Here is a 144,179-nt window from a genome sequence, read left to right on the forward strand (position 1 = left end):
AAAGAAAATTGAAAAAAAAACTTGCTTTAAATCTGTATCTACTTTTGAAAAACTTAAAAAAATCTTTTTTGTCATAAGGAGCAAAATTTCACACCGATCATTTTTTTGTTCGGATATTACATTTTGCAGCAAGGTGCCCTATGACTGTGATTCTTTATTCTGAATAAAATATTTAAAAACTGATCAATTACATTGATTTCTCTGCAGTGCGAGTGCACTGTTGACTTGCACTACAAGAAAGTAGCCAACGAGAACTGATAATACTGTTTTCTGGAATGTAAATTTTAATATATCAACATGTAAAATTGGATAAGGACTATTGCCATCTGGTGGTTCCAGTTTGTAGCCAGGGAGTGAATGTGACTTTGACCTGAAAATATCATGAGAGAATGTGAATATGGTGGGAAAGCTTTGTAAAAATAAAATGTTTCATTTTTTACAGTTACTGTTGTGGGTGGGCTCGATGTGATTTGGCCCACACAATTACTACCAAGATATTTTAGTGAAAACAGAGATAAGAAAAAAAATGAAAGCAGAAAATGGTGGAAAGACTCAGCAATTCTGGTAGCGTCTATGGAGAGAAATGTTCCTCTCTGAGCATTTCTATTTATATTTCAGATGACTTTGCTTTTGGATGAGAAAAACAGGTTGTGTGGAATACAGGATAATTTATTGCTTAGATAGATTATGTTGGGGAAACAGCTGAGCATGATGCAGATAAAGGATCTGGAATTTTGTTTGTTGGAGGACTGGTTGGTTGCAAATGAGAAGGATAATATTTTCTTATGGTTATCAACCTCCATATCTATCAAAAAATAACTTAAAGATGCTTGAAAAGACCCCTACAATCTTTTGAACAACTGATTCAGATGTTTGTGATGGATTACAGGCTAAAACCCTTATAATCACAGATGGCTCACAAATACGACCAAAATGAAGAGGAAACTGTTTCCATTTATGTTAATTGCTTTGAAACAGCGAACATTCAATATGCATTTTTGAAGATGTGCTTTTGCAAGATTGTTTTGACTATGGGCTGAGTATGAATCCGTTATGAAGGAATGAGGCTCCATTCTTGTATAAGCTATTTTTCAATGCCAGGGAGGTCGTTTGTAAATAGCCACACAGTCAAAGGGAAATTAGACTAGAATAGAAAAGCGCTATTATTTTCTGGTGAGGTCAGTGCATATCGATGACAGGAGTACAGCAACATCATGCAGTTCAATACATTTTAATGGCAAGTCAGATGGAAGGATAACATTTTCAGTTAACTTATGGAGGTGTAGGCCATTTTGGACAGCAACTTCCAGATTTGCTTAAATGTACATGTAGTGTTAGGACACAGATCAGCCATGATTTCATTGAATGGTAGAACAGACATGAACGGATAAATGGCTTACTCCTTTAACTTTACATGTGTGGTCAACTGAAGTTGCTGTCTGATATTCTGGTACTTGATGGTTTACAACAAAATCCAACCCATACCATTATATATATATTGCAATAAAATTGGTCAAGCTACAAGAATATAATATATATAATATATATATATAGCCATACATATAGGAATTCAATCATAATATTTCACAGAGAGCTCGTAATCTTCAATAGCCCATCATTTTCAGTAAGTTGTCTTGTTTAAATATTGTGCACCAAAATAAAAGTATCTCGAGTAATATGACTGAAAAGCATAGAGCAGCAGCACATTAAATGACTTGTGTCAAGCTGAGTAAATCACAGACTGTACCATGCATTCCAACAGCCTTTCTGTTTTACTATTCAGCTCACAAAATTTTCTTCTATGGGTTCCATCTTCAACTAACATTGCCCAGTTTCATCTTAGTGCAATGCAAGATAAGAATCAATATGTCAATTATATTAGAGAGCAGCATTTAATAAGAAAAGGAGGCAAGTTAGTTGTTACGGTCCATTTCAAGAATTTCAGTGGCCTGGATTTTGATCTCAGTAGTGAAAAAATACATTAATTACATTTGTTCATAAACTTTTTATGGGATTTTGCACTGGAATTTACTACAAATTAGAGAACCATAAAATGCAGCTCGGTCTATGGAGAACCTGGGATCTGTGAGAACAGAGCAAGTAACTGTGTAATTCCTTAATCTGAATGAAGAATCATTAATGAGCAGTGGAGTGCCTGAACCAGGAAATACCAGTTAGAATATCAAATTCAATGCCAAAGCAGATACAGGAATTGAAATAATGAGGGGGAAAAAGGAGAATTGTATTAAGAAAGAGATATAAAGAGGATCTGAAAGAAAAAGCACAAAAACATTTTCTATTTATTTGTCAAAAAATCTCCCGAAATGACTAAAATCTGAAGGAATGAGTCTCCATGCTTATAGAAGTTAACTGTCAGAGTTAGGAGGGTTATTCAGAAGCAATTAGTACATATCACAAAGTTAAAAATGGGTTCTTATGTTAGAATGGGAAGGCTCTAACTTGTAGTTCTTGTCTAGAGATAAGTATACCGACTTCTCAATGCATTTATTATCTATCCAGTGGAAAATCTAGCCATATGTAAGTATTTGACATTTCAATATAAGAAAGGTATTAAGGCCTTTCTTGACTTTGGATAATCTTCAAACTTTTCCAGATACCATCTGCAATGAAAAGATAAAATATATTTTGAAAGCATAAGCAGAAATGTTTCAGAACATTAACTCATCAGTTTTCATTTTTTGTAGTTCAATAATATTTTGAATATCCTTGAATAAACCATAACCATTTTCCTTTGCGTTAGATATGACTCCAACCACTGGAAACTTTCCCGCCCCCCCCCCCCGATTCCCATTGACTTCAATTTTGCTAGGGCTCTTTGATGCCACATTCGGTCAAAGGCTGCCTTGATGTCAAGGGCAATCACTCTTACCTCCCTCCTGAGTTTAGCTCTTTGGTTCATGTTTGGACCAAGGATGTAATGAGATCTGGACCCAAGTGGCCCTGGTGTAACTTGTGAGCATTGGTGAGCACTGTGTACATGCTGCTTGATAGCACTGTCGATGACACCTTCCATAACTTTGTTGACGATTGAGAGTGAATTGATGGGGGGGTAATTGGTCTGGTTGGATTTGTTCTACCTTTTGTGAACAAGACGTACTTGGGCAATTATCCACACTGCCGGGTAGATGCCCGTGTTGTAGCTGTACTGGAGAAGCTTGGCTAAGGATGTGGCTGGTACTGGAGCAGAAGTCTTCAGTACTATTGCTGGGATGTTGTCAGGGCCCATACAGCTTTTGCAGTATCCAGTGTCTTCAGCCATTTCTTGATATCTTAGATGCTGGGGATCTCAGGAGGGGACCAGCATGGTTATCCACTCAGCACTTCTGGCTGAAGTTGGTTGAAATGCTTCAACCTTGTCTTTTGCACTATGTGCTGGGCTCCCCGATCATTAAGGGTGGGGATATTTGTGGAGCTTCCTTCTCCTGTTGGTTGTCCACTACTGTTCATGACTTTGATTTAATCCTTTGGTTGAGAGATCACTTAGCTCTGTCCATTGTATGCTACTACCTCTGTTTGTCAAGTAGTCCTGTGTTATAGCTTCATCAGGTTGACATCTCATTTTTGGGTATGCCTGGTGCTGCACTTGGCATGCCCTCCTGCATTCTTTTGGTGAATGCAAAGTTATTGAGGATTTGTTATGTAGAGGAGAATAATTCAATACTTCATTTGAGAGGCATGAATGTTATGTGTGTGTGTGTATGTGATCTGGTGAAAAAGACGAGTGGAGGAAGGGAACAGAACCAAGGAGAATACCTGAGTTGATGAGAAAGGAGGTAGAAGCTGACTCATTAACTACACTAGCAGCAAGGCAATGCTAAATGAATCATTGTGTTCAGAAACAGCACTGCCAAGATAGGTAACAGAATGTAAATAGTTACATTGTGATGCTAAAAGTCATATTGGCACATGGTTTAGACCAAAATTTTAGAAGTGGCCAATTGAGAGCCAACATCGACTTCCATAAATTTTAGAAAATTCAGAAGGACAATGAAGCAGCGGATTAACCATTCTTCAAATATTGATCCAACTGTTCCTTAAAGAAAATTTCTGCCTCAACAGTTCCATGCTCCAAAAACCTTGTGTAAATAAATTTTCATCCAACCATTCTCCTCAACCTCCTAGGGATAATTTTACATTTCCTTATCATTGACTCCCCGACCACAGTCTTTTCCTATCAAAATCCTTCATAATTTTAAATCCTCCTTTAAATTACTTCTTAGGTTCCTCCACTCCAGTTATAATAATCCTAGCATCTCATAATATCCTCTCTCATCCCTGGCATCATTCTGGTGAGGTGTATTTATGCTGTATGCTCACTGTGGCTTTAGTGCCCTTTCTATTATGAGGTACTCAAACTGCACCCAGTATTCCAACTATAGCTTAACTAATGTTCTGTACAAACATTTTAATACTTCTTTACTCTTGTATTCTTTTCTAGATCTTTCTATTCATTCATCCCCTACAAATCTTTCCATTGAATAAATAATTGTCCAAAATATATCCCTTATCTTAATTTCTCTTCCCAGTGGTGTATGAGGCAGACAAAGCACCTGCTTATACCTGTTTCCATGGCTAGTTTTTCCTGGAACAGGTCGCCAGCCTGTCACCAGAGGCTATAGCTCGAGGGTCACCACTCCACGTCAAGCATGGCTGACCAGGATACTCTCCGGCTCTTACCACCTGCCACTGGCATATTAGAAGGATTCAAAGGTTGATAATTATCCTGTTTTGCCAAGTTATGAAAGCACCTTCTGTGGCCATCAAGTCCTGGGGCTGAAATTTCCAAGCCCACTGGCAGCGGGCATGATAGGTGGCGTGTGGGGAAAATAAGGCACGACCTGCTTCATGATGACGTGAAGGTAGGTTGCAATCATCCGCTCAACCCGCCGACAAGGGGCCGCGTTTCCCTCCATTGGTCGGCAGAGAGCTAATTGTAATACATTAGCATATATTTAAAAGGCCAGGCTCTTGTAATCCCACCGTATTGTCCGTCCACGTCAGCGGGAAAGCACGCCGGCGTGTTTCACAACAGCATAGAGATGACGTGCACTTGGCGGCCTTCACTTTGGGGGAACTGAGGTGAGTGAGCAGCAGCGTTCTCCACAGCTCACCCACTGTTTACAGGCCTCAGGGGTGCCGGGGGGTTGGGGGAAACTGATGCCTGGCCCCACAGGCGACTGCTGAGGGGTTGGGATGTCTGGGGGCAAGTGCTGACCAGCCACGGAGGCAACTGCTGGGGGGCGGGGGGGGGGGGGTCAAGTGCTGCCCTAGTGCTGCATCCCGCTCACAAGCAATCGGAAATGGGGGGGCAGGGGCAGTAAGCGAGGGAAGTGGCTGGGCATTAGGGACACCTGTATAAACTGACCATGCCACTGTAACTAAGACAGATCAGGCGCAGCCACAGTGATATGATTGGGGTCAGGCTCCTAGCCTGCTCGCCAATGCAAGCATCGCAGAGGCACCAAAGGGCCACCAAGTGCTCCATATCTTACCCCCAGCCTCCCCCGCCCCCCCAACCTCCGGCACACACTAAGAGTCCGCCACCGCTTTGTTGGACCGCGGAGCAGTTGGACTGCACACGTTATACAATCTCCTCGCCAACGCTGGCCGTGTAGCAGTCACTGCTGGAGGCGCTCACAGCCCCTTGTAATCTCAGCATCCCGGTCTGGACCAGTGTCCCCCATGTCGCAGGTTGACAGGGCAGCCATGCAGTGCACATATCTCTGGCCATCCGAGGGGCGGTCACACTGGGCCAGGAAAGGTGTTAAGTACAGCCATGATAACCATGTCTCTCTCTCTTTCATTCTGCAGGAGGATCACATCAGGATCATGGATCCTGGTGACCTAGCTGTCTGCCTGATGGCCTACAGAGAGCGAAGACCGAGGAGAGAGCAACTAAGGCTCCTGGCTGTGCAAAGGCAGGAGCAGCAACCTCATGAAGAAGGGGCAGCAGGGGCTCCCGCACACGATACCCAAGAGCGACAGCGAGACGAGACTGGTCGGCGCCTAGCAACACCCAGGATCTATAGACGCTGCCTGCCATTCCTGCAGATGACTGAGAACCAGTGTTACTGACGACTGCGCATGTCTAGGGACCTGGTGGCTCACATCTGCCACTTATTGCAGGACTTGGCGCCAAGGAGACATGGAGGGCATCCACTGCCAGTGGCTGTGAAAGTGACTCAATTTCTATGCCAGTGGTTCCTTTCAGGGCTCCACAGATGACCTCTGTGGGATATCACAATCAGCCCTCCACAAATGCATCCATGAGGTCACAGATGCCATCTTCTCCATGGCACACAACTTTGTGCATTTCGCCTGGGACCGGGACAGCCAGGATACAAGGGCCATTGGATTCGCCCTAATCTCGGGATCCCCACAGATACAGGGTGCGATTGACTGCACTCAGGTCTCCGTCGCTACACTCAGTGGACTTCATCAACCGCAAGGGCTTCCACTCACTGAACGTGCAGCTGGTATACGACCACCAGAAACGCATCCTTCAGGTATGTGCACGGTTTCCAGGGAGTGTGCATGATGCCTACACCCTGAGTCAGTCACAGATTCCTGCAGTCTTCCAGGGTCCACAGAGGCTGCAGGGTTGGCTCCTTGGGGACAAGGGCTACCTGCAGAGGCTGTGGCTGATGACACCCGTGCAGTGGCCTCAGACTGCAGCAGAGCGATGGTATAACGAGGCTCATGCAGCAGCTCACAATATGGTGGAGTAGACTATCGGGATGCTGAAGATGTGGTTCTGGTGCCTGGACCGGTCTGGTGGAGCCCTGCAATACATACCACAGAGGGTGTCACGCATCGTCATCGTCTGCTGCGCCCTTTACAACCTGGCTCTGCAACAGGGTGAGGAGCTGACTGAGGAGGAGATGGAGGAGCTGCACATCTCATCCGATGAGAAGGATGCCGACAGGGATGAGGGTGAGGCGGTCCTCGGTGGTGACAACGATGAGAATGAGGCTCTCACACTGGCTAAACGAGGCAGGTGCACTCAGGAGGCTCTCAGAGCTGCCAGATTTGTGGAGGATGATGACGACATGCAGTGAGGTGTCCCCATAGATCCTCACAACACAGTTGTGAATGTTTGACTCCAGTCTGGCTTACCTCAGCACCAATAATCTCTGTGACAAGGCTCCTGTCATGGAGATGCAGTGGAGGCCCTAATAGGTGCTCGATTGCCAGAGGGTGATGACGACATACAGTGAGGACACTCCATAGATCTTCACACAGCCTCTGAGAATGTCTGACTCCTATCTGGCTGAGGGCAGCTCACTTGTGCCCTGTGACCAGGGCCATCTCAGAGACACAGCCATGAAACTTTAGATGCATCTGATGCTGTGTCTGCCTTCAGCATCTCAGCCCTTCAGGAGCTGTGCACAGCATCACTGGTCGCAGATACTGGTGTGATGAGGGCCAGCCCCATCTTAAAAGGTGCTGAGAGCACACACAGAGTATGAGAGAACTCTGTGGTGCCTGCCCACTACATTCTGGCAGCAATGACCAGCACTGTCAAGGTGCAGGCATCAGTAATGTTTCCAGGGAGTGTGAGGCTGGACCATCACTTTGGTCTGAAGGCTGCACAGAGCAGAGGGAAGAGGCCCTGGACTGAGACACCTGCCTTTATCTTGTGCAGAAAGGTTTCACATCTGAGTGACAAGAACACTGTTCATCAGCACAAGGAGCCACAGGCAGGGAGACATTCTAAGGAGTTTATTAACAATAGTGAACAGTATTTACAAGTGACTAACACCCATGCCCAGGCTGTGCAATTAATTCTCACCAATTGTTCTCAGCCATAGCTAATGCTGCTGCAGTCTGGGAGTGGGCTGCTGCTCTTGCTCTGGCTGCTGGCTTCCAGCTTCTGATTTCTGGCTGCCGACTGCTGGCTTCCTGACTTTCTGACGGCTGCTTTTCTTGTGTTGCTGCTGTTACTACTTTGGAGTTTTTTTATTCACCTTCAACTGGAAGAAGATTACTGCTCATACGGAGGAGAAAAGGAGTTCGGGGAGTTGGACTTTTTATTTCTGGGGACCCCTACAACCTTCTGCTACTGCAAGGCCTGAAGAGCCTGGAAGTGGGAGTCTGGAGAGAGCCAGAGGGGAGAGTATAGAACTCCAGCCGGACGGGGAGGACATTTTGCTGTGCCAGAGGTGGGTGCCTGGGGGAAGAAAAGAACTGCAACTGATTGATTGCCTGCAGGGGGAGGGAAGGAAGACCTGCTTTCTTCAGAAGGGAGGGCAGTGACTGACTGAGCTTTAAAAGGGGAAAAGAGAACCTGCACCCCACTCTGCCCTCCCTTGCCTCACCTGGGATAGCTAATGCTGCCCAAAGCCATCTGCATAGAAGGACATCTACCGTCATTCCTGAACTGTGCCTGAGTGGTGTTGGCTGCTCAGGGGAAGACTCCTCCCGCTGCAAAACATTGGACCCTTCCCCCAGCCCACCTCAAGAAACATTGGGGCACCTGTCTGCCTTGGTTCCCTCTGCCTCCCCCTCCTCCTCTCCATCTGCTCCCACTCCCCAATTCACTGCTTGTTTTGTATATTTTACCTGTATCGGGGTGGGTGCAGCGCTCCCCGATGGCGGCAATGATGTCTTCACCAGTGGCGGGGCCTGTTCGGGCCACCTATGCAGGGGCGGTGGCCTCTTCAGCCCCTGCGGCCCTGTTGCTGGTTAAATTGCTGACCAGGCAGCTTGAGGTGAAGTGCTACGCCCACCCCACAATGACCATGGAGGCCTGTGTGAAGGCTCTGGCTGGGGTTGTCGGCCCCTCAGCCATAGTTGCGGCCTCAAAAATGCATGGGAAGGCCGGTGTTCTTCCTGAAAGGCCGAGCGGGAGGTGCACCTTGCCCTCCAAAAGGGGCTGAGTGTTCCTGGCGGTGGACCTTCTGGAGGCCACCGCCCAGAGACTCATCCCCGATGGGCCCCTCCTCCCTCATCTTCGTCAGCTGGGGGAGGTAAAGTCGGGGGTGGCACCGATTTCGTGCGGCATAAAGGACCCGAGCCTTCGCCATGTGTACTCCTTCCGGCACCAGGTCCTTGTGCGCCTAGCCCGGGAGGAGTGCACCGAGGAGGGCTTTGATATCTCCCTTGAGGGAGCCGCCTACTGCATTTTTTGGTCAGCGGATGGCGTGCGGTGCCACGCCTGTGAGGGGGTGGGGCATGAGAGGAAGAACTGCCCCACCTCCAAGGCCGCCAGTGCTATCCAGGCGGCCATGGCTGGCACCGTCATTCCTCCCCCCGCCACCGCTCCATCTTCCTCCCAGCATGGGAGATGCCGCCGGCAGCCACCGCCATCTCGGCTGCTGGTGAGGCGGGGGGAGAGCCCCCACGCTGTAAAAAGATGCGGAGGAAGACCCGCCACCTGGGGGTGGTCCCCCCAGATACCCCAAACCCACCCTGAGAACCATACCCCTGAAGACACCGGCTCGGGGGAACAGAAATCACCGTGTGCGCTCCCGGGCGCGGTGTTGTTCCCGGGTCCGGCAGCGGTGAGGCGCGCGACCCCGAGCCAGTGGACTCCTTGAAGGAAGTGGACTTGCCCAAACCCCAGACGGCAGAGCATCTGGGAGGGCTGGATGAAGTGGAGGGGGCCTTGCCGATGGAGGTCTCCCCGGCCCCCAGCCTACCCCGGAAGGGACGTCACCCCTCGGAGGTGGGGGAGGATGTTCTGACCCGTGAGGTTGGATGTGTCCCCTCCCCCAGTGAAGAAGTGGTGGCGTCTCCACCACGCAAGTCCTCGCTCTGCCCTCTGGGGGGAAATCAAACCCCCGTTACCCCTGTTCCAGTGGTGCAGTCCCCTGAGCAGGGCCCCTCGGGGGTCGGTGAAGGTACTGCCCTTGCGGTGGTGCCCCACCCCGATCCACCTTGTACCCCCGAGATGTCATCTGGCCTGCCAGGGGACTGCGGCAGTCCCTTCAGGGCCCCTCTAACTGGGTCATTGGGTGGCGGAGGCGAGGAAGGCCTCCCTGCTCCCTCCCAACCTTCAGCACCGGGCGTCACTGCTTTGGGTCCGGTGCTTTTTCCGGACTCGCCGGACGACCTGGTGTCTGGGGGAGGAGCGGGGCTCTGAGCTGCCCTCTGACCCCAATCCCCAAGAGACGACCAGAGAGGACCCCTCTGGCCTTGATCCTGGGGGTGGGGATCGAGGTGGAGGTGGAGCCGACTGGCAGCCCCCGTACTCAATACGGGGGAGGGGCTGGAGCTGGAGGCGACGATCTGGAGGACGACGGAGTTTTGGTGATGAGCACTGGGGATGATTTAGAGTCATTGTTGGGTGAGGTGGTGGATCCCCACCGACTCTCCCCACATCCCTGTACAGGAACTCTAGGATTTTTAAGCGAGTAATCGCGGTCACTGAGATAGGGTCCAGTCGGCCCTGAACCAGTGGCATTCTTTTCCTCATGTTCTGGTCTGCCTGTGAGGTCCTCAAGGCCCCTGGGCTTTACAGGACGCTAAGAGGAGGATCCACACGTTTCTCGCTGGGTTCCTGAAGGAGAGGAAGGATTAAAATAAAAAAAGTCCTCCTTTTATTTCAGGTGTTGGTTGCACATACTTCTGACAATGAAGACTACCATAGCCAGCCTCAACATACACAGCAGCAGGGACGCACAGCGCAGGTTCCAGAACTTCTCGGTCCTCAGGGACGGGAAGTATGCGGTGTGCTTCCTGCAGGAAACCCAGACCGTTCCGGGAGACAAAGCTACGTGGCTCCTGGAGTGTCTACATGAATCACCTAGCCTCCAGTTCTGGCGGGGTGGCTATCTTGTTGGCCCTACATTGTCAGCCGGAGATCTTGGGGGTCAAGGACCCAGTGCCAGGCCAGTTGCTGCACCTGACTGTGCGCCTGGGGGGCGCGGCGCTTCACTTTGTGAATGTGTACATTCCCAAGGGCGCGCAGCAGCAAGCGAGCTTCTTTGAGGAAGTGCCCATTCATCTGGGCTCCATCGACACGGGCGGGTGCATCGTCCTCGGAGGGGATTTCAACTGTACCCTCGAGGAGTTGGAGAAGGAGGTGCTTGACCTGGAGGCACGTCTCCATCAGCCCGATGCGGACCTGGCCCTGAGGTCAGCGTACGATGAGAAGAAGGGCGCGCTGCGGGACCTGCAACTCGTCGGGTCCCGGGGCGCGTTCGTGATGTCATGGATCCGGTTCCTCCAGGAGCTGGACTGCGGCTCCCCCTTCTTCTACTCGCTGGAAAAAAAAGGCACAGGGTCCGTCAGCAGCTCCTTACGCTGCTGGCCGATGTCAGATCCTTTGCCTCGTCGGAGGGCATCAGGGTCATTGCCAGAACCTACTACACTGCCCTATTCTCTCTGGACCCGTCCAGCGAGGATGCTCGCAGAGTTTTGTGGGAGGACCTGCCGCAGGTCGGCCTGGAGGGCGCCAGAAAGCTTGACTCCCCTATAAGTCTGGGGGAGCTGACCAGCGCCCTCGACAGCCTCTCCAGGGGCAAATCCCTGGGGCTGAACAGGCTGACCGTGGAGTTCTTCAGGGCGTCCTGGGGAATGACTATGTGGGGGTCCTGGGGGAGTGTATCGCAACCGGGGAGCTGCCCCTTTCGTGGCGCATGGCAGCCATTGCCCTGCTGCCTAAGAAGGGGGATCTCCGCCAACTTAAAAACTGGCGCCCGGTCTCCCTCCTCAGCACGGATTATAAAATTTTTGCCAGGACCATGTCTTCTCACCTTGGCACCGTGCTGGACCACATGATTGAACTTGACCAGTCCTACATGGTCCTGGACCGCACCATATTTGATAACATCCACCTGGTCTGGGACGTCATCCCCTTTTCCCAGAGGACTGGTCTGTCGAGCACCTTCCTGTCTCTTGACTAGGAGAAGGCGTTCGACAGGTTGGATCACGAATATTTATTTGGGACTCTGCAATCATTCGGGTTCGGGACGCATTTTGTCGCCCTGTTCGGACTTCTGTACACTGCCGCAGAGTGTCTAGTTAAGGTTAACGGGTCCCTGACGGCGCCCCTTCGCTTTGGGAGGGGAGTGCGTCAGGGCTGCCCCCTGTCTGCTAATCGTATTCTATCTGCGTGGAGCCTTTCCCTTGTGCAATATTGATCCCTCAACCAACATTGCCAAAAAATAGATCATCTGGTCATTATCTCATTGCCGTTTGTGATACCTGGCTTTGTGTAAATTGGCTTGTTGTTAGGCATGAACAAATCCCGACAACCACCTCCACAAGAGAATAGGAAGAGCTCCCCTATTCTCCTCCAGATTAGTGAGATTCTTGACCCATTCACTACCTCCACTCACCAGCTTCCTTTACACCAGTTTCAAGATAGGGAATACAATGCAATGAGTTGAGAGTGACTGCCCCTGACATCAAGGCCGCATTTGACTGAATGTGGCATCAAGGAGCCCTAGCAAAACTGGGGTCAATGGTCAGTGGGGGAACTCTCCGCCACTTGAAGTCATACCCAGCATAAAGGAAGATGGTTGTGGTTATTGGAGGTCAGTCACCTCAGCTCCAGGACATCACTGCAGGATTTCCTCAGGATAGTGTCCTTGGCCCAACCATCTTTAGCTGCTTCATCAATGACCTTCCTTCCATCATAAGGTCAGAAGTGGGGATGTTCGCTGATGATTGCACAATGTTCAGCATTATTTGCAACTCCTCAGATACTGAAGCAGCCCATGTCCAAATGCAGAAAGACCTGGACAATATTCAGGCTTGAGGTGATAAGTGGCAAGTAACATTCGCATCACACAAGTGGGAGGCAATGGCCGTCTCCAACAAGAGGGAACCTAACCATTATCTCTTGACATTCAATGGCATTACTATCACTGAATCCCCCACTATATACATCCTGGGGGTTACCATACTCCAGAAACTGAACTGGACTAGCCATATAAATACTGTGGCTACAAAAACAGGTCAGAGGCTAGGAATCCTGCAGTGATTAACTCACCTCCTGACTTCCCAAAGCCTATCCACCATCTACAAGACACAAGTCAGGAGTGTGATGGAATACTCTCCACTTGCCTGGATGAGTGCAGCTCCCACAGCACTCAAGAAGCTTGACACCATCCAGGACAAAGCAGCCCACTTGATTGGCACCCCATCCACAAATATTCATTCCCTCCACCACCAATGTACAGTAGCAGCAGCGTGTTCCACCTACAAGATGCACTGCAGGAACTCGCCAAGGCTCCTTCGACAACACCTTCCAAACCCACAACCACTACCTAGAAGGACAAGGGCAGCAGACACATGGGAACCCCACCACCTGGAAGTTCCCCTCCAAGCCATTCACCATCCTGACTTGGAAATATATCACCGTTCCTTCACTGTCGCTGGGTCAAAATCCTAGAACTTTCTCCCTAATAGCACTATGGGTGTACCTACACCACATGGACTGCAGCAGTTGAAGAAGGCAGCTCACCTTCTCGTGGGCAATGAGAGGTGGGCAACAAATGCTGGCTTAGCCAGCGACACCCGCATCTGATGAATGAATTTTTTTTAAATGTTAAGAATTAAAAATGCAATACAAGAAGTGAGTCTGGTTTTATCCAGTGTACAAAGTACTGAAATTTGCACTTAGTATGTAGGCAAGGCTAGGTTTAATGCTCATTCCAGATTAGTGCCCTCTTGTGGAGGTGGTTGTCAGGATTTGTTCTGCATGGGCTGGGCATCGGGGTGATCCTCTCGTGCTCCTCATGTTTAGTGACCCGGTTGACCTGCGGAGGCTGGGCGAGTGCCAGGAGGTCTACTCTGCTGCGTCCTCTGCCAGGATCAACTGGGACAAGTGTTCTGGACTCCTGGTCGGACAGTGGTAGATGGATCCCCTACCCGAGGAGCTTGGGCCTTTCACCTGGAGCAGGACTAGCCTCCTCTACCTGGGGGTCCACCTCTGCCCTGCTGAGGAATCCTGGCCGGTGAACTGGCAGGAGCTGGAGACCAAAGTCACCACTTGCCTGCGGCGCTGGACAGGACTGCTCCGAGTGCTGTCTTACCGGGGTCGAGTTCTGGTCATAAACCAGCTGATTGCTGCCATGTTGTGGTACTGGCTGGTCACTTTGACCCCTCCCCTGGACTTTGTCACAAAAATCCAGAGAATCATCATCGACCTCTTCTGGGACAAAAGGCTGCGCTGAGTCGCTGCTGAGGTTCTGAGTATCCCGCTTAGGGAGGGCGGTCAGGTGCTGGTGTGCCTACTCACCCAGGTGGTGACCTTCCGCCTTCAGGCCCTGCAGCGGTACCTTTACGCGAGCCCCCTCCGAGATGGTGTGCCCTGGCGACCTATTTCTTCCGCCAGGTGCACGGCCTGAATTATGACGTGCAGCTCCTGTTTGTAGACCTGGGGGGGCCTTTGTGGTTCCTTGCAGGCGTTGCCCATCTTTTACCAGGACCTGATCAAAGTCTGGAACATGGTCGCCTTGCGACACAGCTCCCCGCCATTAGGAGTAGCGGCTATCGTCAGAGAGCCGCTGCTCAGGAATCCGCCCCTCCGTCCCCTTCAGTGGCTGGCAGAGAGGAGGGCTGTGGCTGCCAGGGTGACCAGGATCGGGGACGTGCTGGGTGGCGAAGGAGTGGGCTGGATGCTCCCACAGGAGTTGGCGCATCGCACGTATGTGGACATCCGGCTCGTGGCCAATGCCATTCAAGGCCTTAGGACGGTCGTGCTCGGCCCCTACGTCATGCTGGACCTCGAGGTGGTGCAGGTGTGAGGTGGTCTTTCGTCTGTTCGGACGGAATTTCACATTGGCCCCAAGCCCCGAACCTTCCCTCGGGAGCCGGTGCCCCGCAACCTGAGCCGCCTCGCGGAAAAGCCCTCCGTGTCATTAAGCACGGCGCGGAGGGGTTTCCTGTACGGGCTGCTGCTGCACACCTTCCACTTCCTTGCTCTCGCCCGCCGCCCGGACACGCTCTGGCGTGCCTTGTTGCCGTCTGGCAGTGGAGGTCACCGTTGGGGGGCCGTCTACGGGGGTGTCCTCCCACTTTCCACTGGGGACCTGGGGTGGAGGGTGTTGCACGCAGCAGTCCCATACAACAGCAGGATGTGTCAGTTCACGGACTCCCAAGATACCTGCCCCTTCTGCGGCCTTGTGGACCACGTTTACATAGGGTGTTGTCGGCTGCACTCCCATTTCAATTATTTAAAAAACCTTTCACTGCTGTTTTGTTTGCCATGCTCCTGACCTACAGGCACCCGGTGTGGAGGGGGTGCCAGGAGGGAGGAGGACATCCTCGTGAACCTGCTCCTGGGTCTGGCCAAGTTGGCCATTAACAGGTCCAGGCAGCGGATGATTGAGGGGGTCGTCCGACCCGACTGTCTGCCCCTCTTCCGCGGCTATGTTTGTGGCTGGGTGTCCCTGGAGAGGGAGCACGCAGTGTCTGCTGGCACCGTCGAGGCCTCCCATGCTCGGTGGGCACCGCGGGGACTGGGGTGTTTTGTCGACCCTTTTAATCATATTTTGGTTTAATGTTTGTAACTCTCCTAATTTAGGGGCTGCATTTATTTTGTCCCCGATTTTGTTAATTTAGTTTATTTGGTTGACTCCTTAACTTTCCTAACCCTGCCACTATGTCTTGGTGCTCCCCGGACATCCACAGCAGAGGTGGAGGCAGCCTGCTGACTGTGATGCCCTGTCTGTGATGACTTTGGCGGGCATCCTCTTGAGGGCTGAGACTTGGAGGGGCCCAGCCTGCTTTCGGGGTCCCGCTGATAAGTATGCCTGGCCTGTGTGGGTGGTGAGTGGGCCCATGGATGGGATGAGGGCAATGATGGTGTGTGTGAGAGAGTGAATGGTGATGTCCCTTGCACTGGCAGTGAGTGAGGGCCCTGTGGGTGTGTGATGGGTTTGAGAGTGAAAGAGTTGGCAGTGATGAAAAGAGTGACTTCCCTGGAAGAATGGAGGAGACAATTCATCCTTTTGCGCCACTGGGTGGCTGTCCTCTTCTGATGGGCATTGGCACTGACCACCGCTGCCACTCCCTCCCAAGCCGGGTTGGTGACATTGCTACCCATCCTGCGGCCAGAGCAGGGGTAGCGCACATCCCGGCGGGCCTCCACGGCATCCAGCGGTCGCTTGAGGGACCCACCATTGAAGTGGGGGGCTGCAGTCTTTTTGCCTTTGCTGGCCATGTCTCCCGGGCAGTGGTGGTGAGCGTTTGCTGGCGGCTGCCTTTTAAAGATGGCGGCTGGCGTGATGCAACAGCGGGGTGATGGTGAGCGGGCGAATGAGAGCCCACCCAACATGGAAACAGCATGTTTCGCAGGAGTAAATATATAATGAGGCGGGCTGGGGAAGATACGGCGTGAACATCTGCCATTTTCATCAGCGGGTAGGACTTCATTTTACCTGCCCACTACTGCACTTAGTGCAATTCTGGGAAAATTCAGCCCCTGGATTGGAACTTGAACCCCAGAGTTTTTGCCTCAAGATACACACTGCGCAACAAGACAACCCCAGTATATGTTACCTCATTTATCCATGTTAAACTGCATGTTCCAGTTGTGTGTCCATTCTGCTAACTTGTCTGAATACTGTTTTCAGGTAGATACCAGGGATGTCCAAAAATATTGGGGACCAATATGGTGGCAGCTATGCTGCTTGCATCCAGAAATTGGTACTGCTATATGTTGTGTCCTTTGTAGTTTAGAGGTGACAAAAGTGTATATGAAAGTGTTAACAGCAATGGGATGAAGTGGGGACAGAGGCGTAAATAAGTGACCTTGGTGATAGGCATGATGCACTTCTTTCCAGCAAGAAACAGCTGAACCTGGTGCATCACTCCATCATGCTGATGCAAGTTCTCCCATAACAAAGCAGCAACAGAGAACAGGAATACTTTCCTCTTGGCATTGATATTCATTTCTGACTTAAAAAGTAATTTGAATAAAACAATAGACAGGACACTAAAATTAACTTGAACCTTACCGATGATGTTGTGCAGCCCGAGAAGCAAGAATGAAAAATCCAAATACAGCGAATGCTGCACTTGGCAGTGACCAGCAAGCTATGGCAAACCCAATCCATTCTACAATTTCTCCAAGGAAGTTAGCACCAGACACATATTCAAACATTCCTCCTTTAAAATATCAGAGAAATTAATGTTTACAAAAATATATAGTACAATTTGTTGCAGTAAAGGCCCAATAGAATATTATTTTAAAATCACTCACCATGGGGGATCTTATATCCTGTTTCACCAGGTTTTCGTAGTTTTCTGAGGATATGGTCAGAATGCAGGTTTACTGACAATCCAAGAAACCAGAGTACAAAGCCTAAAAAACCAAGAGCTTACATTTAATAATTACTTCATCAAATTCCTCTCAACTGTTCACAGTTTCCATTTTGTTTTCAAAAGTAATAAAGGAAAGTTAGCATGGAAAAACAAGGGTTGTACGTGGTGCCAGGAGAAGTAAATTAGGATGTACAAGTATTTCTTTAGTTAAGTAAAGTGCAAACACTAATGTCACTCGACTGGATCGAGAACAGGTGCCAAGGGTAGAATTTTGAAATTGTGTTGGAGGTGCGACTGGAGGCAGGAGAGCAGGACAATTGGCAACAGAGAGTGGCAGAGAGTTACTAATACTTTTTCTCAAGGCCATTTTTCTTTAGGGCTTGCCCATTTCAGAATAAATGAATTTTTAAACTCGGTGATAAGTTTTAGTTATTGTCATCAACCTTCCTGGTACTGAAAATTTACCTTTAAAGAATGCAACGTCACATTCTTCAGATTTTAATTATTGTTGGAGATTTAAGAAAATTAAATATTTTTTGATTTACTTTGATTTCTGTCTCCCTTATCTCAGTTAATCCCACCTCCATTCCCTTATCTTTATGTCACTTTCTGTATATGATTTGGCATTGAAATTAAATATTCTAATTCAAATCTTTCTGGATTAGACTCTGTGGCTCCAATATCAATCTGGAGGCACATTGGGAGCAGCAGGGAGGGAGGTGGGTTCCAATATAGAATGAGAAATCTGGAAGGAAGTTCAGAGCATCGGTCTGACTGTTTAACATGGGCACTTTCATTATCATTTTACTTCTGGGTTTCGCATTCAATCTGTTGCAGCTGGGGGATGAGTCCGTATCACAGCATCAACTCTAGTATTTAAAAGAGCCAGTCCAAAGATGAAACTTGGAGGCGCTTGGAGTTGGAAGCAATAGAGGAAGAATTTTCAGTGTGGAGTCAGGGCACTCAAAGGCTGCACTCTGCTTCAATTACACCCTGCATGATGTGCTGCTGCAGGCAGTGAAAGCTTGGCACGAGGTACTGTTCCCCAGCAATGGTCAGCATAAATCTGCTGCTGACACCAAAAAGGCATAGCTGGAGATGGCACAGGTGGTGAGTAGCAGAAACATCATGCTGTACTCCTGAATTCAGTGCAGGAAATGCTTTCAATGAACTAATCAGATGAAAAAGAATGAGTACAGATCGCTCGATCTTACCAAGCCTACTTCTTTGCATCATTCCTCATACGCACTTACCCTGCACAGATACTGACCCTTCTCTTTTTATGCAATTCCACACATTTCCATCTATCCATATATCACTGCCACATGAAGAAATTCCATGCTTCCCCCTCATAGTCAGCTTCACCAAATTCACTGCATCCATTGGATGAACATATGACCTTACTCTCACTCATAAGTCTGTTCGTTCCCTCATTTTGGACAAAGGCACAGAACTTGAGGGAGAGGGAGAGAACTGGAGATAGGCCTCCACAGATTTTGAACATAGGGCAGGAGAGCAAGAGCTGGAAATCAGTAGAATTTTGGTCTCCCTGGCAGTCAGAAACAGGGAGCTATCTCAGCAACCTGGTGACACAATTGAATATTAGCTACCCACATCATACCAAACTCAGTCATGCTGACTTGATGACAACATTGACTGAAACATTATCATGTTCATAATGATAAATCCTTACCCTGGATCTAATTCATATCTTTTCTCTCCCTTTTTGCTATCACCAGCAGATTTCTGCTGACCATTGCTGGGAAACAGTACCTCGCGCCAACCCTTCACTGCCTGCAGCAGCACAATAATGGAGATTATTGATCATGATTCCTCAGAGGACCTCAATCCCTCTGAAGTTGCACCATTTTAGGATTCAAGCAGGCCATGCAACAGCTCAGATAATCGCACTTCAATGGGACCAGTTAGAACAGTAGTTGGGTTTTCACCTGGTGACTCAGTGAGCAGGAGCAGATGGTTGTGGCAGGGACAACAGTGGTGAGGTCATGTTAGAAGACACTGCTTTCTAAGCTCTGTCCAGCTTGACATAGATACCATACCTTGGGGGTCACCAATGTAAAGAAGAACCATTGAGCAGCAACAGACAATGTGCAATGTGCTGACAGGCCTTCCAAGCACACTGACCACAATTGCAGAGTGGATGGAAGTATTTGCCACAAGCATGAATGAGTTGATGTTGCAGGGCATTTGCATCTTGCGTCCTTGTCTGGATACAAAAGACTGTGGAACATTAAACTCTGCAATAAAATGTGTACATGAATGTCTTGAACATGGCCATGTTGACTTTGGAAGTCAACATGTCTGCTACCTTAAATAGGAGGGTAAATACCTTAGCCTTGGCCTTACAATGCTACAACGAACTACACCAAAGTGCTCACGATCATGGTGGTAGCAGTAAAATGCAACTGGACCATTACAGGGATGATGGTAAAAAGGCTCATGGAAGTGTGGACTCCAGTCAAAGCATGTTCACTTCTCATCCCTTGCCCTTTCTCAGCCAGTAGCCGACCTGGAATCTTGTTTCCTAATGGTCAAGTCTGCCATTGCACAAATGCAGACGGAGCAGTCTTTGGCAAGGCCTTCAGAGGCACAAAAAAAAACCAGAAGATGTCAGGTAAACGCATCAGAGCAGTCAGAGCAGGGATATGAGCAACCTGTCTCCTTTTGACTGAAACGACAAAGATTGTACCAGGTAGGAGCGATATGAAAAGGAAGAATAAAGCTTTGTCATTCATTGCACAAAGGTATGCACATCAGTACAAGAAAATGTTGTGTTTTTATTTTAGTTTGTATTGTTAAGTCACATAAACGTTTTTATTTGGCTCAATTTTCCCTTCTCATCCATTCTTGGTGCTGGGGACACAAGTCACCTTTTAATTTGTTTGCTGATGAATGGGGATTCATGAATTGCTGGAGATCATGAGGGTATGTTCAAGACGTGATTGGTTATTGCAGGTCTCCTTTGTGTCTGTGGCATGGGGGAGGAGGAGGGAGTGGGAAGAATGGTAATAACATGTGCTGGTGACATCAGTCCACTGGTGCAACATCAATGAAGTTTGCACTAATAGGGCATCACTCACATCTTGGGCAGCAATGTGAGCAGCTGGGGGTGATGTGCCATCATCACCTTCCTTCTCTTTTTCCCTGCCTGAATTTTCCTGAGGAGGATCTAAGCTCTTTGCCTTGTTCCTTCTGCAGGTCCAGATATATTGTTGTGCAGAGTGCAGCACACCACGACCATTCCATAGAACTATAGAAAAATTACAGTGCAGAAAGAGGCCATTTAGGCCATCGTGTCTGCGCCGGCCAAAAAAAAAATACACACATCTTAATCCCACTTTTCAGCACCTGGTCCATTGCCTTCCAGGTTACAGCACTTCAGGTGTAGATCCAGACTTTGGTCACATCTTGCAGACAGGTGCAGGTTCAGAATGGGGGTGTGTGACCAATACTATGTAGAATAAGGGGAACCTCGGTGAGATAGAAACGGGAATCTGCAGAAGCAAATCCTATGAAACAGGTCCAATTCTTAAGGGCAATTAGGGATGAGAAATAAATGCTGGCCCAGCCGGCGAAGCCCACATCCCGTGAATAAATAAAAGAAAAAATTACTTACTAACTGGGAGGCAAAGCACAGCCAGCACGTGGACCATGGCACTTTGGAGCAGGACGGTGTCCAAAGGGGTTTTGAAATGGACCTGGACGCTCCCTGTTGTGAGATGGGTCTTTTAACAATGCTGCAGGAATAACGAGTTTCGATCTCTACAAGTCCCCTTGTTTCATGATTATAATGTCATTACAATGGGGTGTGAGATTCCACAAGGATGAGAGGGAACTCTTATGTTCTTGTAACTTCTGTTGGAAGCTTCCAGGACAGATGGCTAATCCTGTGAGTAATGTGACCTGCAGCAGCCATCTTTCTGATTCAGCAAAATTTCATTAAATAAAATAGCAAAAAAAATTAAGTTTGAGGTATATAATTCTGATTTCTTTTTATGTCTTATTGACATGACACATTAATGAGGTTTTCAACAGCTGATGGGCTGAGACAAGGCGAGATCGGGCCACGTTATGGAGGTGGAATTAGACAGTCTTATTGATGGTGCAAATGTGTGGTCGGAAGCTCATTTCAAGGTCAAATATGACAGAGGGATGGAAACATTTACAAAAAGGTGAACTGGAGTCAAAGTGGGGAAAATGACAGACAAAAAAAATGATACAGCAATGATAACTAAGGCATGTTTGAGAGAAAGGATTAGAAAATAGAAAAAAAGTTGCAGTAAGATAATAAGAGAAAAAAAAATTATTTTTGCAAATTGCAATGGGAGATAAACCAGTATAACAGAACATTCTAGGACATGTTTTAGCTATGGGGTCCAAGAGGGGAGGCAGATGGCAGCCAGTCGGACCTGAGCAGCATGAAGCTCAAGAGATTTTTCTGCCCAAAGCCATTTATGGTAGTTGACTTGTGGGTGGGAGCAGGATGCTGCTCAGCAGGAGTACCTTGAAGGAACTCAGGTAAGTGGTTGAGAGGGTGATCAGGAATACTGAAATCAGGGGAGGGGAACGGAAGCCAAGATTTCCCAAAGTTTCCTCACACTCTTCCTGGTCCACAAAACAAAATTACAATTAAAATGCGCTTACCATTCTCTGCTGCTTCTGGACCTAGTGCCTCTTGCAACCAGGTTGACCTAGCAGAGAAACCATAATGGCCTCCTTACACAGGTTAACTGTTAAAATCACAGTCAAGCCCCAATGACACCATCAAAGCCTAATCTACATATTCAACGAGGGCCCGGATGCTTTCAAGGCTGTGTCCCTCTTGACTGCTCAAAAGAGCAGGTCAAGATAGCAACCCAACTGCAGACAGAAGAATCAATGCCAGAGTCGCGCATGAACCTGAAAGGCAGCATGAAAATCCGCCCATTTATGTCTTTGTGTAGAACATTATGGACGATGCCCCTCTTTCAGCCTCATGCGGGCATGCTGGAAGTCTTGTGGCACAGTGGACAGCATCCCTGCATCTGAGCTAGAAGCTCTGGGTTTAAGTCCCACTCCAGGACTTGATGGCCAAGGATGGTGCATCCATAACACAGCCAAAGTAGATAGAATATCAACCAATAAATCCTTCCGACATAGGGTAATGGCAGGCAATAAGAGCAGGAGAGATTCTTGGTTAGCCATGTGATGGAAAGAAAATTGGAGTATCTATCATCAATATCCATAGCTCCAGCCTACAACATGCATATAAAAATACATGTTGCCACAGCAACTTGGGCCGGTTGGCTCAGTTGGTTGGATGGTCAGTGTGGATCAGATTCCTGCCAACAGCACGAGGTTCAAAGCCTGTTCCGGCTGGGGTGGATTGGGGACCTGCCTCCTTGACCTATCTGTGGTGGAGATTGCAGACTTGTGGGTCAGACCAGCCTTTGGGCAGAGAACTGAAGAAGAAGAATGGACAAAAGCAAAATACTGCAGATGCTTGAAATCTGAAACAAAAACAAAAATAGCTGGAAAAACTCAGCAGGTCTGATAGCATCTGCGGAGAGGAAGACAGTTAATGCTTCGAGTCCGTATGACTCTTCATCAGAACTAAAGAAAAATAGAAATGAGGTGAAATATAAGCTGTTTGAGGGGGGTGGGACAGGTAGAGCTGGATAGAGGGCCAGTGATAGGTGGAGGCAAAGAAGAGATTGCCAAAGATGTCATAGATAAAAGGACAAAGGGGTGTTGACGGTGGTGATATTAACTAAAGAACAAAGAAAAGTACAGCACAGGAACAGGCCCTTCGGCCCTCCAAGCCTGCGCCGATCATATTGCCTGTCAACTAAAATGTTTTGCACTTCCGGGGTCCGTATCTCTCTATTCCCATCCTATTCGTGTATTTGTCAAGCTGCCTCTTAAACACCACTATCGTACCTGCTGAGTGAGTAAGGGAGACAGGCCAACAAGAGATGCAGCAGTGAGGACAAGAATCTGAATGATTTAGCAAATTGGAGGAGACACTCAGTGTGTACAGATGTGCCGAATGATAATATCAGACTCTTACAATTATGAAGCTGGGTATTATTTCATCTTCTCCCCCATGATGTTCTGTAAGATTTTACTGGAATGTGTGAAAAGTCTTGCTCCAAATAATTCCTTCGCTTTTCTCTCCCTCACAATTATTAGGGGACCTTCAGTGGCTATCTTCACAGAACGGGAGAATTTTAACCAAGTTTTTAAAATAAGAAGGAAGTTACTGCATTTGCATAATGGGCTAGTCCCAGTGTTAGTATGGTGTAAATGCCAGACTCCAGTAGGACACGTACAAAGGCAGTGCTAGTGATACCAGAGCACTATTACTAAACACAATAAGAGTGACACTGGCTAAATCCCCCTCTAAATCACATTTCAGGTCCTAACGTCTGATCAACAGTGGCACTCCCCCTGCCAACTCCCTCGCCCTTTTAAATTAAGTGGGCTAACAGCTCTGCACACAGCCCAGAGGAATTCCAGAGGTTATATCTGACCCAGCTGGAAACAATGCATTTCTCTTTAATGCCCCTCAAAAGATCAGCCTTGATTCAAACACAATTCAATTCAATTCTTGTCTCAGCCAATTCAGGGAGATGCAAGGCCATGGTTAATGGGACAGAGGGACCTGAGCCCACCACACTGGGCTCTTGACTGGGAAGTGTTGAAGACCGAGCAAGGGTGGGGTGCAAGTCAATCATTGACAGCTTAGAAAACAGGTTGATCACAGAGCAAGATTCAGGAACAGTTACAGATTCAATCAAATGAATCAGGTCTCACTTTGTATCCGGGCACACCCCCTCACACGGGCACACCGGGAATATCCCCCTCACACAGTCACACATGCACACTCACTCTCACACACGTACACTCACTCGCACATGCACAGTTAGGGAATATCCCCCAACAGTCACTAATGCACGCTCACTCACATGCACAGTTAGGGAATGCCACTCCCGGCATTGGGAATGTTGCATTACTCTATTTTCCCACCTCTTCACAGCCAACTGAAGTCAATGGGCTGCAATTCCATTGTACCTTTTGACTTTTAGGATGTGCTAATGGTGACATTAAAGGTAGAAGCAGGACGAGCAAGAAGAATGGACATGTTGCTAAAATAGGGACACAATGGCATACCGTTGTAGATCAGCTGTGCAGTTATGTAGACATTATCACTCATTAGACAGTTTCATCAGTTAGCACATGCATCCGCTAGGACTGCATTATATCCTGAGCGTGTTGCTGCCCTGTTGTTATTATAAGTCTGGTTGGAGCAAATTTTCTCCTGCATTGCCTGTGGGAGAATGTGCCCTGCTAATTAAATCTTTAGCTCTGGAAGACTCCAGCACAATCCAAACTGGGTGGTAACCCTACCTACTATAGGTTGACTTGTACGGAGAAAGGAATATTCTCTGTCTTATGCCTGTCGATCTCTGGAGCATCCTCCACTACAGCATTATCACCCCCTCCCCAAAAATAAACTTTTACATCAAATTAAGATTACCTGTGAGGAAGCGTTGATCAGTTATCCAGTCTGAGGGGTAGACAGCGTACTTGCTTAGGAATCTAGCCTGCAGATATCCATTATATAGGCAAAATATGAAAGCTAATATAAAAGAAATGAAAGGCGTTGCTTTTCCTCCTTTAATTAAAAAAGGGAATATCAGTGACCTGTAACAAACAGAATTGTTGACTATTATTTTTTTCAAAAAAATATTCAAATCTGTAAGTAACAATGAACCTGGGTAAGTAGTTTACTACAACATATCTAAGTTCTCATAATCTACTATTCACTTCTTGCTCTTCATTTTCATAGTCAATAGTTTTCTTATCTCACATTTTCTCTTATGATCAGATGCCTTCCTAATTTCTTCATTTTCTTATGCAGCAGGCGGCTATTGAGTCTTGGAAATACTGAAATGAATCACGGAAGCAAAGATTTTAAATTAATTTTCCTGACCAAAAGCCATTTGTAGATGTTCACAAGCACCTGCTCCTTACCCATTGGTAGACCTACTTTCACCAAATGGGTTCAAAAAAACAGAACAAGCTCAAACGATTAGGCACGTAAATTAAATGGGCTGCAGTAGCTCTGTCCCTGCAGAAAGGGGCACAGGGCAGCAATGCCCGCTTTTAATGTGTTATGCGCTGGTAGTAATATTTTTGACTAAGGAAGTGGTAATCTAGTAATGAAGTAAAAAAAATATTTTCATGCATGTACTGCTCCATCAAAACCCCAACGATCGAACTACAAGTACACTGTGCCTTACAAATGCATCTGCAAGAATCTCAGTGACTAAAGTAAACGGAGCTAAATTTCAGGCACTCGCCTTTAACAAGAGCTGTATCAGCATAGAATCTGAGAGATACTTCTGGTGTAGCCTGCACGGATTACCATGCTTAGAAGGTGTGCCAACACAGGTGTGCTCTGCATGTGCTGGAAGTAAGCAGAATGGGCAGATTATGATGTCACACAATGTCTAACGCTGATTTGGCCATCAATCTGTCATTTTGGATCTGACAGGTCCTGTTAGGATCCTCTCTTAAACATGTGTTCAGCTGCATGAGGGACCATTCGTCACCCCCCCCACCCCAACATCATGTAGCACTTGTTTGCACCCCACAATCAAGGCAACCTCCTCCATATTTCCTGCATTTCTAACTAGAATACCCAACAACCAGCATGTCACTGAATCAGAAGCTGCGTGGCCAATGTCCAATAGTCAGTTTTTGTCATGACAACAATTCTTGAAATTACAAAAATAAGCTATTTAATCAAAAACAATCATCTCGTTGCAGCAGGTTAGCCTTTAATATCTACTAGCAGATTTGAGAGTGGGTCAATCTATTTCAATAATTTCATTGAAATTTTCTTTTGTGTCTTAGCAACCATCTAATCTCCTTTACAATTTTTCTTTTGTAACATTGTAACTCTGCTGCTGACCAGAAAGGCATCAGGAATAGTTGTGCATGCACACTCGGGATATGAGGAAAACCTTTTTTACCCAGAGGGTGGTGACGGTCTGGAATGCACTGCCTGGGAGGGTGGTGGAGGCAGGTTGCCTCACATCCTTTAAAAAGTACCTGGATGAGCACTTATCTTTGAATATTATGACGTGCTATGGGCCAAGTGCTAGTAAATGGGATTAGGTAGGTAGGTCAGGTGTTTCTCACGTGTCGGTGCAGACTCGATGGGCCAAAGGGCCTCTTCTGCACTGTGATTCTGATTCTGTGAATTCTCCATATTGGAAGGTCAGAATCTCATTTCCTGATTATATAGCTTCATCTTTTACTGAATCGTCAAGAAGCATGTTTTACATTTACTAAATGAAAAGTGAACTAGATACAAGAACTTGCAATTGGTTAAGGGCTGCACAACTTAGATGAGCAAGCCATGTCCCCCGCATGGATGACTGCAGAATCCTCAAGGTGGGGAGCTGTCTAAGGGCAAATGACATCAAGGTGGTCAGTACAAATGATACAAGGCACCCTAAAAAGAGCTTTACAAACTTATGCATTGCAGACTACCTTTCTTGGTAAAACACTGCAGTTAATTGGCCTACGTGGAGGAAAGTACTGAAATTTGGTTCAGCATGCTTCAACATCTACATCAAACTAGCAACGTCTAGCATGCCAGAGAAAGGCTAGAGGTGGCGCAGCTGAAAAAGTTCCCCCAAGCACCAACAACGACAACATGAACTGCCAGTTTTGTGGATGTCCATGCCGATCTCACATTGGATTCTTCATTCACGAGAGAACCCACAGAAGGCGATGAAATCACTTACAGCTTGGACATACTCGACTAATGAGGATTCTATCACCAATCAGCTGCAGTGAAATCATCCACCAATTCATGGTGAATTGAGGCTTACTGGTTATTTCTGTTTGCTGTGTTTTTTAAAAAAAAAACATTAATAGGATGTGTATTAAAATCACCATTTTTTTTCCAGCAATATCTGGGCCCATGTCCCATTTAAGGGTCGCTATACCATCTTTATTAATAGCTCAGATTTTGCAGTTGCAATGACAGTTAAACTATCAGGGCTCAACATCATTGCAACTGTGAAACTGACAGAAGCTTCTGGTGCCCACAGATGTGCAGTTAAATGTGGAAATCTAGAAGTTGCTGTCAGTGATTTCCCACTCTCCACAGGCTGCAAAGTTGAAGTCCTTGTCGCTGGAAATCTAAAATCACCTGAATCAAATTGAACATCCACTTTTACGCTACTATTCTCAGTGTAAGAATCCTTGAAAAAGTTATGCATTGTTGAATGAGGTCTAACGGGACTTTTAGCAGCAGATTAAGTTCATAGTTACTCCTGAACGAACCTCATATGCCCTGAAAAACTAGTTTCATATTTGTGGAATGCCATGACAAGAATATAGAATCACAGATGGTTACAGCACAGAAGGTGGCCATCTGACACGACATGTTGTGCTCACTCTCTGCAAGAGTGATTCACCCAGTACCACTCCCTGCCCTTTTGCCCCAAAGCCCTGCAAATACTTCCTCTTCAGATAATGATCCAATTCTCTTTTGAAAGTCATGATTCAACTTGCTGTATTAAAAAGATTTTCCTCATTTCTCGATTGCTTTTTTTAGGCAATGAGCTTCAATCTGTGTCCTCTGGCTCTCGATCCTTCCGCCAATGGGAACAGCTTCTCCCCATCTACTTTCTCTAGTCCCCTCATGATTTTGAATACCTCCATCAAACCGCCTCTCAACTTTCTCTTCTCAGAGGAGAACAGTCAAGGCTTCTCCAAACTACCTACGTAACTGAAATGTGATAATTAATAAATATTTTAAGCTAGTTTATGATATTTCAGCTTCTAGCTTAATCCCATGCATATTTCCCAAACTTTATTTTGCTGTCAGTAAAATTATTAAAATGTGATGAATGATTAACTTTGCACTTCATTGTTTGCTGTCTGTGACAATTCCTCAATGCGAAAGGCTATTTAGCTAACTTGATTAGATCATTGTTAAGGGACACCAGAGATCCCCAGGAGTAGATGGCACAAAGTAAAATAAAAGCAAAACACTGCGGATGTTGGAAATCCAAAACAAAAATAAAAATACCTGGAAAAACTCAGCAGATCTGACAGCATCTGCGGAGAGGAACACAATTAACGTTTCGAGTCCGTATGACTCTTTTTGTTTTGGATTTCTAGCATCCGCAGTTTTTTGCTTTTATACAAGAATGAAATCCATGCCACAGATCACTGAATCGTGTGGGAAGCTTTCTTCGAGCACTTTGCACCTGACCGCAAAATCCGTTAATTTTATTGTCCTACCTGTTTTCATTAATATGAAACATGCAGCTCTTACCTTTGGGTGTAGTGACAGATGAACATGCCCAGGAGGAGCTGGTTGGGAAGCTGCAAAGGTTTAATGTCAGTGCTGAAAAACATTAGATAAATTGGCAATACCAGGGACGGGATCTCCTGGATAAACCAAGCAGCCTTCACATTGACTTGAATCCCCCACTTATTGGAAGCATATCTTCCATATGGCAAATCAACGGACCGCAAAACCATGAATGAACAGCCTCCCATGAGGATCATGAGCCAGGACAACGATTCCATTAACAACTCGTTTTCATTATCCAAACCCAAAACAAACCGGAAGAAAGACTGCGGGAACATATTGAGAACTTAAAGCCAATTGCTAAGTCTTCCTTTATCAACCCAGAAATTTCAATATGAAATACGGTGAAGTCCAACCAAGTATCGTTGCTGCATTTCCTAAGCAAAAGCGACCTCGAATCTAGCTTTTCAAGACTCGGAGGGGGAGGAGGAGGAGTTTGTGGCTGACCTTGTTATCAGCCATTCAAAAGCGGGTTTGTTTTACGAGTCACGTTTTGAGTTTGATTGTGAACCAGCGAATGACAGCAGAGCAGCGTTCCCGGCCCTACACTGAGCGCACACGTTTATCACAGGAACGCCTCTTATTTGCTCATTGCAAGCATATCTTCTGTATGGCAAATCAACGGTGAATGAAGAGTACAATTTGCAACAAAAACAAAAACTGCTGGAAAAGCTCAGCAGGTCTGTGGAGAGAAAGACAGAGTTAACGTTTCGAGTCCAGATGACTCTTCATCAGAACTAAAGAGAAGTAGAAATGTGGTGAAATATATACTGATTGGGGGGGGGGGAAGCTGGATAGGAGGCCAGTGATAGGTGGAGTCAAAGGAGAGATCGCAAAACATGTCATAAAAAGGTTGAAGGAGTGTTGATGGTGGTGATACTGGCTAAAGGAGGTGCTAATTAAGAGTAGAAAGCAGAATGAGCAAGTCACAGATGGCCTTGGTGGGGGAGGGGACAGTGTGGGAGCAAGGATCAAGATAAGCTAAAAGGTGGGGATAAAACAATGAATAGAAATAGGTGGGGAAAAAATGTACATATAAAAATTAAAAAATAAATATTTGAAAAAAGGGGATCAAAAAGGGGTGAGGATAGAGGCAAGAGTTCATGATCTGAAGTTGTTGAACTCAATGTCAAGTCTGGAAGGCTGTAAAGTGCATAATCAGAAGATGGGATGCTGTTCCTCCAGTTTGCGTTGAGCTTCACTGGAACATTGCAGCAGGCCAAGGACCGACATGTGGGCATGAGAGCAGGGTGGAGTGTTGAAATGGCAAGCGGCAGGGAGGTCTGGGTCATGCTTGCAGATAGATGGAAGGTGTTCCGCAAAGCGGTCACCCAGTCTGTGTTTGGTCTCTCCAATGTAGAGGAGACCGCATTGGGAGCAGCGAATGCAGTAGACTAAATTGAGGGAAGTGCAAGTGAAGCGCTGCCGTGGGAAGGGGTTGAGGTGTAGGGGATGATGGAGGAGTGGACAGGGTGTCCCGGAGGGAATGGTGCCTATGGAATGCCAACAGGGGGGGGTGAGGGGAAGATGTGTTTGGTGGTGGCATCATGCTGGAGTTGGCGGAAATGGCGGAGGATGATCCTTTGAATACGGAGGCTGGTGGGGTGAAAAGTGAGGACAAAAAGGGGGACTCTATCATGGTTCTGGGAGGGAGAGGAAGGTGCGAGGGCAGAGGCGCAGGAGATGGGTCGGACACGGTTGAGGGCCCTGTCAACCACCATGGGTGGGAAACTTCGGTTAAGGAAGAAGGAAGACATGTCAGAAGCACTGTTTAGGAAAATGGCATTATTGGAACAGATGTGACGGAAGCGAAGGAACTGAGAGAATGGGATGGAGTCCTTACAAGAAGCAGGGTGTGAGGAGTTGTAGTCAAGGTAGCTGTGGGAGTCAATGGGCTTGTAATGAAATTTGCATTTCACTTAGCATGTTGAGGGTAGTTACAAATAAATTAAATGCTCACTGTAATGTTATAAAATCACAAGCATAGTGAGTATCGCGAGCACAACAATAATGAAATAACTAAATGACAAATACATCTCACAACAACTTGTATTTATGTGGCACCTTTAACATAATAAAACACTTCCAGGCGCTTCAGAGGAGTGTTACAAAGCAAAATTTAATACCAAGTAACGTAAGAAGACATTAGGGCAGAGGGCAAAAACTTGGTTGAAGAGATAGGGTTTATGGAGTGCCTTAAAGGCTTAAAACAATATAGAGATGAAGAGAGTGGAGGGTTGTAGAGATTAAGGAGATTTCAGTGTGAAGGAGGAGCAAGGCAGTGGAGGGATGTGTAAACAAGGGTAAGAATTTTGAAATCAAGGTGTTGTTTAATCGGGAGCCAGTGTAGGTCAGTGAACACGGGTGATGGGTGAATGAGACTTGCTACAAGTTAGGACATGATCAACAGTTTTGGACTACTGCAAGTTTAAGAGGGTAGAACATAGGAGGCCAGCCAGAAGTGCACTGGAATAGTCAAATCCACAGGTGACAAAGACACAGATGAGAGTTTCAGCAGCAGATGAGCTGAGGTACGGGTGGACTTAGGTGATGTTACGAAGGTGGAAATGGTGCTAATATGTGGTCCGAAGTTCATCTTGGTCAAATATGATCCCAAGCTTGTGAACAGTCTGGTTCAGCCTGAGACAGTTGTCAGGGAGAAGGATGGAGTCAGTGGCTAGGGAACTGAGTTTATGGCAAAGACTGAATGCAATAGTTTCATCTTCCCAATATTTAGTTGGAGAAAATTTCTGCTCACCAGCATTGGATGTTGACTGAGTAGTTTGACAATTTAGAGATAGTGGAGGGATTGAGAGAGTTAGTGTTGAGATAGAGTTGGGTGTCATCAGCATACAAATGGGAACTGACACTATGGCCTGGATTTTTGTCTGGGCTCGGGAAAACTAGAGCTGCGCACTTCTGAAGATTAAAAAATGCACAGAAGAGAAAAAGAATGCTTTGGAAGCAAGGCTAGTCTGGCACTTTGTGAAAGAATTTTACTAAAACCACAGGCCTTTGTAGTGTTAAGGCTTCTGCTATATTTTTGATTCAATATCTTTCCCTTGCTTTCATAGAAAACAGTTACAATAAATGCCAGATAGGCAGTATGGAAAAACAAAATGATTAGTGAAGACAAATGTAGGTCCCTTACATTCTGAAATGGGAGAATTTATAATAGAAAGGAAATGACAGAGCAATTAAACAACTACTTTAGTTCTGTCTTCATGGAGAAAAGACACAAATAACTTCCTAGAAATGCTGGGAATCAAGGGTTTAGTGAGAAGGAGGAATTGAAGGAAAGTAGTATTACTAAAACAATAGTGCTGGAGAAATTAATGGGGCTAAAAGCTAATAAATCCCCAGGGCCCGATAGTCTGAGAGATTTAAGACCTGCTTCCTTGCCCTACCCATGGTGGAGCTCATGGTGTTGTGGGTCAGACCTGACTTGAGCAGAGAACTGAATAAGAAGTTCTGTATAAAAAAGACCTCCATATTTCCGTACTTAAGACTAATTTATTCTATAGATATGGCATATTGTAAACCAGGCATCGACAACAAAACAGTGCTCTAAAATGTGTAATGTGTGAGCCATTACTTAGTTGGTAGCACTCTCACCTCTGAGTCAGGAGGTTCTGGATTCAAGTCCCACTCCAGGTTTGAGTACAAAAATCGAGTGCAGTACTGAGGGAGTGCTGCACCATCAGATGTGCTGTATGTTGGGTGAGATGTTAAACTGAGGCCCATCTGCCTGCTCAGGTGGATGTAAAGGATCCCATGGCTTTATTTTGAAGAAGAGTAGGGGAGTTATACCCGTGGTCCTGGTCAATATTTATCTTTCAATCAACAATAACAGATTATCTCGTCAGTATCACATTGCTGTTTGTGGGAGTTTGCTGTGTACAAATTACGACAGTGACTATACTTCAAAAGTACTTCATTGGCACTGAGGTGTCTGGTGTTGGTGAAAAGCTTTATATAAATGTAAGTACTTCGTTTTGCCTATGCTAAGCTGCTGATGTAAATAGGCTGGTTGTCATAAATTTCGTGCCTGTTCACTCAGATCCTGGCATAAGTGACAAATATTCATAAAATGCGATTCCAGAACATTTCCGTCCAAATTATAATATCTGATGAAGAGTCATACGGACTCGAAACGTTAACTGTATTCCCCTCCGCAGATGCTGTCAGATCTGCTGAGTTTTTCCAGCTTTTTTTGTTTTTGTTTCAGATTTCCAGCATCCGCAGTTTTTGCTTTTATCCGTCCAAATTATGTCTAGATACATAATTTATCTCTAAAAAGATAAGGTTGTATTAATTTGCAAACAGCTAGCAATAGGAATCAAACCTGCAGGAATATGTCCAACCAGAGTTATCAGCCCTACAAAAGCAAATTTTTAATCTCCCAGAAATATTGCCTTCATTTTGAAAGCGGGCACATTTTATGCGATCCCGGCCCCGACCGCACAGAGTTGCAAACAAGAATTTAATATATTAAAAATTGCAAGTAAATATTCTCCCATTATACCGAGTGCAAAATGAGTGATGGTAATTTGCCAGTGATTACCAACGTACACAATAATAATAATAATAAAATTGCACAATATTTGAGCTTGGTCACATGAAGGCGGCTGCCCACGCTATTAGCCAGTAACTATGTGCACCGCATGTGAAGGGTTAAGTTTGGCGGATGCGCTGTGAGCAGTGAAGGGTGCGGGATATGGAGTAGCGGCTGCGGCAGTATCTTATATTTTTGCTACATTTTGTTGTCGTGGCGCGTGCACTCGCGCAAGTAGCAAAGCGGGTGTGTGTCAGTGGGGCTGAGAGTGAGGAAGATCTCTCTCGAGCCGGAAGGAGCCTCGGTTTTCCGCCGCCTGCTCTGTGCTCCAGCTCCAGGTTTCCAGCTCCGGTTTCCAGCCGCCTGCTCCGCGCTCCAGTTCCTGGCTTTTCTCGCCCGGTGCCGCGTGCGCGTCAGGCCTGCTCGCCTTGAACTGACGTCCGCGCCCGCTGGCGAGAGCCACGTTTTCTCGCTGCTTCTCCGTCCTCTGCACCATGGGGAGGCGAAGGAACAGACCCAGAAATAGAGACAGGAATGAAAACATCGGCAACAAACCTGTAGGTATTGAGTAGGACTCCAGGTCCGGTTCCTTTAATTAATCAATATATTCCTTTTAAAAAAAAAAGTGCCCCGAGCCCAGCTTTTGTTGGACCACAGGCATTTGGAAGTATCTTTTCTACCGTTCTGTGCAGTTTCCAACATCGTCGTCCAGAAAGGCAATGTGAATAAACCCAACATTTTTTTTTGCTTTAACTTTTTACTCACTCACAGGCTATGGGCAGGGCTCCATTGGCCTGGAGTATGGCTGAGATGCTTCCTCGAACCTCTGTGGTTGTCAGCACAGTGTTTGTTAGGGAGGGAGTTCCAGGTTTTTTTTTACCCTGTGGCACTGCTATATTTCCAAGTCAAGATGGTGTGTGGCTTGGAGAGGAATTTACAAGGGGCAGTGTTGCAGTGCCACATGTCCACTTGTCCTTGGACTTCAAGGTGGTAGATGTTGTGGGTTTGGGAGGTGCTGTCCACAGTCTTGGTGAGTTGCTGCATTGCATCTTGTAGATAGCACACATTGCTGCAACTGTGCAACAGTGGTGGAGGGAGTCATGAAGATGGTGGATAGGGTGCCAATGAAGGGGCTGCTTTAGCTTGGATGGAGTTGAGCTTTTTGAGTGTTGTTGGAGCTGCACTCATCCAGACAAGTGGAGAGTATTCCACCACACTCCTGACTTGTGTCTTTATAGATGCTGGAGCGATTTTGGGGGATTGAGTTAGGGATATGGTCACTTGTTGCAGAATACCCAATCTCTGACCTATTTTGTAGTCGTAGTATTTATATTGCTGGTCCAGTTCAGTTTCTGGTCAATGGCAACCCCCATGATGTTGATAATAGGAGATTCAGTGCTGGTCATGCCATTGAAATAGTTACACTTATAAAAAATTATTTTGTGGGATGTAGGTGTTGCTGGCTAGACCAACATTTATTGCCCATCCCTAATTACCTTTGAGGAGGTGGTGGTGAACCACTGCCTTGAACCGCTGCAGTCCATGTGGTGTAGGTACACTCTCACTGCCTGAATATTATCCAGGTCTTACTGCATGTGGGCATGAACTGCTTCATTATCTAAGGAGTTGCAAAGGGAACTGAACAGTGTGAAGATCCCCGTTCTGACCTTATGGATGAAGCAGCTGAAGTTGGTTGGGCTTGGGATACTGCCCTGAGGAACTTATGCCACGATAGTCTGGGTCTGAGATGATTGACCTCCAACAATGACAACCATCTTCGTTTGAGTTGGTTTTAATCTAGCCTTTGAAAAGTTTTCCCCTGATCCCTATTGACTGCAATTTTACCAGGGCACCTTGAGGCTACACTCAGTTACATGCTTCTTTGATGTCAAGGGTGACTATTTGTGCCTCATCTCTAAAATTCAGCCCTTTTTCCACGTTTAGACAAAAGCTGTAATGAGACCTGACACTGAGTGAGTATCCTGGGTATTCATGTCTTTAAGCCACCCTTGGTGATGGACATTGCACCTGTGCAACACCAACACACACCCCCCCCCCCCCCCCCCCCCCGGCAAGAGGGACATCCTGTGCCCCTGCTCATCTCAGTACATCTTCCAAATGACTTCAATATGGAGAAGTATTGAGTCAGCAGCAGAGGGAGGGTGAAAGGTGGTAATCAGCAGGAGGTTTCCTTGCTCATGTTTGACCTGATGCCATGAGACTTCATGGGTAGAATATTAAGCTCGGCGGGCATGCACCCAACCCGGCTGAGCGTAAAATGATGCCCAATGACGTTGGGCGAGTGTCTTGACGTCATCGCGCAGTCCTGCGATATTTTGTTCGGCGGGTGTGTGCCAGAGTTGACAGAGCACCCGCTGACAATTAAAAGACCTGTTAAGGTCATTAAAAAGACCTAAATTCATATTTAAAACAAAACAAAAACAGAATTACCTGGAAAAACTCAGCAAGTCTGGCAGCATCGGCGGAGAAGAAATCAGTCAACGTTTCGAGCCCTCATGGCCCTTCGGCAGAACTGCAGCATAGTTTCAACAAGGGAGAAATATAAATTGGTTTAAGGTGGGTGGGGGGGGGGCGGGGGGAAGAGACACATTGAGGGTGTGGTGTGAGCAGATAATAATCAAAAGATGTCACAGACAAAAGGGTCAAAGAGGTGTTGAAGGTGGTGGTCTTTGTCTGAGAAAAGTGCTAATTAAGAATGGAAAACAGGATATTCAAAGTACAGCTCTAGTGGGGGTGGGGTGGAAAGACTAAAGGTTTTAGTTTTAGATTTAAAAATAATGGAAATAGGTGGGGAAAGAAGAATCTATATAAATTATTGAAAAAAAAAGCGGGTGGGGGGGGAAAAGAAACGGGGTGGGGATGGGGGGAGGGGGAGTTTAAGATCTAAAGTCGTTGAATTCAATATTCAGCCCAGAGGGCTGTAAAGTGCCTAGTCGGAAGATGAGGTGCTGTTCCTCCAGTTTGCGTTGGGCTTCACTGGAACAATGCAGCAAGCCAAGGACAGACATGTTGGCAAGAGAACAGGGTGGAGTGTTAAAATGGCAAGCGACAGGGAGGTTTGGGTCTTTCTTGCGGACAGACCGCAGGTGTTCCGCAAAACGGTCGCCCAGTTTGCGTTTGGTCTCTCCAATGTAGAGGAGACCGCATTGGGAGCAACGAATGCAGTAGACTAAGTTAGGGGAAATGCAAGTGAAATGCTGCTTCACTTGAAAGGAGTGTTTGGGCCCTTGGACGGTAAGGAGAGAGGAAGTGAAGGGGCAGGTGTTGCATCTTCTGCGTGGGCATGGGGAGGTGCCATAAGTGGGGGTTGAGGAGTAGGGGGTGATGGAGGAGTGGACTAGGGTGTCCCGGAGGGAACGATCCCTACGGAATGCCGTCAAGGGGGGTGAAGGGAAGATGTGTTTGGTGGTGGCATCATGCTGGAGTTGGCGGAAATGGCGGAGGATGATCCTTTGAATGCGGAGGCTGGTGGGGTGATAAGTGAGGACAAGGGGGACCCTATCATGTTTCTGGGAAGGAGGAGAAGGCGTGAGGGAGGATGCGCGGGATATGGGCCGGACACGGTTGAGGGCCCTGTCAATGACCGTGGATGGAAAACCTCGGTTAAGGAAGAAGGAGGACATGTCAGAGGAGCTGTTTTTGAAGGTAGCGTCATCAGAACAGATGCGACGGAGGCGAAGGAACTGAGAGAACGGGATGGAGTCTTTACAGGAAGCGGGGTGTGAGGAGCTGTAGTCGAGGTAGCTGTGGGAGTCGGTAGGCTTGTAATGGATATTGGTGGACAGTCTATCATCAGAAATTGAGACAGAGAGGTCAAGGAAGGGAAGAGAAGTGTCAGAGATGGACCATGTGAAGATGATGGAGGGGTGGAGATTGGAAGCAAAATTAATAAATTTTTCCAGGTCCCGACAAGAGCATGAAGCAGCACCGAAGTAATCATCGATGTACCGGAGAAAGAGTTGTGGGAGGGGGCCGGAGTAGGACTGGAACAAGGAATGTTCCACATACCCCATAAAGAGACAGGCATAGCTGGGGCCCACTCCTCCCTGGTCCACTCCTCCATCACCCCCTACTCCTCAACCCCCACTTCTGGCACCTCCCCATGCCCACGCAGAAGATGCAACACCTGCCCCTTCACTTCCTCTCTCCTTACCGTCCAAGGGCCCAAACACTCCTTTCAAGTGAAGCAGCATTTCACTTGCATTTCCCCTAACTTAGTCTACTGCATTCGTTGCTCCCAATGCGGTCTCCTCTACATTGGAGAGACCAAACGCAAACTGGGCGACCGTTTTGCGGAACACCTGCGGTCTGTCCGCAAGAAAGACCCAAACCTCCCTGTCGCTTGCCATTTTAACACTCCACCCTGTTCTCTTGCCAACATGTCTGTCCTTGGCTTGCTGCATTGTTCCAGTGAAGCCCAACGCAAACTGGAGGAACAGCACCTCATCTTCCGACTAGGCACTTTACAGCCCTCTGGGCTGAATATTGAATTCAACGACTTTAGATCTTAAACTCCCCCTCCCCCCATCCCCACCCCGTTTCTTTTCCCCCCCCACCCGCTTTTTTTTTCAATAATTTATATAGATTCTTCTTTCCCCACCTATTTCCATTATTTTTAAATCTAAAACTAAAACCTTTAGTCTTTCCACCCCACCCCCACTAGAGCTGTACTTTGAATATCCTGTTTTCCATTCTTAATTAGCACTTTTCTCAGACAAAGACCACCACCTTCAACACCTCTTTGACCCTTTTGTCTGTGACATCTTTTGATTATTATCTGCTCACACCACACCCTCAATGTGTCTCTTCCCCCCGCCCCCCCCCACCCACCTTAAACCAATTTATATTTCTCCCTTGTTGAAACTATGCTGCAGTTCTGCCGAAGGGCCATGAGGGCTCGAAACGTTGACTGATTTCTTCTCCGCCGATGCTGCCAGACTTGCTGAGTTTTTCCAGGTAATTCTGTTTTTGTTTTGTTTTGGATTTCCAGCATCCGCAGTAGCTTTTAGCTTTTTGTTTTTAAATTCATATTTACGCTGCCCGTCCAACCTTGCGGTTGGCGGGCAGGTGAAAGGGCCAATCGGCCTTTGCACTTTTTAGGAAACCTCATCCATTGGCGGGATGATGTTTCCTAAAACAAATAAAAATCAATAAAAATTTTGCACTTGAATTAAAAACATGTCCCTGCTTGTGTGACAGGATCACATGAGGGGACATGTTTTATGACGTTTTTATTTTCTTTATTTTTTAAACAGCGCTTCATCTCCCTGAGGCAGTTCTGTGCCGCAGGGAGATTATGTCCCGTGCATATGTGTGAAGTTCACGCTCGGTCCGCTGGCCCTCCTCCCCCCGCCCACACAGGCCGCGCTGAGCGCTGCCATTTGTGTTCCACGCTGGGCGGGCCTTAATTGGCCTGCCTGCGTAAAATTGCAGTGCAGTGCCAATTGCGGGCAGCGGTCAGTTTCCCGACCACCCCTGCTGAGCCCGCATGCCGGGGCAAAATTCTACTCTGAGACCCAGAGGCGCTGTTGAGAACTCTTATCGTGATACCTGACGACTGTATCCAGTGTGTGCTACCTCTGATAGAACTTTCCTACTGGTGGGCAGGTCATTCCCAGGGATGGTGATGGAGGAATTTGGGATGTTGCTGAAGGGTATGAGTATGGCTGCTGGGTTGTTGCTTGAATAGTCTGCGGATCCCAATTTCAATTTTGACACTATGCTACTGAGGGAGGACTTTGCAGAGTTGATTGAGCTGGGTTTGCCTTTGTTGGGTCTGAATCCGGTATCTAGGTTGCTGTTGGGTGCTCTGTCCATTTTATTATTATAGTTTTTTTTGCAGATTTGGTTGCAACTGAGTGACTTTCCAGGCCATTTTGGAGGGCAGTCAACTGCACTGCTGAGAGTCTATATATAGGCCCAAACTGCACATGGATGGCAGATTTCATTCACTGAACTAGATGGGTTTTTAAAACAACCTGGTAACTTCATGGTCACAGTTACTGATATTTATTCCAGATTTACATAATGAATGAATGGAATTAAAATTCCTCAGCTGCTGCGGTGCGATTTGAACTTGCCTAGATTTAGTTCAGGCCTGTGAATTACTAATCCAGTAACATCAACCTCTGTGACTAACTCCTTAACTTCAACTGATTGTTCCATGCTTTATTTCCCCATAGGCTGCTTTTAGATTAAATCCATATTATTGATACTGAATAATTTTGGTGTTGTGCTTTTAGGGGTTACCCTGCAATGAAGCAACAGTCCTTACCGATTCCCGAGGACAAATCGGCAAGCAGTCCAATAGGTATCTGCACAACAGAACAGAAATGCCTGGAATAAAAACAAAAAATGCCAGAGTTCTAGCTTGTGTTTATTTTGCTTTTGTGTTGCTGGAATGCCTGGGCTTTGTGGACCAGATTGCCAAGATGTGGAGGCTGTAGTTTGGACAGCCCTATTGTAATTAACTCATGTTCATGTGCAAAAGGATGACATAAAGACCAAGTTACGTACAAGATGTATTTTTTTCACTTTGTAGTATAAGGTACCGTGCAGATAAGTTGAGTTAAACCATATTGTGGTAAAAATTGTAGCACTTGTTTAACAGTTGAACGTATATTCCCTGCTTCACTTACAGGGTTGGGGAGCTGGTTATCAAGAGATTATTAAAGAAAACAAACTCTATGAAGAATATTACCAAGAACAAAAGATTGTTCCTGAGGGGGAATGGGACCAGTTTATGGCAACCATGAGAGAAGCATTGCCAGCAACTATTCGGATAACTGGATATAAGAGGTAATTGAGTGAGAACTGGATTAGTGGCCCGAATTTTTGTGGTAGACTAACGGTGAGACTATCAGTGATCACCGTTACTTTGGAGTAAATCAAGTGGCAACTTCCATGCAAATGCATGATTAAATGCAGCAATCAGTAATTTGCTGAATCGCTGTTCAAGTTGCCCTGCCCGTCTAGAAGCTTCACATTAAAAGTACCTTGCTGAAAGACTGGACATTTAAATACATGAAGGGTATTTACCAACTTGGATACACATGAAATGCCAGAAAATTTTAGGGCTTATTCAGTCAAGTTTGTGAATTTGCAATTGCCTTAAGTACTTCCAAACCATCTCTGGCACAGAAAATTTGCTTTTAAAATTGTGAACTCGCATTCCTTCAAATTTTTCTTATGGTTGGGGACTTAAAATCCAAACAAAACACTTTTAAAAGCATTTGCTTTTTGTCTTTTTCTTTCCCACTTTATTTTGCTTTCTGAACATGATTTTGGCATTGAATTAACTATTTTAACTTGTACCCCACATGCCTTGGTAGGCATTCTTCAATCTGATTGGTAATCTGAATGGTTAAACAGAAACACCATTGCTTGCCCTGTTCAAACAGGTACCAGATCTTCTCTGGAAGGCGCTGCACTATTTTGGAGTTCTGATTGCTGTAATCATATTGCAAAAGCCCACATAAAGCTTGTAAGTGAGTGTAAATGTAACGAATGGCGAGTACATTCGTTAACCACTGACAGCAAAATCCAGGTACATGTACCAGTGGTAAGGAAAAGAAAGAAGTAGCATTTTTACAATGACTTCCATGTCCTCCGTATTACCCCAGTGGGCTAATGAGTGACTTTTGAAGCATAGTCCCAGTTGAAGCATAGACAAACACACTAGCCAATTAATTGCATGGCAAGATCCCACAAAGTGTTTTATTACTATGGCTGTACAAACCCAACCCCACTTGAAGCAGACTGCATTCCTCGTGTTTTGGATTAATGGACCACGGTTAACAATTGTTCTATATTGAAGTAGTATTGTATATTGGAGTTTGTGTGTTGTCACTGTCTTGTCAATTTGACAAACCTATAATAGGTCAGCTTTGGGCACTCAACTGAGCCAAATGCATTTTCACTTAATTTAAAGCTGTTGATATGCACCACAATGTAGTATTTTTATACATATGCTACACTGAGACTGTTAAAACGGCAGTGAGTTATGAATCCGTAGTAGCATTCTCATTTCTGAGTCAGAAGATTCTGGATTCTAGTCCTGTTCCAGCATTTGAGCACAACAATCTAGGCTGACACTCAGTGCCGTACTATACTGACGGAGTTGCTGTCTTTTGGATAAGGCAGTAAACCTGCCTGCCCCTCAGGTGGATGTAAAAGATCCAATGGCATTATTTCAAAGAAGAGCAGGGGAGTTATCCCTAATGTCCTGTCCAATATTTATCCCTCAATCAACATTAAAAAAAAGATTATCTGGTCATTACTGTGCTGCTGTCAGAGTTTGCTGTGCGCAAATTGGCTGCCAAGTTTCCTACATTACAATGGTGACTGCACTTCAAAAACACTTGATTGACTGCAAAGCTCTTTGAGGTGCTAATGAAAAGCGCTATATAACTGCAAGTTTTTCAGGTGATTTTTCTGTGGCCTTTTGACATGCACAATTCAAAAAAGTTTGCATTAGCTATGTGCTTAAGTTTTATGAAGCCTCTTATTTTGAAAATGATATAATATACTCTTCTATTAAGCGTTTCTTCCTTGTGGATGCTCAAATTGAGAACATTGCCAAAGCAGTGGAAGTTTTGCTTTAAGCATATTGTTCTTCTTGAAATGAATAATGTCTATCAAGATTGTTAAAGTAATACAGCATTTTTGCTCTTTGGCAATACAGCTTTTCTTAATATTTACCCAAGGTTAAAATGTACTTACAGTGCAGTAGATAGAGCTTTTTAAAAATGCAATTGTATAAATTGCAGTGGTGTTGTCAGCTGCTAGCTTATTGCTGACTTAATTAGGCTGTTTTCAATCACTCTTGGATTAAAATATCTTTATTGTCATTAATTCTTTATAGCTCAACTGCCTCTGGGCATCCATTTTCTTTGAGTAAAATAAGGAAAGAACATCTTCCATTTTAAACTTGTGTTATTAATATTTTTAAGAATGTATTTAAGTGGCAGAGTTTATCGAGCAAAAGATTTATCTTTAGCATGCACCCTGTTATGTGTGTATGTGTGTGTTTTATAAACCTTTTGGGAAGCTAGGAATGATGGGGAAACTTGCTTTTCTTGCACAAAAACTAAATATTCGCCACAATTTTCTTCATTCAGAAATTTTGAATTTTTCTTTTTTTTTCTCCCCTTGTTTTTGTAAAGTCATGCAGAAGAGATTTTGCGTTGTCTAAAAACAAAATACTTCCAAGAACTGCAAGACTTAGAGGTGGATGGGCAAAAGATTGAGGCCCCGCAACGTTTGAGCTGGTAAGAAATGTGCACATATTAGTGCTATTGAAGTTGTTCTCTTCAACAGTTGGATTAAAATGACACATTCTCTTGCAGGTATCCGAGTGAATTAGCTTGGCATATTAACATTAGCAGGAAGATGCTGAGAAAGTCACCAGTCTTGGAGAAGTTCCACCAGTTCCTTGTTAGTGAGACTGAGTCTGTAAGTATTCAGGAATGCTTCACTTAATAAAGAAGACAGCCCAGTAAGATGATGCAGAAAGCTCTTACAAATGGGAATGCAAGAGACACAAGTTCTTAAATTACTCCATAAATGTATCTCTTGGCTTATTAATGGATCTTCATCTTAACTAAATTATACAATATCTTTATTTTAATATCACAAATACAGAAACTTGGAATATATTTCTGTTGAATATTTCTACTTTTATTAGCAAATTTGTTTTTGGCGTAATTTTGTAGTATGATACAAATACAATAGTTTTCTTCAAATCTAAAATGTTTTCACACCTAATGGAAACTTTATGAACAATCCAGACAATTTAACCTAGAAATATTCAGATCTTTGCCTTATCAGGATAGCTATTTTAATTTTCACAAGCTTATTATGTTTTACATTTTTACGCATACCGAAACCTTAAATGAATATTTGACGGTTATAAGGATGACTCTACATGTGGCAATTTTCCACTTAAAGCTGTGCTGTCCAAAAGATCTTGAAACTAACGCAGTGCAAACTCAAATTCCAAATCCAATGTGTTGCAAATTGTGCGGTTACTTTTATCTCAATTTATTTGCTATTCTTTAGTTCTTTTGAAGTAAAATGAAGGGTTAATGAAAATACTGCAGTAGATATATCAATGGGCTTTCAAAGGGCATTTAATACAGTACTTCCTAACTGACTGATTCAGGAAATAAAAGCACTTAGCATTAGAGGGATGGTGTTAACTTGGGGACAAAATTTCCTATTGAATAAGGAGAAGAGAGTAATGGTGAATAGATGTTTTCTGAATGTAGAGAAGTATGTAGTGGGGTTTCTGAGGTATTGGGACTGTTGCTTTTCTTGCTGTACCGTAAATTATTGACCTGGACTTGGGTATAGGAATACAAATTCAATGCTTACAGATGACACAAAACTTGGCAACTCAATAATGAGCATGTTCATTGTAGACTTCAGGAGGACATGGTAAGATGGGAAGACACTTACTTGGCAGATTCAATTTAATATGGTAAGTGTGAAGTGATACACTTGGCAGAAATAACATGTAGAGGCAGTTTAATCTAAATGGTACTGCTTTAAGGATAGGGTTGTGCAAGATCAGAGGGATCTTGAAGTGCATATTTACAAACCTTTGAAGGTAGCAGGGTAAATTGAGAAGGTGGTTAACAAAGCATTTGGGATATGTGGCTTTGCAAATAGGGGCATTGAATACAAAAGCATGGAAGTCTTCTAACCCTTTACAAATAGCTAGCTAGGCCTTTGCTAGAGTATTGTGTGCAATACTGGTCACCACACTTCAGGAAGGAGGCCAAGGCACTGAAAAGGGTACAGGGAAGTTTACCAGGATAACACCAAGGAAAAGGGACTTCAATTATATTGAGAGATTGGAGAAGCTGGAATTTTCTCATTTCATCCTTGCCTTTGTAATCTCTAGATTTGAGTAATCCGGCACACTCCTGGCTGGGCTCCCAGGCTCTACCCTCCATAAATTTGAGGTCATCCAAAACTCTGCCCATGCCCTTACTTGCATAAGTACTGTTCGCCCATCACCCCTCTGCCTCCTGACCTATGTAGGCTCCTGGTTAAGCAATGTCCCATTTTTAAATTTTCATTCATATTTTCAAATCTCAATGGCTTTGCCCCTTCCTGCCCCTAGCCTCCCATTGCCCCACAAGCCTCTGAGAAATCTCTGTTCTAATTCTGGCCTCTTGAGCATCCTCAATTTTAGTTGGCCCACCACTAGTAGCCGTGTCTTCAACTGCCAAAGTCCTAAGTTTTGGAATTCACTCCCTAAGCCCTCCATCTCTTTCCTCCTTTTAAAATGCCTCTTAAAACCTACTTCTGACCAAGATTTTGGTCATCTGCACTAATATTTCTTTATGTGGTTGAGTGTCAAATGTTGCCCTGTAGTACTCTTATGAACTAGTTTGGTGCACACTATTGTATTTAAATGCAATACATACACACAAGTTGTTCTTGGTAGAGAAGGTTAAGGGAAGCCCTAACAGATATTCAAAATTATGTGTTAGACCAAGTAGAGAAAAAAATTGTTTCCTCTGAAAATTTGAGAGTAACCAGAGGTCATAGATTTAAAATAATTGGCAAGAGAACGAGCGAATGTGCAGAAATTTCTTCAGACACGGGGTTTTTAAGATCCAGAACACACAACCTAAAATGGTTGTGAATCCTATTCATAGGAGTTTTTGAAAGGCAAATGGATAAGTAATTAAAAATGACTAATTTGCAAAATTGAGGTGTGGGATTAAATTGGACAGTTCTTTCAAAGAGCTGGCACACATAATGAGCCCACTTTTATGCTGTAAGACCCTATGATGTGTATAAAATTGCAAGATTAATTGTGCATGGGTTACAATTGAAAGCGTCTCATGTCATACCCAAATTCATTCTCATAAATCCTTTGTCATTTAGATAGTCTCCCACTTGATTGAGCCCATCTCCTTTACTATAAATTGTAGTAGTCTGGGGCTGTAACATGCTTTCAGCTGTATAATTTTTGTTTCCTTTTTCCAGGGAAATATCAGTCGCCAGGAAGCTGTCAGTATGATCCCTCCTTTATTGCTTGATATTAAGGCTCATCACAAGGTACCTTAGATTTTTTTCTATATAGGAACAAGAGTGCTGTACAGAGTAAGAGAAAAATATTTAGATTTCTCCTCTGCATTCAGTATTTCAAAATAAATCACCTGAGATCAGCTGCATTTGAAAATCTAGAGGGTGCCATTACGTTACTTCTTTTGAATTGTGTTAAAGTAGTCTTGAGTCAACATCAAAATAAAAATGACAGCATAATTCAGCACTGAAGACCTGAGATATATACCCTGTCCAGGAGATAGTGTATTCTAATTAGAGTTTGCACGGAGTAGCCTAGTAACCTAGCTTACTTTTTGTTACCACAAGATAACCTGATGGATTAGTTTGCATTTTGAATAAACTATTACAATTCTGTGAAAATAGGCACAGCCTTCTGGAAAGTAGATTCTTAAAGCAATTGGTTTTATCCTACTAAAGGCTTTTGAGGTCACTTCAGAGAACATCAAGAATAGCCATGTAATATTTCTGGAGTAGCATTGAGGTGAGACCAAATGGCTTTCTCTTCATGCAGAACATTAGGTGCAAACGAGTTGACTTCATATAACAGTTCAGCAGCTTTAAGGTTTACCTGTATTGCTCTTAGCCTGTAAATTAGCAAATTGTTTTAGTTTCATAATTTGCCATGGTGGAATTTAAGCGCACAATCTCTGGGTTGCTTGTCATATATCATAGATGATACACCAGAGTTCCCAAAATTGAAGGCTAGAAGGAAACTGGGAGAAAAAAAATCAAGGAACATTGAGCAAAATAGCAATAGGGTGTGGAAATTAGAGACTAGACTATTAGAAGTGTTATCTTTAATTTCTTGTTAGTGAGTGTGAAGGGAGTGCTGGAGTAATCTCCCCAGTGCTTAAGCTTAGAATGGACTTGGGCTTTCTATAAAGTTGGGAGGAATCGAGGTGAGAAGTATTTGGCATGAAAGAGGAAACCAAGCTCCTGGAAGAAGTAAAAGAAATGTGCAAAATTCAATGGATATCAGATTGTAAACTGACCAAAGGAATGCGGATAACTGAGGTTAGAGCAGTCAAGAGTAAGAGATGGTAACTGTTGCTTAGACTTAAGAGATTTATAAAATCTGTTCTTCCTGTTTGTCAACCACATGATTCTAGTTGTTCATGTAAAGGCATGGAGGTCAAGATGTAGTTATTTAGCCATTCCCTTAGAAAGGAAATGATTCAAAGCTATTGAATGTATGGTTTTCGTGAAAATCAGAGAATTATTGAATTCCACTTTCAAAATCCATTGCCATAAAGCAACATTTGACTTTGTCACCTTTAAATTATATACCTGAGTGAAGTACAAATGATAACCATTGTGGTTTCTGAACCTAAGCATTCTGAGCCCCGGCTTTTTTTTTCTGTCCAAATCTGTTCTGAGATCATCTTGACGTGATTCTTAAAGACTTGGTTCAGTTTTCAAAATGATGATGATCCTCTTTCAGATAAAAAATCAGAATGCTGTCAACTAAACTTTATTCTCCATCTCACAAATGTTTTGCCTTTCAAAATGTAAATTGTTGGATTTTACTATTACATGGTATTTGTGTGTTGACATCTTCATAGTTGAATTATCCTATAAATTGAGTCATGTCAATGCGCAAAACTTTTGTTCCCTGTTAGATTCTTGATATGTGTGCAGCACCTGGATCAAAGACTGCTCAGCTGATTGAAATGCTGCATTCTGACATGAATGTTGCTTTCCCAGGTAATTATCCTTTTTCTGATCGGAGGGCATTTGAATTTTTCAGTGTTGAAGTCTTCACTTTAGTATTTCTATTATTAAAGAATAGACCTTCTGAGGGCTGCTACAGTATTAAAACCTGTAAATAGTAATTTTCCATTTCAATTCGGTGACCTGCCAAATTAAAAGTGAGATGAATCCTAATTTAACACGAATCCCAAGACTTTTTCAAGTGGATCCTTATATTTGATTGCAATTTTATTTGATTTGCAATTTATTTAATGATTACATATTGCAGGTTACATTGCAGATTGATTTCCTTTTACAAACGTTACTCTGAAATTGACATCTGAAAATGTTTAGTCATAAAAATTTTGAATTATAAAGCAGCAGGACAAAAAAGGCAACCAGATGAAAAACGCTATAATGTTTCTGACCACACACAAACAGGACAAATGTGCATTTTAAAATTTGTTTCTGTTTATCTCTGGTTTTATTTTTTTTCTAATTTATGAATTTAAAATTTTGCTACTGGTGCAGCTGCCCAAAATTAGAAGGCAACAGGAAGCATTAATCTTTGTTGAATTCTCTTCCTGATTTAGCTCTGTCTAATTATAATTATTAGTGCACTCTTCTCACCTATTTCTAACAAAATGTGATATATGTTTTAAATCAGTATTGCTTATTGTTTTTACAAGGAAGTGTAGAATGTAAATTGCTTTTGTGCGACAATTATTGCTGATGGCTAGTAGGAGGCTTAGCTTGATCTTTTTATATATTCCCTGAAGCATGTTCCAACTTGATGCTGTTACTAAAACCTTTTATCTTTTTACTTTCAGCATATTAATAATATCACAGCTTTTATTTATTCCCAGGAGTGGGGAAGTGGGGAGTTGAAAATGCACACAGGAGGGACAACTGCTGAAACATATGCGCACTATTTGCAATCATTTACTGATCACAATGTCAGATTATATAAACATAGGTAACATTAATTCAGGAACAGATTTAAATTGTAGACAATCTAAATTTGATTTGATATCTAAGTTCTTTTTCTAAAATGTTGAGGGTCAACTTTGGAGTGGTTGGAATAGCAAACAATTGGGCAGGATTCATAAATTGTAATTTTGGTAGACTTGATTCATGGATAGTCCCTAAATCTGTTATTGATTGCTCCCACAGTTCACCTTCTAGGGGTATCAACTAATTACAGTAAAGGAGTTATAAAATGTATAAATAAAGCTGGTTCCGTTTGCTTTCTACTCGGCAGAATGGAACAGGTTATAAATGCTATTTTATGATGGACTAGAATGTGATGCAAGCTGAAGCCAATTTCCTTTTGACCACTAGAATAATATTACTAGGAATGTTTGAAGGCTGCAATAATCAAGCAATATCGACTGGGGAAAAAGAGTGATGTTTCAACTATGTGATTTGTGTATTCAGAATGACTTTTTTTTTCAAATTTACTAACTTGATATTTTTTACTCTTTCATCACATTTTATCGCTGGAATTTTATACTAATGCTTTGTTTTCTTTGTTTTGTAAGAGGGTTTTGTAATTGCTAATGATGTTGACAACAAGCGGTGTTACCTGTTGGTTCATCAGTCAAAGCGCTTGCACAGCCCTTGTATCATGGTAGTAAATCATGATGCATCGAACATACCAAGATTACAGATGGTGGAGACTGATGGTCAAAGGAACATTCTCTTCTATGACAGGATTTTGTGCGATGTACCATGCAGGTACAGTAGGTCTTTTGCATGGTGTGAATGCTATGAGAATGTATTACTGTCTTTTAGTAGCTGTGAGAGATTCCTTCATTACAGCTAAACTTGCTACATCTGGTTGCATGTCATTCACATGCAAATTTTCACACTGATTCATGGTAATTTGATACCAATCCTCTTCGACATCCTCATTTCTACATATGGCACTTACCCGTTTGTTATTAAGAGGAAGAAATATAATTCTCAGTGCATTTTGTGTGGTGTAGCTTGCCCTTTTTATTATGTTTCATAATTGGACACAAACATAAACCGATGCTTCCTTTGGTAATGGTGAAAGTTAAATAGTGAAGCACAGTTAGAATTTTGTGAGCATATGGAGTATGTAAAAGTGACTGAAGTATTGGTTTTGAGAGAATTAACTGCTGCAGAACATTGAAGGGGTGCGTGTGTCCTTGTCCTTGAAGTTCCCCTAGTTATAGTGCAATGAAAGACCATTAATCATCTAAAAGGCTGTGCTACCGTATTGCATTAATTTGGAGTGATTTTAGGAAAAGCCATTTAAACAGGACTAGCCATTGAAAATTGAACTTTTACTATTTGGCTGCTCCAAGTACTGAATTTGGTATTCGAGGTACTCTCCAATCACCCCCCTGTTAAACTCTCAATTACTGCCTCTATCCAGGAGGGTAGAGATGTCTGTACCATGGATTTTTGTCATGCAGTTTGCCACCAGACACTGCCTTCCTATTGTGCTGAATAACTTCTGAGAGTTTTTGTTCCCCATTGAGTTGCAGCGCTCCAGTCCATTGTCTCAAATTAATAGCGTATCCGAGCATAAGCTTGTCTTGTGGAAATAATAACATGCAGGGCTAGGACTTGAATTTGGACTGTCTGCACATAAGTCTGTCTGTCAATTTGTCTATCTGAATTTTGAGAATGTGTTTCTTTATGAATGTAGTGGTGATGCAACCTTAAGAAAGAATATTGACGTGTGGAAAAAGTGGACAACCAGCAACAGCCTACACTTGCATGGGTAAGATTATTAATAATCTTCTAGGTTATAGTCATTTCTAAGGGAATTGATGAAATAGAACAATCTAATACATTGTTGTATTTTTCACAGTGGCCAACAAGTACTGACTAATGGATTTCTGAGTTTAAGCTACTATGAATTAGCCTAGTTAGAGAACCAACATGGGTACAGAAGGGGCAGGTTATGTCTGTCCATTATAATGGAGCTCTTCTGAGGATCTGGTGGAAAAGGGTGAGGCAGTGAAGATTATTGGGATTTTAGGAAGACATTTAACATTACCCCAAGTAATTGACTGATTTGCAAGGTGTTAGCCAGTAGGATAGATAGCAATTTAAAGAGCGGTGGTGTGCTGAAGGTTTTTGAGTAGAAACCAGTAATATGTAGAGTTCCACAGGGATCAGTATTGGGGCCACAGTTATTTTTTCTAAATAAGTTAGAAATGCTATATTATACAAGTATACTCGCCTGTTCAGCAAAACTAGTCTCCTGATAAGCAGAACTTTTCCCCCCTATTTGCCAGTATCATGGTAAATGATATAAAAAAACAATGGTTCTCTATCAGTATGTGCCAATCTATAGTGGGCTGTATAGGACTCCCATTAAAATGGCATTTGCTTCAAACCTATAGCAAGCTCCCCTTTATATGCAATATATGAGTTAACAATATACAGTTTTCAGTGACAAATTAATTTTCCTATACTAACCAGTTATGAAAAATTAGGAGAATTTATAATCCAAGTGAAGGCTTAATTCTCTACCTGAACCATGTAAAGCTGATTCAGACTTTTAAAATGCAAGCAGCTTTCCTTTGCTGCCTGATAAAACCGTTTACTTATGTGTCCCTTGTCTTAAGTCTACTTCTTTCTTTAATATAATTAATTTATAATGGACATAAACATTGAAGACAAAATAATTTGTATAGCACTTCTATTTGTTTTATTCTTTCATGGGATGAGAGCATTGCTGGCTAGGCTAGTTTTGTTGCTCACCCCTAATGCGCTTGAGAAGGTGGTGGTGAGCTGCCTCCTAGAACTGCTGCACCTTTCTAGTGTAGGTACACCCTACAGTTCTGTTAGGGAGGAAGTTTCAGGATTTTCAGCCAGTGACAGTAAGGAACAGCGATATAGTTCCAAATCAGGATGGCGTGTGACTTAGAGGGGAATTTATAGGTGATGGTGTTTCCACATGTCTGCTGCCCTTTTCTAGGTGGTAGACGTTTGTGGTTTTGGAAAGTGCTGTTGAAGGAGCCTTGGTGAGTTGCTGCAAGGCATCTTGTAGATGGTCCATACTGCCATGTTGTGTTGGTGGTGGAGTGAGTTGATGTTTAAGGTGGTGCAAGGGGTGCCAATCAAACAGCCTGCTTTGTTCTGGGTGGAGTTGAGTTTCTTGCATGTTGGAGCTGTACATCCAGGCAAGTGGAGAGTATTTCATTACACTCTGACTTGTGCCATGTAGATGGTGAACAGGCTTTTGGGGAGCCACAGAATTCCAAGCCTCTGACCTACTCTTGGAGCCACAGTATTTATATGGTTGATCCAGTTATTTTTCTGGTCAGTGGTAACCCCCAAGATGTTGATGGTGGGGTATTCAGTGATGTTAATGCTGTTTAATGTCAATGGGCGAGTGTAGGAAAATTAACTTGCCACCGTGAAAACTATATATTGTTTACTCATATATTGCATATACAAGGGAACTAGCTATTGACTTGAAGCAAATGCCACTTTTATGGTGTTCTATAGAGTCCACTATATAATGGCACATGCTGATATAAAGAACAATGATTCTCTATCATCAATTGATTCTCTCTTGTAGGAGATGGTCATTGCCTGGCACTTGTATGGTTCGAATGTTACTTGCCACTTATTAGCCCAAGCCTGAATATTGTCCAGGTCTTGCTGTATATAGGCATGGATCGTTTCAGTATCTGCGGAGTCACGGTATTGAGTGCTGCAATCATCAGTGAACATCCCCACTTCTGACCTTATGATGGAGGGAAGATCATTAATGAAGCAGCTGAGGATGTTTGGGCCTAGGACACTACCCTGAGGAACTCCTTATGCAGCACTGTCCCGGGACTGAGATGATTGGCCTCCAACAACCACAACCATCTTCCTTTGTGCTAGGCATGACTCCAACCAATGGAGAGTTTCCCTCCCTGATTCCCATTGACTTCAATTGCAAGGGCTCCTTGATGCCACACTCAGTCAAATAAGGCCTCAATGTCAAAGGCAATCATTCTCACTTGACCGTTTGAATTCAGCTGTTTTGTCCATGTTTGGACCAAAGCTGTAATGTGGTCAGGAGCCGAGCAGCCCTGGCGGAACCCAAACTGATTGTCAGTGAGCAGGTTATTGCTGAGTAAGTGCTGCTTGATTATACCTACCATCACTTTTTAATGATTGAGAGTAGACTGATGAAGCGGTAATTGGATAGATTGGATTTGTCCTGCTTTTTGTGAACAGGACATACCTGGACAATTTTCCACATTGTCGAGTAGATGCCAGTGTTGTAGCTGCACTGGAACAGCTTGGCTAGTTCTGGAGAACAGGCCTTTATTACTATTGCCGGGATGTTGTCAGAGCCCTTTGCAGTATCTAGTGCTTTCAGCTGATTTTTGATATCATATGGAGTGAATCGAAGTGACTGAAGACTGACATCTGTGATGCTGGGGAACTCGCGAAAAGGCTGAGATGGATAATCCAATCTGCACTTCTGGCTGATGATGGTTGCAAGCACTTCAGCCTTTAATTTTGCACTGATGTGCTGGGCTCCCTCTTCATTGAGGATGGAGATGTTTAATTGTCTATGAAAATTCAAGAATGGATGTGGCAGAAATTTGATCTGATGCATTGGTTGTGGGATTGCTTAGCTCTGTGTATAACATGTTGATTCTGCTGTTTGGCATGCACGTAGTCCTATGTTGTACGTCAGGTTGGCACGTCAATTTTTGTTTTGCTCCTGGCATGCTGTCCTACACTCCTTTTTGAACCAGAGTTGATCTCCTGGCTTGGTGATGGTGGAGTGAGAGATATGGTGGCCCATGAGATTGCAGATTGCAGTTGAATACAATTCTGCTGATGTCCCATAACACCTCCTGGATGCCCAGTCTTGAGCTGCTAGATCTGTCCTGAATATTCCATTTAGCGCAATGGTAGTGCCATACATCCTGGTGGATGGTATTCTCAGTGTGGAGACAGGACTTCGTCTCCACAAGAACTGTGCAGTACCAATTCTGTCATGGAAAGATGAATCTGCGACAAGTAGATTGACGAGGCCAAGGTTAAGGAGGTTTTTCCCCCTCATTGGTTCCCTCGCCACCTGCCGTAGGCCTAGTCTGGCAACTATGTCCTTCAGGGCTTGGCCAGCTTGGTCTGTAGTGGTGCTATCAAGCGTCTCTTCGTGATGGGCGTTGAAATCCCCACACAGCCCTTGCCCTCAGTGCTTCTTCCAAGTGGTGTTCAACATGGACTGATTCGTCAGCTGCGGGGGAGGGGGTGTTGATAGGTGGTAATCGCAAAATCACAGAATTGTCACAGCACAGAGGAAGGCCATTTGACCCATGTCTGCGCTGGATCTCCAAACGAGCAGTTCACCTTGTGGCATTGCTCTGCCTTCTCCCAATAATGCTGCTCTTTCTTTTCAGATATTAATCTAATTCTCTCTTGAATGCCTCGGTTGAATCTGCTTCTGCCAAACTCTCAGTGCATTTCAGATGCTAACCACTCATTGTGAAAACATTTCTTTTCATGACTCCATTGCTTCTTTAGCCAATTGCCTTAAATCTGTGCCCCCTCATTCTTGATCCTTCCACAAGTAGGAATGGTTACTCCCTATCTACTCTTACACAGCTCATGGTTTTGAACACTTCTATCAAATCTCCTCTCAACCTTCTCTCCTTCAAAGAAAACAGTCCCAACTTCTCCAATCTATCCATCTTGAGATGGATAGAAAACTGGTTGGCAGATAAGAAACAAAGAGTAGGAATAAACGGGTCTTTTTCCAAATGGCAGGCAGTGACTAGTGGGGTACCACAGGGATCGGTGCTGGGACCCCAGCTATTCACAATATATATTAATGATTTAGATGAGGGAGCTAAATGTAATATCTCCAAATTTGCAGATGACACAAAGCTGGGTGGGAGGATGAGTTGTGAGGAGGATGCAGAGATGCTTGAGTGTGATTTTGACAAGCTGAGTGAGTGGGCAAATGCATGGCAGCTGCAGTATAATGTGGATAAATGTGAGGTTATCCATTTTGGTAGCAAATACAGGAAGGCAGATTATTACCTGAATGGCTATAAATTGAGAGAGGGGAATGTGCAACGAGACCCGGATGTCCTTGTACACCAGTCACTGAAGGTAAGCATGCAGGTGGTAAAGAAAGCAAATGGTATGTTGGCCTTCATAGCCAGAGGATTCGAGTACAGGAACAGGGATGTCTTGCTGCAATTATACAGGTCCTTGGTGAGACCACATCTGGAATATTGTGTGCAGTTTTGGTCTCCTTATCTGCGGAAGGATGTACTTGCTATAGAGGGAGTGCAATGAAGGTTTACCCGACTGATTCCTGCAATGGCGGGACTGTCATATGAGGAGAGATTGAGTCGGTTAGGATTATATTCGCTGGAGCTCAGAAGAATGAGGGGGGATCTCATAGAAACCTATAAAATTCTAACAGGTCTTGACAGGGTAGATGCAGGAAGGATGTTCCCGATGGTGGGGGAGTCCAGAACCAGGGGTCACAGTCTGAGGGCATGGGATAGACCATTTAGGACTGAGATGAGGAGAAATTTCTTCACCCAGAGAGTGGTGAGCCTATGGAATTTGTTACCACAAAGTAGTTGAGACCAAAACATTGTATGTTTTCAAGAAGGAGTTAGATATAGCTCTTGGGGTGAAAGGGATCAAAGGATATGGGGAGAAAGCAGAAGCAGGCTATCGAGTTGGATGATCAGCCATGATCATAATGAATGGCGGAGCAGGCTTGCAGGGCCGAATAGCCTACTTCTGCTCCTAGTTTCTATGTAATTGGAGTTCCTCAACTCTGGAACCATCCTTGTGAATCTTTTCTGTACTCTCGAATGCTTTTATATCTTTCCTAAATTCTGGTGCCCAGTTGAGACTGAACTAGTGTTTTATGCGAGTTCAACATAACCTCCTTGCTCTTGTGCTCTATGTTCCTCTTAATAAAGCCTAGGACACTGTATGCTTTAACCAATCTCTCAACCTGTCCTGCCACCTTCAATGACTTATGCACATATACAGAAGAGTACATTTGCAATTCTCCAGTCCTCTGGCACTATCCCCGAGTCTAAGAAAGATTGGAAATTATGGCCAGTGCCGCCACAGTTTCCACTCTCACTTCCCTCTATCCTTGGATACATCTCATCCGGTCCCAGTGCCTTATCAATTTTATGTTTACTACCAGTCTCTTTTCATTCTCTCTTAGTTTATTTTATTTGCTTTTAAAATTCTCCTCTGAACCGTGTATATTCAGCCTGGCTCTCGATTGTATTATCCACCTGACATCTGTCATAAGCACACTTTTTCTTCTTCTTAATCTCTATCTCTTTCACCATCCAGGGAGGTCTGGATTTGTTTGCCTTACCTTTCCAATTCGTGGGAATATACCTCGACTGTGCCTGAACTATCTCTTCTTTAAAAATAGTCCATTGTTCAGTTACTGTTTTTCCTGTCAACCTTCTATTCCAGTTTATCTGGCTGAGATCTATTCTTACCCCACTGAAGTTGGCTTTCCCCCTTTGTCCTTTTCCATAGCCACCCTAAACCTTATGAGTCCCCTCAATGTTCCCCTACTGACACTTGATCTACTTGGCCTACCTCATTCTCAAGAACCAGGTCTAGCAGTGCCTCCTTTTGCGTTGGATTGGAAACATACTGCTGTAGAAAATTCTCCTGAGCACGCTCTAGGAACTCTTGCCCCTCTCTGCTCTTTATACTACTACAGCACAGTACCTCAAATTCGGCTATCTGAAAACTGCGGTATCCAAAAAATGGACATTTTTGCAAGAATTTTAAGTCACTATTAAATGAGTGAAAAAACTTACTGGCTTGTTTGGGATGTTGCTCCATTGGCGCGGTGGTGTACTGAGTAGCTAACTGCTTCATGTGACTTCATTTCCTATGCTCTGAGTAGCTTAGCTTTGCTCAGCTCTCTGACAGCTTCACTAGCATACCTGTGCTTTAAATCCAGCACAGCCTGCGAGTCAACCTTGCTAGTGAAGCCGGCTGAACTTTACCCAGAGATTGGCTGAGACAATTGATGAAAATGATTTGGATTTGAATGAAGTCAGTGCAGATGTGGCAGAGACGTTTGAACTCGCCCAGGAAGAACAAAAGACCCTTGCCGAATCCAAAATGGTAGAATATTTAGCTATGTTTTCTACTTGGAAATACATTTTCGGTCAGGCTAAAGGCAGTAGTGCCTTTGAAGCGAAAATTGCAGAAGTTAAAACCAAGCAGAAGAGTTGAGAATTCATCAGCCTGGGCTATAAGTAAGAAAAGTTTGCCAAAAATAAAACCAATATGCCAGATCCAGCTTCGTTAGCATCAATAGAGAAGGCAGGTGAAGCTCTGTGGCAGGTATGTGTTCCATAAAGGCTAGAAACTCAGATGGACCTTGGCTACTGGTTGTTCGCCCTTCCCCTTGGGATGCTGTGCAGCTGTTCAGTGACATCCTTAACCTTAGCACCAGGGAGGCAACTCACCATCCTGGACCACGCCTGTGGCCGCAGAAACGGCTATTCTCCCAACTATTGAATCTCCTATCACTATTGCTCTTCCAGTATTCTTTGTGTCCACCTCCCCATGTACAGCTGAGCCACCTGTGGTGCCATGGACCTGTCTCTGACTTCACTGCCCAGATGAACCATCACTCTCATCAGTATGGTTGGAGACTGGGATGACAGTCTGGTGGTTACCCATACCCTCTCTCCCCTCGTACTTTTAAGCTGCGAGATGCCATATCTATGAACATGCTACACGCAAAGCTCTGAACCTCATGGATGCACCGCAGTAATGCCAGCTGCTGCTCAAAGCTTTGAAACTCAGAGTTCAAACTGCTGCAACTGACGCAAAATGGTTATCCAGGACATGGGTAGCTAGGGATCCTGGAGTTCCCATATAGCACTGGATGTACACTCTTAAGGTTGTAGCAGCCCTGCCATTACTCTATCCATTAAATAATAAACCTTTACTGATACTAATAAACCTTACTTAAATATTTTTTTAAAATTACACTTGCCAGCTACTCCGTCCTTTCTGTTGGCTTAGAGTCAGTCCATAACTTTAGAGAAAGGGAAACACAGCAGCAACACTCACCAGCCAATCACGTCACGGCTTTCCTGTGATGTCACAGTTTGATTTCCCCACCCCCACCAACTTTTTTTCCCCCACTCAATACTTCCCTGATGCTTCAGGTAAGTCAGCAGGAAGTTTCCTTGCACATGTTTGACCTGATGACATGAGACTTCATGGGGTCTAGAGTCAATGTTGAGGACTCCTAGGCAACTCCCTCCTGACTGTATACAACTGTGCTTTAGATCTTTTACACCTACAAGAGCAGGCACTTGAAGCCTTCCTCAGTACAGCACTCCAATGTCAGTGTAGAGTGGGGTTAGCTTCCAATTAGGAAGATATCATTGCCCAATAGTTCCTAATCTCTTTATTGCAAACGGTTTTATAAAAAGATGCAGCACTTGGTATACAGATACCCTTCTGGTGCGATCAAAATCAGTTTGTGTATGGTAGGTAGCAAGTGCATCTTTATTATTTTTGAAATCATCGAGATGGTTGTGAAAGTCTGTTACTTCAGAAAAAATTGCCTTGTGTCCAGACAGTCATCTTGTGGTTTGGCAGTCTCTGGCTTCTTTTCCTGGAAGACCTGGCCTGCATTATGGAAGTCGATCTTGTCAAAGCTAGCAATACTCCCTTTTGTATTCTATTAGAGTTTTATATGTTTACTCTTATTTTATTTCTTTAGTTCTGATTTACTCATGCACTTCATAGAGCAAAATTTTTGTCTCATTTTAACTTCCATATCCAAGTTTGCAGCAAAGAATTGCAATCCGTGGTGTGGAACAGTTGGCAGTTGGAGGCAGAATGGTTTACTCTACCTGTTCTCTGAACCCTATTGAAAATGAAGCTGTAATAGCAACTATTCTTGAGAAGAGTGAAGGTGAGCATGTCCAATATTTACACTGAGTGCAATTTTGTTTAAAATAAAATTGTGAAATAATATTATAGATTTGTCCTTTTTGAAAAACGATAATACTTGTAACCTATAATATTTGCATTGGAGCTCAACTTTAAAATCACTATAATCAAAGTGGAATGCTTTAAAAGAATATCTGCATGTGAAAATGTTCTGTTATTCTAAAGTACCAAAGACATATTTGAGGTTAAAATCCACTTTTATTTTGATTTAGGAACTTCAAATTCTTACAAAAGCTGGCATCTTTCAAGTTGTTTGAGTTAAAGGAAGAGAAGAATTGAGTCTTATAAATTAGTTTAACATTTGAATCATCAATTCTGACAGGCGTGCATGGGAGAGATATAAAACTTTTGCACTTAGGTTTGTTGACAAAATGCTAATTTGTTGTAGGAACTCTTGAATTAATCGACGTCTCATCAGAGTTGCCAGGGTTGAAGCGGATGCCTGGCTTAACATCATGGAAGGTATTATTTGAGCTAAAGCTCATTTCTTCCTCCTCTCCCCTGCTCAAGATCCTCTAAAATATCATGTTTTTGTTCTTGACTGTCGGAACACTGTGAAGTAATCAATTTAAATCTTTCAATGTACGATTGAAGCTGAATTCAACCCAAACTAGAAATGTGGCATCTTGTGACTTTACAACTGAAAGAAAGGGTGGGATTTGAATTCCATTTGTGGTTGACTTTTCAACATGCTCTGTTTTCTCTAGCTCTTTTTTTGACCTCACGCAATACTGGGTTTTCTGGTCTTAACTCACAGTAGCATGGGTGGGGTGAAAAGATGCGGTGTTAAGATATGAAGAGTGTAGTTCTTAAATTATAATTTTTCATGTTTTATTGGTGCATAATTGAATTGGTCGCTTTTGCCTTTGATCGTAAAATTTATTTTACTGTACGACAGGTAATGACGAGAGAAGGCCATTGGTATGCGGAATGGTCAGAGGTACCAGAGAATAAACAGACCCAGATCCGCCCTACGATGTTCCCAATCAAAGACCCTGAAAAGCTCAAACTAATGAATCTGGAAAGATGGTTGGTAGTGTTTGGTTCTTGTGATATTACTAATATGATGTATACAATGTTTAAACTTAAAGGTGAAAGTATAACTAAGTTAAATTGTGGAATCTGTTAAATTGGAGCACTAGTTCACGGTTTGAGTTTTTATTTAATTGATGGCACAAAGGTGGGAGAGTAAGGTGTCAAGAGGACATGAGGCTACAAAGGGATATAGATAGGTTAAGTGAGGGGCAAAGATCTGGCAAATGGGGTATAATGTGGGAAGATGTGAAATTGTCCATTTTGGCAGGAAAAATAAAAAAGAAGCATATTATCTAAATGGTGATAGATTGCAGAGGGATCTAGGTGTCCTAGTGCATGAATTGCAAAAGATTAGTATGCGGGTACAGCAAGTAATTAGGAAAGCTAACAATGTTATCATTTATTGCGAGGGGAATTGATTACAAAAGTAGGGAGGTTATTGCTCAGTAATATAGGGCATTGGTGATTTGCTATCTGGGGTACTGTATACTGTATTGGTCTCCTTATTTAAGAAAGAATGTAAATGCGTTGGAAGCAGTTCAGAGAAGGTTTACTAGACTAATACCTGAATTGGGTGGGTTGTCTTATGAGGAAAGGTTAGACAGGCTAGGCTTGTATCTGCTGGAGTTTAGAAGAGGAAGAGGCAACTTGATTGAAACATATAAAATCCTGAGGGGTTGTCACAAGGTGGATGTGGAGAGGATGTTTCCCCTTGTGGGAAAATCCCAGACTAGGGGGTCACTGTTTTAAATGGGCGACCCCTTATTTTTAGACAAATGAGAAATTTTTTCTCTTGAGGGTCATGAGTCCTTGGAACTCCCTTTTTCAAAAGGCGGTGGAAATCGTGCCTTTGACTGTTTTTAAAGCAGAGATTCTTGATAAGCAAGGGGGTGAAAGGCGGGAATGTGGAGTTGAGGTTACAATCAGATCAGCCATGATCTCACTGAATGGCAGAGCAGCCTTGAGGCGTACACCTGCTCCTAGTTCATATGTTTGTATCTTGAGATTAACCTTGGGCATGTCCATGCTTAATAAAAGCTTCAACCTATCATTACAACATCTACAAGGAGTTTTCTTTCACTGTGGCTTGTTAACCTTGTCAATGCTACACTATCCTTATTTTAAACTGTTGTAGCATATCGTGGTAATAAAAAGGTACTTTATGAAATATAAAATTACTCTGAAGTATGAGACCATGTGTTGTCAACCTTTGTTAAATACTTTTAAATCATTCATGACATTTTTGGTATAAAATTTTATGCGTGCAGTTTATTTTGTAAAATTGTTTTTGTTTGTATAAACTATAATTATAAATAGTAGCATCTTGGCAAGTGTACTTAATTTAGGTTTTGCTTAGGATTGCCATATTGAAAGAAACTATTAAGAAAGGGGCAACAAATACTGTTTTTTCATCTGTGCCAAAATATCAAACCTCCTTTCCCTACTTAATTGGCATTTTGATTGTAGAGGAAAGAAAATTGCAAGCAGTAAGATTATGAATATTTGAAAAGAATTGTGTATAAGTTATGGTATGTCACTGGCTCACAAGAAAAATATATAGACATATTCAGATTTCACTTATCTTGTATGACAGCCCTTTTTTTTTACAGTATTAGGATACTCCCTCATCATCAAAATACTGGAGGATTCTTTGTTGCTGTTCTGGAGAAAAAGGCTCCAGTGCCATGGAACAAGCGAGAACCAAAGGTAAGATGGTCTGCCTGTTTGTAATATTTAAAGAAATATTTTAGTACTTGAAATGTTTCTGCATTTTTTGCTTTTCTATCTCCAAATTTTACTGTTCCAGGTAGTTAGCAAGAAGACAGTGCTGTTGAGAGTAATGTTCCTGTCTCTGTCTCTGCATTATGCATTTGACTGAAAATGTAGGCAGGTACCCTGTTCATTGTTACATATTGAACAGAATTGCTAGGAGATTTGCAAGAGCTGTTGAGCTAACCTTTTTTTCCCCCTCTACTTCTTCCCTGCTTCTTGTAAGGAAGCATCTTTGTTGTATCGCATTGTAATCATTTAGACAATCTATGCTGGTACAAGCATCACTAAGCTGCCTAAAATTTTTTGTTGTCCTTTTCGTTAATCTGCCTGTATAGCGACCTTCGGTTTATCCTCCAAGGTTATGCTTTGCAGTAGTATGCGTTTTTATATTGGGGATGGGAGGGAGGTTAAAGAAAAGGATCTATGATTAATCATTTCAACTATGCTGTGTCCTATTTGAGAGAAATCTAATCCTGTTTTATAACTAGGACATTTTTTTTGTAACTGACATCTGTGCAATGAATCTTTGCAGTATGTTCACTCCATAATAATCATGTCCCTTATCTCTACCCTGCAAACTGTTTTAATTAACACAGGAATAGGAACGTTGGCCCTCCTGGCACTACCATCTTGCTAAACACCTGGATCCTTAGCAAGTTGGAATGCTTAATTAAGCTTGGGTTAAACCATATTCTTATCAGCTCCATGCCTGGGAATTGAGGAAGGCTTGGCCTTCAGTGAATCTGTGCCCAGTACTACTGTAGTACTCTAATTGAAATTGTACATATGTATGGTGAAAGATTTGTCCTTTTCAAAAAGATTGCAAAGAATTGATGAATTCAATCCTCATAATACTGGCAAAAACTATGGAACCTTCTGTGAAGAATGGATTTTCCAGTCACTGTAAACCACTTGCCCTATTAAAGGTTTCCTTGGACTGGGTTGCTGAACCTGACAGCCTTTCATCCATGTCCACCTACCCACTGCCCCCTCCCCCCCATCTGCTTCATGTAATAATATATTTTAAAAATCCAGACACTGGTTTTGTGGAAACAATGGAAGGATACGCAGAGAATTTGATTCCTCTAAAGTGGCCTGAATCCATTCTTGTTTTCCCATTCCGAAGGAAAAAGATTGATAGAAGAAGCCAGACAGACTGCACACAAGTGGCTGTAGAGGACCAATCTTTCCAAAGCTAATTTAGTAACTGTTTTAATCTGTGTCTTTGGCAGCTGAGACATAAAACAGGAGCAGCTAATACCCCAGTTGAAGGCGATGAGAAACTTGCGGTAATGGAAGAAGTTAAAAAAAATGATGATGGTGAAGAATCATCAGCCAGTAAAGATGGTATTTGTTGGTAGGTTATACTATAATTTGTGGAGCTCACTAAGTATCCTGCTCCAAGGTCACTTGCCGCTTGTATATTTTATGACTGCTTTGTGCAACTGTGGCATGGTTTCTTAGTCTTCAAGGGCTGCAGCAGTCCATGTTGTGGAGCAATATAATGTGGATTTGTGCTTTTGATCCTCTGTGGTGAGCTAATTATGGTTAACTGTGTAGCTGGGGGGAGCAGAGGGTTGGAGCTTCCAAGTTGGAAAAGGAAAGTCTGGGCTGAGTTGCTTTGGGGTGTTTTTACTACAACTCTTAATGACTGACTATTCGAACTACACTCTGAAACCATTGGGCAAATTGGCCGCCATCTTAGTATAGTTTGAGTTGCAATTCAAGGACATCCAAGAAACCGTAAGGTGGAAACTTTTTTTTTAAAGCTTTCCCATGTCCTTCTCACTAAAATCTCGAATACAATTATCTGTTGGGTTTTAACTTCACTGGCTGACATTGGACACTAAAGTAGAGTATGAAAAAAATACAGTCAGGCTTGTTTAATATGTTTACTATTTATGAAGTCTACTATTCTCACGCAATTTGTTGCTTTTCCTCTCTGTCTGGGTTTAAATAGTCCATTGTCAAATACTTTAAAATGCTGATGCTATTTGACATGTAATGTGAGTGAGTATCTTCTCTGCAATTTCTTGCAAATATTGCATCAAAATGATTCTTGTGAAAATTCCATTTTTCAATTATCTTTAGTCCACCACCATCAAAGAAAATGAAACTATTTGGATTCAAAGAAGATCCGTTTGTGTTCCTGAGTGAAGACGATCCAATATTTCTACCGATTCAGTAAGAATTCTTTGAACTTGCTGCTCCTGTTTTCCTGTCTGAATGAAAATGGAAAGATTTAGGAGTGACCAGTGATTAAATGCTACTGGTTTGAGTTGGGCTGCATTTTTTGGGTCTGTCTTCCATGAAGTGTTTATGACAGCTAGTAGTTGCTTAGAATTAAAGTCGATTTAATAAATGTCTCAATTCGGTAGGTCCAAGAATGGAAAAAGTTTATCAATATAATGTAAGGATACTTGGTGAGTGACATAAGCTAGTTAACCCATAAGCAGTGTACCTTCCAGATCTGATGGGTCCACAGGGGACTCTTGTCACTGTATAATGAGTCATATGATGTTGCTGTAAAAGTGTTGCCTACATGTAGAAGGGTAGTGAGTAGTTAAGGTGGGGTGGTGAATAGTTGGTGGGGGGTGGTGCATGGTGAAGATGGTGTGTGGTGGATGAATCTGAAAGTGGGATGAGATACTCAGATGGTAGGTGTAATGGTGTATAATTATGGTAGATATATATTTATATATATATATATATATATATATATATATATATATACAGATATATATATATACAGGGGAGTACAGAGTTTTGAGATGGGTGGTGGTCAGAATGTGGGGTGGCTCTGGCCAACAATAATGTGGCTGTTGAAGGATGAGGTGGAGGGGGGGCTGCAGTTAGAATCATAGGAAGTTTGTGGCACAGAAAAAGGTCATTTGGGCCATTGTGTCTGCGCTGGCATACAGTGAGCTATAATGTAGGATGAATCTACAGACCCAGAATCCGGGTCTAAGGCTGCACCTATTTGCTTAATTAATTGCTGGGTCAGCCTGCTGATCCAAAGCTTTAACCTATTGCTGCTCGGCTCTCATGAAACCCAGTCGCATCTGCTCAGGCAATATTTGTTTAATTTTAACCTGCAAATGTTCCTAGAAGTTCTATAATTTTTTTTTATAAAGCACAAAATGATTGAACAGTACATTTGTATATCTAATGGCAGGGCAGTTGGTTGTTGGCAGAGCTAGGATTTGGAGTTGAAGTGAAACAGTGCCACCTATGGAGAACTATCTGTAAGACGATTAAAAGCTAACCTCAGTAATGAAACTGATTTTCGTAAAAACCCATTTGGTTCACTAATGCCTTTTAGGGAAGAAAACCTACCGTCCTTACCTGGTCTGGCCTACATTTGACTCCAGATCCTCAGCAATGTGGTTGACTCTTAACTGCTATCTGAAATGGCCTCACAAGCCACTCAGTTAATGGACAATTAGGGGTGGGCAACAAATGCTGGCCTTGCCTGCGACGCTCACACCCCATGAAAGAATAAAATAAAACTATGGTGTGTAATCTTAAAATTTGAGCCTGGCCATTTAGGAATGAAATCGGGAAGCACATATTCATACAGAGGGTAGTGAAAATCAGGAACTTTTTTTACCCTGTCTAAAGGCATTTGAAATTTTATTTTATGTTGGACAAGTGTATCTATGGCTATAGTGCAAAGGCAGGTAAATGGAATTCGGACAAAGATCAATCATGATCTAATTTAATGCCAGAACAGATTTGAGGGACTGAATGGCCTACCTATTGCCATCATCTTGTGTTTCTAAGCAGGCACTAGTATTGTCCATTAGAAGAATTGCTAAGAGTCACAAGGCGTCTCAAAATTATGACATGGAAAGTGATTTTGAGAATCGTGTGTAATGGGAGGAATTACAATCTGTGTGTAATTTTGTATGTATAAATTTAAATTCAGTAATACAACCTGGTTCTGTTCAGAAACAACTTGCAGTTCATTCACACAGTGTTGCTGCTGCAAAACTGAATTGTCTTGTAACAGCAAACCATATAAAATCCTTTAGTTGTTGAAGCTAATCTGTTTCTTGCTTTGTTGGGCTAATTATGTCTTTGTGTAATGCAAAGTAGTGGTCATAGAGATGCAGTTGTGCAAATTCTTCCATGCAGATGAATGCCAATTATGGCAATGATGTATCTTTTGTCAAAGCTTTGGTGCCTTGATTGCATTTTGGAACAGCTTTTGAGTTGCGGAATGTCCAGCTTGCTGACTGAGCTAATTAAGGTTTAGTGCTACGCTTATATTACTGTAATCAAACTGAAGAATAACAAACATTAAATATGCATATTAATTTGTGGTAAGAACATATCCAATAAACTCAAGTATTTAAAACAGTAATCTGTGCAAATTTTACAGGGTGTAATTTTCCGGTGGGCGATATCTGCTCATCTATGTTGTCAATACGGGTGTTCTGTTAGATTATCTGCTGTATAAGAAAAATGTGAGACATTTTATCAAAATACTGAAACAATTTTTAATAGGAAATTTTATCAATTGGATCCATCTTTTCCCAAGTCGAATGTCCTCACTAGAACGCATGAGGGAAAGAAGCGTCACCTCTACATGGTTTCAAAGGAACTAAGAAATGTGCTTCTCCATAACAGTGAACGAATGAAGGTTGTTGACAAAGTTTCCTATTGTTTTTTTTAAGTCTAGCTCATATTGGTAGGCTTTTGAGTCATTGAACATTTTCATTTGGGGTGGCCTCTTTCCTCGTTTACCATGCTTTTACTTGTGACAGATCGACCCGGTCTATGACAGGCAGCCTGCCAGATCAGTCTTCAGAGACTTGCTTTTCAATAAATATACTTTTAAAACCAATTTTCAGCTAGTGAAAACCCTTTTTAATGAGTTAGTATTGAGTTATTAATGAAATGAAGTGGATTTTTTTTTTAAAAAGCTAAGGAAGGGAAGAATATGATATAACTAGAAAAATTGAAGTGCTAAAGTCACTGATTATATGGTTCATATAGGAGTAAAGCAATTTTTGAATTGAGTTATTTTATTATTTTAATAGTTATTCACCATTATGATGCAAGATCTGAAAACTCAAGCAACTGGCTTGTCATGGTCAAATAGCACCCATGTGCAATTTGGTATCAAATATAAATACTCCATATACTTTTTAAACAACAAAACTTCACAGTCATGAACTGTTTCTTCACTAATGGTTTTCATGTAAGTGTCCAAATGTTGGAATTAAACATTTCATGCCCCCGTGTGCCAAATTAAAAATCCTTACCCTCTAAATCGTTTCATGGCCTTACTTCACCCTGTCTCTTCAACCTTCTCCAACCACTAGTCCCTCCCAAATGTTCCACTTCTTTAATTTTCAATCTTCTTTCTCTTCACTGCACCTTCCCCCTTAACTTTCACACGTAATGTTGATGACTGAGTTTTTAACTGAGTTAGCGCGCCATACTTAAAAGAAAATTAAAAAAATATTAAAAATAATTTTAAAAATCAAATAAAAGGCCTATCTCTTCAATACTTCACCTACTGCCTTTTAACCTCTCTCGAGGTTCAACATCAGTTTTCTTTTTTCCTATTTGTGAAGTACTTCTTTACTTAAAGAAGCTATATAATTGTCTACAAATTATATTTTTAGATTTTGTTTTTAAAACAAAATTGAACATTTTTAACTTTAATATTTGTAGGGTGCTGTGATAAATCTGGTTTATTCTCCTAGGTGATCAATACAGGAATTAAAGTTTTGAGTCGCAATAATGATGGGGAAGAATTTGGTTGTGCCTTCAGATTAGCACAAGAGGTAACAATTTCGTCATTTGCAGATTTTCTGTGGTGATTTTACTGATAAGTTTAAGATAAATAACTTTCTAACATTTAGGCAATTAACTTTGTGGGGCATTTTTTGTTGCATAAATTAGGTTTTCAACTAGAAAAATGCTCAAATTTATTTTTAAAAAATGTAAACCCTTGCCCTAATCGAGCATATTCAGGTACACTAAGTTGTAACTCAACATGTATGTAACTAGCTCTCATGGGAAATCTCACATTTTGCAATTACTTGTAATGACTGTAGGTGGTGTTGTGATTGGACTTTTAATCTCATCTGTAACAAACACCAAATGTTTGTGAGGGTTTGTCTGGTCCTTCATAGGAACATAAGAGCAGGAGTAGGCCATTTGGCCCTTCGAGCCTGCTCCACCATTCAATAAGATCATGGCTAATCTAGTCGCGGCTCCACTTTTCTGTCTGCCCCCCATAATTATTTGGTGAACTTTCTGGGATAAAATGCCACTTTTCTTAAAGTAAAAATTCAAAATATTATATTTCACGATATAATTATCCATTGAATTGGCTTTTATGTTTTATCTTTTATGGCCTCTTCCAAAAACCTGGACTTAGGAAGGTTGTTTTTGCCCTGAATTGTAATGTTTGCTGAATTTAAATTGTGCAGCCTCAGCCTGTGCAGCATACATACTCCCCAAGATGCATCAACAACAGAACTGTTGGAATATTTTTCTTCATGCTGCTTCTTAGTTATTTAATCATTTGAAAATCTAGAGCGGAAATTTCAAAAACTTCATTCAGGCGAAGTTCAATTTTACTTTTTTCAATTTGCAGTTTTATGTGTGCACATAACAAAATGACAGTTCTAATTGTACACCTTGAACCATTTGTGTGCTATAAGCTTCAGGGAGTGCATAAAATTGAGAGACACAAAGCCTTCCCTCATCTTCACTTGAATTCAATTTTCAAATGATAAGTTAGTTGAATTTTGAAGCAAAGTGCCTATAATTACGATGATTGATAGTGGTATTCATGGTTAGAAAATATTAGTGTCAGTGTAATGACACCTGCCAGATAAGGTGAGTCCAGAGAAGTAACCTTTAATTAGCTCTTGGTTATCACCTGTTCCAGTGATAGAAAATTTTAAATGTTAATTTATGACATCTGTTCAACATTGTCTGTCTTTATAATTTAAATCCTTTAAAGCGAGCAACAAATTTAGTATAATTTTAATAGATCTAATTATTAGCTATGATTTATAGGAACAATTTGTCAGTTAATCATCATCACAAGCCTGTAGCACTTTGATTAGGTCATGGCTGATCCATACCTCAACTTTATTTACCCATCTTTGTTTCATTTCCCTTGATGTCCTTATTTAACAAAATATTATCAAACCCCGTTTTGAGAATTTCAATTGATCCATCACCCGCAGTCTTTTGTTGGGAAAAGAGTTGCAGATTTCTGCTACTAATCATCTGAAAAAGTGCTCCTAAATGGCCTAGCTGTAACTTTTAAGATAATTTCCCTTTGTTCTGGATTCCCCACTTGGGGAAATAATTTCCCTAACTTCTCTAATCATTGTCACTTTCAAGAACCTTGATTACATCATTCTGCTAAACTCCAGGAGGTAAAACCAAGCTTATGTAAGCAGTCTTAATTTAATCCTTAAAGCTCTGGTATAATTTTGGTGAATCAGTGCTGTACCCACTCCGAAGCCTGTGCACATTTCCTGAAGTTCAGTGCCCAAAACTGAACGTGGTACCTCAGGTGGGATCCTGCTGATAGCTGGAAATTAGAATGTTTAGACTTTCTTACAACAGAGAGAAAGAGGTACATGTTGAAGAATCCATCATAAGACATTACTTTCATGGTTTGGAAGGATACTTTTAAACGTCACCAAATCAGCTCTGCCAGACATGGAACCTGCACCCAATGTTATCAAGCCCTTGCCCTCCCTTTTGCTGACACTCCAGAAGTCTGGCAGTGAGTCAAACCTCATATGCTAACCATATTTGTACCAAACTACAGATTTGCCTTCTATAGTTCTACCAATCCTTGGATTTCCCTTTGTGCAGTGATGCCAGATAGATAGGAGTGGGGAGAGCGGGTTGACCAATCCGTTGTTGGGAGACAGGACAGTCATTGCAACTTTTAAAGAAGGTCAAGTTTCTTCATTTTTAAAAAAAAAAAGTTTCCATTTTTTTACTACTGTTGGACTGGCTTCCCAGAGCTTTGGAAACTTGGCAGGTGAAAGTCAACAAGATGGGCTGGATCCATGTGTGTCTTTACAACACTACTTGTGAGCTGGGCAATGGGCTTGTTTCCTCCCGACCCAACAAGCTACCCTGTTTAGTAATTTTAAAAGCTTTCAGGATCTCTTTTTTTCCCCTGCCTCCCTATGAGTGATTGGTCAATCTGTAGGCTTCTTCAGGCGGCGATGGAACCGGGTGGCCGTAATTCACCCAAATTCCAATTAGAAGATTTGTTTTAGCAAATAAAATTTTGCAGCATGGTATTTTACCCATAACGTGGTAGATGTAGCATGCTTTGGCGGAAAAGATGATTTTGGAGCCATGGTTCCAAAGCACTGCAACACTGGGGTTTTCTTCATATCATTTCTGGGCCTGTGGTAGGCTATTTTGATGGAAGTTCATAGCTATGAGTATTCAAGAACTCCCAATTATGTTATGCATCTATCAGGATGCTTGAAGGCAAATTAGATGCAGTTTTTTTTGTCTTGTAATTATGTTCTTGGGCAAGGACCACATCCCTGCCCCCCACCCCTCTTCTGGAGCTCCTGCCAAACTCCAGTTCCACTCCAGTTCTCCCAACCCCATTCTGCCTAAGCATAGAATAATCCTCCAGTCTACTGAAGTGCTGTCAAATGCCTCAAATAAGAGTTTTTGCTAGATTGTGCTTTTTATTTTCACTGGAAGTTAGCCAAAACAGCACAATAGGATCACAGAATTTCAAAAGCAAATTATGTCCAGCAGAAATTGAGTTTCCACGATCTTTTGTGATTTTCTTTTTTAAAAACAGCATTGTGCTGAATGCTGGCCCTGCCTACAAAAGTAGTGTCACTTCACACCATTGCAACTTTCAGGTAATTGAACCATTGAAGAGGCTCTTAAATTTAAAAGACATTTTATATATATGGAACGGGGCCTACACGCCGACGCGTAATGTGAGGCATCCTGATGTCACCCCGCATCATTTAGATTCTCAGTTTGGCTGGTGCGCAGCCAAACTGTCAAAGGCCTGTTAATTACCTGATTGAGGTCGTTGTCAGGGCTGCCCGTCCAACCTTACGGTTGGCAGGCAGGCCGGTTGGCGGGCAAAAAACATGAAACCTCACTCACGGGTGAGATGAGGTTTCGTGAGGGTTTTAAAAATGTTTATTAAGTTTTAATATTCAAGTAATTGACATGTGCCAGCTCATGTGACAGTGTCACATGAGGGGACATGTCAATTTTTTTCTTCTCTGTTCAGCACAGTTTTTAAAGTTGAAGCGATCTCCCTGAGGCAGCACTTTGCCTCAGGGAGATCTGTGGGCTCTTTCGTGCATGCGTGAAAGAGCGCACAGACTTACCCAGGGAATCCAGCCCCGTCCGCACAGGGAGCACGCAACGCTTCAGGGCGGACAGCATGCTGGGCGGGCCTTGATTGGCCCACTCACGTAAAATGGCAGCGCGCCCCTGACTGGGGGCGCTAGCCGGGAACCCGCTCGCAAACACGTTGGCACAACCCCCCTGACAGGCAGAAAATTCTGCCCATGGTTTTGTGTAGTTTTTAAAGTTCATTTCAGTTATTTAAAATTGGGGTTACTCACTGGCTAAGCCCTGATTAAAATTGTTTATTTCTTGTGACAAATTCATTTTTGGCTTACACCATGTTATCATTCTAAAAATTTTTAATTTTTACGAAAAATTACATTCCAAACTGCTGCCCAGTCGTTCCAGTTCAGCGTAGATTTTACGCTTTGCATTATGCAAATAAATGAAGAAACTTGAGAGAAGAGAACACATCTCAACTAGCACAATTTGCACCCAAAGCAGAAACCCCACCCCCTGGTTCTCTTTGGTGTTTTTCTGATTGTGCAGTAATATCTGTCCATAATTTAGCAGCAGCTGTTTCCAGTCTTACTTTATGGACTTGAACATGAACACAATGGGACCTCGGCTGAGATTGCCCAAACTTATTTCAGTTTGGGCCCTAACAGCCAGCAGAAAAGGAGATTTTCAGTGTAAGGAAGATTTGTATCCATCCTCAAAGATACAAGGAGACTGTGCCAGAAAATAACCAATCACTATTATGCCTGAGGAAAACGGTATAGCTGGCAGCTTGAATGTACTTATTGAAGGTTGGATTCATCCAACCTTATCCCTTACCGCATTTGGAGTTTAACTCAAAATTGCTGCTGATGTGTCGCACTGTTTGGGTGTGCTTGCACTGTTGGGCAGCTGAAGAGATAACTTAAGTGGTTCTGGTTTGCACATTATCGCTTTGCAAAAAAAATTAAGAGTTGACGTGTTTGTGACGTTCATTTGGCAGAGGGAACAAGACTTTTTAAATATTTAATGAGATATAAATTTTAGATAATTTGAGTGCCATCAAGAATGTGTTGGAACTTTGGAGGCTCAGAAAATTATTAAGATTGAATAAGCAGAAATAACTGTTTAAAACCATTCAAAATATGGATCCTGTGCTAAAATGGCATTAACAATTTTTTAGCAATAGTGTCTGTGAGCTGAGTTTTTTTTGAGGGATATGCAGAATTCCTTGGAACCGCTGCTACTTATCACAGTAATTGTACTTAATTTTTAAAAATCAATCCAAAACCTGCGCTCTGGAAGTTGTTACAATTTAGCATTACTTGAGCTCAGCAAATATTGAGATGTAGAGCAGGAGTATCAAATTGCAGCCAATTGGATACTTTAGACTCTCCAGGACCTGACACTATGGCTCTCGAAACACAGATATCTCTGCTCTATTTGCGCTCAGGATGCATATTTCATCCTGTTTGAATTTTTTGGGCGTGGATGTTTTGGAAGGTTGAGTTGTACTGCTGTTGCCCAATTGGTGGCTACATCCTAAATCACCCAAATTTGTTGTCATCAGAAGCCTGATGGTTAAATTAACTGGAGCATGGATTTAAAATTTATTTATGTCGTTCTGATGTTCCAATGTATACAGTGTGATCTACTAATGCATAAGGAGAACACCCTTACTGTAAGAGAACCTGTGATTAGAATATCAAAAGAAATACCTTATTGTGTAGAGTGTGAATTTCTTGAATTATATTAGCTGACCTGTGTATTGGAAATTAGATGCCTGTTCCTCAAAGTAAAATATAAGCAGCTAAAAGTACACTTATATGTTCTTCAGGGTATTTATACTATAAACCCATACATTAATGGAAGAATCATTAAGATTTCTATTGAGGACGTTATGGTGCTGCTAACGCAAGAAAATCCATTCATTGGCAAACTTACAAGTGAACCTCAGAAACAAGCCAAGAAGCTAAGTAAGTTGCTATGTCAGTGTCTTTTTTTTTAAATGAGCAGAGAACCCTTTATTATAACTGTAGGAATTAACCATGTTTCTGCATTTTCTTGAAAGTATAAGTTAGCATTTTTTTTTTTGCTGCTGTGCATGTTATTTTTTACATTGCTCAGAAATGATCTAATTGCCTTTTGGTATGTAGAATGGGTTCCAGCTGCAATAGTAAAAATTAAATTTAGAAGCTTAGCGTGAAGCTTTAAAAATGCCAGGTGTTTGTTTGATCATGAGCTCACTCACTGCATCACGCAATTCCCAATGTGTTTGCATCTGAAATTCAAATCCACTGAAGTGATTTACCATACAGAATATGATTAAAATCTGTAGGTACCATTAGCATTCCCTTTAAGGCTGTTCTTTTTTTTCCAGTCAACAGCAAGCATTAAATAGGTGAAGCCAGCAAAGTGGGAAAGGAATTGCATGTATGCAAAATCTGCTGATGGCCACTTGCCACATATGACGTATTTGATTTTTCCAGAGCGCTCATCCTCAGAATGTTGGACCTTACTTGATTTTATTTATTAGTGGAGTTAGTCCAAACCAGATTTGGGTACAATGTTTATGGTCACTAAATCATAAAGAAAATGTAACATAATGAATATAAAGCACAGCAATATGTATAGCATAGAGGCATTTTTTTGACTATCTTCGCTTTCCATGTTGTGATTCATTCAGAATGAGAGAGAAGGGAACTAGAAGGGAAGAGTGTGAATTTTGACTGGGATGGATTGAGGATGGCATGTGGCTTGGAATTTGTAGTCTTTGTAGCTGATATGCTGATCTGTTGCAAAGTAGTGTTAATACAGTGTTTTACTTGTACTGAATAACCACAGAAGTAACTTAATTCTATAAGTGGCCATGTCTTTCCACAGCACTAGAATTGTTGTAACTCAATATGTATCATGCTAAAATCTTCATTTAACAGCCAATGAATTGTTCAGAAGAAAATTGAGATGTTATCTTAACATTACTCGAATGGAGTTAATGAATAGCCAAATAAATACTTCCCTTTTTATTAAAACAGATATGGGGAGCATTGTGTTGAAGTATGAACCAGATCCTTCGTAAGTTTTTCACTAAATTATTTATTTTCACTGGTACTTTTAATGTACATGTTAGATTTTGCACCCTTTTTAACTTGTCCAGCGTTCACTGTGCTGGACATCACAGCAGAACCTGCTCCTGTGTTCAACTGAAGTTTATCCAAATATATTTTCCTAGCAATGTCAATCCAATTTCAACAACTTTTTTTGTCATTTCATTCTACAAATCCACACTCCTAGCTGTCGTAGTGGAATTCAAAGCGATAATCTCTAGGTTGACTATACTAACCACTAAACCACTCCCTTATATTGGATAGTGACTATCCATCGGGGACCCACAGATTGTTTATGTAATTTAGGTTTAAATACCTGTGTGTTTTTAAAAATAATTTATTCCAAAATCTGTTCTTTGCAAGTCAAGTACTAAACTTAATCTAGCAAGAAGAAGACTAATCCTCAAAAATAATTGAGATTAAGTATTGTCACCTTCCATTTGTGTTTGCCAAACTTCTTCCTACATCCCATCCATTATCAATAATGCTTTTATCCATCTCTGAAATATCGCCTGCCTACAGCTCCTATTTCTCCCCGCTGGCTACCATCACTCCCAACCATTGCTGAGATCTTTGTCTGTACAATTATCAGGGGGTTTGACTTCTCAAATTTGCTGGTCTTTTTTTTTGCTCTGCCCTCCTCTTCCACTCCCCACCTATATCTCTCAAATTTCAAATTATCCAAAAATCAGCATTCCCTACACTTAACTGCACAGTGTCTCACATTCTACCCTTACTTTGCTACACTGGCAAACCCAACAGATCAGCTTATAAGATGCTGTTTTGTGTGTTAAAATTCCTCCCTGGTCTTGTCATATCCTACTGTGAGAGTTCCTGTAGCCAATTGTCCTTGTTTATAACCTCCACATCTCTTTATTTTCTGATGACCTATCCACCACCACTTGTCATTCCTTTAGTCATTAGTTCTTTAATTCTTGTCCTTAGGAAATCTCTCCCTAAAGCAACTTTCCACCATGCTTTCAACTGTCTCCTTCAAATTTTTCTCTTTTGCCATGCTTTTGCAGCTTTCTTTAACTTGTTGCTTTTTCTTTCTTTGAAGCATTGTGATGTTCTCCACATGAGTGGTGTATCATTGTCCATTCAGTGTGGGGAATACCTATTTCTTTTTAATTGTGGAACTTTCCTTGTGGACATCTTGAACAAATCTTCAGTCATGAATTGTGGAAGAAAAGTAGTGGTTATAATTGAGTTAATGAACATTTGTCTGGCTTGGTTGTGTGGAGCAGGTCTAACTCCCATTTTAAATACTATTGCCTTCACTTATCTATTTTGTGATTGATCATTCTCTCATTTGCTGCTGCTTTAATGATGCACTCCAAAGGTGTTGGGAAATAAATTAGTTCCATTCAAAGAATGGGGATGATGGTGCTGAAGACAGGTAATTTTTAACTATTTCAGCTATTATCTTAACAAACTACAAATCTCTGTGCTGGTTTTTGTTATAACTTTCCCATGGTTAGAAATGGTGAGCTATTGATTTGGAAAAATTTCTTTGGAAATAATTGATTTCTAGGTGATTTCCACCCCTCCCTACCCCAAATGGACATAAAAGTAACTTACTGACTTCATTCCAATTATTTACTCTTTTTTTTCTTCCCACAACTATATTTACAGAAACACTGAAGGTCCAAATTGCCCAATTGTACTGTGTGGTTGGAGGGGAAAGAATTCAATCCGTGCCTTTGTCGCTAGGAACGAGCGTTTCCATTACCTACGAATGTTGGGAGTCGAGGTTTTCAGAGACAAGAGTAGGGGTGAAGGATCAGACAGTGCGGCTGCAAATACTGAGAAAAATGAGCCAGTGGAAGAAGGGGAATTGAATTTAAAAAGAGAGGCTGAACATTTGAAAGGGGATTCTGACATACTACAAGAACCTGAAGAAAAATGTGATAAGATCCTTGGGGCCACAGAAGAGTCCGAAAAACATCAAGAACAAGTACAGCATGCAAAGATGGAAATCAATGATACAATAAGAATTCCAGAATCTATTGAGTCATGTTCAAAAATCGAAAACTTTAGTGCTGAAGCAGCATGTCCTGATGCAAATTAATCTTAGGTTTCTACTTTTTAAAAAAAAATGCCAAACATGGACTGATGCAGATTGCAGCGTAAGTTATTTTATGACTTAGTATTGGATATCCAGTTCTGCCAAGCGGTTTCTGGAGGAAAATATTAATTTACTTGCAATCCAAACTTGAATATTTCATATGAATGTACTCAGAGCTTTAACTAGGCAGATAGGTTTGAAAACTTATTTGATTACAAGTTATCAGAGCACGAATTAACCACTTTCTGATTTCAATATCATCTTTTCTGTGAAGATATCTTGGTCATTTGCCAGACATACTCTCCACAAAAATTGAATGAAGCAAGTATCTTCATGAAGGGGCAGGGAGAGGGTAAGAGAATTGTATCACTTTCATTATGACTTCATTCATGAAAGATGATGATTTTTAACCCTATGCACATGACTAAGTTGCATTGTTTTTTCAAATAGTTTGACAATCCATTCTCTTGAAGAAAATAACCTTTTAAAATGGCCATCCCAACTGTTTGGTGGCATTTTTGTTAATGCTTCTATTTGTGCTTTTTAAAAAAAAACTTTTTGTGAACCCTGTCTTTGAAAAGTGACTTTAGTTAAATTTATAAGCTGAAGTGCTAACTTTTATTTTAAAGGATCATGGTTTTATGGTAATTTTGATCTCTACTTAAATGGTAAACTAGAGGAGCTGATTGACTATCTATTATACACCTGCCTGATTTTCTACTGGTTTACTGCCCTTGTGTTGAAGGTGATAATTGCCCCTTTGAATTCAATCATTATTTACTTTGCAAATTCTGTGGATGTACCAAAGGGAACTGTTTCAAGTTTGTATTAAACATGATTCCAGATGTGAGGACATTTTTTTTTTCAGTCAAGGTATCATATTTTGTCCAATAAAAGGCACTGGATCTTGTAGTTTTGATGTGTTTATGTTATTTTCAATTCTCTTTTGTTCTTGTAAAGTTCCCGGTGGATATAAATTAGTTGAATATTGCTACAGTGGAAACCTACCCAAAGTCTAGCAATGAGGTTTAGAGACTGCAATCAAAGAAGACTTTAGTTTTGTGTATGAAGCACTGTTTGCATGTAACCGTTGGAAATTGTCATTTACATCAAAGTTGGACGTACGTGTGCGTGTGTGTCAGTCATCAGGCACCTGCGCTTGGCAATGTGCTGTCTGGGTAGGATCATAGAATATGGAAGCAATGAGCAGTTCATACACTCCAAGACAGTCTGATGAATCTCATGTTGTGATACAGTGCAGTGGGTAAGAAATTGTCCTAGAATTGGTAGAATGTGATCTGGGCTAAAATTAAAATTGAGAGAGAAGATTTTGTCTACTGTGGATGATGGAAATCTGAAATAAAATGCTGAAAATGCTCAGGCCGGGCAGCATCTGTGAAGTCAAATAATTAATGGGCGTAATTTTCAGCCCTGTGGCGGTGGGGGTGGCGCCATAAAATGTGATGAGCCATTCAAAAGTCCATTGACTTCGGTGGGACTGTAAAATCCTGCTGGCGTAAAATTTCACCCAATGTTTCAGGTCTGTGACCTTTCATCAGAACTTGGAAAAGTTGGAAATGTAATAGTTTTTAAGGAGGGGAAATGGGGGAAAGAGTGGAAAAGCAACCAAAAGGAAGGTCTGTGATAGGACAGAAAGAAAGGAGAGATTAAATTACCAAAGAGTTGGTGGGAATAGCCAAAGGGAGTGGTAATGTGATAAGGAAAGAAACAAAATATGGATCCAGAGGAGGTGTAAATGTCAGAATAATTAACAGCTGCTGTTGGAAAGCAAAAACAAATTAAGACTGAAACCTGCAATGAAGAGGAGACAAGATGGGGGTGAAATTGTTGAACTCAAGGCTATAAGGTGTCTAATTGAAAGATTAGGTCCTGTTCCTCGAGCTCGCACAGAGCTTCACTGGGGCATGACAGCAGGCCGAGGACAGAGATGTCAGCCTGGGAGCAAGGTGGAGACTTAAAATGACAAGCCTTTGGAAGTTTGGGTCTCATGCTTGCAGACTGAGTGGAGGTGTTCTGCAAAGCCATCATCCGATCTGCATTTGGTCTCCCCGATGTAGAGGAGATTGCATTGTGAGCAGCGAATTCAGCATGCAAAATTGAAAGAAGTCTATTTATGTTACCAATACGAAGTGTATAAGATGGTTATGTTTTGTAACTCTCTTTATTCCAAGATACAAAGGAATTGGGAGTCCAGAGTTTAGTGAATTAGCATTTCTATCTGGATACATGTGATTCATGTTGCCAGTGATCTGGGCTTTGAGAAGAACCATAGCAAGCCATTGTAGTATTGGATTACAGGGGTTTTTCCCTAAGGTATCCCTGAAACTCTAAGACAAAGGAGCCTGCAGGCACCAGAGAGAGAGCAGAGTGACAGAAGCAGCTAGCCCTGCACCTGAAGCAGAGAAAACGCTATTATTCAACATGCAGAATTCGGGTGGGAAGTGGTTCTCATATCGAAGAGGCCCAAGTTTGAGAGGATTTAAACAAGGTTAGAAGACTTGGCTAGAGGGAGGAATCTCCAGTGTAATCCTCAATGAAAGTCAGCCCTGGGGTTAGCTGGCTGGGAAAGGAAAAAGAAGCAAGCCTTCAGGAGTGGGGAATAGGTTTGGACTGGTTCCAAGTATCTACTAAGGGACAGAGTAAAGTATAATTATGATGGAGGATTTTCAGTTCTAAAAGTTAAATGGAGGAAACTTTTCTGCAGTCTAGAGTTTATGTTGCCCACAAAAAGTGTTTAGTCAATGTGTTTCGTTTGTTATAGTAAGCGTCTTAAAACTTGAAATCTTGTGTGATCCATCCAGTCAGTCACTAGAAGTTTGAATATTTTTTTTTTTTTTACAAGTTATCGGTCTCTACCGGGATCATAACATGTGAATTGCTGCTCCTCCTGGAAGCAGTTTTGGGGCATTGGATGGTGAGAGAGAGAGGATAAAAGAGCAGGACCAGAATTTTCCATTCAGCGTGCGGGGGCGGGCCTGACATGCCAGAAGGTAAAGTGAAGCGCAATGATGCCGGGCATGTATCCCGACGTCATCGCGCTGTCTCACGATACTTTGTTCGGTGGATGCGCACTGGAGTTGGCTGTGCGGCCGCTGATAACTGATAGGCCTATTAAGGTCATTAAACAGGTAATTAACATGAATGTTACGCTGCCCATCTAACCTAACGGTTGGCGGGCAGGCGAAAAGGCCAAGCAGCCTTTACATTTTTTAAGAAACCTCATCCACGTGGGATGAGGTTTCCTAAAGCTAATAATGATTATATAAAAACTTTCTCTGAAAAATAAAAATATGTCCCATCTCGTAACTGTCACATGACGGCACACGTTTCATTAAATTTTTATTGTTTTTATATTTTTTAAAAAGCGCTTCAATCTTCCTGAGGCATGGAGCTGCCTCAGGGAGATTGAAGCGCTCTTCCGTGCCCATGCGTGAAAGAGCACTGGACCCAACTCTCCCTTCTCCCCCTGCCCGCACAGGCAGCACTCACCGCTCGTGTATTACGCTGGACTGGCCTTAGTGCGGAGCCAATCGCTGGCGGTGGTCAGGTTCCCGACCAATGAAAAATCCTGGCCCAGGTGCCACATCTGTCCTTACATGGAAAAGTGCTGTGGGAAGGGGACCAGGGTGTTGGGGTGACTGAGGAGTGGTCCCTTAGGAATGCTGAAAGGGGCGGAAAGGGGAAGGTGTGTTTGAAAGTGACAGAAATGGAAGGGGTTGATCTGTAGAATACGTTCAATTTATATGAATACTTACTGGCAATTAGCAATTATCAAATTAGAAGCATAAAATACAAGCTGATCTATATGTTTGTGTAGCTTTTTATTAACAGCATAATTGGGATTTAAAATATTTAATGAATAAATTGTTCAAATTTGACTTACAATACCACCTAGAGGTGAGTGTGTATACATACGTTTCCTTGATATGAACCCTCAAATTATGACTTGCCACTTACTTCAATCTTATGAAAACCCCTGAAAACCTGTTTCAGTTATTTGCATTACTGGTCGTTCTATCATAGTGTTGAAAATGGGTTCTCTAGATCAATTTGAATTTTTCAGGTCAAATAGGTTTAGAGTGGAGCAATAATGGAAGCAATATGGGGGAAGAGGAGGAGGGGAGGAAGACTGAGGAGGGAACAAGGAATGGGAACTGAGTTTGTGTTTACCATTTTGTTTTGCCAATCATTTGGCTCAGATTTTTTATTAAATTGTTCATTCATGGAATGTGGTGTTGCTGACAAAACCAGCATTTATTGCCCAACCCTTTTCGCCCTTGAGAAGGTGGTGAGCCGCCTTCAACTACTACAGTCTGTATGGTGAAGTTGCACCCACATTGCTGTCAGAGTTCCAGGATTTTGACCCAGAGACACAGGAATGGCAATATATTTCCAAGTCAGGATGGTGTGTGACTTCAAAGAAAACTTGCAGGACATGGTATTCGCATGCATCTGCTGGCCTTGACTTTATGATGGAGGTTGTGGGTATGTGAGGTACTGTAAAAGGTGAGAGACTAGTGATGCAGAACATCTTGTAGATGATACTGTTAGGATCTCAGCTGAGGTTGCCCCTGGACAAGCTTGGTCCCAGAGTGGAACCGGGCTTGATAGATCCTAACTTTTAATTTGTTTGTTTAGGTGCGTGGGGAGCGGCCACTGAACAGAGTCACTAGAGTCACCTAATAAACGTTTAACAAAAGAATAAAACTTTTATTTAACAAGAAAAGATTAACTGTATTACCATACTCCTTCACCCATCAATATACTTTTACAGATATATACAGAGTTGTAAGGATATAATGCAAATTACAAAAGCTATTTTATACTCTAATGTTCGCAGTAAGTACACAATCCATGTAAACCAATAGGCACCCTGTAGTCAGACACCACGTTCTGAAACCAAGTGACAGATGCCACCTCAATCAGATGCAATGGATCTCTCCTCAACTCTTCTTCACCCCCACTCCTCAGATGCCTGTCACACCACGAGCCAACTGGTCTCAACAAACTCCATTTTTCACACAAGGATTCCCGATCTCCACTGGAACTCACTTCAGATGCTTTCTCTCAGACATCTTCTGCAACGGTTCACCTCCAGGGTTCTGAACTCTTTCTGATGTTCCTCTCCCCTGGGTCACCATGAGCATTCAAGTTGTCTTCCACGTACTCCTACTGACTCAGCCATCAACAGTACCGTTGCTTCACATGCCCATAGCAAAGAGTTACAGACCTTCTGGCCTCTTGCAAGCTGTTCTCACTTTAAATCTGCTTTCTGCAGCTTTTGTCTCTTTAAATCCAAAGCTTGGAGTCTTTCTCTCTCCCCCTCGCTCTTAACTTCATTTAGCAGGACCTTTTCTAGGTTCCCGTCCTTCCTTTGACTAGAAGGTCTGCTTGGCACTTTCTCCTGTTCCACTCCCCTGGATTTTGGGGTTTCTTTAGCTTGGGACTGGCTATCTGTCCCCTTCGTTCCAGTCTCTCCTGGCAGCTACTTTTAAAACCAACAACTCAAATGGCTTCCAAAACTGCCATTTTTAGTTTCTTCTGTGCGTGTCTGCGGGAGGGACCTGCCTCTCTGGACCCTTGTTGCTAGGCAACAGCCCAGTTTCTCTACTCTTGTTTTTTAAACTTAGCTTAGGGTCGTAAAAGTCTAAAAGGTGCCTGCATTTCTAATAAAAGTGAAACTAAAATTCAATTTGATCTTTCTTAACACACAGATACAGAAATACAAATCAAACTTAAACATTAAAGGTAAACCTCATTCCTAACACCCACAAATACAAATATAACTTACTTAAACTAAGTCTATTCCCTAACAATATACACACTGCTGCCACGTTGCATTGGTGGTGAAGGGAGTGAATGCTTAAAAGTAGGGAAAATCCCAAGATATTCTATAAGTATATCAATGGGAAGAGGATAACCAGGGAAAGAGTAGGGCCCATAAGGGACCAAGGGGGCAATCTATGGGTGGAGCCAGAGCACATTGCTAGAGTGTTGAATGAATACTTCATGTCCGTCTTCACCCAAGAGAATGAGGATGAAGGTATCGAACTCTGAGAGAGAGACTGCAAGGTTCTTAAGCAAATTGATATAAGGAGTGACAAGGTATTGGAGGTGTTGGCAGGCTTAAAAGTGGACAAATCTCCAGGTCCGGATGATTTGTGTCCCAGACTGCTGAGGGAGGCAAGGGAAGAGATTGCAGGGGCTTTGACCCAAATTTTTAATTCCTCTCTGGCCACGGGGAGGTGCCAGAGGACTGGAGAACAGCTAATGTGGTTTTGCCATTTAAGAAGGGTTGTAGAGATAAGCCAGGGAACTACAGGCCAGTGAGTCTTACGTCAGTGGTAGGGAAACTATTGGAGAAAGTTCTGAAGGAGAGTATCTATCTCCACTTGGAGAGGCAAGGTTTGATCAGGGATAGTCAGCATAGCTTTGTCAGAAGGAAGTGATGCCTAACAAATTTGATTTAATTTTTTGAGGAGGTGACCAGGTGTGTAGATGAGGGTAGTGCAGTTGATGTAGTTTATATGGATTTCAGTATAGCCTTTGACAAGGTCCCACATGGGAGACTTATAAAGAAGACAAATGCACATGGGATACAGGGTAATTTGATAAGGTGGATTCAAAATTGGCTTAGTTGTAGGAGACCAGAGGATGATGACAGAAGGATGCTTCAGTGACTTGGAAGCCAGTGTCCAGTGGCGTACCACAGGGATCTGTGCTCAGTCCCCTATTATTTGTCATTTATATAAACAACATAGATGACTGTGGGGCGTAGGATTAGTAAGTTTGTGGATGACACAAAGATTGGCTGGGTGGTTAACAGTGAGGTTGATTGTCTTGGGCTACAGGAAGATATGGACAGGGTGATCAAATGGGCAGATAAGTGGCAGATGGAATTTAACCCTGAAAAGTGTGAGGTGATACACTTTGGAAGGAGTAATTTGACAATGAAGTATTCAATGAATGGCATGGCACTAGGAAGTTCTGTGGAACAAAGGGACCTTGGTGCGTGTGTCCATAGATCTCTGAAGGCAGAGGGGCATGTTGGTGGGGTGGTGAAAAAGGCATATGGGACATTTGCCTTTATCAATCGAGGCATAGATTACATAAGTAGGGAGGTCATGTTGGAGTTGTATAGAACCATGGTGAGGCCACAGCTGGAGTACTGCGTGCAGTTCTGGTCGCCACATTATAGGAAGGATGTGTTTGCACTGGAGGGGGTGCAGAGGAGATTCACCAGGATGTTGTCTGGGATGAAACATTTAAGTTATGAAGTGAGGTTGGATAGACTTGGGTTGTTTTCGTTGGAGCAGAGAAGACTGAAGGGCGACCTGATCAAGGTGTACAAGATTACGAGGGGCATGGACAGGGTGGATAGGGAGCAGCTGTTCCCCTTAGTTGAAAGGTCAGTCACAAGGGGGCATAAGTTCAAGGTGAGGGGCGGGAGGTTTAGGGGTGATGTGAGGAAAACTTTTTTACCCAGAGGGTGGTGACGGTCTGGAATGCGCTGCCTGGGAGGGTGGTGGAGGCGGGTTGCCTCACATCTTTCAAAAAGTACCTGGATGAGCACTTGCACATCATAACATTCATGGCTATGGGCCAAGTGCTGGTAAATGGGATTAGGTAGGTAGGTCAGGTGTTTCTCACGTGTAGGTGCAGACTCGATGGGCCGAAAGGCCTCTTCTGCACTGTGATTCTGTGATTAAGGGATAATGATCAGCGGGCTACATTTTCCTGCATGGTGTTGAGCTTCTTGAGTGTTGCTTGAGCTGCACTCATTCAGGCAAGTGGAGAGCATCCATCGCACTCTTGGAGCTTCTCTTTCTGGGACCCTTATTCCCCACACCCACCTCCCCCCTCAATCATGCATGATATCTTTCTGCTTTTCAAGATTAACCAATCAATTCACCAATCACAGACAGGTACTAGTAAAATGATGATGCTCTGGTTACAAATATCATTCAATATATATGCAGCAAGGGTCATTAATATTAAAGAGCAGCAATGATTTAATGCAGTGTTCATTTGTACGCATCCTTTAAGTGATCCCACCATGACTATTAAACAAACCAGAGAGTAAAAATTTCATTTTAGCAGCTTCATGCAGTATTGTTAATTTGACAGGAAAATATCCTATTTGTTATTTATAACACAGTGCAGACAATAACACTGATTTTGGAGACTGCCTCAGCCCTCATTCACATACTCTGCACATTGCACCATATGAACGCAGTGACAGTAAATTCATATTTAGGGGAAAGATTCAATGCTTGCAACCCAGATAAACTGCACAACATCTCTTGCCTGGGTGCATGATATTATTCAACACAATTATTTCATAGAAGGGGTGTAATTGGATTATATTTTATCAGTAATCTCACAGGATAGAAAAATCGAATGACTCCTGAGCAATAAAGTAGAATGATTGAACAACGCAGGTCTTCACTGTCAGTGAGAAGCACTGGAGCCCTCAGGTGTTTCTATGTGACACCACTTTTAAGAGGCCAGAAGGCAAAGACTGAACGGTTCATAATTGTATCTGTGTTTTCTTGATCAGCAAGTCTGAAGACTCTGCTGACTGCTGCTTTTCATTACAATATATTTTCAATGTCTACAATATTTCAATATCTCAAAAATGTCATAAAAGCATCAAGATAGAGTGGGATAATAGGTAAGTAGACAAAAGGACAAGGTTGAAGTCCATGGAAAAGACTCTTGACAATCATGTGCAAGATAAAACAGGTTACTGATTCACTATGAGCCCATTACACACTCCTGTCCAGGCAATTTCACCCCACAAAGCCTGCTCACAGTAAACATCCATTAGCAACAAAATAAAGAGAACTATCGCCATAATTCCACCCTCTGTTCACAAGATAGTTATGGATGATAAAGGTCATTTAACCAAGCTCATCTTGTATATCCAGAACACATACATATTAGGAGCAGAAGTAAGCTTTTTGGTCCCTCAAGCACGCTCTGCTGTTTGATTACTTTACTTACATTATACCAGTGATTACAACTCAGGAGTACTTAATTGGCTGTAAGGTGATTTGAGACATCATGAAAGGTGCTGTATAAATGTAGGTTTTGTCCTTCTTTCATTACATCTGCATGTAGTAGGCTGGGTGACTAGCAATGGTGAAATTGGAGGCCAAATGCTAATTCTCTAAGGGTATTTAATCATATACTAATCAACTGATGTTATAAAGGAATCACTACAGTTACAAAAAATTCAACTCTGTAGCTAATACAACCCTGTCATTCTGAATTCTCTGGTGCTAACTCACAATATATCATAAATGGCATCTTCTCCTTTTACGCTAATGATACTATCCCCAGGATTTGCCAATCAGACATCTACCAGCAGCTTAGGAAAAATCTTCAGTCAGTTGAATTATTGATCTGAAGTTTTCAGAGAAGAATGATACAAGGTACATAAATTGAGTATGGCCTGAGCTCAAGAACTGAATTGTTTCCCCATCCCCCAGAAACTGTCCTACAAATTGCGTTGACACCCAATTTACAGCCTAAAACGGAAAAATGTAATTAATAAATAAGAAACTCCATGAGCAAAAAAAGGTAACACCCCCCACCCACGCCACCTCCACCCCACCACACACCTCTCGAATTGTCCACAACCTCCAACAGGCCACCAACCTGCCCTGACCATCTTTCCCCCTCCCCACCCCGCATCCAATTGGCTCTAAGATAGAGATTTGACATACCATTAGGAACACTCTCCGTTGCTGTGCTGCTGCTGCTGACCTTTGAGCAGCTCCATGGTTTTTCTGCCTGAAGATCGGATGCAGTAGCATCGCCGCAGCTCAGTGAAACTGGCCTGACACTGACAGATCGGCTTTTAAAATATCAGAACTCAGCTTGGAGATTCTGATTTGTGTTTTTGAAGTTGGCTTTTCAGGCCTGAAGCTCTACCTCTGGTTGTTCAAGCTGGTGGACAACAAGAAACTCCGTTTAGAGCAAGGATCCTGCACCCCCCCCCAGCCCAGCCCGGGGCCCTGGTGTTTGGCACCATCTGCAATGCTGCCCCCCACCCCTCCACCCACCCCACCCCACCTCCTGGGTCCTGTTTGTGCCTAAATAGTGAACAGGAGTCACAAAGTGAATCACTTGCCACAGGCTGTTCTTTTGCGTATGTGGTTGGTTCAGTCAAGTTTCTGGTTAATGGGGACACCCCCGCATCCCCCACACCCCCCCCACAAAAGATGGTGTTGGTAGGGGATTTGACAACGGTAATTCCATTTAATGTCAAGGAGGTGGTTAGACTCTTGTTGGAGTTGGTCATTGCCGGGCACTTGTGTGGTGCAAATATTATTGGGACTTACAAATAATATTACAAATAATATTTTGTAGTAACCTGATGTGTAATATACCTTTAAGACGAATTTTGTAATGGAAGATCACATGATCTTGGTATCCAATAGTAGAGTAGCGCAGGCTAACTCTGTAGTCAGTAATCTTGAGTTAGAGTCTGAAGTGTGAAGACAAAGTTTTGTGTTGTAAGCACAAAAGCTTACAACACAAAAGTACAGCTGCTGAGTTCCTTATGTAAATAAACAGAATGATGATGATCAGGACGGAAATTTTTCTTTACTTACAATTGTGGTGCAAGGTATGGCCCGATTTCGGTTCTCTTGATTTCCTTCATTCTTTTTTGCTTTTTCTCGTCCTTTCGTGCCTTTTTCTTGTTCTTCACTCTCGTCACCGGTTTGTTGGATCCTGTACCCTGGTTTGTAGGGACTTCCCTTCAGTTGAACCTTTCAATCCAGCCTCGGACGATTGGTTTCATTATGTTGAATGCCTCACGTTCTTCTTCTAGGTGAATGACATTGTGGGGGAGGAGAAGAAGTGCGCGGGAGTAAGACATTCGGATTAATTCAGAATTTTTTGGCGCCCGGTGCCCCAGACTCGAATAAACAGAATGTGTTTCTTCTAACAAAGATCTACTAATCTTTTCTGTCTATTGTACCAACTCGGTCATCTTGAAACAAGCGTGGAACCTGGATTCTTAAGTCCCTACAAACCAGGGTACAGGATCCAACAAACTGTCGACGAGAGTGAAGAAGAAGAAAAAGGCACGAAAGGACGAGAAAAAGCAAAAAAGAATGAAGGAAATCAAGAGAACCGAAATCGGGCCATACCTTGCACCACAATTGTAAGTAAAGAAAAATTTCCGTCCTGATCATCAAAACAATCCCCTCTGAGCATGTCACAATTTGAAAGAGTTGAACCTTTCAATCCAGCCTCGGACGATTGGTTTCATTATGTTGAATGCCTCACGTTCTTCTTCCAGGTGAATGACATTGCGGGGGAGGAGAAGAAGCGCGCGGGAGTAAGACATTCGGATTAATTCAGAATTTTTTGGCGCCCAATGCCCCAGACTCGAAAAGTTTTGATGACTTAGTGAGCCTCGTAAAGAATCATTACTAGCCAATGCCCTCGTTGACAATGCAACTGTTCAAATTTAACTCAAGGAATAGAGCTGTGGGGGAGACAGTTGCTTGTTATGTTGCAAGCCTGAAACAATTAACTGATTATTGCGAGTTTGGTACATCTATCAATGATATACTTAGAGGTTATTTGGTGTGCAGTATAAATGAAGATGCATGATGATTACTGTCTGAAACAAATTTTAATTTTCAGAAGGCATTGGAAATTGCCCTGGCAATGGGAGGTGCAGTGCGGGACTCGAAAGACATACAGGGAGTGCAAAATGGCACCACCCTCCATGTTGGCCAGGGAGCCTCAGCCAAAAAGAACATGAAAGTACAAGGCTTTGCTCAGAAGTGGGAAGCAGCCACCGCTAGCAGACAAATTAAAAGAGATAACTAAGCAGTGAAAACATGGCATAATGGTAATAGAGGTGGAAGCAGACAACCTTGTAATGAATCACAGTTTTAAAAAATTGAATGCATTTTCTGTAATCGAAACAGAGACATCATGAGACATTGTAAAGATAGAATCAGGCAGACTTTCAAACAAAAGCAAAAACCCAATGTGATCTACAGCATTGAAAAGCCTGAAGTAATGGATTCAGATATTTTTTTGTTAATTTAAACAGAACCTATGTAACCATGAGAGTGAATGACAGGCCTATCAGAATGGAGGTGGATACAGGAGCATCCACTACGGTGATAGGTGAGCATACTTTTAAATATCTTAATCATGGAGAACGTAAACGAAATTTGGAAGAAACAGATGCCAAATTGAAAACTTATATGGGAGAAGAAATACAAGTCAAGGGCATATGTAAAGTCGCAGTATACTACGAGGTCAAACAGTGCAATTACCCTTGATCGTGGTAGCAGGTGAGGGACCTAGCCTCCTTAGACGAAACTGGTTGAAAGAAATTAAGCTGGAATGGACTGAAATCTTCCAACTGAGAACTAATGGTTTAGCGCAGCTACTACAAAAATATGCCTCAGCCTTAAAGGACGAACTTGGGAAGATTCAGGGGCAACAAGCAAAAATTCATGTGGATCCAGCGGCAAAGCCCAGATTCATGAAGGCAAGACCAGTACTTTATGCAATGCAGGATAAGGTAAATGACGAACTGGACAGATTAGAAAAACTGGGAGTGATACAAGCAGTGCAGTTTTCAGAGCAGGCAGCACCAATTGTACCTGTTCTCACACCTGACCGAAGTGTGCGAAATTTTGGAGATTACAAATTAACAGTCAATAAAGCGACTAAATTGGACAGTAATCCCATACCAAAAATTGAAGATTTGCACTCTAAACTGGTAGGCGGAACTGCCTACATGAAGCTTGATATGAGTCATGCTCATCAACAATTGGAATTAGAGAAGACCTCCCAGAAGTTTGTCACCATTAATACACAAAAGGGTTGTACCAATATGCCCGTTTACCTTTTGGCGTATCTTCAGTTTGCACTTTATTCCAAAGAATCATGGAAAGCTTACTACAGGGATTGCCCCATGTTGTAGTTTATTTAGATGACGTTCTGGTTACAGGACTCACTGAAAAGGAACATTTGGTAAACTTGGAAGAAGTTTTAAAACGTTTTTCGCAGATGGGAGTGAGATTGGAAAAAGAAAAGTGCACATTCCAAGCGAAAGAGGTAACCTACCAAGGTCACAAGGTAGATTCACAAGGCCTACACCCGGTTGAGGAAGAAGTGAAAGCCATTAGAGAGGCACCAGCACCAAAGAATACATCCGAACTCAAATCATTCTTGGGGATGATCAATTACTCTGGATGCTTCTTGCCTAATTTGTCGACAGAACTGGCACCATTGTATTATTTACTCAAGAGAAACCAATTATGGTCTTGGCAAACACCACAGAAAGGAGCTTTCACAAAAGTGAAACAGTTGTTGCAATCATCTACCCTCCTAGTACATTTTGACCCAAAGAAAGAGCTTGTGTTGACATGTGACACACATCCCTACGGAGTGGGAGCGGTGCTCTCCCATCGAATGGACAATGGATCAGAACGGTCTATGGGATATGTATCGAGAACACTCAATACGGTGGAAAAGGGATACTCACAGTTAGAAAAAGGCGGCCTGTCAATCATCTTTGGTGTTAAGAAAGTTCACCAGTGTGTACACAGTCGTCAGTTTACTATCATATTGGACCACAAGCCATTGGAGGGATTGTTCAGTGAAGACAAGGCTTTACCACCTATAGCCTCAGCAATAATACAAAGATGGGCATTGAGCTTGGCAGCGTATGAGTATACTTTCATTCATAGACCTGGAAGTCAAATTGCAAACGCTGATAGTCGTTTGCCTATGCAAGTAAGCGATGAAGATGTTCCAATTCCTCAAGAATTCATTTTATTATTGAACTTCCTGGATTCATCGCTGATATGTGCGAGACAGATTAGAGATTGGACAAGTCGAGACCCAGTCTTATCTAAAGTATGAGAACGAGCTCTTCATGGTTGATTACAAGAACAGGAATCTGATGAAATGAAACCATATTTTCAGAGAAGATACAAAATAACCAGCCAGGAAGATATCTTATTGTGGGGAGCACTAGTGATTGTTCCTCCAAAAGGACGAAAGCCATTGTTGTCTGAACTTCACAGTGCACATCCCGGAATTTCCCGAATGAAGGCCATAGCACGCAGCTATCTATGGAGGCCTGAATTGGATGGAGAAAAAGAGAACTTAGAAGTTTTGTGCAGTGTTTTAGCAAGTGCAAAAGTTACCTTCAACAGCTCTGTTACACCCTTGGGAGTGACCAGGAAGGCCATGGGTGCGATTATGCATCGACTATGTGGGACCTTTTATGGGAACAACTTATCGTCAATGCTCACTCGATATGGACATATATGAAATGAAGTCACCAATATCTTCTGCTACAATTGACAAGCTACGTCAAAGTTTCACCATCAACGGATGACCAGAAGTGGTCGTATTAGACAATGGAACTGTATTTATGAGTGCTGAGTTTCACTGGTTTATCAGCCTCAACGGTATTATTCATGTAAAAACTTCACCGTATCACCCTTCTTCAAATGGACTGGCCAAGAGAGAGGTTCAGACGTTCAAGTCTGGTATGAAGAAATTGTCTGGAGATTCTATAGCGACTAAACTAGCATATTTCCTTTTCCATTATAGGACCGCCCCTCATACAACAACAGGGGTCACACCTGCGGAATCATTGATAAAATGCCGTCTCCGATCAAGATTGAGAATAATTATGCCAAACTTGGAAGGGGGGTGGGGGGGGAAAGGTGGAAAGAAGTCAGGGAAGTCAGAAAATTGGACATGACTGGCACAGTCGTGACAGGACGTTTAACGTAGGAGAGAAGGTATCTGTGAAGGATTTTAGGGAAGGACCAGCATGGTTGTTTGGTGAAATACGTATAGTAACTGGACCTCTTTCCTACCACCTGAAAGTGGAAGGTCGAGTCAAGTGGAGACATGTGGATCATATAAGAAAAGGAAACAAAATACCAGAAGTGATTCCATCATCGCTCGTGACTGAATTAACGTCTCCTGTTCAAAGAACTCAGCTGAGTATAGATGTGTCTGAAGGGTCACCTGCACCTCTGAGTCGAAGAAGCAGATTTGCAGGTACCTACCAAAGAGCCTGATGCTCAGACAACTACAGTGAGGGAGGTTCCAGATAAAACATCAGAAGCTGTAGAGCTGAAATGCTCTACACGGATAAGGAAACCCCCAGAAAGACTGACTTTGTAAATTACTTATCTATGCGAAAAAATTGCTAGAGAAAAATTGTAAAATATATTTCTGAGTAAAGGGGGAGGGAATTCGTAATCTGATGTGTAATATATCTTTAAGGCGAATGCTGTAATGGAAGATCACATGACCTTGGTATCCAATAGCAGAGTAGTGCGGGCTACCTCTGTAGTCTTGAGTTAGAGACTGAAGAGTAAGCACAGAATTTTGAGCTGTAACCACACAAGTGTAGCTGCTGAGTTCCTTTTGTAAATAAACAGAATGTGTTTCTCCTAAGAACAATCTACTGATCGTCTCTCTCCATTGTACTAACTCGGTTATCTCGAAACAAGTGGTTGTGAAAAGTGCCATATAAATGTAAGTCTTTGAAGTTTCTTTCCTTTGGATTATCAGTGCAACAACATTATGGCAACCCAGGTCCTTAAGCCCCTACAAATCAGGGTACAAGAACGGACACATTTACACACTTTATAAAAAGCTAAATAAACCAATAGATATCTGGATCGGGTTTCCATGTCTCTCCTAACAGATGCATACTTCAGTTGTATTCTACCACACTTGTAAAATGACACAAGACTGTTGAACAGCAATTTGCTTGAATTTATTTGTGCAAAATGGCTGTTGCATTTCCCACATTATACCAGTGACTACACTTCAAAAAAAGTACTTTATTGCCTGTATAGCACTTTGAGATAAAAGCAAAAAACTGCAGATGCTGGAAATCCAAAACAAAAACAAAAATACCAGGAAAAACTCAGCAGGTCTGGCAGCGTCTGCAGAGAGGAATACAGTTAACATTTCGAGTCCGAATGACCCTTCAACAGTTCAGAACTGTTGAAGGGTCATTCGGACTCAAAACGTTAACTGTGTTCGTCTCCGCAGATGCTGCCAGACCTGCTGAGTTTTTCCAGGTATTTTTGTTTTTGTTTAGCACTTTGAGGTGTCCAGTGGTTGTGAAAAGTGCCATATAAATGAAAATCTTTGGAGTCTTCTTCCTTGGATTATCAGTGTACTACCTTTTGGCAGGTTAGTGCTTACTGGTGTGGCACTCCATTAATTTTGATTTCACCTGACAATGGTGAAAATTCTAAAATTACGATAATTGACCACATGTAAGTCTCAGAATGCAGCAAAGCAGTATTGCATAATTCTCTCTAATTGTCGCCTTTTAACAGCTTCCATTGTTACTATGCTGTAATGGAAGTTTAGAATCATCTGACATCTGCTATACATCTGATGACTCGTTTAGTACTACTGCCACAAGCAATTATCTGATTGAATAAATACAAGGTTGAACTCTATCTACAGCTTATATAATATGATGATGCTGCTTCATCCCACATCAATCTACAAATTTGTTCGTTATGGATTTAAACCTTAAAAAGGCACTAATCGTGCTCACATTACTGAGTTGAGAGAATGGACTTACATGGCCGAATTCGGAGAAGACAGCATCAACTGATTTCAAAGCATCCACCGCATCATGCTCCCAAATTCAGATAACACAGGGTTCACAGTACTGATTTGTGAGAACACAGCTCTTACAGCACTGACATCAGAGAATGTGCGGGGCTTACTTAATTGATTTCAAAGAACACAATGCTTACACCACCTTGTTCAGAGATCACATAGCACTCACTGCTGATTTCAGAGAATGCACAGCACTCAGTACTGAGTTCAGAGAATGTGCGGCATTTGCTACTGATTCCAGAGAATACACAGTGCTCCCATTCCTGAGTTTAGAGAACATGCAGTTCTGATGCTATGAATTCCAGAGAATGCACAATGCTCACACTGTTGAGTTCAGAGAACATGCAGTACTGACACTATTGATCTTAGAGAACTCATAGTGCTAACAGTACTGAGCACACGAATGCTTATGCTGCCGAATTTAAATTGGAAGGGTTAATGTCATGGAGAGATTTCAACCTAAGGATGAGAATTTTACTATTATGGTATTGGTAGACCATGAGCCAATGAAGGGTAATGAGTACAGGCTTAATGAGTGAATGGCATGTCCTGTGAGTTAGGATACATGCAGCAAACCTTTGGATGAGATGAAGTTCACTGAGAGTGGAAGACGGGAGGCTGGCCAGGAGAACATTGGAATAGTCTGGCAAATAACACATCATTGTAATGTCATGCATGTTGGTCGGACCAGTGCAGAGTACGCCTTCCTTTTTTAAAGGATTTGTTTGTTCATTCTCAGGATGCAGGCAATGCCAACATTTATTGTCCATCCTAGATGTCCTGGAGAAGGTGAGGCCACCTTGAACTAGTGCATTCCGTGTGGTGAACTTTGTTTCCACAGTGCTGTTAGGGAAGAAGTTAGCATACATAGGCTGGGATTTTCCACTCCAGCCCGTGGTGGGCATCATGGCGGGTGGGAGCGGAAAATATTGCAAGATCAAAAAATAATAATTTTACCGCTGTCATAAAAGCAGTCGGGGATCCTCCATTCCAGCTGTCAATGGTGGCCCGCGAATCCCGCCACAACACACAGCGAACATCATTTTAATACATTTGCATCTTATTATAAGGCTGCTTGCTGGAATCATCCCCCTGCACTGGATCACTGGGGTCCAATTACACTGACGTGTTTCACAATGGTATATAAGCAATGTGCACCTGGCAACCCGCACTTTGCTCGTGACCTTTGAGGTTCATTCACCTACCTTGCATAGCACAGCATTCGCAGCCACTCAGACTCAACGCCAGGCTTCACAGGCAGCACCACATCGCTTTCAGGGGGCGTGTCAGAGGCAATTCTCTATCTACCAGACTAGCAGTAAGGCAACAGTGGCTTTTAATGTGCTGCAGAACTAGGCCTTCTCTGGGAAAGGGGGGAAACTGGCCTGGGGCAAGGGAAGGAGCTGCAGTGCAAGGGCTCCACTGCGGGGTGAGAGTGGGGAAGGTTGCACTCAGAGACATGACTGGGGGTGGGGTGCGCGGTGGGGAAGCGTCCTCAGTGCCAGCATGGGGAGAGAGTCAGTTACAGAAAGACATAAGCGACTTTGGGTCAGAATGGGAGGATCGCTGAGTGAAGAAGCACTTCAATGTTGAGCTTGCAAAGATTGTCCTTGTCCCAGTCCAGGCAGGGGGAGGGCATGTCAGTCTAGTCTCAGTTGCGCCCAGCATGTTGTGTGCAGGGCATTATCTCAACATCACGTGTTATTCTGGGGATTTCTTGCAACATACTTGCCACAGATGGCATAGTCATGGGAGGCATCTGCAGCCTTTAGATGGGGAAAAGGTATTGTGGTGGCTTTAAAGAGTGTTGGAAGGGGGAGTAGGTATAAATCAGACTGTGCATGTGCCCTAAAGATGGGGAGGGGTGAGGTCCACACAGGGCATAGGCACATCTACCTCACCATGTTCAGGGAATAACAAAGGGATATCCAGCACAATCACGATGGGATCAAGGAATACAGGGGGAGGATTGAGAGGTTCTTGGAGGGAGGTAAACCTGAACATTAAACTCCTGAAGATTAATGGGAGGGTTTTCCATACTCAGACAGGGAGGGACTAGGCTGGTCTGGTAGTGAGACCTCAGCACCACCATCTTCGTACCTGCAGCGAAGGCGCAGTACAATATTAAAATGAGGAGATACTCTGCTTTTGAGGGCTCTGAGGGCCGATTAGACGGCAGGTGCACACACTGGGGGGCCGATTAAAGGGGCACCCAACTGAGCTGTGCTTTCCTAAATGAGGAGCAGTGCACAGCTGAGACATGTTAGGAACCTTTCAATGACAATGCAGGGAATCAGGAAAGCGAAGCTATCAGGTGCTTTCATGCGAGACTAGTCTGGCAAAGTGGCACTAATTGATCTCCTTGTGTTAACGCCCTATTCACAGTGTGGAGTTTCCCCAGAGCGGTATCGCACTCCAGAGAAGTTGGGCAACTGGATAAGCTCCAGATGCGTGTTACAATCATGGCACTGGCAGCTTCACAAAGGAGAAGCCTCAGGCCTACCTCAAGTAATCTCAGTTCCTGATTGGAATACACATGACGGAAAATGTTCAAAGAGTGTGGTTTTAGAGTAGAGTGAATGATGATCCATGCACCTGGGCTGAAAGCAGCACATTCAAGCACCTGGCCAAAGCAATCTCATAGCAGTCGGTCATGTAAAGGGCGGGCGGAGGGGTGGGTGGGTGGAGGGAAGGTGCACCTTGAAACGAACCTGGCACTGGCTTGGATTTTTAGGGCAATTAGGTTCCAACATCAGAACAAAGTCCTTGAACTCACATTCATTGACGAGTCATTGACAGAAATAGGACCTTTGGAGGCTGCTGCTGACTCGTGTCTGTTTCTCATTGATGCTGCAGAGTGGAGACCATCAGGAAGATGGAGCTTGGATTTATTGCTGCTGCATAATCGCTTACAGGCAGGAGGAAGGAGGAGAAGATTGCGATGCAGGCACCTGGCTCGCTAAAGGGTGGAGCTAAACTCTCAAGACCAAGGGGCTCCTCCCGGATGCAGAGGTTAAGGTTCACAGCTACATCGTGCATAGGCGCCTTGCAAGACCGAGGGTGTACAGAAAACACATGTCTTATCTGCAGATGAGCGAGACACAGAGTCACCAACGCCTCCACATGTCCAGGGATCTGGTGACTCAAATTTGCCACATTCTCCAGGAATTGGTGCCACGGGGATTGGGAAGGTTTCCATTGCCACTGGCTGTGAAAGTAACTACTACACTGAACTTCTACGCGTGTGGCTCCTTCCAGGGCTTTACCGGGGACCTCTGATGGGTCTCACAAGCATCCAAGCACAAACGGAAGGCCCACAATTATGTTAACTTCAACAGAGATTAAGCCAGGACCCCAGAGCAGTGGGCTTTGAGCAGTTTCCAGATTCCCACAGGTGCAGGGTGCCATCGACTGCACTTGTGGCTATAAAAATCCCTGGTAACAGGCACTCCAACACATAAACAGGAATGACTTCCACTCGCTCAATGTGCATCTGGTCTGCAACCATAAGAAACTTATGAAGGTTTGCGCCAGAAACCCAGGAATCGCCCATGACTCATACATCTTGAGTAGATTGCAGATCCCAGAAACCTTCAAGGGACCACACAGGATGCAGGACTCACTCCTCAGTGACAAGGGGTACCCGCAAAGGACATGGGTGATAACGCCCATGCAACAGAATCCTGCAGAGAGAAGCTAGAACGATGCTCGTGCTGCTACCCGACCATAGGTGGAGCACACCATAGGAATCTTAAAGATGTGACTTCAATGCCTGGAAGATCTGGAAGAGCACTCCAGTACTGTCCCCAAAGGGTCTCACAGATCATTGTGGCATTCTGCGCATTGCACAGCCTGGTGCTGTGAAGAGAGGAGGTCTTGCCAGATGCCGACATGGAGGAGCTGCACGCCTCCCCCGATGAGGTGGACATCGAAGGGGATGAGGGCATTGAGTTGGAGGAAGTAAGGCCACAGAGGAAGAGACCATAGCACAGGCCAAGTGAGGCAGGCATGTGTGTGGGGCCCTCATAGTCACCAGATTCCTCGAGGAGGATGATGAGTTGCAGTGAGTAACCTCTAGGACAAGTGCCCTCCATCATGGGCCAACATTAACACCAGCATTCTACTCCTCTCAATTCAACCATTCACTTTAATATAAGAATGAATAGTTACACATCAGGCTCACATTGTCCTGATCCTTTTGAAGGATGATGAAGCCTCAGGAGCATGTGCCCTTGCTGAGATGAGGTGCTAACAGGGAGGAGGGAGTCTCGGCATCAGACACCAGGAGGTGCTGCCTCTTCAAGCATATCTCTTGAATCCCAGTCGCAGCGGCAACCTACAAGAGCCAGGAGCTGTTCCACTATCGTAGCTGTACACCTTCAATCTGACAAAGCTCCTCAAGGGGATCAATCTCCAGCAATGGCACAATGCATTCTGTGTAACCCTGGTGGTAAAACTGACAGGTGGCACTTGGGCCAAGGCAGCTGAGGACGTTCCACAGGTGTGCATCTATTCAGGGATGATGCAATCCTCTGTGTTACCTTCTTCTCTATCACATTAACATCTGGCACTCTCAGTTAGGGATGCTGGCCAGCTTTTATCCTCACCGCTGTATGTATGTATGCACCATGTATGTAGACCTCCTGAAGATGACGACGTTCAATCATTTGCCTGCCAGGCATTAAAATGCTTCCTCTTTGAGACACACATTGTGCCCTCATGGCCAGCCCTGTCCCTTGCAAACTCCAAAATATTCAGACACCATGAGGCCCTCAAGGTGATGAGTCATTGCTAATAAAGACCAGACTTCAGCTTCTGTACATCCTCGCTCCTCTCCCATTGCTCCCCTCAACATTGTCTGAAGCTATGATGTGCACTTCCAGAGCATGCTCAAAGGCTCGATTGACTGCCAAAAATCACCATTTACAATGACATCATATGTCTCAGGGGCAATGGCGATGTTTAGGCGATGGGACACACAGCGTTGCATCCCAACATTGCGACGAGAGCCTTGTGGCCACAATACAAACAATTACAGGCTGAGAAACGATCAAGGTTGTGGGATCGAGCGCCAGGGCAATAATGTGACTGAGAGCGGCAGAGTTTTGGCAGCTTGAGGTGGCAAGGTCCTTCCACTTATTGGTGAGTTTAGTAGATGTACACTCAGAAAGTCGGAAACAAGGTTGGCAGACAGGAGCGCACACGAGCTCCGAGTATGGGCTCATTGCATGAAAACCCTGCTGATGGCAGAGAGCACGTGGAGTTGCACGATATAAGACTCTTTTCCATGCGTAAACAATCTGTCCTTGTACACAGCACCTTCACCTTTCAAGGATGCAGACAAGATAGAACACTTCTGCCTCAATCTTCCGTAGCCAAGGATAAACATGACATGGCCCTACAAAGCATGTGAACAAGGTTCCTCCCACAAGTGCACTTTACATTAAAGTCGAAGCATCACTGATGCCGAGAATGACCTGAAAAAGGGGCACAGACTGTGATGATATGGAAGCACACTACATAGGTGAGAGGCCCATGATAGCGACATCTGCGATAAGTGACGGGAGGCACTATGGTATCACACCATATTGATAGCAACACAGCTCATCATAAAAAGGAGGCATACTCAAGAGAACATGTGAAATGGGTGAGATTCTATTTACATTTCTGAACATTATATACATATTGTGAACACCCATCCCACTACTGTGCTCCTAAATTTTTTAAATTTTCTAACCTTACTGCTACAGCTGCGTGCATCCACAACATTTACAGTGCTGTTGGAGGCAGCCTGGTGACTGCTACGCCCTGTTCTCTGTGATGACTTTGACAAGCATCCTTTGGAGGGCCCCAGCTGCTTTGGGTGTCCAGCTTTGGGGCAGGTGGACTTTCCTCGGCCTGTGGAGCTGGAGGTGATAGTGTCACAGGAAGAGGGATTGGGATCAACTAGACACTCCTGGAGTCACCTGGGTTGATGGCCCAGGGGTGACCACCTGCTGATCCTCATCCCAATGGGTGCCCGAGAGCCCCTGGCTGACTCCTTGAGGAGAAGGGGCAGCTGGAGTGAGATCGAAGTGCCTCCACCACCCCCCCCCCCACCCCGCCTCTCCTTTGGCTACTGATGGATGCCACCAATGGCTACAGTGATGCAGTGTACCTCCTGCACCAATGCAGGACAGATGTCCTGGACCAAGGGCTCCATGGAGCTGCCATCCCGCCAGTGTTGACCTCTGTGTATTGGCATGACAGCGCTATCACCTCAGCCTAAAGGCAGACAGACTCCTCCATCATCCGTTGCAATCTGAGGACTGCAGTTGACATCCCTTCCTGATGTCCCCATGATTGTCGCTGCAGCTCCACCAGCTGATTGAGGAGCGAGTCTAGAGGCTTGTCATCTGACTTGGAGTCAGCAGAGTCCTGGCCTCCAGCAGTCCTCTGAGTGCCGCCAACCTCGAATGCTTCTGCCTCCAACTGCTGTGGATCAGGTTGTGCACTGTGCTCACCAGGTTGTGACCCCGAGGTTGCTCTCGAACTAGGTCCCACCGAGATGGGAGTCTCTGCATTGCTGAAGGGTGTGGGTGAGCACTGTGATGGGTCTTTTGCAGTGGTGTCCTCAGGATCCTCATCCGAGGTGTCGTTTGGGCGCGAGCTAAGGTCCTGGCTGGTTGAGGCCGTTGGGCCATTGGCTGAGGTTCCTATGAAAGAAAGTAGAGATAATTAGTATATGGCATGAGACTCCAAACAGGACAATGAACTCTCAGTATGGTTGTTGAGGGATGAGATGGTGCAGGATCCTCACGTGGGTGTTTGCTGCCGACCTCACCAGTGCCGCATGGTCCATGCCCTCTCCGGCCAGCTCAGTGGCTCAGTTTTTGAACTGAGAGAGGACCTTGAGTTCCGACACTCTAGCCATGGCCTGGGAGCTCTCCCTGCAATTATGTCGATCTCGTCCTGCATAAAGACAGTTGGAGAGAGTGTGAGCAAGACACATGCCAGGGCAGATGATATGGATTCCTGGCATGTGTGGCTGGTAAGGGGAGATGTGGACAGGATGAGGATGCGATCTCCAGAGGAGATGTGCCCAGATAGAGATGTGAGGGTGTGTGTGAGAGAGTGAGTGGTGATGTTCTTTGAGCTGGCAGTGAGTGAGATGCCACTGAACGTGTGATGGGCTTGTGAGTATGTGAGTTGAGATTGATGAGGTGGTTGACTTACCCTGGCCGCACAGATAAGATCATTCATCCTTTTTCTGCACTGGGTGCCTGGCTTCTTCTTTGCAGCATTGGCAGTGACCACTACTGCCACCACCTCCCAAGCTGGATTGGTGAGTTTACTGGATCTCCTGTGGCCAAAGCGAGGGTAGAGGACATTGCAATGGACATTATCCTCTAAGGTATGTTAGGTGCCAGTACCTGAGCTGGTTACTTACTGTGAGCGTCAGATCAAGTGGCCAAATCACTGGTATAGGGTTGACCTCTCCCTTCCTCCTCAGCTTGCTGTAGCTGGCCTGGCAGCAGTTCTTGGGTGTCTGAAAGCATAAGAGCACAACGGGGGATTGGGGTGAGGGCAGGGGGATGGGGTTTAAAAGGAAAGGGCCATAGTTACACCATTTGCAGTTTTCACCATGCCACGTGGCGGGATTAGGGTGTGGGGGGGGGTGGGGCATAAGGCAGTAATAAACCACCTTCATGAATGGTCTCGGTAATGCTGAATACTATGTGCTCTGTCACAGCCAGCCCATGATGTGGAGCAAGAAACATAAAAATGGACTGTAAAAGCTTCTGCAGGTTTCTAAAAAGGAAAAGATTGGTAAAGATAAATGTGGGCCCATTAAAGGCTGAGCCAGGAGAATTTATAATGAGGAATAAGGAAATAGCTAAGAAACTAAACAAATACTTTGGGTGGAATTTTCCCAGATGTGCACTAAGTGCAGTAGTGGGTGGGAAAAATGGTGTCCTACCCATCGATGGCGATGGCGGGTTTTCATGCCAAATCACCCAAACCCGTCGCATTAATTATGCATTCCTAGGAAACACACTGTTTCCATGGGGGGTGGTCTCTCATCGCCCTCCTGCCATCTCCCCACCATTGCATCACGCCGGCCGCCATGTTTAAAAGGCAGCAGCCAGCACAGCGCTCATCGCTACCAGCTCACCACTGCTGCCTGGGAGACATGGCCAGCAAAGGAAAAAAGACTGCACCCACCACATCCACCATCGCCCCCCCCGCCCCACCCTGGTTTAATGACAAATCCCTCAAATGCCTGCTGGATGTTGTGGAGGTCCGCTGCGATGTCCTGTACCCCAGCTCTGGCCGCAGGATGGGCAGCAACATGACCAATCTGGCTTGGGAGGTGGTGGCAGGAGTGGTCAGCGCCAACGTCCTACAGAAGAGGACAGCCACCCAGAGCCACAAGACAATCAATGATGTCCTCCGTTCCGCCAGGGTAAGTCACTCTTTTCATCGCCCTCAACTCTCAGTCACAAACCCAGCACACACCCACAGGGCCCTCACTCACTGCCAGTTCAAGGGACATCACCATTTATTCTCTCACTCACACCTTCATTGTCCTCATCCCGTCCATGGGACCACTCACCACCCACACATGCCAGGCATACTTATCATCTGGCCTGGCAGGCGTCCTGCTTGCACTTTCCCCATCTGTATTCATGCACGACCATCTGGCACACAACAAGAGAGAGAGGTCCCAGACCAGTGGTGGAATACCGAAATCAAGGTCCTCATGGATGTTGAATACAGAGCCATCCAGCTGGCCAGTGAGAACCTGGACCGGTCCTGTGCTAACGGAGAGGTAGGCGCTACTCTACCAAGTGAGGAACCAGCAGTGCAACATCCATCAGACAAGCATGCTGTGAGTGATGTGTCCTGTTTCACAGGCCACTACCATGCAATAATTATCTCCCCTTGCTTTCACAGGCACATCTGCCTAACAGCCAAAAGAGTCCATGACCCAGAGCCTCCAATCAAGCCCCGAAGAAACCTCTGAAGAGGAATCTGAAGGCACCCTCCCTGAAGTCTCATCACAGCGCACACCCACACCTTCCACCAGTGAAGAGACACAGACTTCGGTGTGACCTAGCTTTAGAGTAGACATGGGATCACAATCTGGTGAGCATATTGCACTTTCTGATCCATGGCAGGCGGAGGCAGGGACTTCCCAGGTGTTTAGCACTCAGAGGACTACTGGAGGCCAGAAATTTGCTGAGTCCGAATCAGATGGCCAGCCTCTGCACGTGGTCATGTCACAGTTATTGAGTTGCAAAGACAGGCTCGGGAACATCAGGAATGGGGAGGAGGATCAGCAGGTGCACACTCCGGGCCCATCCACCCTGGTGATCCTGGGAGTGACCAGCTCATCCGAATCTGCACTTCCTGTGACCTCCGCAGATCCAGCTTCACAGGCCGAGGAGAGTGCCACTGTCACACAGCAGGAGCCCGAAAGCAGGCCGGGGCCCTCCAAGTCTCGGCCCTCCAGGCAACGCCCGCCAAAGTCATCACAGACAGGGTGTTGCAGTCAGCAGGCTGCCTCCACCTCCGCTGCGGATGTCCGGGGAGCACCAAGGCATAGTGGCAGAGTCAGGAAAGGTAAGGAAAATTAACTCATTCAGAGTCAACCAATTAAACTAAATTAACAAAATCAGGGAGAAAGTAAACACAGCCCTTAAGTTAGGGAGACTGCAAAATCAAAGACAAAATTTAAAGGAAACTTACAAACATTAAAACAAAATGTGATTAAGGGGGTCAATAAAACACCTCAGTCCCCGCGGTGCCCGCCTCACTAGCAGCCAAGATGGCAGTAGCTGCCGGCAGCACCTCCCCTTGCGGGGAGAGAGATGGAGTGGTGGCGAGAGGAGGAGCGGCGGTGCCAGCTGCAGCCGCCTGGATGGTGCTGTCGGCCTTGGAGGTGGGGCAGTTCTTCCTCACATGCCCCACCCCCTTGCAGGTGTGGCACCGCACGCCATCCACAGTCCAAAATACTCTGTAGGTGGCCCCCTGATTCTCAATGCTAAAGGCCCCCTCCTCGCACTCCTCCTGGGCCAGGTGGATGAAAACCTGGTGCTGGAAGGAGTAGACGTGCAGCTTGTGAGGTGTCCGGTTGCTCTTTGGACAGGGGAGGGACTGTCTGGCAAATAGAAGCTGGTTTAGTTGCTCTTCACCAGGCAGCCCCAGCTAGCCTGGACTCCGATAAACGGGAAGAGGAGGGGTAGGGTGGATAGCAGATGAAGAAAGTCTAAAACACAGTCCAAATGCACTCACACCCCTCAGTCATTGTTTCTCTACTTTTCCCTCCCCTATCGAAACACAGTCCAATTCCAAACAAGAATGCCCCCCAACTCAAGTCTAAAACACCCACCTCCAGAAGATGGAAAGCTCTTCTCCCTCCTGGTGCGCTCCTCTCCCTCCTCTCTCTGCAACGTAGGCTCGAAAAGCCTCAGGTCTCGAGCTGCAGGCCACCCCTCTCGCAGGTGTCAGGCAGCGGCAGCAGCAGCACCACAACAGGCAGCCCAGATATTGTATGGACCTCAGGCCTCAGTTACAGGAACACTTCGAGCTCCTTGGGCAGCAGCAAAGCTGAAAGTCACGCTGCATCAGAGCAGGAGCAGCCAGAGCCAGAAGTCAGCACGCAGCAGCAGCCAACACCCAACTCTCCCTACTCCCAGACTGCAGCAGCAAAACAGCCACAGCTGAGAGCAACCTAGGAGAATTAACTCTTTTGGATTCAACCAATTAAACTAAATTAACAAAAATAAGGGACAAAATAAACGCAGCCCCTAAATTAGGGAACTGCAAAACCAAAGACAAAATTTAAAGGGAACTTACAAACATCAAACCAAAATGTGATTAAGGGGGTCAATAAAGCACTCCAGCCCCGCAGTGCCCACTGAACATGGAAGGCCTCGACGGTGCCGGCAGATAATGCGTGCTCCTTCTCCAGGGACACCCGGCTGCGAATGTAGCCACGGAAGAGGGGCAGACAGTCGGGTTGGACGACCCCTCGATCGCCCGCTAACTTGGCCAGGTCCAGGAGCAGGTTCACAAGGAGGTCCTCCTACCTCCCGGCTCCCCTCCACACCGGGTGCCCATAGGTCAGGAGCGTAGGACTGAAGTGCAAACAAAATATCAATAACAAGTTTTTCAAATAACTGAAAAGGGAATGCAGCCTACAATACCCTCCACGGACTCCACAAGACTACAAAAGGGGTAGGTCTCTTGGGAGTCCGTGAATTGACACATCCTGCTGTTGTACGGGACTGTTGCGTGCAACACCCTCCACCCCAGGACCCCGATGGAAAGCGGGAGGACACCTCCGTAGACGGCCCCCCAATGGGGACTTGCGCTGCTACATGCCAACAAGGCACGCCAGGGCATGTTCAGGCGGCGGGCGAGGGCAAGGAAGTGAAGGGTGTGCAGCAGCAGCCCATACAGGAAACCCCTCCGCGCCGTGCGAAAGGACACGGAGGGCATTTCCACCAGGCGACTCAGGTTGCAGGGCACTGGCTCCCAAGGGAGGTTTCAGGGCTTGGGGCCAATGTGGAATTCCGTCGCTCAGGGTACGCTCAGATGGAAGACCACCGCGCACCTGCGCCACCTCAAGGCCCAGTATGACTTCGGGTCTGAGCACGACTGTCCTAAGGTCTTGAATGGCATTGGCTGCAAGTCGGACATCCATGGACACGCGACGCGTCAACTCCTGCGGAAGCATCCAGCCCACTCCTCCACCACCCAGCATGTCCCTGATCCTGGTCACCCCGTAACCCTCCTCTCCGCCAGCCACTCAAAAGGACGGAGGGGTGGATTCCTGAGCAGCAGCTCTCTGATGATAGCCGCTACTCCTGACGGAGGAGAGCTGCGTCGTGAGGCGACCATGTTGCAGACTTTGATCAGGTCCTGGTAAAAGACGGGCAACGCCTGCAAGGAACCACGTTTGATTGCTGGACATATATGCCTTAGAAATGTAAAGGCGGTCGAGTCTGGACGCTCTGACTCCAGATGACACAAAAGTGAAAATGCTGGAGTCAGGATAGAAATTTCGCCAGACGTCCACCAAGTCGAAGGACCCGACCAGGTCCCGCAACTCACTCACACCTAACGTGCGGTGCTGGGCACTGTGATGGTCCCGGGCCTCAAGGGTACAGTTGAAATCCATCCCCCCCCCACCCGAGGACGATGTACTCGCCCGCGTCGATGGAGCCCCAGATGAGTGCACACTTCCTCAAAGTAGCTCGCTTTCTGCTGCGCGCCCAGGCACACAGTAAGGTGCAGCAACCGGCCTGGCACTGGTTCCTTGACCCCCAAGGCCTCTGGCTGAAAATGTGGGGCCAGCAAGATAGCCACCCTGCCAGAATTGGAGGCTAGGTGACTCATGTAGACCCCACCTCGTCCCTCCAGGAGCCACGTAGCTTTGTCTTCCGGAACGGTCAGGGTTTCCTGCAGGAAGCACACCGCATACTTCCCGTTCCGGAGGACTGAGAAGTTCTGGAACCTGCGCTGTGCGTCCCTGCTGCCGTGGATGTTGAGGCTGGCTATGGTAGTCTTCATTGTCAGAAGTATGTGCTACCATCACCGAGACTAAATAAAAGAAGGAGAGAGCTTTTTATTTTAAGTCTTCCTCTCCTTCAGGGGCCCAGCGAGAAACGTTCCTGTTCAACTCGGGGGCTTTTAGGGCCTCGCGGGTGGACCAGAACACCAGCGGAAAAGAATGCCACCGGTTCATGGCCGACTGGACTCTGTCTCGGTGACTGCGATTTCTTGCTAAAAAGTCCTGGAGTTCCCGCAAAGGGATGAGGGGAGTCAGTGGAGGGCACCAGGGGATCCACCACCTCACCTGACAACGACTCTACATTGTCCCTGCTGCTCACCACCGAAACCCCACCCTGCTCCAGGTCGTCGCCTCCAGCTTCCAGCCCCTCCCCCATATTGAGTACGGGGGCTGGTTCGGAGCTGCCAGTCGGCTCCACCTCCACCTCGATCCCACCCCCAGGATCAAGGCCAGAGGGGTCCTGACTGGTCTCCTCTTGGGGATTGGGGTCAGAGGGCGGCTCAGACCCCCGCTCCCCCCCAGACACCGGGTCGTCCGGTGAGTCCGGAAAAAGCACCGGACCCAAAGCAGTGACGCCTGGTGCTGAAGGTTGGGAGGGAGCAGGGAGGCCTTCCTCGCCTCCGCCACCCAATGACCCAGTTAGAGGGGCCCTGAAGGGACTGCCGCAGTCCCCTGGCAGGCCAGATGACATCTCGGGGGTACAAGGTGGGTTGGGGTGGGGCACCACTGCAAGGGCAGTACCTTCACCGACCCCCGCTGGGCCCTGCTCAGGGGACTGCAGCAAGGTAATAGGGGTAACAGGGGTAAAGGGGGTGACAGGGGTTTGGGCTCCCCCCAGAGGGCAGAGCGAGGACTTGTGTAGTGGGGACGCCACCACCTCTTCACTGGGGGAGGGGACACACCCGACCTCATCAGTCGGAATGTCCTCCCCCTCCAAGGGGTGAAATCTCTTCTGGGGCAGGCTGGGGATTGGGGAGACCTCCATCAGTGAGGCCTCCTCCGCCTCATCCAGCCCTGCCGGGCGCTCCGCCACCTGGGGTTTGGGCAGGTCCACCCTTTTTAAAGGGACAACCGGCTCGGGATTGTGCGCCTCACCCCAGCAGGCCCCGGGAACCCGCGCAGGGATGACGCTGGGCCCAGCACATTGCGCCGAGTCGCACACGGGCCCGGGAGCATGCGCAGAAACGATGCCGGGGCCGGACGTTCTTGTTTCCCCTGAGCCGGCGTCTTCACGGGTCTGGTGTGCAGTGTCCTTTTGGGGGGTTTAGTGGGTCTTGGGGGCCGCCCCCAGGTGGTGGGTCTTCCTCCGTGCCTTCAAGATGGCGGTGGCTGCTGGCGATACCTCCCCTTGCGGGGAGGGAGATGGAATGGTGGTGGGAGGAGGAGCGGCGGTGCCAGCCACGGCCACCTGAATGGTGCTGGCAGCCTCGGGGCGGGGCAGTTCTTTCAGACGTGCCCCACCCTATTGCAGGTGTGGCACCGCACACCATCCGCAGTCCAGAAAATTCTGTAGGCGGCCCCTTCGAATTCTGGGGTGAAGGCCCCCTCCAAGCACTCCTCCCTGGCCAGGTGGACAAAAACCTGGTGCCGGAAGGAATAGTCGTGGTGGAGGGCCACGTCCTTGAGGTCAAGCGGGATCGGTGCAACCCCCAACCTGACCTCACCCAGTTGATGGAGGTGGGAGAGGAGGAGCTCACTGGGGACAAAGTGGGACATTTGAAATGATGATCCTGTGGGCAGTGGCCTCAAGGGGGTCCGCTACCAGAAATGTCCTGCCCACAGTGAGCCCCTTTTCTAGGGCTAGGTGCACTGTCCGCTCGGACCTCAAGAAAATGACGGCTTTACCATACATTTTTGAGGCGGCGACTATGCTGAGCAGCTGATGGCACCAGCCATATCCCTGATGCATGCCTCGATGGTCATGTCAGGGTGGGTGTAGCTTTTCACCCCGAGTTATTTTGTCATTAACCGAAAAGGTGACGGGGCTGCAGGAGCAGCAGCAGGAGCTGAGGAGGCTACTGCCCCTGCATAGGTGGCTTTGGAAGGCTTCACCACTGGTGACAAAGGTGCTGCCATGGGGCAGTTAAGCTATACCCACCCCGAGAAAAGGTTTTGCACAATGGGAAGGCTAGGAGAAAATAAAGGGATGAAATAAACTCCCCCGGCAGGTGCACAAGAGAGAGAGAAAGAGAGAGGCAGAGAAAGAGGAGGGCACAGGAGGAGGTAGAGAAGGCACAGGGCGGTGGTGTGCCAGAAGTGGGGAAGAGAGTGCTGCAAGGGGTCCGATTGCTCTTCAGATAGGGGAGGGTGACGTCTTCACCAGGCAGCCCCAGCTAGCCTGGACTCTGACAAACGGGAAGAAGAGGGGTGGGGTGAATATCGGATGATGAGAGTCTAAATCACAGTCCAAACATACCCACACCCCTCAGTTGTTGTTCCTCCACTTCTCCCCCTCCTATCACAACACAGTCCAATTCCAAAAGAAACCCCCACCGACTGAGGGCTCAATGCACATATCTCTGGATGGTCGGAAGTTTTCTCCCTCCTGGTCTGCTCCTCTCCCTCCTTGGCAGTGCTAGTCATTGCTGCCAGAATGTAGTAGTGGGTAGGTGACACTGAGTTCTCTCATTCTCTCAATGTGCTCTCAGCACCTTTAAGGATTTGAACCCAGGTCCCCAAAGAATTACCCTGGGTCCCTGGATTACTAGTCTACCAACAATACCAGTACACCATCACCTCCCCTTAGTTCAGTTCCATTAGCAATTCCTCAGATAATGAAGCCATCTGTGTCTACATGCAGCAAGACCTCAACAACATTCAGGCTTGGGCTAATAAATGGCAAGTAACATTGGCATCAGGTGAGTGGCAACCAAGGACCATCTCCAACAAGTGAGAATCTAAGCACTTCCCTTTGACATTCAATAGCATTACCATGAGCAAATTCTCACCACCAACATCCTGGGGGTTACAACTGACCAGAAACTTAATGGGACGAGCCGCATGAATACAAAAGCAGGTTAGAGACTGGGTTCTTTGGCAAGTGACTCATCTCCTGACTCTCCAAAGGCTTTCCACCTAGAAGGCACAGGTCAGGACTTTCATGGAATACTGTCCACTTGCCTGGATAAGTGCAGCTCCAGCAACGCTCAACAGCATCTCCTAAACCCATGACCTCTATGGAGGACAAAGGCAACAAGCACTTAGGAACACCACCATCTCCAAATTCCCCTCCATATCACACCATCCTAAATTGGGCATTTTTACCATTCCTTTATCATTACTGGGTCAAAATCCCGAAACTCCCTACTTCCAGCATTGTGGGAGTACTTTCATCATAAGGACAGCAGTGGTTCAAGAAGGTGGCTCATTACCACCTATTCATGGACAACTTGAAATGTGTAAATGCCATCCTTGCCAGCAATGCCCACATCCTGCGAATTAAAAATAATTGTGAAATGATGCACTTTGGGAGAAGCAACATGCAGATGGAAAATAATCCACGAGTTTGCAATTTTGAGGAAGGTGCAAGAACAGGTGCAAGAACAGAGGAACTGGGGAGGTGCATAACCACAAATTTTTGGCATGTAACAGGGCAAGTTGATTAGGCATTTAAGAAAGCACATGGAATAGTTGCCTTTGTAAATGGGGGCACTGAATACAAAAGCAAGGAAGTCTTCCTGAGCTTTACAAATCTCTGGTGAGGCCTCAGCTGGATTATTGTGTGCAATTCTGGACACAAAACTTCAAGAAGGACACCAAGGCCCTGAGAGGGTACAGAGGAGGTTTACCAGGGTGCTACCAGGGATGAGGGAAGTAAACTATGTGGAGAGATTGAAGAAGCTGAGATTTTTCTCCTTAGATCAGGAAAGGTTAAGGCAAGACCGAATAGAGATGTTCAAAACTATGAGAGGTTTGATAGAGCAAGTAGGGAGAAATTATTTTCTCTTGCCAATGGTCAGTAACCAAAGATCATAGATTTAAAATAATTGATAAAAGAACAAGATTAGAAATAAAGAGAAATTTCTTCACACAGTGAGTTGTTAAGGTAGGGAAAGCATTAGCAAAAAGTGTGGTAAAATCAAGTTCCATTGGAGCTTTCAAAATACAATTAGACATGTACTTGAATAATTTGCAGTATTATGGGGAACAGCTGTAGGGTGGAGCTAAAATGGATGGGTCTTTTAAACTACTGGCATGGGTGTGACAGGCTAAGTGGCCTCTATGCTGTAAGATTCTATGATTCTATGTGGGTTAGACAAGATTTCTGATTGATCCCCTTGAGAAAATTACACCCAAAAATTTTTCTGGAATGTATAATTTGATCCTGCCTGCATAGAGTAATTCAATGTTCTCAGCAATAAATGATCTGATGTAGTAAAACTACATGCACACGCACAGACACAAATGAGATGTTCATGCACAGTTCTGGTGGCAGCTGGTGTGGCAGAAAGGTTTTTGGGCTCGGCTCCCATACAGCTGCGCATGTGCAGAAGGACAGCATTCGCCTTGCACATAATCACTCTGGTTCAACATGGAGGAGTACTGATTCATCAGCCGAGGGAGGATGGTAGGTGGTGATCAGCAGGACGTTTCCTTGTCCCTGTTTGACCTGATGCCATGAGACTTAATGGGATCTGGAATTAATGTGGCTGACTGCCATGGCCATTCCCCCCAGATACCATTGTGTTACCAACTCTAATGGGTCTGTCGACAACAAGAACAAGAACAACTCACACTTATATAATACCATTAATGTAATAAAACATTCCAAGGTACTTCACAGGAATGTTATGAAGCAAAATTTGACACTGATCCACATATGGAGGTATTAGGAAAGATGTACAAATATTTGATCAAAAAGGTAGGATTTAAGGTGCTTAAAGTAGTGGCGAGACAGGCAGAGAGGCTTAGGGAGGGAATTCTAGAGCTTAGGTCAGAGGTTCCTGAACAGTGGGCCATGACCTCTCCCCCCGATGGGGTCAGGGGACAAGATTTTGGGCAGAATTTTACATTCTGCGTGTGGGCATGCACCCGACACGCTGGAATGTAAAATGATGCGCAATGACGTTGGGCATGCGTCCTGACGTCATCGTGAACTCACGCGATATTTCGTTTGGTGGGCGCACGCCGGAGTCGGCTGATAATTGAAAGGCCTATTAAGGCCATTAACTAGGTAATTAAATTGAATTTTACACTGCCCATCCAAACTAACGGTTGGCAGGCAGGCAAAGAGGCTAAGCGGCCTTTACGTTTTTTAGGAAACCTCATCCACGAGCGGGATGAGGTTTCCTAAAGCTTTTACTACTTAAATAAAAACTTTATTTTGAAAATAAAAACATGTCCCATCTCACCTGACACAGTCACATGAGGGGACGTGTTTCATTAAATTTTTATTGTCTTTAGTTATTTTTTCAAAAAGCACTTCAATCTTCCTGAGGCAGCTCCGTGCCTCAGGGAGATTGAAGAGCTCTTTCCTGCATATGCGCGAACTGCGCGCCAGGCCCGATCCCTTCCTGCCCCCGCCCGTACAGGCCCACTACCGCTTGTGATCCACGCAGGGCGAGCCTTAATTGGCCCGCCCGCATGAAATCGCGGTGCGGAGCCGATCACAGGCGGCAGTCAGCTCGGCGACCGCCCGCGCCCACTCCCGCTGAGCCCGCCCGACGACTGGAAAATCCTGGCCTTTTGGATCATGAGCTCCAAAATAGCAATGGTGGCTGTGGAGCTCGGACTGAATTTTGATAGCTATCACAGCCCCTCTAAATGATTTTTTCTCTGGTGGGCGTGGCTTAATCACTTGTTCTCTGAAGCCCAATGGCTACTACAACCGCAGCCTGTAAAAAAGTGGGTCTTCCCTTTATTCAGGGCAAACCCAGCAATTTTAAACCTCGCCCCCATCAAAAAATATCCCAATCCACTCCCCCGCCCTCGCTTCAGCTGAACAACTCTCAACATCCTCTCACCCCCACCCTGGTCAATCATTCATCGCTCCCACCACCCCACTCTACAACCCTGCCCCCAGCCTGCATTTCACTCAGGTCACATGAAGTCTGAGGCATTAAAATGGGATCACGTCGGGATAAAGTTTGGGAAGCATTGGTTTAGAGTTTGGGCAGCTGAAGGCATGACCAACAACAGTGGAGTGATTAAATTAGGGTTTGTGCAACAGACCAGAATTAGAGAAGTAAGGAAGTGTGGGGGGCTGCAGGAGGTTACAGAGATAGGGATCGGAAAAGCCATGAAGGGATGGAGGAATCAGCCTCCTCAGAAAACAGTTCAACTGCCTTGACCTCTTGTGGGGGAGCCCTACCGTACACGCCAGAGCAGATTTTGAAGTTTTTGGTGGTCTCCTGTGCTCTCCCTAACATTGTCATCATGCGGTCACAGCCACTGACTACAGGAGTCAAGAGGCAACCTCAGGAGGATGAAGAGGAGGGATAGGAGGAAGAGAGCAGGAGGAACACAAGGAGGAAGAGGAAGAGCGACAGAAGGAAGGAGAGGACGAGGAGAATGAAGTGGAGGCAGGGAAAATGCATCCTGGGCCCCTTCACTCTGAATGGCTGTCAGAGAGTGCATTCTCAGAGTCCGATTTCCATAAAAATGTTTCCCTTGACCACCATAGATCCACCATTCCTCAGTGTTACGTCTATCTGAGACACTTCATCAAAGCGTCCCCGTGGTCACCACTCTATAATAAAGTCCGCCACAAAAACCTTCTCATTAACATCTTTAGGGAACTACAGACCAGTGAGTCTCACGTCAGTGGTAGGGAAACTATTGGAGGAAATTCTGAAGGAGAGAATCTATCTCCACTTGGAGAGGTAAGGTTTGATCAGGGATAGTCAGCATGGCTTTGTCAGAGGGAGGTCATGCCTAACAAATTTGATTGAATTTTTTGAGGAAGTGACCAGGTGTGTAGATGAGGGTAGTGCAGTTGATGTAGTTTATATGGATTTCAGCAAAGCCTTTGACAAGGTCCCACATGGGAGACTTATATAGAAGGCAAATGCACATGGGATACAGGGTAATTTGATAAGGTGGATTCAAAATTGGCTTAGTTGTAGGAGACCAGAGGATGATGACAGAAGGATGCTTCAGTGACTGGAAGCCAGTGTCCAGTGGCGTATCACAGGGATCTGTGCTGGGTCCCCTATTATTTGTCATTTATATTAACGACATAGATGACTGTGTGGGGGGTAGGATTAGTAAGTTTGTGGATGACACAAAGATTGGCTGGGTGGTGAACAGTGAGGTTGAGTGTCTTAGGCTACAGGAAGATATAGACAGGATGGTCAAATGGGCAGATAAGTGGCAGATGGAATTTAACCCTGACAAGTGTGAGGTGATACATTTTGGAAGGAGTAATTTGATAAGGAAGTATTCAATGAACAGCATGACACTAGGAAGTTCTGAGGAACGAAGGGACCTTGGCGTGTGTGTCCATAGACCTCTGAAGGCGGAGGGGCATGTTAGTGGGGTGGTGATAAAGGCATATGGGACACTTGCCTTTATTAATCGAGGCATAGGCAGGGAGGTCATATTGGAGTTATATAGAACCTTGGTGAGGCCACAGCTGGAGTACTGTGTACAGTTTTAGTCGCCACATTATAGGAAGGATGTGATTGCACTGGAAGGGGTGCAGGGGAGACTCACCAGGATGTTGCCTAGGATGAAACATTTAAGTGATGAAGAGAGGTTGGATAGACTTGGGTTGTTTTCGTTGGAGCAGAGAAGACTGAGGGGTGACCTGATTGAGGCGTACAAGATTATGAGGGGCATGGACAGGGTGGATAGGGAGCAGCTGTGCCCCTTAGTTGAAGGGTCAGTCACGAGGGGACACAAGTTCAAGGTGAGGGGCAGGAGGTTTAGGGGGGATGTGAGGAAAAACTTTTTCACTCAGAGGGTGGTGACGGCCTGGAATGCGCTGCCTGGGAGGGTGGTGGAGGCGGGTTGCCTCACATCCTTTAAAAAGTACCTGGATGAGCACTTGGCATGTCATAACATTCAAGACTATCGGCCAAGTGCTGGTAAATGGGATTAGGTAGGTAGGTCAGGTGTTTCTCATGAGTCGGTGCAGACTCGATGGGCCAAAGGGCCTCTTCTGCACTGTGTGATTCTGTGATTCTGTGATCTAACAGCAGGTATAATTACCCAAATCAAAGTTAACTAATCACCCCTGTACCTTCCCTTAGTGCCTGTCTTGCAAGTGCCTTCACCTGATCTAGTGCTCCTACACAGTGCTACCCCAGTGGCTACAATATCACTCATCAAAGGCTGCTGACTCTCACTGGGGGTGACTGCAGATGGCTTTGCGTGATGCCCTGGAGCATCACCTCAGCATGGGCGATGTGACTGAGAGGCTACAGCAAGGGCACTGGAGTAGTGGCAGTGATGAGAGTATGAATGTGTCCATCCTGAGAGAGAGGACCACAGTGTCACTGCCACTCCCATGGGGTGGCACCTCACCAACCCCAATAATCTGTTGGAGCACAGGTTGCTGGACCTGCGGTGAAAGCCTGCATGCCTCATCTAGTTGAATAATGGAACAGACTTGAGGGGCCGAATGAACTACTCTTGCTCTTATTTCCTATGTTCCTATGCTCCTTTGTTCATTGAGATCTGCAGTCACGCTGGCAGCAGTCTGAGTTTGTATGCCAGCAAGCACGGTTTTAATAATCTCCATCTGAACTTACACTGCAGCACACTGTCAACGCGTGGCTTCCCAATGCTTGTGCTGCAGTAGAAGTTGGTTCAGCGGCCACTTGATGCTCAATCATGCTGAGTCTGCTGGTACTACCATGGCGTTAGTCACCACCTCCATGATGGAAAGGATGAGCTCCAAGTTCTGCACAATGCTCTCTGCCACAACATAGCCAAACTCATTCATGCCCCTTGACAGTGATGAGTGACTGTCCTGCCAACACACCATGCATCTCAGTGGGCATTACCATCAGCATTCTCTTGTATGATGCTCCATTAAAATCCTCATCAGAGTCCCCTGTAGCTGGGCTCATTGTGACCTTGCCCTATGGGAAGGTGGCATGCAAACTATCCTATAACCCTGGGCTGGTTGCAGCCCACTCATGCCTGATGATTCACCATAGGTAGATCCCAATTCTATATTATCCTCTAAGGTATGTGAGGTGCCAGTATCTGAGCTGGTTACTGTGAGTGTCAGATCAAGCGGCCTCCTCACTGGTATAGGGTTGCTCTCTCCCTGACTGGCAGCAGTTCTTGGGTGTCTGAAAGCATAAGAGCACAATGTGGGATTGGGGTGAGGGCAGGGAATGGGGTTTAAAAGAAGAGGGCTATAGTCACACCATTTGCAGTTTTCATTTCACATGGCAGGATAGGGTGAGGAGGGGCATGAGACAGCAATAAACCACCTTCATGGGTGGTCTCAGCAATGCTGAATACTATGTGCTCTGTTGCAGCCAGCCAATGATGTGGAGCGCTAACTCCCCTGTTTTGTTAATTGGATGAACACATTCCAGCCACCCCCTCCCCCTACTTCTCTGCCAGTTCTCTACTCCTTTGCCAGTTCTCTGTTGCTCCCTCCTGTTATGGACAATCATGTCCTTCAAGAGAGAGGGCAGAATGTCAGTGATTGTGCGGCACTGTGTTTGGGTGATGTGCATGCTGGGTGTCTCAAAGTTCTTTACAGCCAATTAAGCGCTTTTGAAGAGCACTGTTGTAATGTGGGAAACACAGAAGCCAATTTGTGCATATCAAGCTCCCACAAACAGCAATGCGGTAATGACCAAATAGTCTGTTCTTGTGACATTGATTGAGAGATCAACAATGGCCACGATACCAGGGGTATCTCCCTTTCTGTTCTTCAAGTGCCATGTGATCATTTGCATCCACTTGAGCATTCCCTCAGTACTGCACTGGGGTGTCAGCCTAGATTTTCATGGTTGAGTCGCCAAGTACTGAAGTGGAACTTGAACCCACAACCTTCAGATTCAGGCACAAGAGTGCGGCCATCTGAGCCACAGCTGGAAGGTATGTGAAGAACGTGATGGAGTAAGTGAATGTGTGAGTCCTCAGTGCTAGGGTCTGTTGCTGGCTAAGCGATGAAGATGTAGCGAATTGAGTGAGAGGCTGGCAGTTTGGTGTTAACAAGATATCATGTGAAGGTGCATTCACTGACCCTGACCACCTGCATGAGGTCATTGAACTTCAGCACTGTTGCCAGGACCTAGGGGCATCACTCTGGGCATTGTCCACCCTGGCCATCTGCTCCTAATCCCTTCTGTGGACCTGACTTGAGGATCTCATGGACTCCTGTGGAAACATGGCTGGTCTCCTTCCCTAATCCCTCTAGCATTGCAACATTGAACCTACAAATGTTCTCTCAGGCCTGGTATTCCATTTCCCTTGTTCAGAGTTTCAGAAATAGAATTCAGTAGCTACCTCCTATTATCCAGTACAGCTTCTCTCTAAGAGGAACAGACTGCCTTTAAGAGCTGGAGACTACATTACTAACCTGGCCTGCTATTAGGCCTCTTGTTTTGCATGCAGATAGCCAGTTACACAGGGTGCAATGGTTGGCATGCTGAGAATTATTCTAATTTGCATCTTGCCTGCCTTCATGGCAATGGATGTGGGCAGGTTGTGAATCACGACCCCTGTGCCCAAAAATGGGTACAGACCAATTTCTAGCCCATAGTGTTTGGTGGGGATGTACATCATATGTCAAGCAGCAATGCAGGGCTGCAGAACTCTGTAGCACTGTACCAAAGAAGTATTTATTCACACTAATACCAAAACATATGGGGTCCTGCTTTTTTAAAATAGGGGCATAGAGTACGAAAGCAAGAAATTATGATAAACCTGCATAAAACACTGGTTTGGCCTCAAATGGAGTATTGTGTCTAATTCTGAGCACCACACTTTAGGAAGGCATTAGAGACAGTGCAGAGAATATTCACAAAAATGGTTCCAGCGATAAGGAACTTCAGCTACATAGATAGATTGTAGAAGCTGTGGCTGTTCTCCTTGGAGAAGAGAAGATCAAAAGTAGATTTGATAGAAGTTTTCAAAATCTTGAGGGGTCTGGATGGAGTAGAGAGGAAGAAACTCTCCCCGTTGGGGGAAAAGATCAAGAGCCTGAAGGTGGATTCACTCTTAACGCTTGATTCAAGAAGGCTAAACCAATTAGAGGAACAGGGTAATTAATAGCAATTCCAGGATGTTTATTAGAAAGTAAGATTATACTTAACAAACTTAAATTAATGATTTTACAGCTTTTTCAGTTGCGCTTTACAATCAAGGTTTGGCTGCAGTTGACAGAACAGTCTCTCTCTCTCTGGCCTTGGTCTTTCACACCAACTGAGAAGCTGTTAGCTCCTCGACACGTAGCTCTATTGGTTTATGATGTTATGATCTCGGTAGAGACCAGTGGTGTATTTAGCTTTTTTTTGTTTTTTAGAATCCGATAACCCAGGTATTTACCAGAGAATAAAGGCACAAAGTTCACAGTTTAAAATGAAATAATTTTACTTCACAAAGATCAAAGAAAATGAATACTAATAATTACACTCTGTTTAAAAAGTCAGCTACATTAAAAGTACAATGAACACAGTTACCTATACTCTAAATCAAACTTCTTAACTCAAATTTCCTTCTGCACCAATTTGAATTACACCCCCAGTAACTCAAATCAGATAGTTATCAGAAATTGGAAGATTAACTACTTGGTCTGAGTATTAGTTCAAAGAATCATATAAGCGTTGAGATTTCTTGGGCCTTCTGCTTACTTCTGGCATAGTTGTTCCTTCCAATTTCCTCCAACTATCCCATGGTTGTAGACTCCCAGTTAGTGTCTTAAGTGTGGTCAGACTCTCATGATCCTAATATTCTTTAACGGTGGAGTCTTGCACCTAAAATTCTCTCTCTCTTCTCAGCTCAGTTATCCCAGAAGTTCAACTCACTGTGAAGAGAATCCTTCAGTTATAAAGTTTCTACACCCTTTTAGCCAGCACACACAGAATTTTAACTGAACTCTGCTTGGAAGAGATGCTTAGATATGTCCTGCTCTCAGCTTGTTCTGAAACAAAAAAGCTAAAACACTTTTTGAGACCAGAGCCACACCCACAATCTACACACCACTATAATTAACTCCTTGTTTACCTTTTGCCATGTTACTGTTTACCTCCCATGCAACTTGGTCACATTGCTGGAAACCAAGCGCTTTAGCAGAAATCATTTCCTAGAGAGGCTTAATTCTTAAGGGGACCATCACCCCAACGTAAAATAAAATAGAATTTTCCTAAGTTTGCACTGTGTGGTAGGGGCAGGTAAAATGGCATACTGCCCGCTGACAGCCACAGTGGGTTTTCATGGCGTATCATCCTGAGCCCGCCTCATTATTTATGTATTCCTGGGAAACTCGCCATTTCCATTGTGGGCAGCCTTCTTATTCACCTGCCCATCATCAACCCACAGTTACATCATGCTGGGCGCCATATTTAAAGGCCAGCACAAGCACAGCGCACATTGCTTCCAGCTCAGCACTGCTGCCTGGGAGACATGGCCCTCAAAGGCAGGAAGACTGTAGCCTCCTGGTTTAATGATGGGTCCCTCGAGTGGCTGCTGGATGCCGTGGAGGCCCGCTCTGGCCGCAGGATGGGCAGCAATGTGACCAATTCAGCTTGGGAGGCAGTGGCAGCGGTGGTCAGCTCCAATGCCTTTCAGAAGATGACAGCCACCCAGTGCCGCAAGAGGATGAATGATCTCCTCCATTCTGCCAGGGTAAGTCACTCATTTCATCACTCTCAACACACACACTTACAAACCCAGCACACACTCACAGGGCCCTCACTCACTGCCAGTTCAAGGGACATCACCATTCACTCTCTCACACTCACCATCATTGTCCTCATCCCGTCCATGGGACCACTCACCACCCACACAGGCCAGGCACATTTATCATCTGGTCCAGCAGGCACCCTGCTTACACTTTCTCCATCTCTTTCCAATGCAGGACAAGCTGGTACACAACAAGAGAGAGAGGTCCCAGACCAGTGGTGGAATGCCGAAATCAAGGTCCTCACAAATGTTGAATACAGAGCCATCCAGCTGGCTGGCGATGACCGGGACCGGTCCTGTGCTGACGGTGAGGTCAGTGCTACTCTTGCAAGTGAGAATCCAGCAGTGCGACTTCCATCAGACAACCATGCCGTGAGCAATGTGCCCTCTTTTACAGGCCACTGCCATGCACTAAATATCTCCCCTTGCTTTCGCAGGTACATCTACCAAACAGACGACAGAGTCCATGACCCAGGGCCTCCAATCTAGCCCCAAAGAAACCTCTGAAGAAGAATCTGGAGGCACCCTCCATGAAGACCTGTCACAGCGCTTACCCATGCCCTCCACCAGTGCAGAGACGCACAATTCGGTGGGACCTAGCTTTAGAATAGCCTCGGGATCACAATCTGGTGAGCACATTGCACTGTCTGATCCACAGCAGGTAATGCTCTAGGGACCTGGGTTCGAATCCCACCATGGCAAATGATGGGATTTGAATTCTATTAAAATCTGGAATTGAAAGTCTAATGATAACCATTGTTGATTGTTATAAAAACCCATCTGGTTCACTAAATCTGTCATCCTTACCTGGTCTTGCCTACATGTGACTCCAAACCCACTCTTGAGGTTGACTCTTAAATGCCCTCTGAACAAAGGCAATTAGGGATAGGCAATAAATGCTGATCTGGCCAGTGATGTCCACATCCCATGAATGAATTTTTAAAAAAAGTCTCTGCCCTCCAGAGAATGTGAGGTAATGCACTTGGGGAGGGCTAACAAGGCAAGGGATCACACTATGAATGGTAGGACCCTGGAAAGTACTGAATATCAGAGGGACCTTGGTGTGTATATGCACAGATCCCTGAAGGTAGCAGGGCAGTAGATAAGATGGTTAAGAAGGCATATGGGATACTTGCCTTTATTATCCGAGGCATAGAATACAAGAGCAGGGAGGTTATGCTGGAACTGTACAAAACGCTGGTTAGGCCACAACTGGAGTACTGCATGCAGTTCTGATCAGCACATTATAGGAAGGATGTGATTGCACTGGAGAGGGTGCAGAGGAGATTTACCACGGCGCTGCCTGGGCTGGAGGGTCTGAGCTATGAGGGAAGATTGGATAGGCTGGAGTTGTTTTCCTTGGAGCAGCGAAGGTTGAGAGGGGACCTGACAGAGGTGTACAAGATTATGAGGGGCATAGATAGGGTGGATAGGAAGGCACTTTTTCCATTAGTAGAGGGGTCAATAACCAGGTGGCATAGATTTAAGGTAAGAGGTAGAAGGATATGAGGGGAGTTAAGGAGAAATTTTTACACCCAGAGGGTGGTGGGCATTTGGAACTCACTGCCTGAAAAGGGTGGTTAAGTCAGAAACTCTCGTAACATTTAAGAAGTGTTTAGATATTCACTTGCATTGCCATAGCCTCCAGGGCTATGGGCCAAGTGCTGGAAAATGGGATTAGTGAAGTCAGATCTTTGTTGACCACCGTGGATACGATGGGCCGAATGGCTTCCTTCTGTGCTGGAAACATCTATGAGCCTATGAGACACCCGCTAAAGTCATCACAGACTTTGACAGTCAGCAGGCTGCCTCCACCTCTGCTGTGGATGTCCAGGGAGCACCAAGATGTAGCGGCAGGGTTAGGACAGTTAAGGAGAATTAGTTGCACAGCCTGGGCACGGGTATTAATCACTTGTACATACTGTTCACTATCGTCAATAAACTCCTAAGAATGTCTCCCTGCCTATGGCTCCTTGTCTGCTGAGCAGTGTTCTTGTAACTCAGATGTGGAACCTTTCTGCACAAGATAAAGGCAGGTGTCTCAGTCCAGGGCCTCTTCCCTGTGCTTTGTGCAGCCTTCAGACCAAAGTGATGGTCCAGCCTCACATTCCCTGGAAACATTACTGAGGCCTGCACCTCAATGGTGCTTGTCATTGCTGCCAGAATGTAGTGGACAGGCACCACAGAGTTCCATCATTCTCTCTGTGCGCTCTCAGCTTTTCAGCATCTGTGAACATTGATGCTGTGATCCAGCTCCTGAAGGACTCAGATGCTGAAGGCGGACAAAGCATCAGATGCTTCTAAAGTTTCATGGCTGTGTCTCTACAATATGACCCTGATCACGGAGTGCAAGTAAGCTGCCCTTGGCCAGACAGGAGTCAGGCATTCTCAGCAGCTGTGTGAAGGTTTATGGAATGTCCTCACTGCATGTCGTCATCATCCTCCTGCAATCAAGCGACTATTAAGCCCTCCGCTGTGTCTCCATGACAGGAGCATTCTCACAGACTGGAGTCAAACGTTCACAAATGCGATGTGAAGAACTATGGGGTAACCTCGTCATCATCCTCCACAAACCTAGAAGCTATGAGGGCCTCCCGAGCGCACATGCTTCGTCTAACCAGTCCCCATCATCGTCACCTCCGAGGACCTCATCAGCCTCACCCCCATTGGCGTCCTCCTCATCGGAGGAGATGTGCAGCTCCTTCATCTCCTCCTCAGCCAGCTCCTCTCCGCATTGGAGCACCAGGTTGTAAAGGGCGCAGCAGACAACGACGATGCTTGACACCCTCTGCGGACTGTATCGCAGGGCCCAACCAGACCGGCCCAGACACTGGAACTTCATCTTCAGCATCCCAATGGTCTGCTCCACCAAGTTGCGAGCTGCAGCATGAGCCTCATTATACCATCGCTCTGCTGCAGTCTGAGGCCGCCGCATGGGTGTCATCAGCCACCTCGTCTGCGGGTAGCCCTTGTCCCCGAGGAGCCAACCCTGCAGCTTCTGTGGACCCTGGAAGACTCCAGGAATCTGTGACTGACTGAGGGTGTAGGCGTCGTGCACACTCCCTGGAAACCTTGCACAGACCTGCAGGATGCATTTATAGTGGTCGCACACCCAGCTGCACATTCAGTGAATGGAAGCCCTTGCAGTTGATGTAGTCCACTGTGTGTGTAACAGAGACCTGCACCTGTGGCAAACCCGAGATCTGGGCGAATCCAATCGCTCTTGCATCCTGGCTGTCCTGGTCGTGGGTGAAATGCACAAAGTTGTGTGCCCTCGCGAAGATGGCATCCGTGACCTCATGGATGCATTTTGGGTGGAGGCCAGGTAATTGGCTCCGCCTGTTACTAGTCATAAGACACCTGTGCAGACAAAGAAAGGAGTTCTATTCATGCTGTACAAGACCCTATTCACTTTCAATAAGACAATGTTCATCTTGTACAAGACTATTCATTTCTACTGATATAACCTGATTAAGGTCCTTTAGTCTTAGCCCTGCAGGGATTAATAGAGTTTCCAGTGCCTTTTGTTGAACACACACAGCCTTGTGCTTGCATTATGCTACATTACAACTAGTGTTCAAACTTCTACATTAATAAAGCTATTTAATCTATACTGTAACTTAATCATACATGTATAACTCAATCAAATAGATAACTCAATCAAGGTTTCAGATTAATTGTGACTGATTGATTTCTCTTAATACAGTGAAAGAAAATAAAACTGTTTAGCCAATATGTTAGTGTCGTATAATGAAGCTAAACCCAACTGCCCAAATCAACCTACAAACCAGAGGGTATTAATTTAAGGTGATAGGCAAAAGAAGCACTGGTGATATGAAGAAAAGCTTTTATACCACAGTGAGTGGTTAGGATTTGGAATGCACTACTGAGAGTGTGGTGGAAGCAGATTCAATCATGGCTTTCAAAAGAGGATTGGATCATCATCTGAAGAAAAATGATTTGCGCGACCACAGGAAAAAGATGGGTGAGTTGTAATCGCTGAGTTGCTCTTGCAGAGAGCTGGCACAAACATGACAGGCTGAATGGCCTTCTTCTGTGCTGTAAACATTCTATAGTTCTATAATGTTCTAGCCAGAAACAAACTATACTTAAATAAGTAAAACTAGCAGCATTTTTTCATTCTGTCATTACATCGTATAGCCAAAGGTTGATATTTATTTGTGTGGATAAAACATATTTGTGATACTTCAATTTTTTTTTGGTGGGGCAGTCCCTTAAAAAATGTGGGAGGATTGATTCTTTATTTTTAATATGACATCTGAGCCAGATAACTATAATTCCAATATATTACTTAAGAAACCATATATTTCCAAAATACATAAAACTGATCAAGCATAAAATATCAATGCATGTTTCATTTAACACACTGAATATTGTTGGCTTAGTATCTTCTTTTGCTTTTCAGTAATATTCAAACCTTGGCTCAGTTGAATAATGATTGATTTAAAGGTGCTTAGCTACAAAATTACAGATTGAGAACATTTTCATAAATTAAACGAGCTTCTGATCCAAAAAGAGACTTCCTTGACAAAGTCATAAAAATGTGTATTAAAAATAAGAGATCAACCAAAAGGTCACTGTCCTTTTGCTTTCTCCTTTCTCATTAAATTTCTCCTCTTGTAACGGCATTGACTTCCTGCCAGGGCATAATTCCAAGGTTGTGAATGATCATTATGCAATTCAATCACATCAGTGAGTGTCTGTAGCCGATTTTATCCTGTGGGATTGAGCCTTTGGCTTAGTGGTAATAATCCTACCTCTGAGTGAGGCAGTGCAGTATTCATATCCTACTCTCGAAAATCCTGGCAAGAAGAGATTCACTCTAAATTCTGGTTGCTATCCAGTGCGACATTTGCATTTAGTGGGTATGGGTCTTCTAACCCCCACCCCTTTTATATGGGTTTCAGGAGTCCATAAAATCAACCTGCTGTATAGGACTAGCCACCCTGCTGGCTGGTATAAGGATGGTTATGGCTATTGGAGGCCATTATGACGGTTAACCAGTCTGAAAATTCTTTCTCTACTTCACACAATCCTGCAAAGGAAGCTGTGATAAACAAATAAACCAATGTAGGATGTTTCTATTGAGTCATATTCTGATGGGTCCAGCAGGGGTCAGCAGATAGCAAACAGGCACTTCAGTTGATTCTTCTCCCTCCATCTCAGTGATGCTAGATGTCGACAGTAACCTTTGCTCAGGCTGAGATTAACTAACTTCATACAAATGGGGCTCAAACTTACAATCTCACGGTTTCTCCTAGAAAAAAGATGTTTGTATATATAACTATCATGATTTAGCTGCAATACTGCTGGGTTCCAGGAAAAACTATAAAACTTTAGCAGTCCGTCTCCAAGAAAAATCTGAAAGTCTGTATCCTCAGTAATAGAACTTTTACAATTGCTCCCAGTGATTTTATTTACCATTTAAATTAAAATAAATGGCAGGTTCAATCAGGTTACAGATAGAGGGTGATTTACCATAACAGTTCCAGCTATGAGGGATTTCAGCTACAAGGGTTAGGTGGGAGAAGTTGGATTTCTCTCTGGGACAAAGGAGATTGAGGGGGGTTTTGACAGAGATGTATATGATTATGAGAGGTTTGGATAAGGTGGATAAAGAAAAGCTGTTGTCATTAGCTGATGGTACAAGGACTAGGGGACACAGATTTAAGGTTTTGGGCAAGAGATGCAGGGGGATGTGAGCAAGAACATATTTACATAGCGACTGTTAATTTTTTTTATTCGTTCGTGGGATGTGGGCATCTCTGGCTAGGCCAGCATTTAGTGCCCATCCCTAATTGCTCTTGTTCAAAGGACATTTTAAGTGTCAGCCTTATTGCTGTGGGTCTGGAGTCACATGTAGGGAACGCCAGTTAAGGACAGCAGATTTCCTTCACTAAAGGACATTAATGAGCCAGTTGGATTTTTACGACAATCGGCAATGGTTTCGTGGTCATCATCAGACTTTCAATTCCAGATTTTTATTGAATTCGAATTTTGCCATCTCTGAACCCAGGACCACAGAGCATTACCCTGGGTCTCTGGAATACTAGTCCAGTGACAATACCACTATGCCACTGCTTCCCCAGTGACCTGCAGCCTGCTGCCTAGGAGGGCAATGGAAGCGGAGGCAATGAATGAACTCAATGGGAAATTGGTGGGCACTTGAGGGAAATAAACTTGCAGGCCTACAAGGGAAGAATGGGTGAATGGGGCTGCTTTGGATTGCTCTACAGACAGCCGGCATGGATCCAATGTGTCAATAGCCTCCTGCGTGCGGTAAGGATTCGATGATTCTACATAACTGGCATAAGTCTGCATATCTATTTCCTGAATTTAGAACTTTAAAGTAAAATTATTTGAACCCAAAATATCAACTCTCTCCATCTCTACCTCATTCCCAATCCTAAGAGCTAAAAGCCTCATCCTCCCAAATTTTCAAGCCTCTCAAACTTCAAGCTTCATTCTACACAAATCTCATACAGGGCTGTGCTATCTCAATCCTACCCATCGCTCACATAATCAGGTCGTAATATCATATCCTTGCTGACGTTCAATGGCTCCTTGTGTCCCAACAGAGTGATTTCAATATCCTTGTCTCTATCTGCAAGTTCTTTCATGGTTTCACTCCACTCCATTTGATCATTCAGCCCTATTTGCCAGCTTAGATATGAGACTGATTCCTGTGCTATTATCCACCTCCAACTCCCAACCCTGATCTATAATTGGTGACTGAGTCATCATGTACCACAAGCTCTGCATAAAACCTACTCTTTACTTTTGCCATGAGTGGTAGGGCTGTGGGCTGAATCCCCTTCTCAGGGAGTGAACACATTAGGCAGGAATTTTACCTCATCGGGCGGGTGCAGCGTGTGGGCCTGGGAGGGGTCGCGAAACTGACCACTGTCCCTAATCAGACCCCGACCACGATTTCACGTTGGCTGGCCAATTAAAGGCAGCCAGTGTGAATCGCGTGCTGCAACACTGAGCGCTGCCTGGGTGGGGGTGGGAGGAGGGCTCTTCGAAAGCATGTTAACCTAACTCATTGGGCAGGAAACAGATGGGTTTGGATAGTACTCAAGCTTTAAACAGCGGCTGATTTTACTTCCCGATCATTTCAGGGTACAAAACTGTAAGGCAACCCAAGCCCATTCATTTTGCATCAGTTGAGTCAGGTTAAAATTAATCCCTCACAACTGTCTTACTTCCTTAGTTTCAAATCAGTCTGAATCTATTGGCGTGAAGTTATAACTTGCACGTATTGGTGTCATGATGCTCAGAGTGCGGGTGTATATGATAGTTTGTAAAATTTGTTGAAATACCTCCCTCACTATGCCTAGGATTGCTATCCATTGGCAATTTAATGAACACTCTTATCTCCCTTGCTGACAAATGTCCAGGCATAATGTCCAGGCATGCCCTCACTTCACTAAGCACTTTTCTTTGAACAAGAACTACAGAAGACTGTGTTTACACTTTGATTGGAATCTGAAATTCGGCTGTGAAAACGGCAGGTACTTGGGGTTTCACTTCATTATTTGCTCTTTGCTATTCCGCTGCCGAATACGCCTGCCCTGCATGAGAAAGATCTACTCATGCTAAGAAGATGGATGCCGTTCTGAATGCAAGCTGCCAGCTTATCACAGGTTGTTTAAAACCAACAAACACTAACAGCCTATATATCCTGGTGGTATCGCTCCCCCTGATATAAGAAGAACGGTAGCCAGCAAGAAAGAGCGACTCCGTCAAACATCAGTTGAGAGGCACCCTCTACATGGTCATACACCTACACCCAGCCACTTAAAGTCAAGGAAGAGCTTCATGAACAGTGTTGTTCCATTAAAATCAACCCCATCTGAAGCCCGCATCGCCTTGTGGAAAGACCGGCTCGCCAGTCTCAAACAATCCCTAGTGATGGAAATTCTACTGGCTGAAAGCCTTCCCCCAGGAGCTAATTGCAACTGGGCAACATGGAAGTGCCTTAACAAACTTAGGACTGGCGTAGGTCGTTCAAAGGTGTCACTAAGCAAATGGGGATATACAACCAGCCCGACAACTTGTGAATGTGGAACTGAGCCACAGAATATGCAACATCTCCTGCAATGCCTATCGCTAGAGGAACCCCGCACTGTTGCAGTTCTTGCCAAATTCAACAACAAGGCGCAAAAATGTGTCCAGTTCTGACTGGGCCATGTATAGACTGTCCGTGGACACGATAAAAAAAAACTTCATTACAAGTGATCTCTATGAAATCCACTCTGAGATTGCTTGGATTGGCCTCTGTTTACAAGCCAAATCACACCACAGTAAAGTGGAAACTGCTTTCCTGTGACACTAAAGTTGGTGTGTAAATACAGCCTTAAACCGTCTGACTGCTTATGCACAGAGTAATTTGCTTCAAGGTATGTACTTGTGAGATTCATTTTCCTGAATCTTCAGCTGGGGTTTGAGATGAAAAAAATTCTTTAAAATTGAAGTCATAAAATTACCCAAAACTGAAAACAAAGGGAATTTATTGAGTCCTGTATTGTCGTGTCACCAGGTTTGCACCTCATTTTGTAGTACGCCTGATGCTACTCCTAATATGATCTCCCGCATTCTTCATTGATACCCTGGCATAATGGGGTAGAGTGAGGGGTATGCCGGGCCATGAGATTACGGATTGTGGTTGAATACAATTCTGCTGCTGCTGAAGGCCACAGTTTATTATGGATGCTGAGTTTTGAGCTACTAGATTTTTCTCAACCTATTCCATTTAACAAAGTGGCAGTGCCACACAAAACAATGGACAGTAATACAATAAAAGCAAAATAACGCTGGAAATCTGAAATAAAAACAGATAGCGTTGGAAGTACAGAGCAGGTCTAGCAGCATCTGTAGAGAGAGAAATAGAGTTAATATTTCGCATTGAATGTGGCTCTCCTTTTGAACCGATGGACGGTATCTTCAGTGTGAAGACATGACTTCTCCTTCACAAGGACTGTGCCATGGTCACTCCTGCCAGTGACAGATAGATTGCTGAGGGAGAGATCAAGTAGGTTTTTCCCTCTTGTTAGTTCCCTTATCATCTGCTGCAGGTTCAGTCTGGCAGATATGTCCTTCAGGACTCAGCCAGCTTGATCAGTGAGGTGTTACTGAGCTACTCTTGGTGAAGGACATTGAAATTCCCAAAGTACATTCTGTTCCCTTGATATGCTCAGTGTTTATTCCAAGTGTTGTTCAACATGGAGAAGTACTCAGGGAGGGCAGTAACCAGCAGGACGCTTCTTTGCACATGTTTGATCTGATGCCAAGAGACTTCACGGGGTCCAGAGTCAAGATTAAGGATTCCAAGGGCAACTCCCACCTGACTGTATATCATTGTGCTGCCACATCTGGTGGATCTGTCCTGCTCATGGGACAGGACAAATCCAGGGATGGTGATGGTAAAGTATGACCATTGCTTGAATAGTCTATGGGACAGCTCTACTAATTTCAGAGGGTAGTTAAGAATTAACCTGGTATCTCACATAGGTCAGAATAGATAAGGACAGCAGATTTTCTTACCTAAAGGAGAGATATTAGTGAACCAGATGGGTTTTTATGACAATCCAATAGTTTCATGGTCACTATTACTAGCCTTTAATCCCTTATTTATGAATTAATTGAATTTAAATTCCACCAGCTACCATGGTAGGATTTGAACCCATGTGCCCAGAACCTCTAGATTACTAGTCCAGTAACATTACCACTACACTACTGTACCCTCATGTTAAGTAAGCACATTGGGGGAAAGGAATAGAAGGGCATGCTGATAGGCTTAGATGAGAAAGGGTAGGAGGAGGCTTGTGCCAAGCATAAATGCAGGCATAGACCAGCTGGACTAAATGGCCTGGTTTTATGCAAAAGACTACATGGCTGGGATTTTCCGGACTCGCCGGCAGCAGAAATCATCACAGGCGGGAGGGAAAATTTGACGGACCAGCCAAAGGTTTGTTGACTTTGCTGCAGGACCGGAAAATCCCAGCATGTGTAGCTTGATGCAATTTGTTCATGCTGCTTAAAAGAAAATAGAAAAATGTAATTAGAAAATAAAGCAAAGGTGGTTTAAACTGTCTTCAAGAATAAGTCTGACAATTAAAAACAAAATGTGATTGTATTTTAGTAAGAATAAAAGGAGTGTTTATATTTCTTAACAGTTCGACAATGTTGTATACTCCATGTATGCCTAATTTTCTTCGTAAAATTAAATTGTTTGTAAAAAAAATGACTACTTCAGGTAACTTAACATAAGGTATAGTTGTCTTTGTTCTTTTAGGATAGTTTGTATGTCCTTGTTGAAACCATGAACAGTGGAACACCTCCATAAAATACAACTGCTCTATCCTTGTTGTGATTCCATTGAAAATGTGACCAGTGGCCTTCAAATAACCTCGAGCTGTAGATTGTCTTCAGTTTGGCTAAGGTCCAGTAATACTGACACTTTTTCTGCCAATAATAAAATCAAGCCAATTTTTTTTTGTATTCCCATTAGGCTAAACTCTGTACACACAGCTGTATTTTCAGATGATACTCAATATAGTATAATAAATGTTTGAAAATGAAAGATGTTTCAAATGACTGAATGTTTTTCAAGTTATAATATTATATTAGGAAAGCTGTAGTGTTATATTCAGCTGGAGAGTACTACTTTACATTCCAGTCTTGAATGCCATTCTCATCAAGTTTCTAGGTAGGAGATAAGCTTGCCAGTCTTGGATAAATTATTTTGGCTAGGAAGGAAAAGCTACCCTGACCCTATCGCTCAAGCTTCTAGTGGGTTCGATCAAAGCATCACATCAATATATTTGTAAAATAACTGCTGTATTATCACAATCCCCCAACCTGGACATGAATATAGATTAGGATGTTAGGTAGTAGAGAGGAAATTTTTGAAAATTCTTTAATAAAATCTTGAATAACAACAGGAACAAAATCTTGAATACAACAGGAACATACTGAATCCTGGACTTCTGAAGAAATTTTATCTGGTACTTTGGTCGGTAAGTGTAAGTGATCATGATCCGGCCCATTTCACGGGCAAGGTCCTAGGAAGGTAACCTCTTTCTATACCAATTAAGAATTAAACAATAAAATGCAAGCCAACATCAAATAGATTTGATTGTATGCATCATCATTTAAATATAAGAAATAGAGAAGATAAAGAGTAAAATAAAACTTGATTGGAAAGTCATTGCTTTCATTTTTGTTAGTTAAAATCACTCAGTTAACAATCCCTAGTGGATTAGTTTGTGAATTTGATGAGATATTGCATACTAAAGTATATATAGAAACAAAGGGAATTGAAAACAAAGTTCAAAGTAACTTAATAGATTGATGAAATATCTGAACTAGCTTTTGAATTAAAATGTGTGGGGCACAAGATTCATTGCCGTGATACTTGAGGCCTGCTGCTGCTTTGCTGGGGCACAGTGTGCCACTGGGCACCTGCATAGCCCATGTAGTATTCTCTTAGTAAAAGAATATACCAGGAGCATTGCCTGCGTGTGCCAGGAGGCTATGAACGTGTGTTATCCTGACATCACTGAGCCCAGCTGACTGTTGTGACGTCACAATGTTTAATTTGAAGCAAACAGCTCAAGGCTTGAATTTGTCAGCAAAACAACAAGTATGGAGTTGCAAGATGGTGGATGACTTCACTCATTGGTGTTCCTTATAGGTCAGGCACCCAAATTGCAGGCAGGGCAAATCCTTCAGCAAACTGTCTGGAAGTATTCTTGAGTGTTTTTGGCAGTGTTGTGGTAGGTTCCTAGATGTGGCAGAGGGTGTTCTTGCATCCTCACAGGGGTGGCAGTGGAGCATGTGACCTACCCACACTAAGGCTGCAACAGCGAGGGGGGCATCAGTTGCGATGCCTCTGGGTCTGAAGCATGACATGGAGATGGAGCAGAAGGTGCGATAAGAGCACGTTCTGCGTCAGCCCCTCTGCCAACTTGGAGTCAGACTCCTCCATGCTCCTTGACAGTGATAGAAGTGCATTAGGTCAGCCAGTCATTGCATCCAGCATCTTGGCATGCATGGCCATTGGTGTTCTTCTGTATGCAGCCCCATTGAGGTCCCCATCTGAGTGCTCTGCAACAGAACTCCTCTGCAACCTCACCTTTCAGGAAGCTGGCAAATGAACCATCCTTTACCCCTGGCCTAGCTGCAGCTCACTCATACTTGGTGACCCACCATGTGTTGATTCTAACTCTACTTGTTTCCAAGGTGTCAGTGTCAGAGCTGGTGGTGGAGAGTGTGAGATTTCATGATGGGTCCTCTTCATTAGTGCTGGGCTGTTGCTTTTTCTCTTTCTCCTGGAGCTTCTGTGGCTTGACATGTGGCAGTTCTTGAGTGTCTGAAAACAGGAATCAGGAAGGGAAGACTGGTGTGAGGTAAGTGGGATGGGGTACAAAGCAAGAGGGCCATGGTCACATGATCTGCAGCTTGCTTGTCATGCAAGGTGACGGTGAGCTGAGAGTTGAGAATGGGTATAAGACAGGAACATACTGCCATCCCCAAAGTTCTTAGCAATGCAGGATGTCATGGGCTCTGTGACAGCCAGCCCCATGATTCTGAGAGCTGTCTTCTCTATAGGATAGGAGCTGTAGTCCCTTGCCAGCTCTGTCCCTTCTATTGTGTGCCACCTTGTCCTGCAAGAATCAGTGATTGGGTTACAGGTTTTAGTGATGTGCCTGCCATAGCTGAATAGTTGGAGTTATGTGGAGACAGCAAGTGCTGGGTGTGAGGCTGGCAGCATTGGTAGATATTTGAGGTTGAGATGGAGTATCTGGACTTTAGATATGAGTCCTGACTGTCAGGGAATGTTGCTGGGTGATTCATTGGAGTATGGTGTATTGAGAAATTAGTGGAGCTTTGTCTATGAGACGTCATGTGAGGTCATTAGACTTCTTGAGGTGCTACTGCCAGGTCCTTGGCTTAGAGGCCAGGAATTGACTTCCCTGGCCACCTGCTCTCACTCCCTTCTGAATGTGGTTCTTGAGGGCCACACCACAGAACCTCGGCATCTCTCCTCCTGCCCACCTCCACCACTAATGACTCCAGCACTATATATATCATTCTGTAACCCTCTCTCTACCCTGGTGCTCAATTCTCCATCATTTAAATTTGGCCAATTTCATTCTGTGCATCTTTGCTTTAAGTGGGACAGCCTGTCTTTAAAAAGAGCAGCTGGTCACACCATGTGGTATCTGTAGAACACAGTTAGCCTCTGCTGAGTGCAGAGGCAATTGGCAGCATGGAAAAGATGGAAGCAGCATGGACCCACTGAACTTCATGCTACAATTATCCATATGAGGCTGGTGCACCACATTTAGAGGTGCCCATCTGGATTGGAACAAGTGTTGGCAGGTTACAAATCAACCTGGGACACACCAATTACTAGCCCATGGGGTATGGATAACCTAAACACATGGCATAAAAATTGGACACTTGCACTGTAGTTGTGTTTTCCTAATAATTTAATTGCTCAAGACATCTTATGAAAACGTATGAGATGGATACTGGATATCTAAAGACATCAACCCTGATATTAACATCTCCAAAACAGGTGGGAGGGCATCAGAGGTGAATTAAAAATGCTAAAATGGTGAATGAGTCCTCAATTTGCTGCGAATGAGTGTGTTCCTGTTTTTACCATGGTGGGTTTCATGTTGTGTGAATGTCCTGCCCTTGAGAAGTGAAACATTTCATTAACATATTTAAATCAGGCTCCCACACTGCAACTGGGAGCTGATTTAAATTTAACAGTTGCCTTGCAGATTTCCCTGAGTTCGGGAAACCTAGCAGCGAAAGCGAGATGGGTGCAGCTGGCTCAAGAATGCCTCTTACAGCGCTGCCTGTGGGCCAGGAGGAGTGGAAGTGCTTTCCCTGGCGCCACAAACAAGCCTTTGGCTTCGCTCTGCAAAGCATGATTTTCTCTCTCACCTGTCGCCATTGACCTCTCTTCCCCCTCCAAGTCTCAATCTGTCCCTCTCCATCCTGCCATTGATAAACTGACCCTTCCCCTATAAGCACTGATCCCTGCCTTCCTCTTCCTCGATTGTGGTGGACCAGCCCCAAAGGTCACCGTCTGCAGCCTTCTGCCACTGGTTTCCTGCTGGCAACCAGCCAGCCTGTCAATTTGTTGGGCTGCAGCATAAGGAATAGAGGAAAATTTATAATAAAATCCTGCCAGTAAATTTAATGGGTTCTTTACTCTCGGCAACCCCCACCTCCCCCTCGCCCCAGTAAATTTTGGAATTATCAAGTTATTATTATTGTCAAAACTACAAATGCACAATGTCTAACCTTGAAAATAGATGATGGATTAAAGTATTTTAAATGCAAACTGCAGCACTTACTTTGAAGGAAATGGTTAATCACCCTTAGCTGAACATGGAATTCATATTACCTGCATTATTGGCTACAGTTTTCTGCCTGATTCTGAAATTATCCTCCCTTGGCAGAATAGAAACTTTTAGGGTTATTGTTTTTTCTCTCTCACAAACCAAATGCTTTATTCCTGATTTTCTAGGGAGCCGCAAATTAAAGCACAAAGGATTAGTAACCAGTTATAGTATTTTAACATAAATTGTGAAGAAAACCAATGCTTTAAAATGTGTATTATTTTACAAAATCTGAGCACTTCAACATTGGTTGTAAATCAATGTTTGTGACAGGCGAAAATTAGCAGCTCAACTTAGAATGCATATGTATGGAGAGCTGGAGTTGACATTAACTAATGTGATTGCTGACTCTGACAAAGAGCAGCTCCAGCTACACAATTGAAATACTGGCATCTCTTAACAAAACAGAGCGACAGTGGTTGTGCTGGTGTTATAGTAACTGCCGAGATGCAGAAACGAATGTTATTTCAGATATCCATTACCGATATGGATCTTTAGTGCTTTCTAGACGTGAACAATGATGTGCAGAGACTCAACATAATTAGAGATCTTAAAATCAAGCTTTAATGGTTTTCACTGATAAATTCCCTATATTCCAGAGGCAGAGAATGAGCATGAACAGAAATTTCCAACTGCTTTTTCATGAAAAATCAGGAACAGAGGTGTGCATGCATCAGATCCACAATGTCAGGATACATGTTGAAAATCCTTGATAACGGGCAGAATCATCGCTGATTTGCACTAAGTGCGGTATCGTCCCTAACTCACCGCATTAATTATGCATTCCTGGGAAACACACCCTTTCCATGGTGGGTGGGCTCTCATTCGCCCGCCACACCATCACCTCGTCACTTCATCACAACAGGCGCCATATTTAAAGTCCAGCCACGCGTACATCTCTCCCTGTGCTTCCAGCCCAGGACTGCTGCACGGATGGCCCCAAAATGCAACAAGACTGCAGCCCCCAGGTTTAATGATGCTTCCCTCGAGCGCTTTTTGGATGCCATGGAGACCCGCCATGATGTCCTCTAACCCGACTCTGACCGCAGGAGGGGCAGCGGCATCACCAGTCCAGCACAGGAGGCGGTGGCAGTGGTGGTCAGCGCCAATGCCCTGCGAAAGAGGACAGCCACCCAGTGCTGCTACGGGATGAATGGTCTCAGCTATTCCACCAGGGTAACTCACTCTTCTCATCACCGTCAACTCACACACTCACAAACACATCACACATCCACTGGGATATCATACCTCAAGGGACAACGCCACTAACTCTCACACACACCCAACAATCTGGTGGTCACCGCATGGACACATGTCCACAGCAGGAGGAGGCAGGTTCAGCCGAGCTCCCTCGCATGCGGAGGATTGCTGGGGAAGAGGCAACTGTGAGGTCTGAGTCAGATGATGAGTCTCTAGATTTGGACTTCCACCTCATCCTGGAGAGTCAGCAGAAGGCATGGGAACATCACACAGAGCTGTTGGAAGCCCTCAACAGAGTGGCACACGAGTCGGAGGAGTGCGTCTACCTGCTCTCTGATAAAGTGGTGCCTACATATGCGTGTATGGAGGTTGCCATGGGGAGGAGAGCAGATGCCATGGAGACCTTGGTCTAGCAGAATGTGGAGATGTGTGCAGACCTGAACTCCATTGTGAGAGCCAGAGGTGAGTTTCCGTAGTGGCAACACAAGAGGGAAATGGGACACCTCGACATCCCTCCAGGTGCTCCTCCCCCTCAAGGAGTCAGGCTGTGGCCCCTGGGCACCCGAAGGGAGGAGGAGCACCAGCTGGACATCCTTGGGTCATCCACTCAGGAATCTCAGAGGCTGTCCTCTCCCTCCGAGGCCCCTTTGTCTGTGAGCCCCTCAACCTCAGCCCTTGTCACAGCAGCTGGCCAATGAGTGATTTGGAGGGAGAAGTGTGTCTGTATGTGTGTCAGGGCCTTTCAGAGTCTTGTGCAAGCGCTCTCCCATGCATGTAGATCCTTCACTTATCATACTCACCTCAATGTCTTGAGCATTTTGAATGATATTTGCTGGGGTTTGCTTTCAGTTGTATTAGGAAATAGAAATAATTTAAGTAAATTATATTTTTATTTGTAGGTGTTAGGAATGAGTTTTAGCTTTAAAGTTTAAGTTTGATTTGTATTTCTGTACCTGTGGCCAGGATTTCCCGGTTGGTGAGCGGGGCGCCCGCTTGCCGACATATAAAATGTCGCGGGATCACATCGGGCGGAACTCCCAATGTCACCCCGCATCATTTCAATTTTCAGGTAGGTGGAGGCTCAGCAGAATCAGCTGTGCGCCCGCCGACCTGTCAATGGTCAATTGAGGCCATTGACAAAGTTGTTAAACTAATTAATGGACCTGCCCGTCCAACCTTAAGGTTGGCAGGCAGGCCGGGAGCCCTGGTGGGCATTAGAAAAAGCATGAAGCCTCATCCACGGGTGGGATGAGGTTTCATGTAGGTTTTAAAAAATGTAGTTAAAGTGTATTTAAAAGTTATGGACAGCGTCACATGAGGAGAATTTTTGTTTCTATTTTTCAGACTTTTTACTGTAGAGCCGATCCCCCTGAGGCAGCACTTAGCCTCAAGGAGATGAATGCGCTCTTTCGTGCGCATGCGCGGAAGGGTGCACTCTCGGCTCAGAGATCCCTCCCCGCTCGCACAGGGAGCGCATAGCGGCCTTAATTGGTCTGCCCATGTAACATGGCAGCGTGCTCCCAATTGGGGTGCCAATCGGAGGCGAGCTTCCATGCGCCCGCTCTTAAACATCCCCCATGATGGGGGGGAAAATTCTGCCCTGTGTGTTAACAAAGGTCAAATGGAATTTTAGTTTCACTTTTAAAAAGTGCTTGCATTTCTAATGAGAGTTTATGGCTTAAGAAATTTAACAAACACAAAAGTAGGAAAACAGTGCTGTTGCCTAGCAACAGGGGCCCAGAGAGGCAGGTCCCTCCCACAGATACACAGAGAAGAAAGACAGCAGTTTGTTTTGGAAGCTGTCTAAGCTCAACTGGTTGCAAGTAGCTGCCAGAGAGAGACTGGAGCAAAAGGGGACAGATAGCAAGTCCCAAGCTAAAGAAAAGACCCCAAAATCTAGGGGAGTGGAAGAGGGGAAAGTCCAAAGAAAACCTTCTAGTCAAAGGAAGGACAGGAACCTGGAAAAGGTCCTGTTAAAGTAAGTTAAGAATGAGGGGCCAAGAGAAAGGTTCCAAGCTTCAGATTTAAAGAGACAAAAGCTGCAAGAAGCAGATTTAAAGCAAGAACAACTTGTAAGAGGCAAGAAGGCCCAAAGAGGCAACTGAAGGTCTGTAGCTGTTTGCAATGGGCATGTGAAGCAGCGGTACCAATGGCTAAATCAGTGAGACAGAAAGCGTGGAAGACAGCTTGAATGCATGTGGTGACCCAGGGAAGAGGAACCTTGGAAGGAAAGTTCAAAACCTTGGAGGTGAACTCTTGTGGAAAGTATCTGAGAGAAAGCGTTGGTTTGGGAGAACATTCCAAAGCGAGCTCTTGGAGAGTGGAGATTGGAAACCCTCCTCTGAAAGACGGAGTTCAGTGAGACCGGTTGGCTCACAGTGTGACAAGTGTCCAGGGGGAGTTGAGGAGAGATCCATAGCATCTGATTGAGGTGGCACCTGTCACTTGGTTTCAGAGTGTGGTATGTCTGACCACAGGGTGCCATAGATTTTTACATGGACTGTGTACCTACTGTGAACATTCAAGTATAAGATAGCTTTTGTAACTTGTGTTATCCTTACAAATCTGTATATATCTGTAAAGGTAGCTGTCGGTGAAGGAGTATTGTAATATAGTTAATCTTTTCTTGTTTAATAAATGTTTTAATCTTTTGTTATAAGTTCATCAGCTGACTCCTGTGACTCTGTTTCTGTGTCTAAACAAACAAATAAAAAATCCACCCTAGGATCAGGCTTGTCCAGGGCGAACCTCAGCTGGGATCATAACAGTTGTCCATCAGAGCCGACCTGCATCTCCACCCGGCCACTGATCACACTCCCATGCAGCATCTGATCTCGCCCACCACGACTCTCATTTCACTTTCGATTGAGACAGCATGGTCTAGATTCGCTTTTTCGTTTGCTCCCCATCTTTTCCCTTCCCCAGTCACCAGTGTCTTTTCCCCCATCACTGTCAATCCCTCCTGGCATCACCTTTCACCTCCCCTCCGTGACCCATCAGCCACAATCCTTTTCCTTCAGGGATGTCCAGGTGAACGTGCACGTTCACTTCCTTCCTGAAAATCCCACCCCCCATGCACATTCACCTCCCCAACCTCCTCTTTCCCATCCCACGGGTCCGTGTCTGCCTCCAGGTACACACCAAGCGCCCTCGCAGTCCCCTCTACTGCTACCGTCAAACCCTCACCCTCCCACCCCACTGCCTCAATCTGCCCTCGGGCATTCTTACCATTCCCTCATACCATGCCCACTCTCAGTTCGCTCTCCAGGAGGCAGTCATGGACCCACCAGAACCCTCCCTTGCACATTCACCTGGACATTCCCCCCTTGCGGACCCCTCACCCCCCCAGAATCCTTCCCCCCTCCAGACCCCTTCCCCCCGGAACACCTTTTTCCTTCCGGACCCCTTCCTCACCTGGAACCCTTACCCCCTCCAGATCCCTTCCCCCCGTAACCCCTTCCACCCTCCAGATCCCTTCCCCCCATAACCCCTTCCACCCTCCAGAACCCTTCCCCCCCCCGGAACCCCTTCCTCTCCCCTTAGTCCCCCCACCCCTGCATGGACTCCCCCCATACTGCTTAGTCCCTGCCCCTTCCTGACTCCATCTGACACCCTTACTTCTTCCACCATCCTTAGCCCTTCCCCCGCAACTCCTTCCTCCAGCCTCATTTCTTCCTCCAGCTTTACTCCTTCCCTCTTCCTGACTTCCTCAGACACCCTCACTTCATTCTCCAGCTTACTCCTTCTCCCTTCCTGACTCCTTTCTCCACCCTTACTCCTTCTCCTCTCTACACTCCTTCCTCCCCCTGAACTCCTTCTCCTCTTCGCACTCCTTCCTCCCCCTGGGCTCCTTCCTCTCTCCACACTCCCTCCCCCTCCAAACTCCTTCCCTTACACCTACCTCCCAGTTGCTATCTTCCCTCCCATTAACCCCTCATTCCCCGTACTCCCTCCCCTCTCACAACCTCACCCCCCGATACCTCTTCCACTCTCAGTCAATCCTAGCCCTCCCTCTCCCATCCCCTCGACCATCATCCGTTGTGAACATCAACGATGACTTTCCAACTTCCGTGAGTTGCTTTGCAGCAGAGCCATGTCCATGAGAACCTGCCCAGCATGCTATGGACGTTACTCCAGGATCCCATTGCTGTCGGGTTCCAGCATCTTCTGCTCCTTGGATGTCCACAATGTGAGCAAGGGCTTGGCTGTAAGCCCTGACTTCTGCACTTCACAGTTGTTAAGACGTGTTCTGCACCAGCATGTTTTCCTGCTGGCGGATGATCCAGCTGGTGGGGATGAGTCCAGCAGGCTGGCCTTATAATGATATGCTGATGTATTACAATGGAGTTCCCGACATCCAATGGCGGGGAACGCAGCCCGCCATCAACAGGCTGAGTGGATGATCGCAAACTGGTTTCATAGCGTTGTGAAACTGGTTTTTGGCCTTCACGCCATATTGTCTGCTCACGCCACCAAACACGCCCGACACCAGCGGGCACAGAAAATCCCTGCAAATGATTACTGCTATGCTATCAATAAAATGGTCTCTCCTACTAATGGAAACACCTTCCCCACATCCGCTCTATCCGGGCCTTTCAGTATTCTGTAAGTTTCAATCAAATCCCCCCTCATCCTTCTAAACTCCATCGAGTATAGACCCAGAGTCCTCAAACGCTCCTCATATGTTAAGCCTTTCATTCCTGGGATCGTTCTTGTGAACCTCCTCTGGACCCTCTCCAGGGCCAGAACATCCTTCCTGAGATACGGGGCCCAAAATTGCTCACAATATTCAAAATGTGGTCTGACCAGAGCCTTATAAAGCTTCAGCACCACATCCCTGCTTTTATATTCTAGTCCTCTTGAAATAAATGCCAACATTGCATTTGCCTTCCTAACTACTGACTCAACCTGCAAGTTAACCTTAAGAGAATCCTGGACTAGTACTCCCAAGTCCCTTTGCACTCCAGATTTCTGAATTCTCTCCCCATTTAGAAAATAGTCTATGCCTCTATTCTTCCTACCAAGTGCATGACCTCACACTTCCCCACGTTGTATTCCATCTGCCACTTCTTTGCCCATTCTCCTAACCTGTCCAAATCCTTCTGCAGCCTCCCCGCCTCCTCAATACTACCTGTCCCTCCACCTATCTTTGTATCATCTGCAAACTTAGCCAGGATGCCCTCAGTTCCGTCATCTAGATCATTAATGTATAAAGTGAAAAGTTGTGGTCCCAACACTGACCCCTGCGGAACTCCACTAGTCACCGGCTGCCATCCTGAGAAGGACCCCCTTATCCCCACTCTCTGCCTCCAGCCAATCTTCTATCCATGCTAGTACCTTGCCTCTAACACCATGGGCTCTTATCTTACTGAGCAGCCTCCTGTGCGGCACCTTGTCAAAGATCTTCTGGAAGTCCAAGTAGATAACATCCATTGGCTCTCCTTTATCTAACCTACTCGTTACCTCCTCAAAGAATTCTAACAGATTTGTCACACACAAGGGCACACACAATAATGTTACAGAATGTATATGATGTAAGGGGAAGCATATCATTGTCATGTTCCACTTCAAGTGTGATGGAACTGAAGTATATGGAATCGGAATGAATTGAAGCAGTAGCAGGAGAGGGAGCTGGCAAAACATTGTGCTGTACCTGGAGTATAGGGGTGAGTAAAAAAAGGGTTGGAGGAAGTGGCAAGGTTGCCGGCGGTATGAATGGAAGTGCGCAATACTTCCACTTGTTGGCAGGAGGACTGGCCATGCGCGATCACGCAGCAGCCAAGCAATTAGCTATTCATAATCATGGAGTGCAGTGAATCATGCAATTGGGATGGGTGGGAAGTCATGGCCCCGCCATTACTTCACAGGGTTGAAGGTCTGAGTGCCACCCGGACAAGCGTTCATTCCCTGCAAGCCAGGTGCATCATTTTCACTGTCTGAGGAGCTTTTGAGAATTGCAACTGCGGTCATCCTCTCTCCAGCTGCCACCTGGATCTCTGGAGCTACTGCCTTCCCATACCAAAGTGAGAAATGTCCGAGTGCAGACAACAGGTCCAGCCATTCCTGCAAGTTCTCCTCCAGGGAATGGCAAGAGGTCCTATTTCTCAGGGATGGCAGAAGGAGGCCCTCAAGCTTGACCAACATGGCCTGGACAGAGGTCGCAGTGGAGGTTAGTGAACTTGGGGCCTATATAAGAATCTGGATCCAGTTCAGGGAAAGGATGGACAACCTCCTGTGTTCCGCAAGAGTAAGTGGCATCATGTAATCGCTGCAAAGTTACATTTATATGGGCATCAAACAATGTAAATGTGCAAGTAGAGAGGGGAGCCAGACAGGAGTTTGGGTTGCAAGCCTCAGCATCAGATGGAACATGTGGACTGAATGCATGGGATTCACTTCTTGCTCTGAAAGTAGTACCAGTTGCAGGACAGCGTGTGTGTGGAACATTTACTCGGGAAGGCATCCATGCATGCTCATAAAGCAATGATGCACCCACTGAGATAACACTCAATCCTCTGTCTGCTGCAGGAAAATAGACTTTTAAAGCTACTGGCATTGGGTCAATCCATGAAGACTTAGGTCTTCCTGAAGGAGCTGGTATAGGTAAGTGATGGAAGTCTGTGGCATCCTCAGCAGCCTCCAGCATTGCCTCTCTGACATTTGCAGGTAGTTACTCAACCTGTGCTATATTCAATTACATATCAATGCTCGCTGTCTCACTGGCTTCTGCTTGCCAGCATCTTGAGCTGCCTGACTCTCTGCTGACACCTCTTGTTGGTGTTCTAGCCATTCCTGTGCCTATCCCTGGGCCACCCTCTGCTGGTTCCTCTGTAGCTGCACCACAGCTAGCAGAAGCACTTGGGGCATGAACCATCTTGTCTGCCTGAGATGAACTGTGAACAAAAGGCAGACAAATATCTGGTCAGCAGTCTTTGAGGCCCCCTCCTGTCCTGAGCACTTTTGACCAATTGGGAGCCCATCGGTCACATCCTAGTTTGCATCCACCCCACTGTGCTCAACTCCATCCTCTAGGTTCACTGCAGCAAAGTCTTCTTGTTAACGCAACCATGTCCATGGACACTCACACAGTGTCCCTGGAACTGGAAGCCATCACTTTGTCCCCTTCCTCAATTACCTTTGACCTTCCCTCCATTTCCCTCGACCTTCACTCCATCAATTTTGCCCTGCATTCAGGGGCCTTTGATTACCTCTTCCCATCACCCTTGACCAGCTATCATTGTCCTTTGAGCTTCACCCTAGCACCGCGGAATTGCCCACCATGATCCTTGACCTGCCATCCATTATCCTCAACCTGCCATCCATTATCCTCAACCCTCCACCTATCATCCTTGACCTTCTCTCTGTTACTCTCGACTCCCAGGGCTTCACCATTGATGTTCCCTGTTCAACCCTTGATCTCCCCACAATCATGCTTGACCTACTGTCTTTTGACATTGACCTTCTCTGTATAGCCCAGCTTCCTCCCTCTGTCCCCCACAAGGCTTCCTAGGGCTTCCACCTCCCTCCCTCCCTTCCTCAGACAGCCAATGCTTGTTCCCCTTTGACTGTCGCCACCCGATCTCAATCATTGATGACTCCTCTCCAACAGTTGAACAAATCTCCCCATTGGGGAAAAAGCAGCTCCTACTCACTCCAAATTAACCAGGAAGACAACATCACCTGTTGCATACCATGTTTAAGCAGTCATGAATCTGAAGCCACCTGCTTCTTGTTTGCTGGTTACTTACTTGAAAAGCTACACATAATTATGGTGAGGTTGCCTTTTGATGAATATGCTTATGTATTCAAAAGAGCTTCCTGATACACGTCATCAGGAAGTTCAATCCGCCGTCAATCTGACACCAACTTAATTCTGCAGTTTCATCCCACGTTGGGAAGCTGACTTTTGACCCTCCGCACAATTAAGTGCTCCCGCTCGCCTTGTTTCCCATTACTGGGAGCTTCACAAGATTCTGCCCTACATTTCAAAAAAAGTACTTCATCAAGCACTTTAAGATGTCTTGTGATCCTGAAAATGCTATTTCAATGCAAGTCTTTCTTCATTTCGAAGGAAGTTAGTGTGGGAGGAAATGAAGTTGGACTGTCAGTGATTTCATAGCATAAGCAAGGCCTAAATATGTAAAAAGCAAGAGGTAGCCAGGGAAAGGGTAGGCCCACTCAGGGACAGAGGTGGGAATCTGTGTGTGGAGCCAGAAGAAATGGGAGAGATACTAAATGAATACTCCTCATCAGTATTCACCAAAGAGAAGGACTTAGCGGTCGATTTGTCTAGGGAAGAGTGTGCAGATAGCCTGGATCATGTTGAGATCAAAAACGAGGAGGTGTTAGGCGTCTTGAAGAATATTAAGGTGGATAAGTCCCCAGGGCCAGATGGGATCTACCCCAGAGTACAGAGGGAGGCAAGGGAGGAGATTGCTGGGGCCTTGACAGAAATCATTGTATCCTCACTGGCTATGGGTCAGGTCCCAGAGGACTGAAGAATGGCCAATGTTGTTCCATTGTTTAAGAAGGGTAGCAGGGATAATCCAGGAAATTACAGGCCGGTGAGCCTTACATCAGTGGTAGGGAAATTATTGGAGAAGATTCTTCGTGACAGGATTTACTACCATTTGGAAGCAAATGGGCATATTAGTTAGAGGCAGCATGGTTTTGTGAAGGGGAGGTCGTGTCTCACTAACTTGATCAAGTTTTTCGAGGAAGTGACAAAGATGATAGACGATGGAAGGGCAGTGGATGTTATATACATGGATTTCAGTAAGGCCTTTGACAAGGTCCCTCATGGCAGACTGGTACAGAAGGTAAAGTCGCATGGGATCAGAGGTGAGCTGGCAAGATGGATACAGAATTGGCTTGGTCATAGAAGACAGAGGGTAGCAGTGGAAGGGTGCTTTTCTGAGTGGAGAGCTGTGACTAGTGGAGTTCTGCAGGGATCAGTGCTGGGACCTTTGCTGTTTGTAGTATACATAAATGATTTGGAGGAAAATGTAACTGGACTAATTAATAAGTTTGCAGATGACACTAAGGTTGGAGGAGTATCAGATATGGGATATAGATCGGTTGGAGACTTGGGCGGAGAAATGGCAGATGGAGTTTAATAACAAATACGAGGTAATGCATTTTGGAAGGTCTAATACAGGCAGGAACTATACAGTAAATGGCAGAACCCTTAAGTGCATTGATGGGCAGAGGGATCTGAGTGTACAGGTCCACAGGTCACTGAAAGTGGCAATGCAGGTGGATAAGGTAGTCAGGAAGGCATATGGCATGCTTGCCTTCATTGGCAGGGGTATTGAGTATAAAAGCTGGGAAGTCATGCTGCAGCTGTATAGAACCTTGGTTAGGCCACACTTGGAATATTGCGTGCAATTCTGGTCGCCACATTACCAGAAGGATATGGAGGCATTGGAGAGGGTGCAGAGGTGGTTTACCAGGATGCTGCCTGGTCTGGAGGTTATTAGCTATGAGGAGAGGTTGGAGAAACTCGGATTGTTTTCACTAGAGCGACGGAGATTGAGGGGCGACTTGATAGAAGTTTACAAAATTATGAGTGGCATGGACAGAGTAGATAGTCAGAAGCTTTTTCCCAGGGTGGAAGAGTCAATTACTAGGGGACATAGATTTAAGGTGAGAGGAGAAAACTATAGAGGAGATGTGCAGGGCAAGTTTTTTTATGCAGAGGGTAATGTGTGTTTGGAATTCGCTGCCAGAGGAGGTTGTGGAAGCAGGTACGATAGTGGTGTTTAAGAGGCAGCTTGACAAATACATGAATAGGATGGGAATGGAGGGATACGGACCCCGGAAGTGCAAAATGTTTTAGTTGACGGGCAATATGATCGGTGCAGGCTTGGAGGGCCGAAGAGCCTGTTCCTGTGCTGTACTTTTCTTCTTTGTTCTTTGTTCTAAATAATTAACCAGTAGCCATGAGGTATAAAGGAGGTATGAATTGGGAGAGGAAAGGTCATGAGGCCTTAAGAAAGCTAGGAGAGAAGCAAATGGAAAGAGGAGCCAGGAGTGAAGTGGCTGTAGGACTTTAAACAGTGAAAGAAAACAGTTTTTTCTATTCCATTCTTAAAACCTACCTCCTTGATCAAGCTTTTGGTCATCTGACCTATTATCTCCTTGTGTGACTTGGTGTCATGCTTTGTTTTATAATGCTCCTTTGAAGCACCTTGGGACATTTCGTTATGTTAAAGCTGCTATATAAATATAAGTTGATGTTTTTGCTTTGTTAGTTGTGGGATTGCTTAGCTCTGTCTATTGCATGCTGCTTCCACTGTTTAGCATTCATGTAGTCCTGTGTTGCAGCTTCAACAGGCTGGCACCTCATTTTAGATACCCTTGGTGCTGCTCCTGGCATGCTCTTCTACACCCCTTATTGAACCAGTGTTGGTTCCCTGGTTTGATGGTAATGGATGTGCCAGGGATGTGGGAGCATCCCACATAAGCATAAACATCCCTGGTAGCATAAGAGATGTGCCAGGCCATGAAGTTACAGATTGTAGTTGAATATAATTCAGCTGCTGCTCATGGCCCATAGCATCCCACGGATGCCTTGTTTTGAGTTGCTAGGCCTGCTCTGAGTTTATCCCAATCAGCACGATGGTAGTACCACACAACACGATGGCGAGTGTCCTCAGTGTGAAGACAGCACTTCGTCTCCACATGGGTTGTGGAGGTGCCCACCTCTATCAATACTGTTATAGACAGATGTGTCTGTTACAGGTAGATTGATGGAACGAGGTCAAGTAGATATTTCCCTCTTGTTGGTTCTCTCGCCACTTGCTGCAGGCTTAGTCTGGCAGATATGTCCTTCTGGACTCAGCCAGCTCGATCACTAGTGGTGCTACCAAGCCATTTTGGTGATGAACATTGAAGTCTCCACTCAGAGTATATTCTGTGTCGTTGCTACCCTCAGTGCTTTTCCAGGTGGTGTTCAACATGGAAGAGTACAGATTCATCAGGAGAAGGAGTGATAATCAGCAGGTTTCCTTTGGAGAATTTTTTTTATTCATTCATGGGATGTGGGTGTCGTTGACTAGGCCAACATTTATTGTCATCCCTAATTTGTTCTTGAGAAGGTGGTGGTGAGCTGCCTTCTTGAACCGCTGCAGTCCATGTGGTGTAGGTACATCCACAGTGCTTTTGGGA

At 44.7% G+C, this 144,179-nt stretch overlaps 2 protein-coding genes across 2 annotated transcripts; one reads left to right on the top strand and one right to left on the bottom strand.

Moving 5' to 3' along the window:
- Positions 1-2,271: 2,271 nt before the first annotated feature.
- On the bottom strand, positions 2,272-29,043 carry srd5a1 (steroid-5-alpha-reductase, alpha polypeptide 1 (3-oxo-5 alpha-steroid delta 4-dehydrogenase alpha 1)). The gene is made up of 5 exons (XM_078539092.1): positions 28,607-29,043; positions 24,782-24,948; positions 17,180-17,281; positions 16,935-17,085; positions 2,272-2,621 (listed from the first exon to the last, which is right to left on the bottom strand). Exons 1-5 carry the CDS (start codon positions 28,921-28,923, stop codon positions 2,555-2,557), a joined length of 804 nt encoding a protein of 267 aa, XP_078395218.1. The 5' UTR covers positions 28,924-29,043; the 3' UTR covers positions 2,272-2,554.
- A 4,287-nt stretch (positions 29,044-33,330) lies between these two features.
- nsun2 (NOP2/Sun RNA methyltransferase 2) lies at positions 33,331-76,216 on the top strand. The gene is made up of 19 exons (XM_078539093.1): positions 33,331-33,757; positions 39,862-40,019; positions 42,386-42,490; positions 42,569-42,674; positions 45,225-45,296; positions 46,925-47,009; positions 48,536-48,731; positions 49,675-49,749; positions 57,815-57,945; positions 58,372-58,445; positions 58,882-59,012; positions 60,629-60,725; positions 62,024-62,148; positions 62,883-62,975; positions 65,301-65,436; positions 66,509-66,589; positions 71,962-72,100; positions 73,160-73,199; positions 74,867-76,216. Exons 1-19 carry the CDS (start codon positions 33,695-33,697, stop codon positions 75,300-75,302), a joined length of 2,343 nt encoding a protein of 780 aa, XP_078395219.1. The 5' UTR covers positions 33,331-33,694; the 3' UTR covers positions 75,303-76,216.
- The last annotated feature ends 67,963 nt before the right edge of the window (positions 76,217-144,179 follow it).

The sequence above is a fragment of the Cetorhinus maximus genome, chromosome 3 (genome assembly GCF_964194155.1).
Source record: "Cetorhinus maximus chromosome 3, sCetMax3.hap1.1, whole genome shotgun sequence".
Classification (NCBI taxonomy): domain Eukaryota; kingdom Metazoa; phylum Chordata; class Chondrichthyes; order Lamniformes; family Cetorhinidae; genus Cetorhinus; species Cetorhinus maximus.

Bases quoted from the DNA above. Each gene is read 5' to 3' on its own strand.
- srd5a1 (XM_078539092.1), bottom strand. From the start codon at position 28,923: ATGTTCCCGCAGTCTTTCTTCCGGTTTGTTTTGGGTTTGGATAATGAA. The intron at 24,949-28,606 runs GTAAGAGCTGCA...TGTTTGTTACAG, and splicing joins ATCTGTCACTACACCCAAAG to GTCACTGATATTCCCTTTTT. The intron at 2,622-16,934 runs GTAAGGTTCAAG...TTTTCATTGCAG, and splicing joins CGGGCTGCACAACATCATCG to ATGGTATCTGGAAAAGTTTG.
- nsun2 (XM_078539093.1), top strand. From the start codon at position 33,695: ATGGGGAGGCGAAGGAACAGACCCAGAAATAGAGACAGGAATGAAAAC. The intron at 33,758-39,861 runs GTAGGTATTGAG...CTTCACTTACAG, and splicing joins AAAACATCGGCAACAAACCT to GGTTGGGGAGCTGGTTATCA. The intron at 49,750-57,814 runs GTAAGATTATTA...TCCATATCCAAG, and splicing joins AACAGCCTACACTTGCATGG to TTTGCAGCAAAGAATTGCAA.